At 38.9% G+C, this 122141-nt stretch overlaps 5 protein-coding genes across 8 annotated transcripts in view; 3 read left to right on the top strand and 2 right to left on the bottom strand.

The window, feature by feature from the left end:
* LOC130913849 (unconventional myosin-Ih-like) overlaps positions 1 to 21124 on the top strand; it is a 52194-nt gene extending 31070 nt beyond the window's left edge. The window contains exons 12-32 of the mRNA XM_057832748.1: positions 3895 to 4000; positions 4081 to 4161; positions 4238 to 4329; positions 4476 to 4570; positions 8165 to 8211; positions 8333 to 8413; positions 8528 to 8633; positions 8737 to 8854; positions 11078 to 11191; positions 13647 to 13723; positions 16211 to 16279; positions 16365 to 16449; positions 16525 to 16687; positions 16779 to 16862; positions 16935 to 17028; positions 17387 to 17442; positions 17523 to 17658; positions 17751 to 17821; positions 20511 to 20608; positions 20691 to 20790; positions 20877 to 21124. Coding sequence (XP_057688731.1) covers positions 3895 to 4000; positions 4081 to 4161; positions 4238 to 4329; positions 4476 to 4570; positions 8165 to 8211; positions 8333 to 8413; positions 8528 to 8633; positions 8737 to 8854; positions 11078 to 11191; positions 13647 to 13723; positions 16211 to 16279; positions 16365 to 16449; positions 16525 to 16687; positions 16779 to 16862; positions 16935 to 17028; positions 17387 to 17442; positions 17523 to 17658; positions 17751 to 17821; positions 20511 to 20608; positions 20691 to 20790; positions 20877 to 20903 — 1900 coding nt within the window. The 3' untranslated portion in view covers positions 20904 to 21124. The remainder of the gene's footprint in view (positions 1 to 3894; positions 4001 to 4080; positions 4162 to 4237; positions 4330 to 4475; positions 4571 to 8164; positions 8212 to 8332; positions 8414 to 8527; positions 8634 to 8736; positions 8855 to 11077; positions 11192 to 13646; positions 13724 to 16210; positions 16280 to 16364; positions 16450 to 16524; positions 16688 to 16778; positions 16863 to 16934; positions 17029 to 17386; positions 17443 to 17522; positions 17659 to 17750; positions 17822 to 20510; positions 20609 to 20690; positions 20791 to 20876) is intronic.
* A 4117-nt stretch (positions 21125 to 25241) lies between these two features.
* On the bottom strand, positions 25242 to 46904 carry LOC130913966 (BTB/POZ domain-containing adapter for CUL3-mediated RhoA degradation protein 3). The gene is made up of 7 exons (XM_057832964.1): positions 46784 to 46904; positions 40925 to 41138; positions 40683 to 40852; positions 34478 to 34564; positions 31327 to 31379; positions 31049 to 31244; positions 25242 to 26257 (listed from the first exon to the last, which is right to left on the bottom strand). Exons 1-7 carry the CDS (start codon positions 46784 to 46786, stop codon positions 26039 to 26041), a joined length of 942 nt encoding a protein of 313 aa, XP_057688947.1. The 5' UTR covers positions 46787 to 46904; the 3' UTR covers positions 25242 to 26038.
* A 2804-nt stretch (positions 46905 to 49708) lies between these two features.
* Positions 49709 to 83668, top strand: LOC130913629 (ubiquitin-protein ligase E3B-like). 2 transcript variants are annotated; one of them, XM_057832391.1, is made up of 27 exons: positions 49709 to 50129; positions 50217 to 50385; positions 50480 to 50594; positions 54389 to 54448; positions 54543 to 54647; positions 54726 to 54822; positions 54901 to 54986; positions 61623 to 61705; positions 61784 to 61889; positions 61960 to 62080; positions 62171 to 62348; positions 64329 to 64495; positions 64592 to 64759; positions 64835 to 65006; positions 65083 to 65201; positions 66253 to 66382; positions 66465 to 66564; positions 68306 to 68425; positions 68498 to 68674; positions 68750 to 68860; positions 68945 to 69082; positions 75561 to 75626; positions 75701 to 75759; positions 75834 to 76016; positions 78962 to 79073; positions 79142 to 79234; positions 83351 to 83668. In XM_057832391.1, the coding sequence occupies exons 2-27, from the start codon at positions 50225 to 50227 to the stop codon at positions 83540 to 83542; spliced, it is 3219 nt and encodes a 1072-aa protein (XP_057688374.1). In that variant the 5' UTR covers positions 49709 to 50129; positions 50217 to 50224; the 3' UTR covers positions 83543 to 83668. The 2 variants fall into 2 exon arrangements, with proteins under 2 accessions (XP_057688374.1, XP_057688375.1); XM_057832392.1 differs by having other exon boundaries at positions 66268 to 66382.
* An 8592-nt stretch (positions 83669 to 92260) lies between these two features.
* On the top strand, positions 92261 to 111469 carry LOC130913702 (aldehyde dehydrogenase family 3 member B1-like). Of its 3 annotated transcripts, XM_057832513.1 has the most exons (11): positions 92261 to 92376; positions 92460 to 92572; positions 92895 to 93090; positions 94725 to 94835; positions 95062 to 95182; positions 95247 to 95332; positions 97658 to 97739; positions 102545 to 102934; positions 103014 to 103180; positions 110560 to 110659; positions 110756 to 111461. In XM_057832513.1, the coding sequence occupies exons 2-11, from the start codon at positions 92520 to 92522 to the stop codon at positions 110953 to 110955; spliced, it is 1506 nt and encodes a 501-aa protein (XP_057688496.1). In that variant the 5' UTR covers positions 92261 to 92376; positions 92460 to 92519; the 3' UTR covers positions 110956 to 111461. The 3 variants fall into 3 exon arrangements, with proteins under 3 accessions (XP_057688496.1, XP_057688494.1, XP_057688493.1); XM_057832511.1 differs by lacking the exon at positions 92261 to 92376 and having other exon boundaries at positions 92383 to 92572; positions 110756 to 111460; XM_057832510.1 differs by lacking the exons at positions 92261 to 92376; positions 92460 to 92572 and adding an exon at positions 92688 to 92833 and having other exon boundaries at positions 110756 to 111469.
* LOC130913703 (corrinoid adenosyltransferase MMAB-like) lies at positions 104175 to 121156 on the bottom strand. The gene is made up of 9 exons (XM_057832514.1): positions 121046 to 121156; positions 120807 to 120865; positions 119900 to 119993; positions 117181 to 117238; positions 117022 to 117094; positions 116858 to 116955; positions 111539 to 111603; positions 111402 to 111461; positions 104175 to 111311 (listed from the first exon to the last, which is right to left on the bottom strand). The coding sequence occupies exons 1-9, from the start codon at positions 121135 to 121137 to the stop codon at positions 111227 to 111229; spliced, it is 684 nt and encodes a 227-aa protein (XP_057688497.1). The 5' UTR covers positions 121138 to 121156; the 3' UTR covers positions 104175 to 111226.
* Positions 121157 to 122141: the final 985 nt, after the last annotated feature.

Below are 122141 nucleotides of genomic sequence, written 5' to 3' on the forward strand. Positions count from 1 at the left end.
TACCGTCAACAATTTGTCTCGCAAAAAACTTTGGACAGTCATAACTCAGCAGATATACAACATATCTGCGCCAAACTTCCCGTGCTTGTTGATAATCATACCCTGAAGGGTCTTGTAGGGGTCATTTGCATCAACTCTACAGTGCCAACTAGTGGCGACAGAAAGTTTTAAAAAAGGCCTTTCCTATAGACCCTACTCACCTACGTCACAAAATGGGCGTGTCGCTGTTTCCGGCCGCCATACTGTACCTCTTTTTCAGACCTATTCTCATTGTTTTCAATTAGTCGAGCAAGTTATAGAGCAATTCATGGAAGCCCCGGTGTTATCTGACGCTGTAAACTCATTGGATCCGTTGCATAAAAGGCGTTACGTGGAAAAGCTTCAGTTTATCCATTCGCCAGATCCGTATTTGATGCCTAAATCGATGTTTTTCAACCCGCTGGCTTCGCCTGACATCTGATATCCTGATATTTACAACTATCTTGTCCACACAAAATCAGCCTATTCTCACAAAAGTTTGAAAAACTTTAAGAGCTTGGAGGCTTATAAATGCTACGTTGCTGGTTGGGTGAAACACGTCCTCGTACACGAAAATTCGGCAGGAATCTTGTGCTCGGAAGGTGAGTTACGAAATTTTCAATTCAAAATCTTTTGTTCTTGGTAACATCCACTGTCAAGTCTAATGTATTTCATGTCATTTGTCAATGGAGCTAGGGCTTTTAATGTTTATATGGTTTAGCGATAGCACTCACTACATACATACGTGTATGTTGTCGGCGATTAGCCTAGCAATGATCTTAATTGTGGTTGTCAGCCCAAAACCCTCTAAATATATATTAAATGCATCTTACCAGATATAAAATGACTACTACATCATCTGTGGTAGTCGTTTGGAGCCCAGTTTTCTCGTCGAATTGCAGCAGTCAATCGCGGCCTCCTCTTCGGGTCTCTCGGAATACGGTAAAAATTCAAGTCTCTCCGTCTATCTTCTCTGTTTTTGCAACCGACCGCCACATACGACTTCACCATTTTGAGTATTAATGTTGACGAGCAGTAAAACGTGCAATAATAGGAGGAATTTACGAAGCGCTAATGCATTTCTATGACGAGTATCCGGACATCATGGCGCGGGGGCGTGGCTGTGACGTCACGTGAGTAGGGTCTATTGGGTTTTTTCAACGTAGAGCAATGAAATTTGGGGAGTCCATACCTTATGCAAAACTGCTCCAAATAGTCTCTTGCACCCATTTTCCAAATCCAACAGAAAATCGGGTATTATGGATCGAATGTGAAATTTTTATCCATTTGTAGTAAAGTTTACATTTGGAGGCCTGAACATGCACGAAAACTCACCAAATTATGCACATACATGCGGCTTTGCGTGGATTTCGATAATCTTGCGACGTTACCAAAAAATGTAACAAAAGGGCTCAGTGGCGCCCCCTTGAATTTTTCAAAAAGGCGTTTCCTATTAGGTTTTTTTAACATAGAGAAACGAAATTTGGGGAGTCGATACCTTGTGCAAAACTGCTCCAAAAAGTCTCTTGAACCCATATTCCAAACCCAACAGGAAATTGGGTATTTTTATCGAATGTGAAATTTTTATCTATTAAAAGGGTGCACATTTGAGACCTTGTCACAGAGGGAGTTAGTTGGATCATCTTCAAAATTGGTGAGACTATTCAGGAGACATAGGAGATCTAAAATTTTCAAAATGGTGCGTTTTCATTCACGGGTCTGACCTGGGCGTGGACCTAAGTCGGCCATTTTTTCGGCAAAATGACTGAATTCAGTAAAAGACTAATAGCTCCTTGACACAACGTTCAATCTTTTTCATATCTGGCATGTACGTGCGGGATCCCACCCTTAACACGAGTGCATTGAAACATTACCCATTAGGCCGAGCGCACCCTGTTGGGAACAGGAGATGCCTTTTTTTTATTAAACAGGCTCCTCCTCCAAGGAAAAAAAAAATATTAACCTGAAACCTGCATCAGGGGAGCCATAAGTTCAGGTGCCTGATGAAAAATACTGAGGTTTGGTTGAAGCAGAAGAGTCCAACAGGAGAAGTGAAAATGACTGAAGCCATTTCGTCTCACCACAAGTTTTGAACAGTCTTAACTTCTACAACATATCTGCGCCAAACATCTCGTGCTTGTTGAGTCATACTCTGAAGGGTCCTGTAGGGGTCATTTGCATCAACCCTATAGCGCCAACTAGTGGCAATAGAAAGTCACTCATTTTTCTAATATATGTCCAGTTCTTTTCAGGTTGGTCATTGTAGTTTCAAGACCTTTTGAAATACTTATTTTACGGCCCATGTCCACATGTCTCTGTCTGTTGCCGTGACGACCCTTTATTCGCTCCTTTTTTGTAGTACTCTGTCCAATAGGGGTTTTTATCTCTTAGGTGTGTGAATGTAAAGAAGCGACTTTCGAGCATGTTAGGTTCTAATGAGATGATTAGAGAGGGCGATCTGCCACCACCCTGACCTGCACACTGTCCGAGTTGCGCTAGATTGCGAGGGCCCATTCAGTCCTGCTTGCAGGCCTAGTTATTATCATTATATCATATTATTATTAGGGCTGTCAAAATTAACGCGTTAACGCGCGGTAATTAATTTTTTAAATTAATCACGTTAAAATATTTGATGCAATTAACGCACATGTCCCTCTCAGACAGTGTTCTGCCTTTTGGTAAGTTTTACAGGAAGGCGTTTTGTGCTGTCTAACAGTGAACTCTTGTGGTCGCTTTGCGACATGGTTTATTTTTTTCTTGCCAGTTCAATATGGCTGCATGACGTCTCTGTTGTGCTTATATGATCCTTGGAAAAGATTTGTCCGTAAGTATGGTTGTTGTAAAGAATGTACATATTATGTTAATAAGCGAAATGTTATATTTTTTGTATGAGACGTTTTTTGTTTATGTTTAGTCAACCTGTATAGCGTGCTAAGCTAACGTTGTTGCTAATGCAATGCTTGTTTACTTTTTTTTTTGTAGTTTTACGTAAACGGTCTAAAGAGGACAATGGTTTGAGGCCATTTTATTAATAAATCAGATGAAAAAGGAAGAAGTCTGATTATTAAGGCGTCGTTCACTAGCTGTCTAGCTTTGGAAAAAGTAGATGCTTCGGAGTGAGGACAGCATAGACAGATTTAAATGACAGTATAGTGAAATGCCCACTACAGTCCTTATGTACCGTATGTTGATTGTATATATCCATCCTGTGTCTTATCTTTCCATTCCAACAATTTATTTTACAGAACATATATATAATTCACAGAAAAATATGGCATATTTTATAGATGGTTTGAATTGCGATTAATTACGATTAATTAATTTTTAAGCTGTAATTAACTCGATTAAAAATTTTAATCGTTTGACAGCCCTAATTATTATTTTTGTTTTATTTACTTTTGTTCCGTGAAGAATCCAGAAAGGGTTATTTGATTGTGGCTTTCTGAAAAACAATACATTTTTACATTTAGGCATTGCTGCAATCGTCACACTTTTTCCTGTTACAAACTGACCCCGGCCCCTCATCAGAGAAGGGAAAAGTTATCTGGCCCTCACAGGAAAATGTTTGGGGACTCCTGCTATAAACGTTTGATTGGTTTGAGTTAAAGTAAACACTTTTTTCATCTGTGTGATTTTGACAAAGATTTGACATCATGATTTGATTTCACATTTGATGGTGATTTTATGCAGAAATGTGAGAAATTTATTTCTTTCAATTGAAAGAAAATCCACGACGGACTAAGGGCGCAAAGTCTGAAGCGCAATATAGCCAGGGATCACTGTATTATTGTTGAAACTGGTGAACTCTCTTCACACATGTTGATAATTTCAAGTATGACCATGTAATGTTGGGTTTTGCTTCTTTTTTCTTCTCAGTTTTGAGCAATTCTGCATAAACTACTGCAATGAGAAGCTGCAACAACTTTTCATCCAGCTCACACTCAAGGCAGAGCAGGAAGAATACGAGGCGGAGGATATTGAAGTAATAAGACTGGAAGTGTAACGTGCGTTTACTTTGATTTGCTGTTGAATGGAATTTCATTTTCACATTGTTTTGCTCAGTGGGAACCGGTGCAGTTCTTCAATAACAAGATTATCTGTGACCTCGTGGAGGAGAGACACAGGGGAATTATATCAATCCTGGTACTTTGCTTGAATAAAGATAAAATCCTAAATTTTATAGGGGATAATTACCTGACTAGTGATTCTGACTCGGCAGGATGAGGAGTGCCTCAGGCCAGGAGAAGCTACAGACCTCACCTTCTTGGAGAGACTGGAGGACAAAATGGGGAATCACCCTCATTTTGTCTCGTGAGTTTACACTTATTATCTGATCAGTGTTTCATTAATCTGTCTTGATGGATGTGTAGTTTCATCGTTTCAAATTTACAATTCAAACTTTATCGATTGAGATGACTGAAACTCTTTGTTTTTGTTGACTTTCTCTTTGTGTGCAGTCACAAGCTGGCAGACAAAAAAACACGAAGGACGCTGGAGAGAGGAGATTTTCGTCTACTGCATTATGCTGGAGAGGTCACCTATTGTGTTGTGGGTAAATTAAAGCACAACCTACCTCTCAAACCATTTTAACCCTTTAAAGGGCAAGTAATTTACAAATAACATCACATTAAATATAAATCATGTGAAGTAAATAATGTGTAGATAATTGTCTGTAGATAAAGACCCGGTATCTACATACGTGAATATCACATTTTTCGTCATATATTCTGTTATACTATTCTTATATATAATACTTTATGAAAATTATTATTAAAATGTTAGTTACAAAAAAATATATATATGAAGTAAATAATGTGTAGATAATTGTCTGTAGATAAAGACCCGGTATCTACATACGTGAATATCACATTTTTCGTCATATATTCTGTTATACTATTCTTATATATAATACTTTATGAAAATTATTATTAAAATGTTAGTTACAAAAAATATATATATATATATATAAATACAGAAATAAACCGTAATTTTCGGACTATAAGCCGCTACTTTTTTCCCCTCAATTTGAATCATGCGGCCTATAGTCTACTGCGGATTAATTGTTAATTTATTTGGGTTAATAGGCAACACTTTATTTGACAGTGGCGTCATAACACTGCCAGAAGGCCGCCATAAATATGACATGACACGATCATGGGCATTAATGAATGCTTATGACAGATGTCATTAAGCGTCATCTGGCAAATTATGTCACTAACTCCATTTATGTCCAGCTCAGATGTTTTACATCCATTCAAACGTGAGCTAATTTTCCGCATGATACAAAATGACATCTGTCATTCATTTATGCTCACTGTCAAATAGTGTTACTAAATACCATAACTAGCAATTGATGAAACAACTGGAACAGTAACTGAAGAAATAATTAGCACAGAACATGAATTTTGATTGTTATTTACATCTGTAGCGCTGCAATGCATGCCAGGAGGCATGTTAGACAACATTGTTGACAGCAGGTGGCAGCAGAGGTTGTCTGTCTCTCCAAAGGGAAGGGAGAGATTACATTGAGCAATGATAGCCAAATAAACCTTTGCAGCCAATTAATTCAAAGTTTCATAATGGTCCATTTGGTCTTATGACAGTCTTATGATGCCGCTGTCAAATGAAGTGCTACCGGTTAATATATTTTCTTGTAAATATCCCATAATACAGTATGGACAGCTACGGCTTATAGTCCAGTGCGGCTTACCTAAGAACAAATGATGTGTTTATATCAAATTCGGTGGTTGGCAGCTTATAGTCAGGTGCGCCTAATAGTCCGAAAATTACGGTACTCTGGTTATGACCCCCAATAAATACCGTATTGGCCCGAATATAAGACGGCCCTGATTATAAGACGGCCCCCTCTTTTTCAAGACTCAAGTTTGACAAAAGACTTTTTGAACACCAAATTAATTTTTATACAGAAAATAATTACAGTACATCCGAAACAAATGATTATAACAATATATTTCAGAGGAAAAGCATGTTATTTTGCCCCATTCAAATGTTAATATCTGAACCTTTAAATATGTAAACTAAAGTGCAATCACATTCGTAAATGAATGGCTTGTGGTTTTTGAAATATAAATAAACCAATCTATTGTGATAAAACAACAAAATTGCAATAACTGCATTAACCATCAAAGTGAAGTCTAACTGAAACTGTAGTCTTGAAACAAATCTGAATAAGGAAAAACATTATAATAAAATAATGCAAACTGGTTAAACCTAAGAGTAGCTGAGATCTGTCATGACAGAACATCGCTTCAATGATACAGTGCCTTGCAAAAGTATTCGGCCCCCTTGAATCTTGCAACCTTTCACCACATTTCAGGCTTCAAACATAAAGATATGAAATTTAATTTTTTTGTCAAGAATCAACAACAACTGGGACACAATCGTGAAATGGAACAACATTTATTGGATAATTTAAACTTTTTTAACAAATAAAAAACTGAAAAGTGGGGCGTGCAATATTATTCGGCCCCTTTACTTTCAGTGCAGCAAACTCACTCCAGAAGTTCAGTGAGGATCTCTGAATGATCCAATGTTGTCCTAAATGACCAATGATGATAAATAGAATCCACCTGTGTGTAATCAAGTCTCCGTATAAATGCACCTGCTCTGTGATAGTCTCAGGGTTCTGTTTAAAGTGCAGAAAGCATTATGAAAACCAAGGAACACACCAGGCAGGTCCGAGATACTGTTGTGGAGAAGTTTAAAGCCGGATTTGGATACAAAAAGATTTCCCAAGCTTTAAACATCTCAAGGAGCACTGTGCAAGCCATCATATTGAAATGGAAGGAGCATCAGACCACTGCAAATCTACCAAGACCCGGCCGTCCTTCCAAACTTTCTTCTCAAACAAGGAGAAAACTGATCAGAGATGCAGCCAAGAGGCCCATGATCACTCTGGATGAACTGCAGAGATCTACAGCTGAGGTGGGAGAGTCTGTCCATAGGACAACAATCAGTCGTACACTGCACAAATCTGGCCTTTATGGAAGAGTGGCAAGAAGAAAGCCATTTCTCAAAGATATCCATAAAAAGTCTCGTTTAAAGTTTGCCACAAGCCACCTGGGAGACACACCAAACATGTGGAAGAAGGTGTTCTGGTCAGATGAAACCAAAATTGAACTTTTTGGCCACAATGCAAAACGATATGTTTGGCGTAAAAGCAATACAGCTCATCACCCTGAACACACCATCCCCACTGTCAAACATGGTGGTGGCAGCATCATGGTTTGGGCCTGCTTTTCTTCAGCAGAGACAGGGAAGATGGTTAAAATTGACGGGAAGATGGATGCAGCCAAATACAGGAACACTCTGGAAGAAAACCTGTTGGTATCTGCACAAGACCTGAGACTGGGACGGAGATTTATCTTCCAACAGGACAATGATCCAAAACATAAAGCCAAATCTACAATGGAATGGTTCAAAAATAAACGTATCCAGGTGTTAGAATGGCCAAGTCAAAGTCCAGACCTGAATCCAATCGAGAATCTGTGGAAAGAGCTGAAGACTGCTGTTCACAAACACTCTCCATCCAACCTCACTGAGCTCGAGCTGTTTTGCAAAGAAGAATGGGCAAGAATGTCAGTCTCTCGATGTGCAAAACTGATAGAAACATACCCCAAGCGACTTGCAGCTGTAATTGGAGCAAAAGGTGGCGCTACAAAGTATTAACGCAAGGGGGCCGAATAATATTGCACGCCCCACTTTTCAGTTTTTTATTTGTTAAAAAAGTTTAAATTATCCAATAAATTTTGTTCCACTTCACGATTGTGTCCCACTTTTTGTTGACTCTTGACAAAAAATTAAAATTTTATATCTTTATGTTTGAAGCCTGAAATGTGGCGAAAGGTTGCAAGGTTCAAGGGGGCCGAATACTTTTGCAAGGCACTGTATCTGGCGCCATCTAGCGTCGTGAATAGGTATAATGTCTAGACCGCGAATATAAGACGACCCCCTCTTTTTCAGTCTAATTTCAATGGAAAAAACCACCGTCTTATATTCAGGCCAATACGGTAACAAAGGTTGTTGATTTTTTTTGTTTCCTAGTATTTAACTGAATGCTCTATAAAGGGTTAATTGCATTTTCCACAAACTGCCTAACATGTATAACCTGTCATTAATTTTAAAGGATTTTTGGACAAAAATAACGACCTCCTATATAAAAATATTAAAGATGTAAGTATAAGAAACTTCATTTCTCAAATAATTAAAAACTCATGAAGCTAAACTATCGTTTAGAATTTGAACAAGCATTTTTTGATAACGCAACAAATTGTGTTCTCCTACCATCTCCCAGCTGATAAGTCAATCAAAAAACACCATTGTCAGACAGTGCTTCTCGTGCACAGACCCAGACAGCAGGCGGAGACCAGAAACAGTGAGTTCCTCCATATTCCCCAACAGTAACTACTGGCATTGGCAGTGTGTCATCTTCAAGCCACGTGCACCTGACAGATGAACCGTTGAATTTTGAGCCACTTTCTGTGTGTAGGTGGCCACCCAATTTAAGAGCAGCCTGCTGAAGCTGACAGAGATCCTCGTAGCCAAAGAAGCATGGTACATTCGTTGCCTTAAATCCAATGAGTCCAGGAAACCAGGTACTTTTAGTAAAAAACTTTGTTTATTTTGTTATGTTTAAAAGCTATTCAACAGAAAATGTTGTTTTTTATTGTTTATGCTTAACCTCCTGCTCTGAACCAGGACAGTTTGATGAAGCTCTGATCAAACACCAGATTAAATATTTGGGCCTGATGCAGCATTTGCGAGTCAGACGTGCTGGTTTTGCTTATAGACGGAAGTACGATGTCTTTTTACAGCGGTATGAAGACTTGGACAAGCATGAATACAGTCCCTGACAAAAGTTTTGTCGCTTATCCATTTTGTGGAAACAATTGCGAATAACCTGACTTTTAATTATTCAATTGGTATCAGAAATGGCTCATATGAAAGCTAAGACCCTCCCAAATGATGAATGTACAAAAATTAGGGCTGTCAAAATTATTGCGTTAACGGGCGTTAATTTTTTTTTTTTTATTAATCACGTTAAAATATTTGACGCAATTAACGCATGCACTGAATGACCTGCTCACATATTGCCTCAAACAGATTACAATGAGGCCGTTTATGGACATTAAGAGTGAAGAGAATGCCACCGGCCGCTTGGGGGCAGCGCCGTTCCATACTCATGTTGTTTCTTCTAAACGTTGGAGAATTAGTAGTTGTGAGACGTTTATGCTGTATTCACAATGCAATGCAAATTGCTATTTGTGCTCCACACATATTTCGGTAAGTTTTCTTTCTTTTAGTGGCAATTATGTGTCTTTTGTTGTATTTTGGGTAAGATATGTAGAGATATATGTTATACAGTAAAGGCGAGTGGACACTGGCATAAACTTTGGCAACTCCTTCACAACAAACCTAAGTATGGTTTAGTGAAAGCACAACAAAAATAATATTCCTATCTCTCCCAAAAAAAATAATGTTGTAAATAGTGTAAAGCACTTCAGTCTATAGTAAATGAGGCCCTATTCTGACACACAGTTAAACAACAATGCAAAATGAACTGGCATTCCATATCAAAATAGCTATGCAAAATACACGTAAAACTTAGACTTTGGTCACTCTATTTTTATTATTGTTATTTTTATTCTTCTTATTATTATATTAACTCTACTTTTGATTGAAAATTTTACAAATTTTATAAAACGAAAACATGAAGAGGGGTTTTAATATAAAATTACTATAACTTGTAATTATAACATTTATCGGTTAAGAACTACAAGTCTTTCTATCCGTGGATCACTTTAACAGAAAGAATGTTAATAATGCCATTTGTGGATTTATTGTTACAATAAACAAATACAGTACTTATGTACAGTATGTTGTATGTATATATCCGTCGTGTGTCTTATCTTTCCATTCCAACAATAATTTACAGAAAAATATGGCATATTTTAGAGATGGTTTGAATTGCGATTAATTGCGATTAATTACGATTAATTAATTTCTAAGCTGTAATTAACTCGATTAAAAATTTTAATCGTTTGACAGCCCTAACAAAAATATATTTGTTTCACTGAAAAAAGATTTATCATTTCATGAAGACATAAAGGCCAAATTTTGGCAAGAAAAAAGTTTTGTCGCCTACAAAAAGTAGTGTGAAAATTGAACAAAAAATGTACTTCAAATACAAAAATATGTTACATAACATAAGCGAATTAAGTAGTGGTTATGTGAGATCCAAATTTAATATTTTGTACGACTTCCATGGGCTTGAAGAACTGCATCCATGCGGTTCGGCAAGGATTCACACAATTTATTGATGAAGTCATCAGGAGCACCAAAGAGTTCATCAACATTCTTGGGTTTCTTCTTCCATGCTTCCGCTTTCATCCTAGCCCAGACATGCTCAATGATGTTCATGTCTGGTGACGGAGCTGGCCAGTCCTGGAGGATCTTGATCTTCTTTGCCTTGAGGAACTTTGAGGTAGAGATTGAAGTATGCGATGGAGCACCATCCTGCTGCAGAATTTGTCCCTTTTTATGGTTAGGAATGTAAGAGGCAGCTAACATTTGTTGATTTTTCAGACTATTTATGTTGCCTTCCACCCTGCAGATCTCTCGCACACCCCCATACTGGATATAACCCCAGACCATGATCTTGCCAACACCAAACTTCACTGTTTTCTGAGTGATTTCAGATGAATCTTCCATTGAATTACACCACAGTCGCCGCAAAAATTGCAGGAGACCTACTGGAGCTCGCATGGATCCGCACGTCTTGCTAAAATTTGACCTTTATGCCTTCATTAAATGATAAATCTTTTTTCAGTGTAACATATATTTTTGTACATTCAACATCATTTGGGAGGGTCTTAGCTTTCATGAGCCATTTCTGAAACCAATTGAATAACTAAAAGTCAGGTTAGCAATTGTTTCTACAAAATGGATAAGCGACAAGACTTTTGTCAGGGACTGTATAACAAATCTATAGTTCCTTGTATAGCATGCAGTATGCTGACAAACATTATTTGTTACTCAGATATAAAGCTCTGTGCCCAGCCACTTGGCCGCATTGGAGAGGAGAACCTGCTGACGGAGTGTTGGTGCTGGTTCAACATCTGGGCTATTTTCCAAATGAGTACAAAATGGGAAGGTGAGAAAAATGGCAAATTATCTTGACAAATGCCAAAGACTTTTATGACCAAAACCTTTTCTGTAAGTCTTCACAAGTTTTTCACACACTGTTGCTGGTATTTTGGTCCATTCCTCCATGCGTATCTCCTCGAGAGCAGTGATGTTTTAGGACTGTTGTTGGGCAGCACGGACTTTCAACTCACTCCAAAGATTTTCTATGGGGTTGAGATCTGGAGATGACGAGGCCACTCCAGGACCTTGATATGCTTCTTACGAAGCCACGTATTTGTTTCCTAGGCTGTGTGTTTGGGATCATTGTCATGCTGAAAGACCCAGCCACATTTCATCTTCAATGCCCTTGCTCTTGGTCTCTTGGTCTCTATGGCCAAGACCAAAAAGCTGTCCTTTGTTGAGTTTCGAGTGTGACTGCTTGAGATTGTGGACTGATGTCTTTTATACAGAGAATAACACATGCCATTAATACAGGTAACGAGTGGAGAGGGCAGAGGAGCCTCTTAAAAATCTACAGCTCCGTGAAAGCCAGAAATCTTGCTTGTTTGTAGCTGACCAAATACCTATTTTCCACTATAATCTGCAAATATATTCTTTTAAAAATGGAACAAAGTGCTCTTTTGGATTTTTTTTTCTCATTCTGTCTCCGATAGTTGAGGTATACTTATGATGACAATTACAGGCCTCTCTCATCTTTTTAAGTGGGAGAACTTGCACAATTGGTGGCTGACTATATACAGTGGGGCAAATAAGTATTTCGTCAACCACCAATTCTGCAAGTTCTCCTACTTGAAAAGATTAGAGAGGCCTGTAATTGTCAACATGGGTAAACCTCAACCATGAGAGACAGAATGTGGAGAAAAAAAAACAGTTTTGATTTGTTTGATTTTTAAATTTATTTCCAATTTAGAGTGGAAAACAAGTATTTGGTCACCTAAAAACAAGCAAGATTTCTGGCTGTCAAAGAGGTCTAACGAGGCTCCACTCATTACCTGTGTTAATGGCACCTGTTTTAACTCATTATCGGTACAAAAGACACCTGTCCACAACTTCAGTCAGTCACACTCCAAACTCCACTATGGCCAAGACCAAAGAAATGTCGAAGGACACCAGAGACAAAATTGTAGACCTGCACCAGGCTGGGAAGACTGACTCTGCAATAGGTAAAACGCTTGGTGTAAAGAAATCAACTGTGGGAGCAATTATTAGAAAATGGAAGACATACAAGACCACTGATAATCTCCCTCGATCTGGGGCTCCATGCAAGATCTTACCCCGTGGCGTCAAAATGATAACAAGAAAGATGAGCAAAAATCCCAGAACCACACAGGGGGACCTAGTGAATGACCTACAGAGAGCTGGGACCACAGTAACAAAGGTTACTATCAGTAACACAATGCGCGGCCAGGGACTCAAATCCTGCACTGCCAGACGTGTCCCCCTGCTGAAGCCAGTACACGTCCAGGCCCGCCTGCGGTTTGCTAGAGAGCATTTGGATGATCCAGAAGAGGGCTGGGAGAATGTGTTACGGTCAGATGAAACCAAAATAAAACTTTTTGGTAGAAACACAGGTTCTCTTATTTCGAGGAAAAAGAATACTGAATTGCATCCGAAGAACACCATACCCACTGTGAAGCATGGGGGTGGAAACATCATGCTTTGGGGCTTTTTTTCTGCAAAGGGACCAGGACGACTGATCTGTGTAAAGGAAAGAATGAATAGGGCCATGTATCGAGAGATTTTGAGTGAAAATCTCCTTCCATCAGCAAGGGCATTGAAGATGAGACGTGGCTGGGTCTTTCAGTCTGACAATGATCCCAAACACACAGCCAGGGCAACAAAGGAGTTGCTTTGTAAGAAACATTTCAAGGTCCTGGAGTGGCCTAGCCAGTCTCCAGATCTCAACCCTATAGAAAATCTGCGGAGGAAGTTGAAAGTCCGTGTTGCCCAAAGAGCAGCCCCAAAACATCACTGCTCTAGAGGAGATCTGCATGGAGGAATGGGCCAAAATACCAACAACAGTGTGTGAAAAGCTTGTCAAGAGTTACAGAAAACGTTTGGCCTCCGTTTTTGCCAATAAAGGGTACATAACAAAGTATTGAGATGAACTTTTGTTATTGACCAAATACTTATTTTTTCCACCATGATTTGCAAATAAATTATTTAAAAATCAAACAATGTGAGTTTCTGTTTTTTTTTCTCACATTCTGTCTCTCATGGTTGAGGTTTACCCATGTTGACAATTACAGGCCTCTCTAATATTTTCAAGTGGGAGAAATTGCACAATTAGAGGTTGACTAAATACTTATTTGCCCCACTGTATTATTTTGCCCCACTGCACTGTATCATTTTTATGTTATAATGTGTAATGAACCACCTTAAGAGTTTAAACTAAACTGGGGAATATGTTTAACACTCTGTCTCTCTGTCTGTTTCTCTGTATCTCTCTTTTTTTTTTAAAGGACCAAAATATTCATCCGCCATCCGAGAACCCTATATGCTACTGAGGATGCTTTTGAAAAGTGTAAACATCAACTAGGTGAGTGCAAAGCCACAATTATTGACACTTAGACCCAGTGGCGTTCCTTCCCTACATACCTGTAGTGCCCTGGGCGACCCCCTTACCATAAAAAAAACAAAAAAAACAACAACAGTTGACCCACAAAATATAGCGCATGAAGCATACTTAGCACAACCCAATAACCAAAACATTTATTTACATTTACTTATATTATTTGTGTTAACATTTATTAACACTATCAAACCAGTTGAAGGTGCACAACAATAAATATGTCCAAGGGAATATTAATTTAGCATCACAAACATTAATAAAATATTGCAGAAATAATAAAGAAAGTGTGGAAAACTCTACTTGTGACTACTTGTTTCAGATGTGTTGACTACTACAAGGTCTCCTGTTAGAAGATCAAATCAAATACTTTTTTGGGCAGCATAGTTTGTTTCTGTTTCTTCCCCCGGTGGCCTAAAAATGTGATTGCATTTAATTGACTTTCCTATAAATTAACTTAAAGGGGAAGTTAAGAATTTTTGACATAAAGCTTCATCTTCGAGTTAGAGGTGGAGTTGATTTCAACAAATTCCGTGGAGTTTGTTAGTTCTTTGTTAGTTTCAGGACTCTGAAGTGGCTAAGCTAGCGCAAGGCAATTGTACCTGTTTAGGATACCAATAAAAAAATAAAAAAAAACATGCACGCATGAGAATCACTTATTACCCATGCAAACAATAGTGTTGGCTATGTTTTCAGGATAAAGTTATTCAAAGTTACCATTGTATGTCAATAATTGTAGTATGAACAGCAACATTTGTAATCCAGCAGCTCTGCAGGGAACAGGCTTTCTAGGCAAGCTGGATTGCGTGATATCACATCGTTTTTTTTCCACCGCTGATTTTTTTTTGGGGGGGGGGACAAAAGAGAATCCCCAGTAGAATGAGCGTGGCTGAATAACATACAGATATATAGTCAACATTTACAAATCTCTGAAGGAATCTGACCTTTTAGCCAGATTGCCGGAATTACGCCAGCCAAACCGCTGGAGCTGCGGTAGTGCAATTCCAACGACCCGGCCAAAAGCAAAAACTCTGCACTTTCTCCTTTGTCTTACCCCTTGTACTGACTACGATCAAACGGCAAGGCAAAACGGCAAAGAGACCCAGGCGAGGAGGCAAACTGGATCCAGGGTCACCATATCACAAGTCAACCAAAGGTTCCCGAGAAAAATGACGATTAGTTACACATTCAGTCTTTTGAAGGCTCTGGTGGTGCTGGCTGTGATCCGGAAGAAGTGTGTGTTTGGGTGTTGTTTAGGATTATTCTCTGTTTGTCAGGGAGTGCGCGGGCAGGCAGGTTGTGTGGACCCAAATGCAGAGAAACAATAATGCAAGGCAGGTGGCAGAGAACTCAAAAAAAGGTTTTAATTATAACTAACAAAAGCACAAAGTACAAACAAAAGGACTGGGGATCAAAAAAGCAAAGTTCAAACAAAACGTACTTTACCGGAGGGACTAATACACGAGGGCTTGGACAGGACTTCGACATCTACATTGACAAGACACTGACATTGACAATGACGCAACAAGGACTGAAAAGAAACTGGGAGCTTATATACACATGCAGACAAAGACAAAGACGAGACAATGAGGAACAGATGGGTGACACAGGTGGACGCAGATTGGAGGATACACAAGGAGCGGTACACCAGGTGAAATCAATGGCAATTACAAGGACACACTAGGAGGGAATCAACACAAAACCTAACACTGTTGTGGGTTGGGCGGGAAAGTTTCGGGTGTTACTGTTGTCGGGGCAACGACAGTTGAGGATTTTGCCATCCTTAGCGTCACGTGAGTGCTGAGTGTTCACTTCTCGGTCGCGGGTTCCTCTGTATCAGATGTTCCTTGTGGCAAGACAAGATGTCCCGCCATTTGTTCTGGACTGTCCGGAAGAGCTGATCGCGGGATTTGGTGGTGCAGATGCAGGCCTGTAGATGTCTTGCCTATCACCTGGTTGTCAGCATCAGTCTTGCTTAGTCAGCTTCATGACGCGAGCGCTGGGCTTCGTGGTCAAAAGGCGTCCTGTATCTTTCTGTCCTTATCTGCCCGTTGTCTTGGCACTGCCAGTTCTAATCATTCCAAGCCCAACTGTTCAGAATATCAAATATATTCTGCTTATTTTTCTTAAAATATGATATAAATGTTTTTTGGTGGGTTGGAGTAATACAAACAGTCAAACAGTAAATATAACAAAAGATACTATTCCATGATTGATTTTATTAAGTGTGTTTGAGTAATACAAACAGTCCAACAGTAAATACGCGAAAACATACTATTCCCTTCACCTCTTAATGTGTTTTTGTAGTTTATTAAACCGCATTGTTTTAACTATAAACCATCTATAAGAAAAAATCGCACACTATCTCCCTTCAAACCACTACATTCACTGTTCACATTCATTATTTTGATATGATGCTAACACCAGACCTCTTTAAATTGTTTCTTGACATTTCAGCATCAAGACTCCAGGCCAAATACAAAGGCTACCGGGCAAAGGGCGAGTTCAGAAAACAGAAGGAGGCTGGTATATAAAAAGCTCATCGAAGTAATGAGTTATTCACATTTAGAGCTAAGGTAATTGTTTCCAATTTTATGTTTGATGCCGGCAGCAACAAAGATTGAGACCTGCTGGAGAGGAGTGCAGGCAAGAAAGGAGCGAGACAAGAGAGCATGGGCAGTCAAAGTCATTAAGCAGTAAGAAAAATCACTGAGAACCACCTCACTTCAAACAAATGTTAAACTTGTATCTGTAAACCATTTTATTTTCAGATTTATCAAAGGTTACATGACCAGGGGGCAAGCAAAAGTCACGGATAACTCGGAATATTTGGCCTTCGTGAGACAGAATTACCTCAACAGGCTCAAAGAAAACTTGCCAAAGACCGTTTTGGATAAAACCACGTGGCTATCTCCACCACACGTGTTAGCTGAGGTAGGCAAAAGCATTGTTGAACTAATTGAATGCACGCTTTCTGAATATGCACATTTATTTAACATCTTTGCATGTTGGTCCCGTTACACAGACATCAGAAATACTTCGTAAACTGCACTACCGTCTCATGGTGCGGAAATACGTAAGAGGAATCACACCCCAGAGAAAAACACAGGTAACAACGCCAGTCAAACAATTTGCCTGATTAAAAAAAATCTCTACATTTTGCATTTCCCTCTTCTTTTAGCTTCAAATGAAGTATATTGCCAGCTCGATTTTCAAAGGGAAAAAGGAAAGTTATCCTCAAAGTGTCGCCCAACCTTTTGCGGACACAAGAATCAGTGAGTGAAATACTTGTAGATATGTCCTGCTAACATAATGTACCTTGAAGAAAATTCTTGCACCACCCTATCAATCACAGTGCACTTATTAATCAACATTCACTTTTGCACAATTCACTCTCATTCAAGAACTGCTCAGAATTATAGCCAGCAGCCATCTTGCTGTCCGCGACAATGTGGGCCCCTGCAAATAAGTCTACTGTACATCATTCGTTTAGACAAAACAATACAAAAACATCCTTTCGATTTTATCCATATCCACAAGTGGTACTTGCTGTAAAATGTTCTAGAACAAGTGATTTAGAAAATGAAAACACAATTCCAGACTCTTTTGAACAAGACCTTTTTATCCTTTTAGGCGATGAAGACATTAATGTGAGGGTCCTGCAAATGATTCGTAATGAGCAAATCAAGGTAAACAAAGGTGTTTTTTTTCTTTAAATCCCCAAATGAATCATTCAATCCCACTTTTGCCGTGACTTGCCTTTTTGCAGTACAGCGTTCCGATGATTAAATACGACAGGAATGGTTTCAAAACCAGGCCCAGACAGCTCATTCTCACGCGGACGGCAGCCTATATGGTTGAGGACACAAGGATCAAACAAAGGATTGCTTACATCGCCCTCAAAGGTCAACATGTAGCGCTATTTAAATTCTTGAAACCAACACGAATTAAGATCCTCTGTTTAATTCTTAGGTTTATGCACTATTTCCCAATGCAGGGATTTCTGTCAGTAATTTGACAGACAGCATCATTGTGTTACACGTCACTTGTGAAGACCCCAAAGAGAAGGTACACACAACTACATTGTTAATTTCACAAAAGCTTCATATTTACAATAAAAAACAATCCAAGATCATAAGCGGATTTTAAGGTGGGGCAGGGGGGCCAGGCACCCTGGTGGCCGAAAAGTGTCATTACATGTAATTGACAATTAAAAACTGCTACCACAATGAATGAAATGAACAAAAAATATATTTTTATAATGGGTCAAAATTATTTTTCGAGTAGATCATGTGACTAGCACCTTAGACGGCCATTTGCTTTGCATATAACTTTCCAAAAAAAAAAAAAAAGTAGGGGAGGGCAATTTTATTTTTCAAATGATTTTTTGTTTCTTGGATTGAAAATATTTTTTTGGATTGAAGCAACTTTTTTGGGGATTGAATGATTTAGACACAAATGTCTTTCCCATAATACTGCCCAAACACAATAAACTTTTTCGGTTAAAAATTAAGTGTTCAAATGCAAATTTTTCATCTCAAATATTTTTTCGCATTGAAAAACTTTTTCCATGATTGAAATTTTTCTTTTTTGTATTGAAGTGATTTTTCTTTTTGATTATATATATTTTTGAAGCAACTGATTTTTTGATTGAATAATAAAGACAAAAATGTCCTAGCCGAAATGTGGCCCAAACAAAAATCAACATTAGTTCAATCAAAATAAATAAATAAATAAAAAACTTAAAAAATCAAAGAAAAATAGCTTTCACGTGCATTTTTTTGGACTTTTTTGAGTTTCAAATTTATTTTTGCATCCAAACACTTTTTTTTTTTTTTTTTTTTTTGATTGAAGTGATTTTTTTGATTGAAAATATATATTTTGATTAAAGCAACTTTTTTTTTTATTTATTGAAGCAGCTTTTTTTTAATTGAATACTAAAGACACACATCTACCTCCATATGGCTCTGTCCAGGGGGTACAATTTTTGACTGGGGTAACTACATTGGCATGACACCGGCGGGCATACCATATTCAATGGATGACGATCTTGGCAAAAAGTATTGCCTAAGCAGCCTGATTTAGAATTCCCCTCAAGAATGATGGGAAACAAAAAACACTTAACTTATTATTTTAAATACAGTGGGGCAAATAAGTATTTTGTCAACCACTAATTGTGCAAGTTCTCCCACTTGAAAATATTAGAGAGGCCTGTAATTGTCAACATGGGTTAACCTCAACCATGAGCTACAGAATGTGGGGAAAAAACCCAGAAAATCACATTGTTTGATTTTTAAAGAATATATTTGCAAATCATGGTGGAAAATAAGTATTTGGTCACCTAAAAACAAGCAAGATTTCTGGCTGTCAAAGAGGTCTAACGAGGCTCCACTCGTTACCTGTGTTAATGGCACCTGTTTTAACTCATTATCGGTACAAAAGACACCTGTCCACAACTTCAGTCAGTCACACTCCAAACTCCACTATGGCCAAGACCAAAGAAATGTCGAAGGACACCAGAGACAAAATTGTAGACCTGCACCAGGCTGGGAAGACTGACTCTGCAATAGGTAAAACGCTTGGTGTAAAGAAATCAACTGTGGGAGCAATTATTAGAAAATGGAAGACATACAAGACCACTGATAATCTCCCTCGATCTGGGGCTCCATGCAAGATCTTACCCCGTGGCGTCAAAATGATAACAAGAAAGATGAGCAAAAATCCCAGAACCACACAGGGGGACCTAATGAATGACCTACAGAGAGCTGGGACCACAGTAACAAAGGTTACTATCAGTAACACAATGCGCGGCCAGGGACTCAAATCCTGCACTGCCAGACGTGTCCCCCTGCTGAAGCCAGTACACGTCCAGGCCCGCCTGCGGTTTGCTAGAGAGCATTTGGATGATCCAGAAGAGGGCTGGGAGAATGTGTTACGGTCAGATGAAACCAAAATAAAACTTTTTGGTAGAAACACAGGTTCTCTTATTTGGAGGGAAAAGAATACTGAATTGCATCCGAAGAACACCATACCCACTGTGAAGCACCGTTTTTGTTATCATTTTGACGCCACGGAGTGAGATCTTGCATGGAGCCCCAGATCGAGGGAGATTATCAGTGGTCTTGTATGTCTTCCATTTTCTAATAACTGCTCCATCAGTTGATTTCTTTACACCAAGCGTTTTACCTATTGCAGATTCAGTCTTCCCAGCCTGGTGCAGGTCTACAATTTTGTCTCTGGTGTCCTTCGACATTTCTTTGGTCTTGGCCATAGTGGAGTTTGGAGTGTGACTGACTGAGGTTGTGGACAGGTGTCTTTTATACCGATAAGGAGTTAAAACAGGTGCCATTAATACAGGTAACGAGTGGAGCCTCGTTAGACCTCGTTAGAAGAAGTTAGACCTCTTTGACAGCCAGAAATCTTGCTTGTTTGTAGGTGACCAAATACTTATTTTCCACTCTAATTTGGAAATAAATTCTTTAAAAATCAAACAATGTGATTTTCTGTTTTTTTCCCCACATTCTGCCTCTTATGGTTGAGGTTTACCCATGTTGACAATTACAGGCCTCTCTAATCTTTTCAAGTAGGAGAACTTGCACAATTGGTGGTTGACGAAATACTTATTTGCCCCACTGTATCCTTGTAAGTTAATTTTATTGCTGACACTATGTTTCGGGGTCATCAACATGTTGTGGCCCCCCTGCCCCAAAAGTCAAACTCCACCTATGTCCATGATGAATGATTGTCATTGTTTCAGGGAGATCTTGTACTGCAGTGCAGCCACTTGTATGAGCTGGTGACCAAACTTGGTATCATTGCTGACAAACAGAATGTGGTCAGGATGGTTCAGGGGAGGTAAATCAGAAGATAGCGTGGATTCAGATTGATACTATAAGTGTGCATTAAACAAAACATTTATGTTTGTAATGATGTGCAGCATCAAGATAGAATTTCAACCTGGGAAAGAGAGCGTCGTCGAATTCAGCATAGGGCCGGAGCCGATGGTGTACAAGGCCAAGAATGGACACCTCATGGTGGTACGTTCACTGTGATATAGCAATTTAATTGACGCATAATGTGACCATGCTTAATAGATTAAGCCAAGCGAAATACTTGATTTCAGGTTGCCACTCGGGCTAGGCCGAGGTAACACAAGAGACCTCTCCATTTTTCATCAGAATGACCCCAAGCTGGATCAACATAGCCTCAGGATACACCAACACTGACATATGCACTTTAAGATGGGCCTGTCTGATGCACTTAATAAATTTATATTCACACGAGAGATCAGTGTTGTTAATTACGGCGTAAGAGTATAACTGCATTTCTAACGATGTTAATTTTTTCCAGTAGTGAGTAATCTAATTTATTACTTTTCCCATCTTTGCAATGCTGTTACCGTTACTGAGGATGTGAAGGGGCGCATTACTACAATTTGGCTGACTGAAGCGAGAGTTGTCTGGTTTTTAATCACAGCTGCCTGTGAGATGTCATAGCGGGAGGAAGGAATGGGGTGGTGACGCCGTTGCAAACGTGATGATGATTAGCTAGGTGGCTCGGAGCGTTAGCATAGTATTCGCGTTTTCATTAGCATTAGACTTATTGTTTTTTTTTTAGGGCTGCAGCTATTGACTATTTTAGTAGTCGAATAATCTATGAACTACTGTAATTTTCACACTATAGGGCACACCTAACTATAAGCCACCACACACCAAATTTGACACAAAAACGACACTTGTTAATGTATAAGCCGCACTGGAGTATAAGCCTGTCCTTACTGTATTATTGGATATTTACAAAAAAAGATATTAACCGGTAACACTTTATTTGACAGCGGCATCATCCAGCTGTCATAAGACCAAATGAACAACCATGAAGCTTTCAATCAATTGGCTGCAAAATTTCATTGCTTCAAAAAGCTTCATTTGGCCATCACTGCTCCCTTTGGGGAGACAGTCAACCTCACCGGCTAACATTGTTGTTGTCCAACATGCCTCCTAGCATGAATTGCAGCGCTACAAATGTAAATAACAATAAAAATTCATGTTCTGTGCTAATTATTCAGTTACTGTTCCAGTTGTTTCATTAATTGCTAGTTATGGTATTTGGTAACACTTTGGCTCCATAAGACTATCATTAGACAATCATAATTATGATATGACACTGTCATGAGCATCAATGAATGCTTATAACATATATCATTTAGTGTTATTCGGTAAATGATCACACTTTTGAATGGATGTCCGAGCTGGACATAAATAGGGTGAGTGACATAATTTGCCGGATGAAACTTAATGACATCTGTCATAAGCATTCAGTAATGCCCATGATAGTGTCATGTCATAATTATGACGGTCTTATGATGCCGCCGTCAAATAAAGTGTTACATATTAACCAAAATAAATCAACAAATAATCCGCACTGGACTATAAACTGCAGAATTCAAAATGAAGGAAAAAAGTAGCGGCTTATAGAGGGGAAATTATGGTAGTTATTTTGAATAATCGAGTTGCAGAATAAATTTTAAGAGATGTTAAAAAAAAAAGGCTTGCTAAGATTGCACTTTCAAAAGGACATTAAATGCAAATACAAAATAAAATTCCCCAGGTATTTCGTCAAACTATCCAGAACTGCACCTTAATTTAAAAATAAATCGAAATACTTGAGCTTACCTTCAAACGGCGTAAAAAAATAAATGAGGATCTAAGTACAACAAAAGAACAAGTGGCTAACTTGTACAGCAAAAGTCCGCTAGCTTAAATGCTATAAAATGCTAATGTTTTACAATGCTCTTAACAAATCGCTCAAACACGTTCCCACAAAAATAAGGCTAAATATTCCTACAAACTAAATTACAAATGAATTAAAAAAACATATTAGCTCAAACAACAACTCCTCTCTGGCAAAAATAAACTCAATATGTAGAATAAAGATGAAAAATATAATGACTGTAGTGCAGCCCTAAGTAGCGGAGTCAGAGTAGTTTCATTTTCACAAATCTAATCATGTAAAGGTAAAAAGTATTGCATGGTAAAACTACTCTAAGAAGTATTTTTTTCAAAAAGTTACTCAAGTAAATGTAACGTGTAACAACTACGGCTGCAGCTATCGATTATTTTAGTAGTCGATTAATCAATGAGTTAGTTCGAATAATCGAGTAATCGGAATCAGAACATTTAATGCGTTGCAGAATAAATTTTAGGAGATGTAAAACAAAGGCTTGCTAAGATTGCACTTTCAAAAGAGCATTAGATGTGAATAAAAAAATACAATTCCAGAGTGCTTCTTCAAACTATGAAGAATTGCACTTTCATTTAGAAATTAAAATACCTGAGCTTAGCCTCAAATGGTATAAAAAAAAAAGATCTACGTACAACAGAACAATTAGCTAACTTGCGTAGCAGAAGTTCGCTAGCTTAAATGCTTTTTTTTTTTCCCAATGCTCTTAACAAATCAAATGGACAAAGACATATTCCCATAAAAAACGGCTACATATACCTATTGACCCTACTCACATGACGTCACAACCACGCCTCCGCGCCATATTGTCCGTCAGGTCGTCGTGTTTACGCATTACCGCTTTGTCATGCTCGCGCCTTTTCTCCATACAAAGTGTGCACAATCCACGGGTGCTGGATAGTTTACGTCTTACTGCTAGGCTACTACAAGACAGCGTTCTATTTCACCTACTGTGTAGTTTCTGTATTGGAAATACAAGTGCCCGTATATCATAATGCAAATCACCGCAGCTAGACAGCACAATGATACACAAACACATTTGAAAACTAAAAGTTCCTACAGACCCCACTCACATGACGTCACAACCACGCCTCCGCGCCATATTGTCTGTCAGCTCGTCGTGTTTACGCATTACCGCTACGTAAATTCCTCCTATTATGGCGTGTTTTTCTGCTCGATAAAATTAATAATCAAAATGGTGAAGGCGTGAGTGGCGGATGGTTGCAGTAACAGAGAAGATAGACGGAGAGACTTGAAGTTCTACCGTATTCCGAGAGACCCGGAGAGGAGAGCGAGATGGACTGCTGCAATTCGACGAGAAAACTGGGCTCGGAACGACTACCACAGATTATGTAGTAGTCATTTTATATCTGGTAAGATGCATTTAATATATAGAGGGTTTTGGCCTGACAACCACAATTAAGATCATTGCGAGGCTATTCGCCGACAACATAGTTTGAAATTCAAGATGCTTATTTCTTCCACCATCATTATATTTTGAATAATATTTAGCTGGTAACAAGTGAAAGAAGCTGGCCTCGTCTACGGATCATCAGTTAAACAGGTGTGTCCAAACCTTTTGCAAAGGGGGCCAGATTTGGTGTGGTAAAAATGCGGGGGGCTACCTTGGCTGATTTACGTAGAACAATATATTTAAACAAATTTTAGCAAGCCCTTCTGTGTGTCCCATTTGCTTCATTTTTTTTTTTTTTAATTCATAATTTCAACAATCTCGTCTTTGTGGCGTTGTCTTTCGACACTCGGGCTCTTGCGAAATACTGCTTCTGTGAAATTAAACTAGCTTCAAGTTGCTATAATTTCTCGCTGCGTATCTTCCCTGTAATGTTGTCGTACATGTCAGCGTGTCTTGTTCGGTAATATCATTATCGCGTCACATCGAACTCTTTGAAAACAGCGACTGTCTCTTTGCAAATGAGGCAGACACAGTTGTTGCGTGTTTTATTGAAGAAATAGTCCAATATCCACCTATCCTTGAAGCGTCGGCCATTGCAGTCAACTTTTTTTTTATTGTCGCCATTTTAGAAAATTGGAAGGGTCACACGGGGTAATGTTGCTTAGAGTGCTGCTCTTAAAGTTTTTCAAATTTTCGCGAGAATAGGCTGAGTTTCTGTGGACAAGATAGTTGTAGATATCAGGGTAGCAGATGTCAGGCAGAGAAGACGAAGACAGCGGGTCGAAAAATATCGATTTAGGCATCAAATATGGATCTGGCGAATGGATAGACTGAAGCTTTTCCACATAACGCCTTTTATGCAACGCATCCAATGAGTTTACAGCGTCTGAAAGCACCGGGGCTTCCATGAATTGCACTATAAATTGAAACCATTGAGAATACGGATAAACAATGACGGCCGGATACAGCAACACGTCATTCTGTGACGTTGTTGAGTAGGGTCTATAAACTATGAATGCATCAATAAAACATTTTAGCTCAAACAAAAACTTCACTTATGTTGGTCTTAACATGGAGCTGCTGGATTAAGCCATGTTAAATGAGTTATGTCATATTGACTGTTGCTACTAGAGTGTATCCACCCAAATCAATACAAATGCAAATTTTCAAAACAAACCATTACAACGGTACTTTAATTAAACACCTTTCTAATCAAATTACTCGACTTAATCAATTAAAGAAAAAAAGTAGTGCTGCAACGATTAAATTTCAATTGGAGTACACTTACAGTAGATTTGCAGATTTCTTGCAATCACAGACAAAACAACCAATAAATACATTTATAGAAATTTATTTGGTGTATAAATATAAAACATACATATTTGTTCACTTTTGTACAATAGAGCTACGAGTGATTATCAATTTGTAATTGTGTGCAAAACTGAACATTCCACAATAAATGCACTGCTGAAGGCCAGCTGTAATTTCTCTTCTTGTTAAAATGCATGTTGACAGGACTGTGTTCCTGCCAGGGAGTTCTCTGGTTACTCATTCACTCCAACCTCAGCATATAGCCATCATGAAGTACATGTAACACCTCAGCTTCCTGTCCCCACCAAAAAAACAAAAAAAGTGTCGCAAGTATAAACCGAAAAGGTGTGAACCAAAGTATAGGGTTTTACTTTGAAATATGATATCCAACTGTGTATTACAATTACAGTACATAAAAACAAACAAACAGTGCCATCTCGCAGGCTGTTCACACTTGAGTCATTCACTGAATGCTTAACTCAAAGTTCTCGAGCATACATTGTCTATTTCTTCATCTCCTGGATGTAATGTTAGGACCACTTGTGACAATAACATAATAAAATGATAATAAATTTAACTGAAACTATAGTGAACAACAATCTATGATTATTAGCTTCTGCACTCCAGTGGAGAAGATTGATACAAGTGAACAAACATCGCAGTCAGTCAGAACACGACAAAAAAAAAAGACACGGTGGACACTATAACTGCACAGCTAACCACTAATACAGTCTTCTGGTAATTGATGTAAGAGAGGCGCTGTTGAGGAAAGGCATAAGGCACGGGTGCGGTGCAAGGCCTCGGCTAAGACAAGTGTGAGGTTACTGGTGGTGGTGCGTGCGATCATCGGGTCGTTTAATGTGGATCCGACGAACTCTCTCTATTCGTTCTCGCTCGTCGTCTTCGTCCAGATGATGGGATCGCCCGGCAGCGCCCCCTGTTGCCTCCAGCAGAGCGTTATCCGGTCCCCTCCCATCGTGGGATTCGTACAGGAGGATATTGAGAGTTTCTTCATAGATGCGAGCTTCGGGGAACTCCACCTAGTTTACACAAGAAGAGGTACGAAATAGAGCTGATTACTCGAATAATTTGAGTAACTCGATTTTAAAAATTGATCGAGGAATTGTCTAATTTTGCCAGTTCTAAGCATTACATTTTGCCCGGACTACTTTTAATGCGGCAGAACGCGCTGACGTCACGTGCGTACAGGAAGAAGAGAGAGGTGGCAAATACATTTGATTTCAACCATGCATGAATATTGAGGTAAAAACAAAGAAGCTTAGGAGAGCGAAAAGAAAGATACCAAGAAAAAGCAGAAAATGTCAAAAGTGTGGGAGCATTTCAAGCTGGAGACCAAGGCAAATACTGTTTCATGTATTCACTGTAAGACAGTGCTTGCATAACACTACTCCCACCAGGCCCTGGCTACCCGCAGCCCCGCGACGCTTCCGCACCCACGGCTGGACCCCGTGACCGATGACTGCCCCGAAACCTGGAACGGGAGCCACCGCCCACCTAGCCCCCGGTCCACCAAAGGCACCCTGTTCACTCCGAGAGCAGAGGAGCAATACTCGGGAGAAGGTAAAATTAAGTTAACGTAGCGTTAATTAATAAGATTACCGTTATTGTACCTCTCTAACGTAACGTGAGTCCCTGCGGAGGGTTAGGTTTTTTATTAAGTATGACTACTGTCGATGCATGGCTAACATGTCTTTCATACAGGCTTTATTTAATCTGTAAAAACACAACTCTTTAGAGTGATGAGGGTGTAAAATAAAAACATGATAAAGCTAACTGTCAATTTTTGCTCGGTAGTCACTGATGGATAACGCACTGGTGCCTAATGTGCACCAATACAGCAGGTATCATACATTTATTTTAAACACTGCAAAAACTCAAAATGCTATCAGGACTTACAATTTAGAGTTAAAACTTACAGTGCCTTGCAAAAGTATTCGGCCCCCTTGAATCTTGCAACCTTTCGCCACATTTCAGGCTTCAAACATAAAGATATGAAATTTAATTTTTTTGTCAAGAATCAACAACAAGTGGGACACAATCGTGAAGTGGAACAACATTTATTGGATAATTTCAACTTTTTTAACAAATAAAAAACTGAAAAGTGGGGCGTGCAGTATTATTCGGCCCCTTTACTTTCAGCGCAGCAAACTCACTCCAGAAGTTCAGTGAGGATCTCTGAATGATCCAATGTTGTCCTAAATGACCGATGATGATAAACAGAATCCACCTGTGTGTAATCAAGTCTCCGTATAAATGCACCTGCTCTGTGATAGTCTCAGGGTTCTGTTTAAAGTGCAGAGAGCATTATGAAAACCAAGGAACACACCAGGCAGGTCCGAGATACTATTGTGGAGAAGTTTAAAGCCGGATTTGGATACAAAAAGATTTCCCAAGCTTTAAAAATCTCAAGGAGCACTGTGCAAGCCATCATATTGAAATGGAAGGAGCATCAGACCACTGCAAATCTACCAAGACCCGGCCGTCCTTCCAAGCTTTCTTCTCAAACAAGGCGAAAACTGATCAGAGATGCAGCCAAGAGGCCCATGATCACTCTGGATGAACTGCAGAGATCTACCGCTGAGTTGGGAGAGTCTGTCCATAGGACAACAATCAGTCGTACACTGCACAAATCTGGCCTTTATTGAAGAGTGGCAAGAAGAAAGCCATTTCTCAAAGATATCCATAAAAAGTCTCGTTTAAAGTTTGCCACAAGCCACCTGGGAGACACACCAAACATGTGGAAGAAGGTGCTCTGGTCAGATGAAACCAAAATTGAACTTTTTGGCCACAATGCAAAACGATATGTTTGGCGTAAAAGCAACACAGCTCATCACCCTGAACACACCATCCCCACTGTCAAACATGGTGGTGGCAGCATCATGGTTTGGGCCTGCTTTTCTTCAGCAGGGACAAGGAAGATGGTTAAAATTGACGGGAAGATGGATGCAGCCAAATACAGAAACATTCTGGAAGAAAACCTGTTGGTATCTGCACAAGACCTGAGACTGGGTGGGAGATTTATCTTCCAACAGGACAATGATCCAAAACATAAAGCCAAATCTACAATGGAATGGTTCAAAAATAAACGTATCCAGGTGTTAGAATGGCCAAGTTAAAGTCCAGACCTGAATCCAATAGAGAATCTGTGGAAAGAGCTGAAGACTGCTGTTCACAAACACTCTCCATCCAACCTCACTGAGCTCGAGCTGTTTTGCAAGGAAGAATGGGCAAGAATGTCAGTCTCTCAATGTGCAAAACTGATAGAAACATACCCCAAGCGACTTGCAGCTGTAATTGGAGAAAAAGGTGGCGCTACAAAGTATTAACGCAAGGGGGCCGAATAATATTGCACGCTCCACTTTTCAGTTTTTTATTTGTTAAAAAAGTTTAAATTATCCAATAAATTTTGTTCCACTTCACGATTGTGTCCCGCTTGTTGTTGATTCTTGACAAAAAATTAAAATTTAATATCTTTATGTTTGAAGCCTGAAATGTGGTGAAAGGTTGCAAGGTTCAAGGAGGCCGAATACTTTTGCAACTTTGTAACTAGAACTTAAAAATACCTTGACACAAATGGAAATTCAATTGAAACACGTGGGGAAAAACACCTTTCAAGTGATGTGTGCTATCAAGCGTAATAGATTTTTAGGTGAGAAATAAGAATTTTTTTCAAAAGATCAAGTTTTTTTTGAGTGAAAGCAGTGAATTTGCTTGATTTTTCTTTCCTAGTCACATCTGAGATGCAATTGTTGGCGGTTTTCAACAATGTACATTGAAAATTGTACTTGTTTTGTCTGATTCATGCTGATGATTATGTAGCGGACAAAGGGGTAGGATTCATATAGGTTTTTTACTTCTTCCTACTCCTTTTCGAGTCTTATGTTTTGTTTGTATTCTTGTATACCCACAATGTGATGCATGTTTTCAAAATAAATTCAATCAGTCAATCAAAAAAAATAAAGACATTGTCTAAAAATGGTTCAATATTAGGTGAAATGTCTTGTTTTTTCATGTATATTTATAATTGCGCTTAATTATAATGATATAATATTAAATGAAATTAAGAGCGCTGTGCTTCAAACTCGTCCTGTTTATGAAAGTCGATTGTCATATGCTGGTGTTGTGTAGTAATGAGCAGACGTGACTTCAGCGGCTAACTTTGCTAACTTTTTTAATGCGCGTACACACTAGATATCATGAAATGGCAAACTAGATGTGCTACGTTCCATGCCATTGGCTACGTGAGCCCAAGGTGATTATGGGACACGTAGTCCATATACTACATCGATGAATTCTAAACTGTCATGACCAGTGTTGTTAATCTTACTGAAAAAAAGTAATTAATTATAGTTACAAATTACTTCTCCCAAAAAGTAATTGCGTTAGTAACTCAATTACCTGAATGTAAGAGTAATTAGTTACTTGGCAAAGTAATTGGTGATAATTACTTTTTTTTTTTCCTCCAAAAAAAAAAAAAAAAACATTGGCCACACTATGTGAAGTTTTTTGTGAAGGTTTTTGGTACAATTGGCCCGAGCCCAATTCTTTACCCTAATTTACCCTTTACCCTGAATCAGCTGTTAAAAGTTGTTAAAATTGCTCCCATTATTGCATTAGTTCCCTTCTCTCTACTTTCGACATATGAAAGTTTTAAAACTGTTTCATCATTTAAAGATAGATTCAAGTCAAGATTTTGCCGATTTAGAAGTATTTTAGATAAAAAGTTACTTAGGTTCGCTAGGAAGGTTCTCTACAACAGAGCCGTCCTAAAAAGTACTGCTTTAAGATGGCGGCTGTCTACTATCTCATTTAGCCCCATGTCTGTCATTTTGCATCTAGTTATATCTATGTACAGTACATGTGATATCTATCATGTCTACCATATCTACCATAACATGCGCGCGTAGTTTGTACTAGCTATCGGCTACAACATGTATTATTGGAGCTACCTAGCATCGCGTTTGCTCGGCGTCACAACTTTCTTGCCTCCTCCATACTCCTGCTCTGTCGTCTTGGTGAGTCCGTCTCCCTCAGACTTTTCGACCAATATAGTAACGCATAGTAACGCATGCCTTTCCGTCCTCAGTAACGGTAACGGCGTTGCCAAGATGAGAAAAGTAATTAATTAGATTACCCACTACTGAAAAAAATAACGCCGTTAGTAACGCCGTTATATTGTAACGCCGTTATTAACAACACTGGTCATGACTGAATGGAAGGCCAATCAATCCATACCAGTGACTATAATGTTGCGAATATTGTAAATTCAGTACGTGACACAGATGGATTCGGACCACAAATAGGATGTCTTGCTCATGTAGTAAACCTAGCTGCTTAGAGAGTAATAGCAATCAACAGTGTGCCCCGCCTCACTTTACAAACAGTAAAGATTGTTCTCAGCACTTTTATCCAATTTTTTTTTTTAGATCAGTAAGAAGTAAGCACATAAATATTATGCACTAAAATGCATTTTTATATGATGGCATTTTTTTTTTTTTTACTTAAGAGGCATGGTCAATGGTTTTTTAGTTGTGCTTTCTTAAAAACTATTTTAAATTTTAAAGAGTAAATATTTATCGCGTTTAAATGGGTGTACTTGATCTATTCTCACTTTGTTATTGTAAATAGGTTTTAAAAAATGGGGGGGGGGGGCAATAATATCGCATATCGCAATAATTTATGGGAATAATTATTGCACACTAAAATTTGTTATCGCGACAGGCCTAGCTGCAGCCCGAGTACGATTATATGTGAGAATATACTTTTCGTAAGAAAGAATGTGGGACATCGTGGAAAAAAGATCTACCCACCTTTGTCTGCTTCTTTTCGGTGGCATAGACAATGGAGGTGCAGCATACTTCAGCTATCTTGCGACCCTGCCCGTAGAAGGACCAGCAGCAGATCTCATCCCCGATCACGTCTTTAATGAAGAGTACGCGGCCGTTGAACCGCAACGACAGCTTGTCGAAAAGCTCGATATTTTTCAGCATGTTGTCATCGGAATTGCTTATTGAGAAATAAAACGGCATAGCAAACTTGAACATGCGCCTTTGTCCGCATCAGAACTTTACATCGTAGGAGGACATACCTGGTGTAGGAATATTTGTTATTGCTTCTATTGTAGAGCAGTTTGACTGTAGGCTGCGAAGACAAAAACATGTCTTTAGAACAGTGTTGCTTTTGGCAGCCCTTTTTATTTTTGTCTTAGTCTTTTGGATGAAAATGCTTACAGTCATGTGAAAAAATTAGGACACCCTATGGGAGCCTGTGTGTTTTCTAACATATTTGGTCATATGGATATTTAATATCAAATTTAACAATCTTGAGAGATTCATCTAATAGAACTAAACAATAAAAACATTTTTTTTAATAACTCAGTAAAATGTCATTTTAAATAATTGGAATTTCAATCCCACTTAAAATAGCTAAAATCACACACAGGGGTATCACATCAGGTGCACATGATTAGAACATCATTACCCAGTATTTAGAAAGAGGCTTGCTTTATTTAAACCTCACATTTAGTTTGGTGTGCCCCTGGCTGTTGAAATGAGAGAAAACACCGTGGTGAGATCAAAGGAGCTGTCTAAGGCCTTCAGAAAGAAGATTGTAGATGCTTACGAGTCTGGTAAGGGATTTCAAAAGAATATAATCAGCCATCCCACTATCGGCAAAATAGTTTACAAGTGGAGGGCAGGGGAGGGCAATAATTGCTGACATGCCCACGTTGGGCCGTCCAAGCACCCAGAGAGCAGACCGCAAGATGCTAAAAGAAGTCTCCAAAAACCCTAAAATGTCACGATGCGACCTACAGCAGGCTGTTGCTACTGTTGATGTGTAACTGCATGCCTCTACAATCAGAAAGAGACTTCACAAGTTTACCCTTCATGGGAGATGGGCAAGGAGGAAAACTTTCATCTCCAAGAGGAACATGAAGGCCGGACTGAAGTTTGCCAGAGTGAATGTAGACAAAGACCAGGACTTCTGGAACAATGTTCTTTAGACAGACTAATCTAAAATTGAATTATTTGGACACCAGAACAGAGCGCATGTTTGGTGTAAACTAGGGGTGCACGATATCCATTTTTTCAAACCGATATTGATAACTTCCTGCTCCTCAAGGCCGATACCGATACCATAATCGATAATATATATATAATTTTTCAATGTATATTCACCTGAGTTTTTGAACAACTGTAGGACAAAAATACTAGTGGTTGATTCAGCATACCAGAATTTTCATGATGACATGAACATTATTATAATGAACAAAACAAAGAAGTAACAAAGCTTTGCATACTGGAAAAACAGGAGTGGAAACAAACGCACACATCCCAATCCGACACCATGCCAAAAATATTATTAATAGTGCCGATAATATATTATGTTATCGGATTTATTCATAATCCCTATTATCTGACCGGGAATTATCGTGCACCTCTAGTGTAAACACAATACAGCATTACAGGAAAAGAACCTCATACCAACTGTGAAGTATGGAGGTGGAAGTGTCATGGTTTGGTGATGCTTTGCTACAGCAAGACCTGGCCAGCTCACCATCATAGAATCCACCCTATTGTGTATCAGAGGGTGCTTGAGGAACATGTGAGATCATCTGTGAAAAAATTAAAGCTGAAGCGAAAATGGACCCTGGAACATGACAATGACCCAAAACAAACCAGTAAATCCACAAAGGACTGGCTGAAAAGGAAAAAATGGCGAGTCCTGGAATGGCCAAGTCAAAGTGGAGTGACTTGAAACGGGCTGTACATGCAAGAAACCACTCAAACATCTCACAGCTGAGAGTATTCTGCGTTGAGGAGTGGGGCAAACCTTCTTCAGACGATGTCAAAGACTGGTAGTTGACTACAAAATGTGTCTCTCTGAAGTTATTTCAGCCAAAGGGGTTAACACTAGCTTTTAGGTGGTAGGGTGTCCAAACTTTTTCCTCACTTAGAATATGCATTTTTGTTGACATATTTGGTTTCATGAGTAAAACCATGTTAATTTATGTTGTTTACCTGCATTTAAATCACTTTCTTTTCCAGAGATAAAGAAAAACAAGATCAGACATTAATGAAGCTTCATGTATTTAGCCTATTTTCAAAGCAATTTACCCAAGTGGTTTGAAGCTTCCCAAAAGCTTCATTGGCCATCACTATCTGAAGGTCTGAAGTGTGCTCAAACTGTGAGCTCCTATAAAACAGGGCTAAAAAAACGCTATTGTTTACCACAGCATATTCATAACTGTCTATATATTTAAAATTTCATGCTAAATTCATTTTTTGGTTTTATTTCTATTTCCGATTTCCAATTATTTTCTAATTCTCTTGGTGATTTCTATGTACTACAATTTCCTGTTTCAATTGTCTTTGTTTTTAACTTTCTATTTGATGTAACATTTTATCTCTGTGGATCTTCATGTGATGTAAAGCACTTTGAATTAAACGTCGACCTATGTATCGGCCGGACGACATATTGGGCCGATACATGGACTTTTTTCCAACATCTGCCGTTGACAGATAACAAAGAAAATAATATTTTGATCAGGCATCTGTGTGGGCAACTGTGGCCGCCGCTGACTAACGGTAGGAACCCGGTAGGACCCTGCAGCAGCTTGAAGGCAGGCTGCTACGGGAAGCATCAGGCTTGCCTGTTTTGCACAATTTTTCTTTATCTTGTGTGATGATGATGATGATATGCAATGTTGCTTTAGCCTTTTAAGGTGTTCACCAAGTAATCTTTACACTCTAAATGTAAATCGTAGCATTCGCGTTAGCTTTAGAATGGCAATCATCCTCAAACTCTCACTTGTTTCCATCTTCTTGTGACATCCTGGTGGGTTTAATTATTTGAAACTAATGTACTGTTCTTGCTGAGTGTGTATAATCATAAAAAGAAGTGCTGAGTTTGTTGGTTTGGTCTCACGAGACCGAATTAATCCTTTAAATCTCAGGTCATCAGGTAAAGCTGAAGCTGTTGAAGCAATTTTTTTACAAATTGCCTTTCATAATGTACATGCTTTACAAAAAAAAAAAGTATATCGTAAAAAATTGGCTTTGGATATCGGCAATTGTCTGAAAAAAAATTTCGATACCAGTATCAGCATTTATAAGTCCCATATCGGTCGACCTCTTCTTTGAAATGCCTTGTGTTCAATTGTGCTATAAATTTGCCTTGCCTTTCCTTGCAAATGGCAAAATGCTCTTTCTTTGAAACACAAAATTAGACTTAAATACCTTATTTGAAGTTGCAATAAGCTTCTGCTCCTCCTTGGATGAGGTCATCAGAGGCACTTTACACAGAGGTTCATATGTTTCTTTGTTCTGTAGGAAAAGAAATTGTAAAAAGTTTTCATTATAAACAAAGACATCGAGCAGCACAAGGTAAGAGTGCCACCTGGTGGACCTGAAGAGCCAATATGCAAAGCAGGGCAATCAATGTAAGCCCACCCCTAAAAGTCAGTTTTTTAAATTTCAGTTTCCATATCAACTGATCTTGATTATTTTCATGATTTTTTAAAAACAGGTTTTCTCTAGTATGATTTTTCCTGATCTACGATCGACACCATAAAATTACCCAGGCCCATGTTGGTGTCACTTTATAGAAGGGGTGCAACGGTTCAGTTAGCCCACGGTTCGGTTTGAACCTCGGTTTTGGGATCACGGTTTCGGTTTTTTTTTGTTTTTTTGTTTTTTTTTAAATAAAAAACTGCCTTTATTTTGCTTTTAAGAAAGTGAAATAAACACTTAAAATGTAAACATTTTCGACTGTTAAAATGCCTCTTAGCTCTTTGGCTAGTGTAGTGACTAACTACTGAAATACACACACAGTAGTAAAAACGTTACTTGGCAAAGTAACTGGTGTTACCTTTCATGTTTTTTTCACACACACAAAAAAAAAAACTAAACAAAAGTAAACTTTGCTATGTTTGGAGGTCACTTAATGTTGTGAATCAACTAGGGCTGCAGCTATCGAATATTTTAGTAATCGAGTAATCGACTGAAAATTCTATCGATTAATCGAGTAATCGGATAAAACAAATATATTTTTAGGTGAAGAGCAATTATAGATATACATGAGAAAACAAGACATTTTATCATTTTCAGTCAATCAATGTCTTTATTTTTGATGTATATTGTTGAAAACAGCCAACAATTGCATCTCAGATGTAACTAGAATTTAAAAAAAAAAAAGACTAATTCACTGCTTTCACTCAAAAAACCTTTAGATCTTATTTTAAAAAAGTATAATATATATATATATATATATATATATATATATTAGGGCTGCGGCTATCGAATATTTTAGTAATCGAGTAATCGACTGAAAATTCTATCGATTAATCGAGTAATCGGATAAAACAAATATATTTTTAGGGTGAAGAGCAATTATAAATATACATGAGAAAACAAGACATTTCATCTAATCTTGAACCATTTTAAGTCAATCAATGTCTTTATTTTCGATGTATATTGTTGAAAACAGCCAACAATTGCATCTCAGATGTAACTAGAATTTTAAAAAAAGACAAATTCACTGCTTTCACTCAAAAAACCTTTAGATCTTATTAAAAAAAAATATATATATACATATATATATATATATATACAGTGGGGAGAACAAGTATTTGATACACTGCCAATGGGAAAACCCATAGGCAGTGTATCAAATACTTGTTCTCCCCACTGTATATATATACCTAAAAATGCCATTACGCTTGATAACACACATTACTTAAAAGTTACCGGTAGGTGTTTTTCCCACGTGTTTCAATTGAATTTCTATTTGTGTCAAGCCATTTTTAAGTTCTAGTTAAGTTTTATGCTACTCTAAACTGTAAGTCCTGATAGGATTTTGAGTTTTTGCAGTGTTCAAAATAAATGTATGATACAGGCTGTATTGGAGCACATTAGTGACCAGTGCTACTTGGTGTTTTATCCAGCAATGACTACTAAGCTAAAATTGATAGTTAGCATTATTGAGTTTTTATTTTACACCCTCATCACTCCACAAAGCTATGTTATGTTAAAGCATGTATGTAAGACACGTTAGCCACGCATTGAAAGTGGTCATAAATAATAGAAACCTAGCCCTCCGCAGGGCTAACGTTACATGACCTCGTGACTCAGACAGTAACTTTAATCTTATTTATTAGCACTTAGCGCTCTTTATTAGCGCTTAGCGCTCTACTGCTTTAAGATGGCGGCTGTTTATTAACGCTACCCAGACGCGGCCGAGTCTGTCATTTCGCATCTAGTTCAACATACTCATCAGATGCTACCTGCTAGCTACCAACTTAACATCATGCGGGCTAGTTTTTAGCAACGTCAGCGTAGTTTGGAGCGGCTGTCGGCTGCGGAAATGTTTTTTATATTTTTTTATTGCTTCTTCCTCTACGCACGTGACGTCAGCGCGTTGTCCCGCATTAAAAGTAGTCCGAGCGAAACGTGATGCGTAGAGCTGTCAAAATAAACGATTACTCAAGGTGAATAAAATTACTCGGATCAGTTTTTAAACTCGAGTTACTCGAGTTGCTCGAGTATTCGTTTCAGCTCTAATATATATATATATATATATATATATATATATATATATATTAAAAGTTAGGATTTTTTCCCACGTGTTTCAATTGAATTTCTATTTGTGTCAAGCCATTTTTAAGTTCTAGTTAAGTTTTAAGTTAGTCTAAACTGTAAGTCCTGATAGGATTTTGAGTTTTTGCACTGTTCAAAATAAATGTATGATACAGGCTGTATTGGAGCACATTAGGGACTAGTGCTACTTGGTGTTTTATCCAGCAATGACTACTAAGCTAAAATTGATAGCATTATTGAGTTTTTATTTGACACCTTCATCACTCCACAACGCTATTAAAGCCTGTATGTAAGACACGTTAGCCACGCATCGAAAGTGGTCTTAATTAATTGAAACCTAGCCCTCCGCAGGGCTAACGTAAGGTGAGCAAGTAGTGACAGTAACGTTAATCTTAGAGATTAGCGTTTAGCGCTCTTTATTAGCGCTTAGCGCTCTACTGCTTTAAGATGGCGGCTGTTTGCTAACGCTGCCCAGACGCAGCCTAGTCTGTCGTGTGCATCTAGTTCAACATACATGTGATCTCTATAAGACTCTTCAGATGCTACCTGCAACTAACGTAGCATGTACGGGCTAGTATTTAGCAACGTCCGCGTCGTTTGTAGCGGTTGTCGGCTGCAGTAAGTTTTTTTTTTTTTTTCCTTCTTCCTCTACGCACGTGACATCAGCGCGTTGTCCCGCATTAAAAGTAGTCCGAGCAAAACGTGATGCTTAGAGCTGTCACAATAAACGATTACTCGAGGTGAATAAAATTACTCGGATCCGTTTTTAAACTCGAGTTACTCGAGTTGCTCGAGTATTCGTTTCAGCTCTAGAATCAACCGTTAAAGTAGATAAAATTGCTCCCGTTTTTGCATTAGTTCCCTTCTGTCTACTTTCGACATGTGTAAGTTTAAAAACTTTTTCATCACTTAGAGATAGATTTAGGTAAAGTTTTGGCAATTTAGAGGTTTTAGATAAAAAGTTACTTAGGTTTGCTAGGAATGTTCACTACAACAGAGCCTTTCTGAGAAGTTTACTGCTCTAAAATGGTGGCTGTTTACTAACGCTACCGAGTCTGTCATTTCGTATGTAGTTCTATATGCATGAGATATCTAGGCGTAGATTGTAGGCTGTCGGCTACAGTCAGGAATTATTGGAGCCACCGAGCCTAGCATCGCGTTTGGTACAGCGTCACAACAAACACTCTTCCCTCTCCGTGTCTCTGACTTTTCTGGCGTCATTCAACCAACCTATTAACGCACATTGTCTCGTTGCCGAAAAGGGTGACAAAATCCGAACGGAGGGGAAAAAAAAACGTAATGCACGAACAAAGTACACATTTAAAAATCAGTGTTCACTTGTACAAATTACGCCAAGACCGTACAACTTGACAGGTATGAATTATAGTGGACCGTCACAGTTAGGTAGTAGCACTCTGTAGCACAGGACGTCCAACTATCAGTGGTCAGGGCGAAACTATGTGCTTTAGCGAAATCATCTTCGATGTCTCTGCGTGCCATTTCATAAATGTCGGGGATTACGTTGTTGGAGAAATATGTCCGCAAGGGAACAATGTAACGCGGGTCAAGCGTTGCAAATAAATTAACGAAGCCCGCCGTGTGTTTTCACTGGTGTCCTCTTCAGGAGTAGTCCTGCTCTGAGAAAGTGATACAGTGGGGAGAACAAGTATTTGATACACTGCCGATTTTGCTGGTTTTCCCACTTGCAAAGCATGTAGAAGTCTGTAATTTGTATCATAAGTTCTCTTCAACTGTGAGGGACAGAATCTAATACGAAAATCCAGATAATCACGTTGTACGATTTTTAAATAATAGATTTGCATTTAATTGCATGAAATAGTATTTGATACATCACAAAAATCGAACTTAATATTTGGTACAGAAACCTTTGTCTGCTATTACAGATACCAAACGTTTCCTGTAGTCCTTGACAAGGTTTGCACACACTGCAGCAGGGATTTTGGCCCAATCCTCCATGCAGATCTTCTCCAGAGCCTTCAGGTTTCGGGGCTGCTGCCGGGCAACACGGACTTTCAGCTCCCTCCATAGATTTTCTATCGGGTTCAGATCTGGTGATTGGCTAGGCCACTCCAGGACCTTAAGATGCTTCTTACGGAGTCACTCTTTGGTTGCCTTGGCTGTGTGCTTTGGGTCGTTGTCATGCTGGAAGACCCAGCCACGACCCATCTTCAGGGCTCTCACTGAAGGAAGGAGGTTGTTAGCCAAGATCTGGTGATAAATAGCCCCATCCAACCTCCCCTCAATACGGTGCAGTCGTCCTATACCCTTGGCAGAGAAGCAGCCCCCAAAAAATGAGGTTTCCTCCTCCATGTTTCACGGTTGGGATGGTGTTCTTGGGGTTGTAGTCATCCTTCTTTTTCCTCCAAACACGACGAGGCGAGTTTAGACCAAAAAGTTCAAGTTCGGTCTCATCCGACCACATGACCTTCTCCCATTGCTCCTCTGGATCATCCAGATGGTCAGTGGCAAACTTCAGACATGTCTGGACATGCACTGGCTTCAGCAGCGGGACCTTGCGTGCGCTGTAGGACTTTAATCCATGACGGCGTAATGGGTTTCCGATGGTTTTCTTCGAGACTGTGGTTCCAGCTCCCTTCAGGTCATTGACCCGGTCCTGCTGTGTAGTTCTGGGCTGATCCCTCACCTTCCTCATGATCAGTGATGCCCCACGAAGTGAGATCTTGCATGGAGCCCCAGAACGAGGCAGATTGACCGTCAACTTGAACTTCTTCCATTTTCTAATAATCGCTCCAACAATTGTTGTCTTCTCACCAAGCTGCCTGCTTATTTTCCTGTAGCCCATCCCAGCCTTTTGCAGGTCTATTATTTTATCCCTGATGTCCTTACACAGCTCTTTGGTCTTGGCCATTGTGGAGAGGTTGGAGTTCGTTTGTTTGAGCATGTGAACAGGTGTCTTTTATACAGGTAACAAGTTCAAACAGGTGCAGTTACTTCCAGTAATGAGTGGAGAACAGGAGGGGTTCTTAAAAAAGAACTAAGAGCCCAAATATTTACTAGTTGGTAATGTATCAAATACTTATTTCATGCAGTTAAATACAAATTTATTATGTAAAAATTATACAATTTGATTTTCTGGATTTTTGTATTAGATTCCGTCCCTCACAGTTGAAGAGAACTTATGATACAAATTACAGACCTCTACATGCTTTGCAAGTGGGAAAACCACCAAAATCGGCAGTGTATCAAATACTTGTTCTCCCCACTGTATCTGTTGTGATGCTGGCCGGCTGTAATAAGTGTTGCCATTAGCATAGAGAACAAGCGCTGAGCAATGCTTGAAAATGGTTTAATTTTTTTTTCTTCAATATTTTCTCTCCCTCCGCATTGTAGTTCACGGGGAACCCGAAATGTTGCCACACCGCAGATTTGAAAGAGGCCGGTGCTTCCTCAAAATTCGGTCTCTCCACTCCTCTGCTCGCCATAGCATTTTGTTTTCGTTCTTGTTTCACTTTCACTTCGCTCGTAAGCGAGAGAGGGCGTTTCTCTGCTTCTATTACACAGGTGCTTGACAGCGATCGGACATTTACTTGCGGTGCGGCGGGAATTTCTCCACAGCTGTGCTTCACGTTACACACAGGCACGCAGAGCTCGACCAATTCATTCCACAAGCGTTCGGAATAAATTAATTGCAAAACCGAAAAGGCGCGGTGAATTAAGGCGTATTGAACCATACAGGGCGAACCGTACGGTTCGGCTTTGAACCGCAAACCGTTGCACTGCTACTTTATAGGCACCAACAAAAAATAATCTGACTAAGTAAACAACATGTACCGTCTACTGTCAAATTCACCATAAAAGAAAGTACCTGGAGAGCAGCTGTGCATTCATCAGCAAGGCCTTGGACAAGATAATACTTGGCTTCTGCAAGCAGCTCTTCTGTTTCCCGCCGGCTGTCCGGCAACGGCACCGCTCCGTCTCTCAGGTAGTTCAGGATGGTTCCAAAATGTTTGCCACAGCGATCAATCAAAATCCAACCTTTAAAGAGCAATAAAACCCACATGAAAAGTTGGCATTCAAATTTACTGCGATGCACCTGTAGGAACCTACCTTCACTGTCAGTGAGGACCTCCATCCTGCCACTGAACATAGCTTTGAGCATGGTGTCCTGCTTTGTCAGAGTCTGCATTGTTGTGTAGTACAGGGCCCCACCCACATTTAACTTGACATATTTTGAGCTGGGGCTGGATCCTTTAAAGGATGTGGTCCGAGTCGTAGCTGCCGGCACCGCCGAACTCACGGCACTCTCTCCTGACATCTCTTCCTGGAAAGCAACCGGACAGAAAAATCATGACACGGCAACTTGTGTGGGTGGTTGTCTTTTTTATCCTCAATGATGACAAAATACCGTATTGGCCTGAATATAAGACGGCCCTGATTATAAGATGACCCCCTCTTTTTCAAGACTCAAGTTTGAAAAAAGACTTTTTGAACACCAAATTATTTTTTATACAGAAAATAATCACAGTACATCTGAAACAAATTATTTTAACAATATATTTGAGGGAAAAAGCATGTTATTTTGCCTCATTCAAATCTTAATGTCTGAACATTTAAATATGTAAACTAAAGTGCAATCACATTCGTAAATGAATGGCTTCTGGTTTTTGAAATGTAAATAATCCAATCTATTGTGATAAAACAACAAAATTGCAATTACTGCATTAACCATCAAAGTGAAGTCTAACTGTAACTGTAGTCTTGAAACAAATCTGAATAAGGAAAAACATTGCAATAAAATAATGCAAACTGGTTAAACTTGAGAGTAGCTGAGATCTGTCAAGACAGAACATCGTTTCAATGATATATGGCGCCATCTAGCGTCGTGAATGGGTATACTGTCTAGACCGCAAAAATACAGTGGGGCAAATAAATATTCAGTCAACCACTAATTGTGCAAGTTCTCCCACTTGAAAATATTAGAGAGGCCTGTAATTGTCAACATGGTTAAACCTCAACCATGAGAGACAGAATGTGGAAAAAAAAACAGAAAATCACATTGTTTGATTTTTAAATAATTCATTTGCAAATTTGCATGCAGAAAGACTGTGTTGCCCAACGACAGCCCCAAAACATCACTGCGCTAGAGGAGATCTGCATGGAGGAATGGGCCAAAATACCAGCAACAGTGTGTGAAAAGCTTGTGAAGAGTTACAGAAAACGTTTGGCCTCCGTTATTGCCAACAAAGGGTACATTACAAAGTATTGAGATGAACTTTTGTATTGACCAAATACTTATTTTCCACCATGATTTGCAAATAAATTCTTTAAAAATCAAACAATGCGATTTTCTGTTGGTTTTTTTTTTCCCACATTCTGTCGCTCATGGTTGAGGTTTACCCATGTTGACAATTACAGGCCTCTCTAATATTTTAAAGTGGGAGAACTTGCACAATTAGTGGTTGACTAAATACTTATTTGCCCCACTGTAAGACGAGCCCCACTTTTTCAGTCTTATTTCAATGCAAAAAGCACTGTCATATATTCGGGCAAATACGGTATGTTACTTTAAAAGTAATTTATCAGTTACGTTTTACCAATTTTTCTCCCTTAGCTGCCTCAACATAAGAATGACATAAGAAAAATGTCGTCGTAAGTAATTGAATTTTTCACATTAGTCTTCGAGTTAGTTGGGATTTAATTAGTCGATGGAGTTTATTTTAACCACCATTGTCTCACGCTAGCTTAGCCACTCCAAATCCCTAAAACTAACAAATAACTCACAAACTACGCGAAATTTGTTCAAATCAACTCCGACGAATTAAACCCCTGCTAACTCAAAGATTAAACCTAATGTCAAAAAGTCTGAACTTCCCCTTTAAAATAAAGACTCCGCCGTTAAAATGCTGTCTATAAAAGCAATAAAACGGGGTTTCAAGTATTTCAAAATGGGTTCAAATTACTTTTCGAACAGATGATGTGACTAGCACCTTAGAAACCTTTGCTTTGCTTAGCTAAAAATACACTTGAGGAGGCAATATGGATATTTAGAATTTCTTTAAACCTAAGCCTTCAAAAGCTACCAACAACAACTGAGGTTGAACTGAGGATTGAATACGAACAGTGTCAACATGCGTATATACAACCCCTAGCAATAAGTTTGGAATCACCTGTTGCACCGAGCACTCGCGCAGACATTTCAATATGTAGAAAAAACTCAGATAAAAACCTTGAAAAAATAATGAATTAGTTCAAAAGTGCAACTCCTTGGAATTCAGAAACACTAAAAGAAATGAATCAAAAACTTTGTGGTGGTAAGTAAATATTACTTTTATAAAGCAAGTACAGGGAAATATAGAATCACTCCATTCTGAAGAAAAATATATGGAATCATGAGAAACAAACAAAGAAATACCAATCAAAACACATCTCTAGTATTTTGTTGCACCTCTGGCTTTTATGACAGCTTGCAGTCTCTGAGACATTGACTTGATGAGTGACAAACAGTATTCTTCATCAATTTGATGCCAACTTTCTTTGATTGCAGCTGTCAGATCATCCTTGCAGGTCGGAGCGTTGCTGTGGACCATTTTATTCAATTTCCACCACAGGTTTTCAATAGGGTTGAGATCAGAGCTATTTGCAGGCCATGACATTGACTGGATGAGTCTTTCTCCAAAGAATGCTTTAACAGTTTAAGCTCTGTGGCATGATTCATTGTCATCTTGGAAAATGATTTCATTATCTCCAAAAATATTTTCAATTGAAGGGATAAGAAAGCAGTCAAATTTCAATGTAAACTTGTGCATTTATTGAGGGTTTAACCACAGCCATCTCCCCAGTGACTTTGCCTGACATGCAGCCCCATATCATCAAGGACTGAGGAAATCTTGGATGTTTTCTTCAAGCAGTCATCTTTGTAAATCTCGCTGGAACGGCACCAAACAAAAGTTCCAGCATCATCACCTTGTCAAATGCAGATTCTTGACTCATCAGTGAAAATAACCTTCATCCAGTCATTCACAGTCCATGACTGCCTCACCCTAGCCCATTGCAGTCTTGTTCTTTTCTGTTTAAGTGTCAATGATGGTTTCCTTTTAGCTTTCCTGTATGAAAATCCCATTTCCTTTAGGCCAGACATGCCCAAAGTCCGGCCCGGGGGCCAGATGCGGCCCATGGTCAAATTTCATCCGGCCCCCAGCCTCTGTCATAAAATAAATAAGACTTACACACACAGACTTAATAAATTGGTCAGCAGTTTCTGCTACCAGCATATGAAGTAGCGTACACACTAAATGCTGCTCCTCACAAAAACAAGCTGGACAGGGGCCCTCAAGGACCGACATTGGCAGACATTGGCTATGATTCTTGTGAATCCACTTGGTCCATCAGCCATCGAAGGTGTGATAACTGCACTGTTTTTAACTGCTGACTAACGAGCAGATCTAATCTGAGGCAGGGGCCCAATTAGGGAAAGGAAATTGACTGGGTGTGTCTGTATTTTCTCCTCAAAATGGAGTGATTCCATATTTTTTCCTTCAGAATGGAGTGATTCTATATTTATTTCCCTGCTCTATAAAAGCAACATATACTGACTACCACAATGTTTTTCATTCATTTCTTTTAGTGTTTTCTGAATGCCAAGGGGTTGAACTTTTGAACTAATTCATAATTTTTTTAGGGCTGTCCCAAACGACTAATTTTCTCCCGATTAGTCAGCCGACTATTTTTACGATTAGTCGACTAATCTAATAATTTAAAAAATTTATTTTTTTTTTTTTTTACTAATTTAGCAATGAAATGTTTGTTGACGCTTATCAATTCACAAAAAACATATTGGAACAGTCAAATTATTTATTAAAGTACAAATAAATACGTAAATAACAATAATAAATCACAAATAAACAATGAGTTCAAATGCTGATAGAATTAACTAGTGTAGCATCCCGATTGAAAAGATGGTCTCTTAAACTGATGGTTTACAACTTTTATTCCATCCTTGATGTAAACACACTGTAAGAGCTACGGTGCACACAAATAAAGCAACACAACTAGAAATTAACAAAAACTTTTCACCTTTTTCCTTTTAAACCTTATTTATATATCAATGAATTGCCTTTACCTTAATTTATTATCTTATCATTGACAATCTCTCCCTTGAGTGCAATCACTGTATATACTGAGTATATTTATGACCTTTTAACCTTATATAATTTTTTATACCATAAAATAAACCATAACATGAAATAAACCTTTCAATTAGCATTAAGAACAATACTAATAGCACTTATAGGCCCATTGTTAATTAAACATTATCATTTAGTAAGGCGACAGCACCCTCTGGTGTACAAAAAATGAAAAGAAAAAAAAATTACAAACTGCGTGAAGTGCGCTTGAGGTGTTTATTCACAGCCGACGTGCAGCCAAGCTTGGCATTGAAGAGACAGGACAGAAGAGTGTACTCTCCTTTGTTTCTTTGAAATAAGACAATGTTTTGGACACTCTGGTGCGCTTTTTTTTGGCTTTGTGCCGCTTTCCCCGCTTGCAAACAGAGCATCCGACATTCTAACTTTCCACGCATATATTTTTTTAACCCTTCATTAACCGTCGACGGGATGTTGTGCTCGTCGACGGATTTACGTCATCGATGACGTCGAAGATGTCGACTAGTCGGGACAGCTCTAAATTTTTTCAAGCTTTTTATCGGAGTTTGTTCTACATAATAAAATGTCTAAGTGAGTGTTTGTCCGAGACTGGTGATATCATACTTTTTGCTAGGGGTTGTAGTAACGTCTCATCAACGAAGAACACAAACAATACAATTGGCTTCATTTACTCACCTCTGACAGAGGCACACTGGATCGAACATCACACAAGACAATCTAATTTTCGATACTTCGTTATACTATTGATTCGGCAGTCCAACCCAAGTGTAGCAGGGAACTCTCTCTCTTGCTCTAATCACTGGTGCGCGCGCACCCTTTCCCACAAACAAGGACCCAAATGGGACTGCTCATAGCTGCCGGCAAAAATCGATTATTAAATTTGTTGGCAAACAATTTACTAATCGATTTAGTTGTTGCAGCCTTATTAAGAAGCTAGTTTAAATTGTTAAGAGTCCAAAAATTGATAAACATGTGAATTGTTGTTTTCCAAAGTAAAAGCGGATTTTTGTTCATGTCCTACTTGGACATCACAAAAATATAATGAAGAAATCTGATATTTAAATCTGAGAAGTTGTATATATGTTATAATTTCAATAATTTAGACAAGTTTAAGGTGAAGAAGGTCCTAAACAATTAAATAGTGATCAAAATAGTTTTGATTAATTTGCGAATAGATTCGTTGTCAATTAATTGATTAATTGTTGCACATTTACTGGTTGAATAATTGCTTTGAGGGATTTTTAATCTTTACTCGTTTGGGTGATTCTATATTTATTTCCCTGCACTTACTCTATAAATGTAACATTTACTGACCACCACAATGTTTTTTATTATTTCTTTTAGTGTTTCTGAATGCCAAGGAGTTGCACTTTTGAACTAATTCATTATTTTTACAAGCTTTTTATCTGAGTTTATTCTACATAATAAAATGTCTGAGTGAGTGCTCCTCCCTTTATACATTTCCGAGGTATTAAGATCAGTATTCATTATCGGCAGATCCGCAAAATCAGGGGACTCACATGCAAAAATATGTGATAGGGACATCATCCCATATTGTTTTTAGAGAACCGAAACGTTCACTGGGATGGTCATCTTTCTTTGACCAGCAATTGAATAATGAACAAATTAATTTGATTCCAGAAGGGAAGACGAAGGCGCAACCTACGAGCTATTTAAATGCTATTTGTTAGCTAAAACAAGCACCAAAAATCCTTCACAACAAAAGAATAGATACAACGTCCCCTAAATTAACGTATTGTTGGCGCTTTTAGAAGCTTGTGAATGAAATTCGAGTTATATTTACCATAGAAGCCACAACAGACTCGGAAATGGTAGCTTGCTAACGTACGTCAGCGATTAGCCACTTCCTTCCGGTTCATGGCTACGCAGTTGGGAATGACGTCACACATTCCTTTTTACTCCTTAAAGGCACAGCTGCATTATTTTCGGTCGGAATGTCGGTAAGATTTTAATTTTGTAAAAAAATTGAATACCGTAATTACGACATATTTTACCAGTTGCATTGAATTCTTACTATTTATGTATGGAGGTAGATTTGTGTCTTTATTATTAAATCAAAAATTTTTTTGTTTCAATCAAAAAAAGTTGCTTCAATAAAAATATACATTTTCAATCGAAAAAAAAGTCACTTCAATCAAAAAAATGTGTTTGAATGTATAAATAAAATTGAAACTAAAAAAAAAAAGAAATTGAAAACAATTTTTTAAAAAATTTATTTATTTATTTTATTTTTTTATTCAAGTCAAGTTTTTTTTTGATTGAAACAACTTTTTTTGAAGTAATGTAGTTTTGCGTTTGGACCACATTTTGGCTAGGACATTTGTGTCTTTATTATTCAATCAAATTTGTTTGAAATATATATATATATATATATATATATATATATATATATATATATATATATATATATATATTCTTTCATTTTCCATGCCGCTTTTCCTCACGAGGGTCGCGGAGGTGCTGGAGCCTATCCCAGCCAACTACGGGCACTAGGCAGGGGACACCCTGAACTGGTTGCCAGCCAGTCACAGGGCACAAGTAGACAAACAACCATTCACGCACACACTCATACCTACGGACAATTTAGAGTGTTCAATCAGCCTACCATGCATGTTTTTGGGATGTGGGAGGAAACCGGAGTTCCCGGAGGAAACCCACGCAGGCACGGGGAGAACATGCAAAATCCACACAGGAAGGCCGAAGCCCGGGATTGAACTCTTGACCTCAGAACTGTGAGGCAGATGTGCTAACCACTAAGCCACCAAAAACTTTTTTTCTACAATTGAATTTTTATTTTTATTTTTGATTGAAGTGATTTTTCTTTCGAAAATATATGTTTTTTTTTTGTTTGAAGCTTAAAGCTCAATCTTGGTCTCATCTGACCAAAGCTCACGGTCCCAGTTGAAGCCTGGGACTGTGTGTATTTTTGTGTGAGACCAAGATTGAGCTTTTTGGCAAAAAACACTCTAAGTGGGACTGGCGTGCCACGAAAGATGAGCATGCTGAAAAGCACCTCATACCCACTGTGAAGTATGGGGGTGGGTCAGTGATGGTGTGGGGCTGTTTCGCTTCCAAAGGCCCTGGGAACCTTGTTAGGGTGTATGGCATCATGAATGCTTTGAAATACCAGGACATTTTAAATCAAAATCTGTTGCCCTCTGCCCGAAAGCTGAAGATAGGTCGTCACTGGGTCTTTCAGCAAGACAATGACCCTAAACATATGGCCAAATCTACACAGAAATGGTTCACCAGACACAAAATCAAGCTCCTCCCATGGCCATCTCAGTCCCCAGATCTTGTTTTGTTGGCAAAAGGGGGTTGTACAAAGTATTAACACCAGGGGTGCTAATAATTGTGACACACATTATTTGATGTCAAATATTTTTTTCTTTATGTGGGATTTTTTTCCCCACTGAATGAATGCACTTGTATTGAAGGTTGGATTTGTCTCTTTTTTTCCATTAAGGTCCCATATTATTTGAATTAAAAAATATATATATTATAAGCTAAAAAACACATCTTTTTCAGGGGTGCCAATAATTATGGAGGGCACTGTATGTTGTATATCTGCCAAGTTATGAATGGTTAAAACTTTTGGTGAGACAAATGGCTAGTGTCCTGTTTGAAACCCTCCGCTTCAACGAAACCTCAATTTTTTTCATCAGGCACCTGAACACATGTCTTATGACTCCCCTGATGTAGGTTTAAGGTCAATTGATTTTTTTACCCTTGGAGGATGAGCCTGTCTAGTAAAAAAGGGCATTTCCTGTCCCCAGCGTGGGGCGCCAGACCTAATGGGGAATATTTCAATGCAGTCGTGTTCAGGCTGAGATACTTCACATACATGCCAGATATGAAAATGATTGAACCTTGTATCATGGAGTTATTAGTCATTTACTGAATTTGTCGTTTTGCCCTAAAAAATGGCGACTTTGGCGCACTGCGCCCAGGTCAGACACATGAATTAAAACGCACCATTTTGAAAACTTGAGATCTCATATGTCTTCTGAACAGTCTCACCAATTTTGAAGATGATCCAGCTAACTCCCTCAACGAAACGGTCTAAAATGTGCACCCTGTAAATCGATAAAAAATTCACATTCGATCCAAAATTACCGATTTCCTGTTGGGTTTGGAATATGGGTGCCAATGCTTTTTTGGAGCAGTTTTGGACAAGGTATAGACTCCCCAAATTTCATCACTCTATGCTGAAAAACCCTAATGTTGTAGGCCAATTTTAAAATTTCAAGGGGGCGCCACTGAGCCATTTTGTTGCATTTTTTTTTTTTTGCAACGTTGCAAAATTATCGAAATTTAAATTTTGCCGCACGTATGTGAAAATTTTGGTGAGTTTTTAAGCATGTTCAGGCCTCCAAATTGGCCAGTTTCATTTGACGAGAAAAATAAATGAAAAATAAATAATAATAATAATAATCCTTTGCATTACAATAGTGCCTTCGAACGCCTAGTGCTCGGGCCCTAAAAATAAATTATTTAGAAAAACGATGTTAGGGGAAAAAAAATAATTAAAAAACGACCTCCAAAATAAATCACTCAGAAAAACGGACGTTTGAAAAAAATTTTATACAAAAACCTGCCCCCCATTTTTTTTTTCCAAGTGAATGCAATACGCTTCCGTACAAATATACCTCCATATTTATGATGCAAGTAAAATTATATAGTCAGTGTCGTTTACACTGTGGAGAAGTAATGCTACCCGGAAGCATTTCAATGCGACACCTTCAGATTAATGTTTCAGGTCGGCTTCAATTTGCCTCTCATTGTTTACATCTTAAAATGATATTCACTTCTTGTTTCTGACACTGTCAACCGAAAAGGATTATCCTTAATCTTGAATTGATGGAAAATATGAACAAAACCATGTGAGAGACTCGACTGCGAGACGATATTCATGCAGATTTGCCTCGAAGTAGCCGTGGATGCTAACTGTATCAGCTCGGTTATCAATGTGTCGCTCGTTTATCCAGAGATGACGAGTTAGTCAACATTGTTAACAGCTTTTACTGCTGCTCTGAGACCCCAAAACGGCGACATGACTGTGGTGTTATAGCACCAGATGAGCCTTCAGGCCCAGATAACATCTTAACAAGAGAACTTGAGCAGCGCAGGTAAGTACTGTGAGAAGATAACATAGACAACGTTTCATTGTGATGTGATAAACAATTTTGTCAAGAGATGAACGTCCTATTTCTCAGGGTGCACGATGTTTAGTGCTCCTCAAAGCTCCAAGTCTGAATTCCTGGATAAAGCCAGGCAGGCTAGAGAGGAGAGGAAAGGTCAGAAGGAGAAGGAGAGAGCAGCAATCCTCATCCAAGCCCTGGTCAGACGATTTCTATGTCGCTGCAGACTCCAGAAGCAAATAAGGTTATACTTATTTTGTCTTAATTGTAAAACAAACACTTCTCCAGGATATATCTTACAATAAAATCATATTTGTATTTTTTGTTTGTTTCTACAGGAAAGATGTTGATGACTATTTTCAGTCTTCTGCTGCAACATCAAAAAGAAATGCACTTTCAATTTTTAAAATTGCTCGTAAATTACTATTCATTTTCCATTCAGAGGATAAAGTGGTGAGTTAAACCAACAAACATTGACCAGTCAGGTTTGGAACAGTTGGGTTAGGGGTGTGGCAAAATAACGAAATGGTGTTATATCGTGTTACTTTGCATTCTAGAATAGGGATGCCCCGATCGAGGTTTTTGCACTTCCGATCCGTTACCGATACTGGCCGATAGCGACCTATCTGAGCATGTGTTAAAGTTTAAAGTTATTTAGCCTCCTTACTTAGTTGTCAGACTCATGTTGAAAAAGGTTTTAGTACTCTTGATAACAACTAGCCAGCTGAATTAGGTGAGTTTGAATAACAGACAACGGTTGGTAACAAGAAATTGACCTGTTTATTCAGTGACAAACACAAAACATTATAAATAACAAACAGAAATGGCATAGTCAGTCAGTAAAACGTGCAAATAATATTGTAAACTGTCTTAAAAAAGCAAAACACACCAACAACCTCAGTGGAAAATCCCACAAATCCCCCAAGCTATTAGATACTTTTTATGTTTCGTGCATTAGTTACAAAAATTGTGTAAAAAGCCTCTCAGGTTAAAATAAAGGACTATTTCAGTATCAAGTTAACATTTTAAAACGGTAAATAAAATTCTCAAGTCCCCATTCTGTATCAGCAGCTTTAAACTACATTCAATTCATTTAATTTTGCGAATCAACTGTTAAAGTTGTTAAAATTGCTCCCGTTATTCCATAATTTCCCTTCTGTCTACTTTCGACATGTGAAAGTTTTAAAACTGTTTTGAATATAGATTCAAGTCAAGATTTTGCCGATTTAGGAGTATTTTCGATAAAAAGTTAATTAGGTTCGCTTGGAAGGTTCACAACAGCCTACTAGGGAAGTTTTCTGCTTTAAGATGGCGGCTGTTTACTAACGCATCTGGTTTTCAATACTTCAATGTTGCTAACGCAGTCGAGTCTGTCGTGTAGCATCAAGTTCTATATGCATATGATATCTATTAGCTTCAGCAAAACGATGTTGACGTAGTTTGTAGCGGCTGTCAGCAGCAGTCAGGTATTCTTGTGTTTTTTATCCAGCGGCATCAGTTGAGCTAAAGCTGTGAGTTGAGCATTGGCATTACCCAGGTCTATGACAAGCATTATGTTTACTTTCGGGACGCAATGCGGTCAATTTCTCATTGCGTCCCGAAGACCGCGCTGTGTATTAGTCCCGCTTTACTTGACATATTTCAATAATCGGAATTTGGATGTTTGTGTTTCTCGAATCTTCCACGACCGAATCGCTCAAGTATGTAATGACGGCTGGGCATGTTGGGCGTGGTTCTAAGTGTTGGATGGTGCGTCTTTACTCACGAGAGATAATGGCTCGTCATCCAGAATGAATTCTTCGGCAATGACTCTTGTTTTTCCCTGGGCTTTGGGACTGTCGAGTGCCAGTTTGTCAAGCATAGCAAAAGTTTCTGGCAGTGTTAGTTGTGTAGGACCTTTCTTTTTGTCTTCGGTTTTCTTAACATACTCCTCATATTGTTTGTGGTGGTATTTCGCTAAGTGCTTGATTAGGTTGGTTGTATTAAAACGTCTTAGTTTTACCACTACGCTTGACTATATTGTGGCATATGTTGCACTCTCCCTCTTCGTCTTTGTCGTCCTTTAAGGTGAAATGATCCCACACAGCTGACATTTTTACCGATAAAGTCTCGGTAAATTGGGAGACGGTAATGTAAATGTAGTGTGTTGAAGGTGTGCCGTAAAATGCGGACCGGTTTTTAGGGAAACCGAAGCAAACACTGGAATGGATTATGGAAATCTGTGTGCTGGAAAACCCGGACCGGACTTGAAAAACTGGATCGGAAGTCTAGATCGGAATTTTTCCGTATTCCGATCCGATATCGATGCGAATTTTTTTTGCCCATATCGCCGTCCGATCAGATCCAAATATCGGCATTGTAAACAATGGCGGTGGGAAGATCAAGACTCCTTGTCAAAGCAAGGTTATTCATAGCAGCCAAGTCGGCAACAATATATTGGCGGACTTTGTTGTACTTATCCGTAAAGACAGTCTTTGTTTGATATATAAGAGTGGGAAATGCATATCAGCTCACCCAAAATGCTGCCAAACAACGGATCTGTATAATTTTGAAGCCGGCAAGCCGCCTCCTTAAGTTTCTGTCTTTCCTCACAAGAAATGATCCTCATGCGCCACACCTTCCATGCAGTGAGGGGAAGGGGGGCGGCTAGCGACAGAGTTTGTTTTTTCAATGCAAAGGTGCGCTGGACATTTTCGCGAGCAAGACGACAAAAATAAATTCGGAAAATACATTTTGGGAGCTTATAATTATTTTGGATCAAATGTTTTTGCGTATTGAATCAAAGAGGGCGCATCGAACGGTTCAATATAAAACCGAGTATTGTTGCATCCTTAGCGCGCACCTTTCACACAAACAAGGACCCAAATGGGACTGCTCATAGCTGCCGGTTTCGATTATTAAATTTGTTGGCAAATAATGTACTAATCGATTTACTTGTTGCAGCCTTATTAAGAAGCTAGTTTAGATTGTTAAGAGTCCGAAAATTGATAAAAATAGGAATTGTTGTTTTCCAAAGTAAAAGCAGATTTTTGTTCATGTCTTACTTTGACATAACAAAAATATAATGAAGAAATCTGATATATACATCTGAGAAGTTGTATATGGCGGAAAACGCTTAGGTGACTTGAAGTTCCGCTCAGAGACCCCCAATTTGTCCAAATTTTAAAATTGTCTGATTTGCACTTGTGATACATCATTGGAAAGCTTAAAATCTCAATTTTTTGGGGGGGAAGAAAATTTTTGAACAGGAGGATATTTAAAAATAAATAAATAAATAAATTTAAACACCAAAACTCTAACTGGAGGCGAGAGCACGCGAGAGCAGAATTAAAGACGCCACGATTTTAACGAGATATTATCGCCTACTTACCTTTTACCGAGTGTCAAGACACAGGTGTGAATGGCCACAACCGGATTTTTGGGTGATTTTATGGGTGAAACATGGTGATATAACAAGCGTCGCGATGCCGAAATCGCAGACAACAAGCAGTGGTTGAGATTTTCTTTTTCATATAGTTACCCTTTTAAACGTTAATTTTCAAATTTTCTTTGTTTGGATCGATTATTTATCTAAAATATTAGGGAAAATGCGACAGTAACAAAAGAAATACAATTTAGCGATAGTAATGAGGTAGATATCCGTGACTTTTTTACAGACGCCAAATTTTTCATTGTGACGTAATTTGTTCAAAAGTTTAAAATATGCGAGTGAATAATTTTAAAAAGTCGTTTTCTTTTTTTAAACTAAATATTACACATCAATGAATGATTCTAAGCTAAAAATGACATTTTGAATAATAAATACAAATACTTACCTTCTTTTTATGGCTAGGTTGAAACAAAAGCGGTTGTGCAACGTCTGTAAACGGGGGTTTTCAGGGTAAAACGGACAAATTAAAAATAGTTTGGGGGCTTAATGCGCCATGAATCTGCTATGGCAGCATATAGACATATTGTTCTATCAAACACAACAGTTGTTTTGGCTTAAAATACTGCAGTTTCTTTTAAAGAGGAGTGCAAGAGCAGAAACTGCTTTTTCAGTCTTGTCTGTGTTTTCCGCCATATATAATTTCAATAATTTAGACAAGTTTAAGGTGAAGAATGTTCCAAACAATTAAATGTTTATCAAAACAGTTGATTCTTAATTTGCGAATAGATTAGTTGTCGATTAAATGATTAATTGTTGCACCTTTACTGGTTGCATAATTGTTTTGGGAGATTTTTTAATCTTTACTATTTTTTGGCAGAGGTTTGAACAGCTGTGTAGGGCTATTCTTGCCAGCATGGAAGTTGAAAATGAGCCTAAAGTGAGTGTTTCTATGTTCATTTCTTTAAAACTACTTCATGTGTGAGTTATGTCATATTGATTTTTTTTTTTTTACCTTCACACTTGGCTCTCAGGTCTGGTATGTATCTTTGGCACTGTCCAAAGATCTCACAATCCCTTGGTTGAAACAGATTAAAGATGTGCTATGGACCTGCTGTCAACTATTGAAAAACCTCAAGGTTAGTTAAGGCTCGAAGATCAGTAAGCACAATATTCAAGGTGTTTGGTCACATGATGAATTTGTTTTTGATTTCCAGCCTGATATACTGCAGGATAATAAATTGGTCACGTTGTACCTTACCATGCTGGTCACATTTACAGACACATCAACATGGCGGATTGTCAGGGGGAAGGGTAGGTTTAAAACCACAAGTGTGTTAATTCATTTGATATTGTTGCGCATAACATATATTGTTCCCCTTCTTTTTTTAGGAGAAGCGCTCCGACCTGCTTTGACAAGAATCTGTGAGAATATCATGGGTTATCTCAATCAAAAGGGATTCTATTCAACACTACAGGTTGGCAAGATCATTTTGGACAGCTGCACAAAACTTGAAATAATTTTTTTGTATCCTAAAAGTTGCAAAATTACCAAAATACTAAAAGTCGTATCTAAGCCTGTCGCAATATGCAATAATTCCATTTATCGCACGATAAATAAAAAAGAAGGTGGTAATTTTTCCGCTGCGATTTATCGCCTCACGTGCGCGTGCGGCAGACGTGCCATTAAAAGTTAGGATTCCTCGTTACCAACTGCGCAAAATGCATCTTCGTTCCAGGTCCGGCAAAAACTAGCGCCGGAGGCAATCGATCCCATTATAGACCCTACCCACCGACGTCACAAAACCACGTGCTCGCTGTATGGTTCCGCCCACTTGTCCGTCATTTTGTCTCTGTATTAGCATTGGTTTCAATTGATCGAGGAATTTAAAATGCATTTCATGGAAGACCCGGTGCTTTCTGATGCCGTAAACTCACTGGATGTGTTGCATAAAAGGCGTGATGTGGAAAAGCTTCGTTCTATACAGTCGCCTGATCCATATTTGATGCCCAAATTGATGTTTTCCGACCCACTATCTTCGCCCTGTCTGCCTGACATCTGCTACGCTGATATTTACAATTATCTTGTCCACACAAAATCAGCCTATTCTCACGAAAATTTGAAAAACTTCAAGAGCTTGGAGGCTTATAAATACTTCGTTGCTGGTTGGGTGAAACAGGTCCTCGTCCACGAAAATTCGGCAGGAATCTATCTTGTGCTTGGAAAGGTGAGTTACGAAATTTTCAATTCAAAATCTTTTGTTATTGCTAACATCCACTGTCAAGTCTAATGTATTTCATGTCGTTTGTCAATGGAGTTAAGGCTTTCAATGTTTATATGGTTTAGCGATAGCACTCTCACTACATACATACGTGTATGTTGTCGGCGATTAGCCTAGCAATGATCTTAATTGTGGTTATTTGTCAGCCCAAAACCCTCTAAGTATATCTTAAATGCATCTTACCGGATATAAAATGACTACTACATAGTCTGTGGTGATTTTTTGGCGCCCAGTTTTCACGTCGAATTGCAGCCGTCCATTTCGCTCTCCTCTTTGGATCCCTCGGAATACGGTAAAACTTCAAGTCTCTCCTTCCATCTTCTCTGTTAGTGCAACCAACAGCCACACACGCCTTCACCATTTTGATTATTAATGTTAAGGAGCAGAAAAACACGCCGTAAATAGGAGGAATGTACGTAGCCGTAACAGGTTAACACCATGTTTTGACGGACAATTTGGCAGTACCATTCAGGAGAGCGGAGTTGTGACGTCACGTGGGTAGGGTCTATATCCTATTGTTCAACGTATACCAGCCGCGTCAGTGCTCCGGCGTAAATATCGCGTTTAAATGGGTGTACTTGATGTACTGTATTCTCACTGTGTTATTGTAAATTGCTTTTTAAAAATTGGGGGGGGGGCACAATAGTATCGTATATCGCAATAACTTATGAGAATAATTATCGCACACCAAAATTTGTTATCGCCACAGGCCTAGTCGCATCACTATTTCGTCTGCTGTTCTTATATAAAAACTGTCGACTGCGTCTTTTGTCCAGTGGCGCGGGAAGTGGGGTGTTGCAGCACCCCCTGGTGTTGGAAAGAAAAAAAGTGTTTTGGATACTTTCCTTTTTCGGGGTTAAAAATAATTCTGTATATAAAAAAAAAATTGAAACAATAGCGTATTTATCTTTGAGGATTACATATATATGGTGAAAAACGTTTTTCTGTTAATAACCTTTTCACCACTTCACACTTTGCTTGCCACCAGGTCACGTTGGATAAGGCACTTTTGGAACAGAAAAGTCAACTGTCGACAGAGGAGGCATTTAACATAGTGCAAAAACCAATGATTATTTTCTTTACAAAAATGATGAGTGCCAAGCGAGGAAAATTTAGCTACAGATTAGGGCTGGGCGATATGGCCTTAAGCACGCATTACGGTAAATTGAGCAGCTTTACCTGGATAACGATAAATGATGATAAATTCGCCCAAGCGGACTGTTATATAATTAGAAAATCTGAGTCAATGCATGAAATACACATTAACCGTTTCTTGTCGATTTATTTACCAGCTTTCTATTTAATATATTTAACAATTGTACACACAGTCTGAACATTAAGTATATATATATATTTTTTGTAAACAATAAGAATTCAAGTATGAACATTTATAACAGCTTGTATGGCTTCAAAATCAATATGCCTGTGCAAACATGTCATTGTAACACAAATGACTTAGAGCTTGAACAGTACATTTCAAAAAGACAACTTATTGTTAATGGCTGCTGTGACATAATTACTCAACACAACTGTTTACTTCAAGGTTTTATGTTTTTTTTTTTTCCCCCCAGTGCATTTTTTTAATACATGCAAGCACACGCGACCCCCCCCACACACACACACACACACTATAGCTATATTGATCTTCTGCAAATGAAACATTTAAGATTTTACGATGGCAGTAATGACACAGAATTAAGCACATACAGAAAAATAGCTGGGGCCATTAAACGGTCATATCACAATGTTCACTGTTGGTTTGTACTTTATGCTGAATGCTTTACCATCACAAAAGCTATCAGAGAAATCAGACACAGACAGAGATACAAAATAACGCGACATACTAATTGCTAGATGCAGTTTGTGCCCAATCCACTCATTAAGTTCAGCCGTTTCGACAAGGTTAGAGCCGTTATCCGACTCCCATCACGTTCATTTGTAGCGTTAACCGCTAGTGTTAGCCTGTGGCCTGGCTACCAGTAGAAAGCACTGAAAGCACCCTCTCTGGAAATTTTGAAAATAAAGGAGGAAGGCGGGTGAAAGCCCGTCTGGATGCCGCCAAGAGTCTACTTAATGTCGGGTGGAAGTTTGGCGAACTTCCCTTAAGCCACACTCCATCACGTTTGCTTGTAGCGTTAGCCGCTAGCTTTAGCTTACCAGGCTTCTGTTTGGTTGGCTTCCTGATAACCAGGTGACTCCATACGTAAGCACACTGACTGCTTTCTTAAAGGGGAATGAACATAGCCGAACAACACAGAGTCAAAGCGGGATGAAAAGACTATATTTTCTTGTTTTATTAAATTACCGAATTTAACGACATGGTCAAAATTACGTCGGTCATCATGAAGAATTTCAGAAACAGTAAATTTTCGGTTTACCGCCATGCTCTACTACAGATTTAGGCCGTAGAGAAATTAGAGAATAGGCATATGCCGATATGAGATTTTGACGGCATGATAACCTTAAGCAGAAATACCGTGGTTTCGCGGTATTGCAGTTATAGCTCTACAATGTGTTATTTTGGCATGTATGGGTTAAAAAAAAACAGGATTTTTTTTTGTTTATTTAAATTGGAACATCAACATGAACACGTTAAAATAACACCAAAAAAAAAACTGAAATATTTTGAATAAAATTGAAATAAATAGAAAGTATTGACTAAACCCACAGCCACAGCTCAAGTTGCTCAACATTAGAACAAGAACCATTAGTAATATAGAATTAGACATAACACATATGATCAAAAGTTTATGTGGAACACATACCACTACAACTATTAATTATTTGAATATTAATGGAGAGCGAGAGCAAGAGATAGCGCGTGTGTATGACTCGTATCATTATTTACACATACGCACACACCCAGTGTTGTTAATAACGGCGTTAGAGAATAACGGTGTTACTGACGTTATTTTTTTTCAGTAGTGAGTAATCTAATTAATTACTTTTCTCATGTTGGCAACACCGTTACCGTTACTGACGTTGTGCGTTACTACGTTGGTTGAATGACGCGAGAAAAGTCAGAGACACGGACTCACGGAGATGAGAGAGCAGAGCAGGAGTGGGGAGGAGGGAAGGAAGTTGTGTCGCGGTTGCAAACGCGATTCTAGGTGGCTCCAATAATACCTGACTGTAGCCGATAGCCTACAAACTACCCCCACATGATGCTATGGTATAATGCTTGATATCACATGTATATAGAACTAGATGCGAAATGACAGACACAGCAGTATTAGCTCATGTATAAACACCTATATGCTAAATGATAGACTCGCCGGCGTTAGTAAACAGCCCCATCTTAAAGCACAAATTTGACAAATTTGGACCGAAACGGCTGTTTTTGGATGGGAAAAACACCCCTCAGCACCCCGTGCTGTGTGTGACTTCCAGCACCCCTGCTTTTGTCTATGGCAGAAAACACAGACAAGGCTGAAAACAGTTTCTGCACCCCTTTAAAATAAACTGCTGTATTTTAAGCCAAACGAACTATTGTGTTTGATAGAACAATATGGACAGTGGGGCAAATAAGTCTTTAGTCAGCCACTAATTGTGCAAGTTCTCCCACTTGAAAATATTAGAGAGGCCTGTAATTGTCAACATGGGTAAACCTCAACCATGAGAGACAGAATGTGGGGGGAAAAAAACAGAAAATCACATTGTTTGATTTTTAAAGAATTTATTTGCAAATCATGGTGGAAAATAAGTATTTGGTCTATACCAAAAGTTCATCTCAATACTTTGTTATGTACCCTTTGTTGGCAATAACGGAGGCCAAACGTTTTCTGTAACCCTTCACAAACTTTTCACACACTGTTGCTGGTATTTTGGCCCATTCCTCCATGCAGATGTCCTCCAGAGCAGTTATGTTTTGGGGCTGTCGTTGGGCAACACAGACTTTCAACTCCCTCCACAGATTTTCTATGGGGTTGAGATCTGGAGACTGGCTAGGCCACTCCAGGACCTTGAAATGCTTCGTACGAAGCCACTTCTTTGTTGCCCTCGCTGTGTGTTTGGGATCATTGTCATGCTGAAATACCCAGCCACGTCTCATCTTCAATGCCCTTGCTGATGGAAGGAGATTTTCACTTAAAATCTCTCGATACATGGCCCAATTCATTCTTTCCTTTGCAGAAAAACAGCCCCAAAGCATGATGTTTCCACCCCCATGCTTCCCAGTGGGCATGGTGCAATTCAGTATTCTTTCTCCTCCAAACACGAGAACCTGTGTTTCTACCAAAAAGTTGTATTTTGTTTTCATCTGACCATAACATATTCTCCCAGTCCTCTTTTGGGTCATCCAAATGCTCTCTATCGAACCGCAGACGGGCCTGGACGTGTACTTTCTTCAGCAGGGGGACATGTCTGGCAGTGCAGGATTTGAGTCCCTGGTGGCGCATTGTGTTACTGATAGTAGCCTTTGTTACTGTGGTCCCAGCTCTCTGTAGGTCATTCACTCGTTCCCCCCGTGTGGTTCTGGGATTTTTGCTCACTGTTCTTGTTATCATATTGATGCCACCGGGTGAGGAGGGAGTTGAAAGTCCGTGTTGCCCAACGACAGCCCCAAAACTGCTCTAGAGGAGATCTGCATGGAGGAATGGGCCAAAATACCAGTAACAGTGTGTGAAAAGCTTGTGAAGAGTTACAAAAAAACGTTTGGCCTCCGTTATTGCCAACAAAGGGTACATAACAAAGTATTGAGATCAATTTTTGGTATTGACCAAATACTTATTTCCCACCATGATTTGTAAATAAATTCTTTAAAAATCAAACAATGTGATTTTCTGTTTTTCTTTTACATATTCTGTCTCACATGGTTGAGGTTTACCCATGATGACAATTACAGGCCTCTGTAATATTTTCAAGTGGGAGAACTTGCACAATTAGTGGTTGACTAAATACTTATTTGCCCCACTGTACATATGCTGCCATAGCAGATTCATGGCGCAATAAGCCCCCAAACTATTTTTAATTTGTCCGTTTTACCCTGGAAACCCCCATTTACAGACGTCGCGCAACCGCTTTTGTTTCAACCTAGCCATAAAAAGAAGGCAAGTAATCATATTTATTATTCGAAATGTCTGTCATTTTTAGCTTAGCATCATTAATTGATGTGTAATATTCAGTTAAAAAACGACTTTAAAAAATTATTCGCGCGCATATTTTAAACTTAAACAAATTATATCACAATGAAAAAATTGGCGTCTGGAAAAAAGTCAGATATCTACCTCATAACTATCGCTTAATTGTATTTTTTTCATTACCGTCGCATTTTCCCCAATATTTTAGATGATAAATAATCGATCCAAACAAAGAAAAATTGAAAAAAAAAAACGTTTAAAAGGGTAAATACATGAAAATGAAATCTCAATTACTCCTTTATGTCTGCGATTTCTGCATCGCGACCCTTACTATATTACCATGTTTCACCCATAAAATTCACCAAAAATCCAGCTGTGGCCATTCACAGCTGTGTCTTGACACTCGGTGATACATTTTTGGATCGAAAAGAGGTAAGTACGCGATATCTCATTAAAATCATGGCGTCTTTAATTACGCTCTCGCGTGCTCTCAACTCCAGATAGGGTTTTGCTGTTTACATTTTTTTAAATGCCCTGTATCACACATGCATATAGGACAATTTAGAAATTTAGCCAAATTGGGGGTCTCAGATCGGAACTTCAAGTCACCTGAGTGTTTTCCGCCCTATACAAAATGTAGACAAATACTGCAAATCAACCAATGTAGTTTTATAATTATTAAGTGTCAGCAAATCAACATATGTCACACATAGGTTTTCACTTTAGCATGTGCTGGTTTTCCTCTCGTTCTCAGATCTTGCTGACCAGTGGCCTGGCTCGTTCGAAACCAGCTCTCTCTAAAGGCACTTTAACAGCTATCTTTACATTGTCACTAAGGTGGGGAGGTTCAAATTACTGTTTGAAGGAGTGACAGATTGATAGATTATTCCATTCTACTTTTGTTAAATGCATCAGACCAGTCGTCGCTGCTCACTACTCAGAAAACCTGCTCAGATCATTCCTCATTCACATCATGTCAGTTCCAGCTGTTACGTCCCACCTATGTACGCTCACTCCAGAGGTACGAAGCTAGCAATGAATAATTAACATGCTTAAAGTTGCTGCTTCTAATGTTGCCTCTCTTGCTGCAGTGTGTTACTTCAATTCAGACACATGGCCTTTTAAAGAAGTTTATCGTGTTTCTCAGTCGTGAGGAGCAGTGTTCCGATATCTGTGTGTGTCTTGAGGGAAGCCACACACTCTGCTTGCTTGGTACAGTATTTGAAACATTGTGCTTCGATATATACCTCATGCTTTACTGGGAAGAAAATGATTATATTCATTTACCCTGTGTTAATTCAGGCAACCTGATTCACCTGGGTTTCCTCAATGAGCGGATCATAGAAGAGGAGACCAATCGCTTTGTGAAGGACCTGACTGACATGTTAGCCTATTGTCAGAGATATGTGTCTCAAAAGAAGTCTAACCTTACTCACTGGCATCCAGTTTTGGGCTGGTTCTCCCAAACTGTAGATTATGGGTGAGTAATAGAGACGTTCTAGGTAGGTCATTTGTCTTTTTTTCCCCTTTATTTGGATTTTATTTATTTATTTATTTTTACACATTTTTAAAAATCAAAAGGAAACAGAATAAACTGCAACACTTTTCATTTTAGTGTTCCAAACTTTACACATTGACTATGAATTTTGAGCCAAGTTAGAAAAAAAAAAATTCATTCATTTAGATTTACAGATAGTCCCCGTGTTACGACTCGATTTACGCGGAGTTAAGCCTTTAAAATTTCGAAATAACTATCCTAAAAGTCCGAAAGGATGGCATGTTGTTTAATGGTGGAGGATACACTGCCCTCTAGTGACAGCGTTGGTTCTGACTGGACTGTCGTTCAATAATGCTTCCACAGAGGAGCACTCAGACGTCTCATATGGATAAAGGATAGCTGCGCTCTGATTTGGCAAATGTAAGCCTGCAAGTTGTTTCAGCTAATACTGTATATTTGTGTATGATTTTGTAATTAAGTTTAGAGCTACAGTCTGTGGAGTTACGTGTGAGGGATTTGCTATTAGAATTGTAAATACGTTAGCATTTGTAGCATTTATGAATATAGCGAGGTTTTGTAATTATTGCCCCATACTTCGGCAATACAGTGCCGAAGTATGGGGCAACAATTACAAAACCTCGCTATATTCAGTAAATGTACTGCAGAAAAGGGCATTACGGATCATACAAAAAGCTGGATATCAAAATCATACAAACACACTCTTTCATAAGTCAAAATTGCTCAAGCTTTCGGATATCGTACAATACCAAATAGCACAAATAATGTTCAAAGTTATAAGAAATTTATTACCTCAGAATATTCAGCAGTTGTTTACAAACTACGAAAAAAGTTACAATTTACGGGGATATTGGGACTTCAAAAAACCCAGATTTCGGACGACAAGGAAAAGTTTTTGCATATCAGTATGTGGGGTGAGACAACTGAAGAAATTTCGTGTGGATTTAAAAACAATGTATAAATATTGGACAATTTAAGAAACTGTATAAAGATATGATTTTCAAAAAATATAAGGATGAGGGAGATATGGATAACAACTAGGGTGTTGTGGTTATGGGGATATGGGACATTGCGGTCATTTATTCATTTATTTATGTTTTCTGGGCTGATTAATGGACTAGGCTTTTGCAACATTTGTGTATGGATAATATGCAGGGTTATATGGTGAGATTGTATATGTGTTAAACAAGAATGTATATATTTAAATGTAAGGAATGGAACTGATATGTCAGGACTTAAGGACAAGGGGTGGGAGTAAATAGGTTTTTACTTCTTCTCACTCCTTTTCGAATACTCAAATTTTGTTTTTCTTTTTTTTCATTATTGTCACCGATTGGTACCTATGTATTAAGTATTCAAAATAAACGTGTTCAATCAATCAAAGATAGCGGACTTTTGTTAGGCAAATTAGGCTAATTTAATCTTCTAAATTTGCATATTGATCAGACGAGATGGACCTTTGAACACCAATTGTTATGTGTCAAGCGTTTTATTGTTAAAATGTGTGTCGTCTTGAACATAAGTGTACATATGTGTGGTACAGCTTTACAAATTTTTAAAAGTGAGGGAAGTAAAAGCTTCAAAAAGTACAACTGTCTTGTTTGCTGTCTGTAAAGCTGATCAACTTCACGTTTAGTGAGGACAGAACACGCCATTTTCATAAAGTAAAGTAAAAAAAATAATAAACAATGAAGTACAATGAGGTACTGCTTACGCAAAAAAGAAAAAAAAAAAAAAAAAAAAAAAAAGGCCGACGAGACTCCAGCGTCGTAAAGTCGAAATCACGTAAGTCTTGATATGTCGTAATCCGGGAACTACCAGTAATGGCATTTTCTCTACATGTAAAGTATTCTATTCGATTAGCAGTTATACCAATCGTTGTACCCATTGAGTGTATGTGTCTGACTTTCCTCTAAATGTCATAAATTATATTTAATTTTTTAGTCTTAACGAATCAATGCCGCTGGTCATCAAGCAGCTGCAGTATCTGTGGGGTGTGCCTGTCATCCGGACTCTCTTCAATGACGTCCTCTCGAAGAAGCTAGAAAGTCAAGAGCCCACTCCTTTACCTGCACAACCTAGCACGTCGCAAAATAACCTGCCAGTTAAAAGTGGGTTGTGAATCCAAATCTGTGTGTGTTGTTTAATGGCTGTTTTGCCAGTAAAGATAATGCACGCAAGAATCAATTGCTGTCGTCTTCTGATAGGCCTCTTTAAGCGAGCGTTTCAAAAGTCTGCCTCGGTACGAAACATTTTGAAGCCGGTTGGAGGGAAGAGAGTGGACTCTGCTGAAGTTCAGAAGGTGTGCAGCATTTGCGTGCTTTACCAGACTGCTCTATCCACATTGACGCAAATACGCCTTCAGATTCTCACTGGTTAGTACACAGCCAGGAACTATTAGTTTAAAATGTTTTGAGGCACAGTTATCGTATTGTGTAACCTGTTTGCAGGACTGACGCACCTCGATGACCTTTTGCCCAAATTGTGGGCTTTTATTTGCGAGCTTGGTCCACAGGGAGGCCTCAAACTTTTCATGGAGTGTCTCAACAATGATACAGAGGAGTCCAAACAGCTTCTCGCCATGCTCATGCTCTTCTGCGATTGTTCGCGTCACCTCATCACGTAATTTTGGTTGCTTTCTTGAATATGGGTGGCTTTGAATTGGAGATGTTCATAAATTGTTTTTGATGTGTTTTAGAATCCTGGATGACATTGAAGTCTATGAAGAACAAACCTCCTTCAAGATAGAGGAGCTCATCACTATCTCTTCATTTCTTAACACATTTGTGTACAAAATGATATGGGATGGTATTCTAGGTCAGTTTTTGGGCTTAGCAGTGATATAAGAATGTTGTCGTTAGGCATGTGCTGGAGATTTTGATGGTATGATAACTTTAAGCAAAAATACCTCTGTTTCACAGTATCACAATTACAGCTCTAAAATGCTTATTTTTGGGTTCAAATTTTGTTCCCCCCATTGAACAGATTTAAAAAAAATTTTCACAACATATTTGCAAATGTGATCAAATTGATTTCATGTAAAACATGTACTACTACTAATAGTAATTAGTTTAATATTAATGGAGAGCGACAGCAAGAGACAGAGCGCGTGTGTATGATTCGTATCATTATTTACACACACACACACACACACACACACACACACACACACACACACACACACACACACACACACACACACACCCTCACCACAGAAAATTGCCAGCGAGAAAAAACACCAAAGGCTGTATAATGAAAATTTTATCATGAACAGATGTCTTGGCGTGCTAACTAGCCACGTTATCTGCCTTGTTAACAAGCTTACGTTATAGTATTAGTTTTACCATCGGTAGACACACTAAACCAGCTGGAGTGAATTCTCGTAGCTGGTGGGAAACGATCATGACGGTGTTTACTTACCTTAAATTTTGTGTAAAGTGACGGATGATGGTCACGTAAATGTGAAATCATGTTGGAGGTCCTGCTGTCCTTCCTCTTCTAAGCCGCGGCCATCTGTTTCTTTTCAGTAGCCGAAGTACTCCCATACTAGCGACTTTGTCTATTTTTGAGGGGGGAAAATCTCAGGTGTAGTTTCAACACCTTCAGCCATTGTGTCTATTCTACAGCGTAGTGACGCAAGACAAAGCAACAACTGGAGGGGTGAGCATGGCCGTTCTAAGCCACGGATTTCTCGCTTCATTTTTTGGGACATCAAAAATAGCTGCGTACTACGGTACGACGAAAATTTTTGTGGGTTTGAAACCGTGACGTTTTCATACCACGGTAAACCTTGAAGCCGGGAACCAGCACATGCCTAGTTGTCGTTCAGTGTTATATTAAACCGCTGTTGCGATAATGTATCAAAAAGTTGTGTGCCTAACAGAGAATGCCAAGGGGGAGAAACTGGAGTTGTTCCACAGTGTTCATGGCTGGTTGATGGTGCTTTATGAACGAGACTGCAGGAGAAGATTTACCCTTGATGACCACTGGTTACGCAAGTGAATACAAACTCTAAATGTGTCTCAATGTCAAAAACCTCTAAGGAAATACTGTAACTAATCTTTCACCTGTTGCATTCAGGGACTTAAAACCAAGCTTGTTGTTCCAAGAGCTTGAGAAAGGCAAGAAAAGGGCCCAGCTGTTACTGCAATACATCCCGCATGTTATTCCTCATAAAAATGTGAGTTACTATGTCATTTTTATGGCTATTGTATACATTTACAGTGGGGCAAATAAGTATTTAGTCAACCACTATTTGTGCAAGTTCTCCCACTTGAAAATATTACAGAGGCCTGTAATTGTCAACATGGGTAAACCTCAACCATGAGAGACAGAATGTGGAAAAAAAACAGAAAATCACATTGTTTGATTTTTAAAGAATTTATTTGCAAATCATGGTGGAAAATAAGTATTTGGTCAATACCAAATGTTCATCTCATTACTTTTTTATGTACCCTTTGTTGGCAATAACGGAGGCCAAACGTTTTCTGTAACTCTTCACAAGCTTTTCACACACTGTTGCTGGTATTTTGGCCCATTCGTCCATGCAGATCTGCTCTAAAGCAGTGATGTTTTGGGGCTGTCGTTGGGCAACACGGACTTTCAACTCCCTACACAGATTTTCTATGGGGTTGAGATCTGGAGACTGGCTAGGCCACTACAGGACCTTGAAATGCTTCTTACGAAGCCAGTCCTTTGTTGCCCTGGCTGTGTGTTTGGGATCATTGTCATGCTGAAAGACCCAGCCACGTCTCATCTTCAATGCCCTTGCTGATGGAAGGAGATTTTCGCTCAAAATATCTTGATACATGGCCCCATTCATTCTTTCCTTTACACAGATCAGTCATCCTGGTCCCTTTGCAGAAAAACAGCCCCAAAGCATGATGTTTCCACCCACATGCTTCATAGTGGGTATGGTGTTCTTTGGATGCAATTCAGCAGTCTTTCTCCTCCATACACGAGAACCTGTGTTTCTACCAAAAACTTCTATTTTGGTTTAATCTGACCATCTCCCAGTCCTCTTCTGGATCATCCAAATGCTGTCTAGCGAACCGCAGGCGGGCCTGGACACGTCTGGCAGTGCAGGATTTGAGTCCCTGGCGGCGCATTGTGTTACTGATAGTAGCCTGTGTTACTGTGGTCCCAGCTCCCTGTAGGTCATTCACTCGTTCCCCCCGTTGTGGTTCTGGAATTTTTGCTCACCGTTCTTATTATCATTTTGACGCCACTGGATGAGATCTTGCATGGAGCCCCAGATGGAGGAAGATTATCAGTGGTTTTGTATGTCTTCCATTTTCTAATAATTGCTCCCACAGTTGATTTCTTTACACCAAGCTTTTTACCTATTGCAGATTCAGTCTTCCCAGCCTGGTGCAGGTCTAAAATTTTGTCTCTGGTGTCCTTGGACAGCTCTTTGGTCTTGGCCATAGTGGAGTTTGGAGTGTGACTGACTGAGGTTGTGGACAGGTGTCTTTTATACCGATAATGAGTTAAAACAGGTGCCCTTAATACAGGTAACGAGTGGAACCTCGTTAGACCTCGTTAGAAGAAGTTAACCTCTTTGACGGCCAGAAATCTTGCTTGTTTGTAGGTGACCAAATACTTATTTTCCACTCTAATTTCGAAATAAATTCTTTAAAAATCAAGCAATGTGATTTTACAATTTTTTTCCACATTCTGTCTCTCATGGTTGAGGTTTACCCATGTTGACAATTACAGGCCTGTCTAATCTTTTCAAGTAGGAGAACTTGCACAATTGGTGGTCGACTAAATATTTATTTGCCCCACTGCATGTGCTCGATCGGAATGAACAAAAATCAGGACCCACAGCGGCCCTTGAAGACCGGTTTCGGCACCCCTTCATATGCAGGAGCCTTGTTTCTATGAAGTTGTACAATGTTTTTTCTGACTTGTCATTTCAGCGAGTGCTGCTGTTTCGGAACATTGTCACCAAGGAAAAAGAGAGTCTCGGCTTGATAGAAACCAGCTCTGCCTCGCCACACGTCACCCATATAACCATTCGCCGTTCACGCATGTTAGAAGTACGAACACAAATCAGATGGATGATGGGAAATGACATTGCTTTTCGTAATAATGACCGTCTCCACTGTCAGGATGGTTATGATCAGCTCCGCCGGCTACCTGTCAATTCCATAAAAGGTGTCATTCGTGTGAAGTTTGTGAACGACCTGGGAGTGGATGAAGCCGGTATCGACCAAGACGGTGTTTTTAAAGAGTTTCTAGAAGAGATCATTAAAAAAGTGTTCAACCCTGCTCTCAACCTATTCAAGGTAACATATTCGTGAGTGAAGAAAATAATCCATTCTTGTTGTCAAGCTGATTCTGTGTTTGTTTTGTATTCTTAGACCACAAGTGGAGATGAGAGGCTTTATCCTTCACCTACTTCCTACATCCATGAGAACCATTTGCAGCTTTTTGAGTTTGTGGGGAAGATGTTGGGGAAAGCCATATATGAGGTATTTGAAGCCTTTGGAGAAATTATCCCAAGAATTTGTGCTCATGCTGGAACATCAGGAATATTTTTGTGCTTGTTTTCATAGGGCATTGTGGTGGATGTCCCTTTTGCCTCCTTTTTCCTAAGTCAAGTTTTGGGTCATCATCACAGCACTTTCTACAGCTCCATTGATGAGCTGCCATCGCTGGATTCTGAGTTTTACAAGAACCTCACATCCATCAAGGTTTACTAAAGCTCTTTCAGATTTATATTCCGGTGAATTACCGTGTAAGGTGACGCGGAGATAACGTCATTTTTAGTCGACAACGACGACAAAACCCCCCACACATATTTAAAGGGTATTACAACACCTGGGGAATGCTAATATTCCATCATTAATCCATAAACGCATGCCTTTCGGATTCATATCATGCCACTTCGTGTAATTACATCGCAACACCAAGAAAATGATAGAAATTTGGATTGATTGTCAAGCTAAAACGACCGGCGCCCGAAATCCCGGAAATCTAGCATAGGCTACGTTCAAACTACAGGTCTTACTGCACGAATCCGATTTTTTCGTGTTTTTCCGACTTGAGTGAGGCATTAACTTGACGGTCTGAACGTGACAAGTCGCATAGAACTGGACCATTTCAAATCCGATCTGCGTCTCTTTCGTATGTGGTTCAAAACCGATCTGGGCCACATCTTTCCAGACTTTCGCGGCGCTCTGAACTGTCCAGTCTCTCAAATCAGAATTCAAGCAGCAATTACGTCATCAAAAAGCGAGAGATACGCCACGGTAGCGTCGCAGCTGTGCGTTATTAGCGCCAAGCTTGCCTTGAACACGGCTTTTTAGGAAGAGTCGGACTTGACAACAGTCATTAAAAAAAAAAAAAAATGGGTTGAGGATAAGCCTGAGAATGATCGGTTTTCTGTCAGCTCCATATAAGCAGTATTTCAACATTACACGGCCGAGAGTCGGGGCAAACTGCGCATATGTGTGTGTGACATGCACGGACGGTGCGTGCATGTTATTGATCCATATACTTTGAATATAAGCCTAAACTCGGATTATTTATGTCTGTTATTTGTGTCCTCTTTTTAAAAAGGAAAATATGATATCCCTGGAATGACGGATGACAGCCAGCATGTGCGGTCATTTGTTTTGATGCTTTTGCGCATGCGGGTCGTCTTGCTCAGCGCTTGTCGGACTGCGAATTATTGCGCATGCTTAATACTTGAATGGTCTCAATGGACAAAGGCAGTCTGAACGGGCACGCCAAAAAAACAGATATGACAAAAAATCGGATTCGTGCATTAAGACCTGTAGTATGAACGTAGCCATATTGTGTGCGTGACGACACAACAAGGAAACAACCGGCTCAGTGCTTAGTACTGAATGGCGGTGATGATGGCGGACAATTTTGTTTCTAGTTGCAGCGACGAATCCGACATAACGAAAGTTCTTCTAATGGTGACGAGGAGAGTTATGAACCTTTCTTTGGTGTTTTGGCTTATCAATTTGAGACCAAACGAAAGCCAATGCAGCCTAATGAAAGAATCATTGAGGGGAGCAATCACACTGATGAAACTCCGGCAACAGATCGTGTGGGAAACACCGAATGGTTTGTTTTGCATTTCTTTTTGTGAAGCTGATACACCGTGACCGCAAAATAAAGTAATGTATAGAATAATTATCATTTATTGTGCTATCATAGGTTTTCGCTCTGCCAACAGACACAAATATGAATGGGATTAGAGGATTTGTTCTATATCTTTTACGAACGATAATTTATACATGTGTCCAGTCCTATAGCCAATGCGTTATATATTTTTTAATTATAAAAGAGAACTCACTCTGGCCATTTCCCTCCTTTGCTTTGCCTGGGGTGGTGGGGTGGTCTCATCAGAGCCAGTCATCGTCCTTTTTCTTGATATATCGGGACATTTAGGTAGCTACACATGTATGGTGGGCACCGCATCTACTTTCAGCAGCAATTTCTTAGCAAAACCTGATTTCATTTAGTTCGAATAGCTTTCAGGTGTAAAATGCGCACCATACAAGACCGTGCCGGAGGCTGGGTCTGCAAAATTCGCCCTCTTAGCACGGACAAACTTTACTCATTGTGTGCGTAGTCTAGCTCTTTTTCTCGCGTTCGGGAACTCGTGAGTACTACAGTGTGACAAAATTGCTATTTGTACACCACATAGCATGTCACGTCCCAAGTACGGCTCGCGAAGGGCGTAACATAAAACGAGCCACACAAATTCACAAGTGGACACAAATTTATTTACACAACAATCAAACACGCAATGAATATGTACAAAATGTGGATGAAGCGCGGCTTCAGGGTAAGCCCAGGCCAAAACAACAAACAAAAGGAATCTACACTTAGACCCCACCCGCTAACTAAACCCTGATCATGAAAAAGAACAAAGAAAAGACAGCCACTAACCTAGCTTCCTACGCTATACAAAACAGGAGAAAACGGGTTGAACAGAAATGGCGACTTACCCCTATTTGCTTCAGTGCTCTTATATACAGTGGTGAAAGAAAAAGGATCCAATAACGAATAAACACAAACGACCTCACCGAAAAAGCGGGAGTGTATCAAAGTAGCGATCAAATGCAAACGAGAGTGAATGGCGAGCAAACAGCTGGCGAGGAGGACCGCGGCAGAATGCTGTCAAATGCGACCTCATAGAGCGTTGACAGCGGCAGGTTTATGAAGCTTGGCGCCTTTTTCTTGGCCAATCAGCGGCGGCGAAGTCGTCAGTCCGTGCTACGTCGATCAGCTTTCGTCATAGTGGGAAGGGAGGCAGCCAGCTGGTGGAGGCGACGATCAGCTGACTGGAAGAGTCTCAGAAAATTAACTATTAAACGGCCAGGGGCCGTCACATAGCATGACGGGTTTGAACCATTTTAGCGATTTTTTTTGATAAAACACGAACGCAACTCTCTATTGTCGATAAACAACGATGGCACTTGCCTCGATCTTTTGTTTCCTTGTTGTGACGTCTCCGCCCCATTCGGCTGTTTCCGGAATACTTTCGGAAATGTTGGTAATTTTGTATCTATTTTCAATAATTGCTCATGAATGTGATGTATTTTTTTGTTAACTTTATTAATATTTGTTATCTTGCCACATAACGGTTCTATTGATATCTCACAGCCCCTTAGTATTATAATACCCTTTAAAGATGGACGATGGACTGTCTCTTCCTCGGCTCTACGCTCCAGTAGCAGTTTAATTTCGTTATGTTTCCTGTTTAATTTTGTTATTTCCAGTTTGCCATGTTGATAATTGCGATGTTTGTTTACCGCTTTTCGTCTTGCCGCGAAGAAAGAGGAAATTTCGATCGGCCCGCCATGATATTTACGTCATCAGCCTTCGTGCTGTGACCCTGAAAATAAACGCCTGCTTTAAAACTTGCAGCGTCCCGGACTTGGTAAAAAAAACGTGTCATCTGCGTGTCTGTCGACCTAGGAAATTGCTTTCAGACATAAGGGCTAGCCATTTAAAAGATTTAAAGCAACACTAGCTAACTTTTCAACCTTTCATAAGTTTTGTGATGATATGTCGACTGACAACTAGTTGAATGACAACTCTTTTACAGTGGTATGAAAAGGTGTGTGAAGCTTTTGGAATTTCTCACATTTCAGCATAAAATCACCATCAAATGTGATCTGATCTTTGTCAAAATCACACAGATGAAAATACAGTGTCTGCTTTAACTAAAACCACCTAAACATGAATATGTTTTCATATTTTTATGAGGATAGCATGCAGACAATGACAGAAGGGGGGAAAATAAGTAAGTGAACCCTCTGCCTAAAGAGCAATTGAAACCAATTTTTACCTAAAAAGTTAAGTCAGGTGTATGTCCAATCACTGATGAGTGGTTTAAAGCTCCCCTGCCCACTATAAAACACACACCTGGTAAGAAATGTCTTGATGAGAAGCATTGTCTGATGTGCATCATGGCTCAGTCAAAAGAGCTGTCTGAAGATATGCGATCAAGGATTGTTGATCTGTATAAAGCTGGGAATGGATACAAAACCATCTATAAAGTCTGGATGTTCATCAGTCGACAGTCAGAGAAGTTGTATACAAATGGAGAGAGTTTGGCACTGTTTCTTCTTTCTAAAGGAGTGGCCGTCCACCAAAGATGCCAAGAGTTCAGCGCAGAATACTTAGAGAGTTAAAAAAGAAGCCTAGAATGTCTGCCAAAGACTTACAGAAATCACTGGCACAGTCCAATATCTCCGTGCACACATCAACTATATGTAAAACTATGGCCAAGGATGGTGTTCATGGGAGGACTCCATGGAAAAAGCCACGGCTGTCTAAGAAAAAACATTCTTGCTCGTTTAATGTTCGCAAAAAGGCACATGGACACTCCACAGAAGTTTTGGCAAAATATTTTGTCGACTGATGAAACCAAAGTTGAATTGTTTGGGAGTAACACACAACGTCATGTGTGGAGGAACAATGGAACAGCTCACCAACATCAACACCTCATCCCCACCTTGAAGCATGGTGGAGGGAGCAACATGATTTGGCGCTGTTTTGCTGCCTCAGGGCCTGGACAACTTGCAATCATTAATGGAAGAATTAATTCAAAGGTTTATCAGGATGTTTTGCAGGAAAACCTGAAGCCATCTGTCGGACAGTTGAAGCTAAAAAGAGGATGGATGCTGCAACAAGACAATAATCCAAAATACAGAAGTAAATCAACTTCAGAATGGTTTCAGAAGAACAAAATACACGTTGTGGAATGGCTAAGTCAAAGTCCAGACTTGAACCCCATTGAGTGCTGTGGCATGACCTGAAGACAGCGATTCATGCCAGTCAACCTAGGAATCTGACTGAACTACAGCAGTTTTGTAGAAAAGAATGGGCCAAGATTAGTCCAGATCGATTTGCCAGAACGATCTGCAGCTACAGTAAACGTCTGGTTGAAGTTATTGCTGCCAAACGGGGGGGCACAAAATATTCAATGTGATGGTTCACTTACTTATTTCCCCCCCTTCTATCATTGTTTGCATACGATCCTCATTAAAATATGAAAACCTATAAATGTTTGGGTGGTTTTAGTTAAAGCAGACACTGTTTTTTCGTCTGTGTGCTTTTGACAAAGATCAGATCACATTTGATGTTGATTTTATACAGAAATGTGAGAAATTCCCAAAGTTTCACCTACTTTTTTATACTTCTGTATGCTATTGTTTAGCCACGGCTGGGTTCATTACCTTATTACTTTTCATCCCTCACACAGCCGCTGGAAACACAAATATTTTTTAATCCATCTGCAGGCGACAGTCATGATTTTACAACACTAAGCGGGTTCGTGCTGGTCCTCATGGGAAACGCAGTCTTCCTTAAGGCAAAACACTACCGCTTTTGTCCACCGGCGTCGCTAAAATCGATTAAAACTGAAAAGTTACCAAGTGTTGCTTTAAGTCTATAGTCTAAAGAAAAAATGTGAAATACAGAAAATTACATTTGAAAATACAGCTGAAAATAAGAACATCCTAAAATAAAATTTAAAAAAAATCTTTAAAAAATATAAATACATAATAATAAATAAAAATATAGAAAATGTATTAAAGATATACAATTAATATTTTTAAAATGATAATCGGAAAAATAAATTCCGTCATTTTTATTTCATATTTTTAAAAAAATATATTTTTTAAATTTGTTGTTTTAAATTTGATTTTTAAATTTTTTTTTTTATTTCATTTAATTTAATTTTTTTGTTTTGTTTTTGATTTTCCAATATTTTGTTGCACATATATTTCAAAGTAGTTAATCCAACCCCACACCCCTAGTCAAATTGGAATGGACGTCTGTCGCCGTCAAGTGAATTAGTTAAATGTAAATTCAGCATCTAGGGGTTGATTGCAGTTCGCCACATTATTATCCCCTCACATGCTGTAGATTAGTTTGAGCAGGATATCTTCTGTGTAGGAGTGGGAACCTCTTGGTACCTCACGATACGATACGATTTGCAATACAAAACTCACGATAACGATAATCTGACGATATGGCGATACAACGATTATCAATACATTGGTCAGGAAATCATTCTTGGATATTTTACAAACAACTAATAAACAGAAAAACAAGCTTCTGCTGTGAATTGGAATGAGTTCATCACTAGTAGACGTCAAATCCACACTTTACCAGGCAATGAGGTAATTTTGGGCCATTTAAGGTCATTTACCTGTTGATTTTCAGTTACTTCCTGTTGATTTTGGGGTATTTTATGGGTCACTTCCTGTTTATTTTGAGTTACAGAACAGGAAGTGACCTGGGAATCACCCAAATAAATAGGAAGTGACTCAAACTCAACAGGAAATGACATGAAAATGCCCTTAAATGAACATCAAGTGACCTGTAAATGCCCCGAAAATCGGACAGAATGACTGTGAATGCTCTGGTTTCAAATGAACGAATGTTCCCAGTCTAAATGGATTGGGCGTTGAGCACCGGCAATGCATCCTTAGAGTTAACTGAGACACTATTACGGTGGAAAATTTTGGTAGCAACTTGTTGGTTTCTTTTTATTTTTTTAGACATTGACACCTTTTTAAAACGATATCTCGATTCTTGGCAGGCGCATATCGATAACCTTTTGGGATACAAAGTATCACAATATTTCACCATTTCGATATTTTGTCACACCCCTACTTCTGTGTGCATGTTTTACAGCGTTATGATGGAGATGTAGGGGACCTTGGACTTTCATTATCCTATGATGAAGATGTAATGGGACAGGTAAGAATTGGGGGACAGAAAGAAATATAAATACATATAATTCTGATGTTGATTGACTGCATATTTTCATACAGCTAGTTTGTCATGAATTGATACCTGGAGGGAAGACAATGCCAGTCACCAATGAAAATAAGTATGTCAGTCATTATTCAGGTTTTCAAATGTAATGTCTTGATGTGATTCTCATTTGACTGCTTAACTGCGCAGGTTCAGCTACATCCACCTCATGGCTCACTTCCGGATGCACACTCAGATCAAGGAGCAAACCGCAGCTTTCATCCGAGGCTTTCGCAGCATTATCCACCCGGAATGGTTGCACATGTTTTCGACACCCGAGGTTCAGCGTCTAGTCTCGGGAGACAATGCCGAGATTGACTTGGATGACCTCAAGTATGTGCTTACCATCTTTTACCCTCTTTCATTCTGGAGTGTTTCAACAGGGGTGTTCTAACTCTTTTCTCTGAGGGCTGCTTTCAGAAAAATCTAATGCAACAACTGCAAGTTAATTACAGAGCTTATGCGATTAATCACAATTAAGAAATTTAATTGCTTGGCAGCACGAGGCGTGCGAAATTTCCGATTCTTAGATTATTCGCAATTCGGCCGTGGAAGATTCTAGAATGATTCACTGACATCCAAATTCCGATTATTGAATTATACCAGGTAAAGCAGAACTAAAACACAGCGCGGTCTTCAGGATGCAATGAGGAACGGACCGAGAGTGATTATGATGTTAAACTCATGCCACGAGAAAAAACAGTAATACCTGACTGCGGCCGACAGCTGCTTCAAACAACGCCCATTTCCAAGTTGCTACAAACATACGGCCACATATGGCTATGGTAGATAGATATCACATATATGTAGAACTACATGCGAAATGACAGACGACGGAGGAGTTATAACATGTAAAGAAAACTAGATGCGAAATGACAGACTTGCTGTTTAGTAGTTGCCGCGTTGTAAACTGCCGCCATCTTGAAGCAGTAGACTTCTTTAGAAGGGTCTGTTATAGAGAAACCTAATTAACTTTTCATCTAAAATACTCCTAAATCGGCAAAATCTTGACTTGAATCGATCTTTAAATGATTGAACAATTTTAAAACTTTGACATGTCAAAAGTAGACAGAAGGCAAATTCTGGAATAATGGGAGCAATTTTAACAACTTAAACGGTTGATTCACATCATTAAACTGATTGAATGTAATTTAAAGCTGCTGATACAGAACGGGGACTTGAGTATTTTATTGACAGTTTTCAACTGTTACCTTAATACTGAAATATTAGTTGGGTTTAGCCTGAGAGGATTTTTGAACAATTGTGGAATTTCTGGTAACATCAATAATCGATTTATAATCTAATCGGCGCCTCTGAATCGTAATCGAATCATTAGGCGCCCGCAGCGTAGACAGTACCTTATTGTACCACACATTATGTTTAACTTTATTAACTTGACGTGTTCTGTCCTCACTAAATGTTAAATTGTTCATCTTAACAGACAGCAAACAAGGCAATTACGGTTTCTGAAGCTTTTTCCTTCCTTCACTTTTGACAATTTTTAAAGCTGTAGCACACATGTACACTTATGTTCAAAACGACACACATTTTAACAATAAAACACCTGACACAAAACAACTGGTGTTCAAACATCCATCTCGTCTGATCAAAATGTGAATTTGGTAGATTAAACTAGCCTAGTTTGCCTAGCAAAACTCTGTTAGCTTAAATGCTACGAATGCTAAAATCTTTACAATTTTCAGAGCAAATTCCTCACACATTACTCAACAAACTGTAGCTCTAAACTTAATTACAAATGCATACACAAACATATATTAGCTGCAAAAACGTACAGCCTTATGTGGGCTAAACAAGAGGGCAGCTGTTCTAGATCCATGTCAGATAAGTCTGCTACTCAGTCATAGAAGCCAAGGCGACAGTCCAGCCACACCCAATACTGCCACCACAGGGCATTGTATCCTCCGTCATTAAACAAAATTGAATACTTTTGGACTTTTTGAATAGTTATTTTGGGGAATTTAAGGGTTGATTACGACTTTCACGGAAATTCAGGTTACGTTGCCAGCGTAGCAACGGAACTCGTTTGTAACCCGGGGACTACCTGTATATAAATTTATATCGGATTATATAGTATTGGCCCAAATATCAGACAGCGTTTTTTGCATTGAAATAAGACTGAAAAAGTGGGGGTCGTCTTATAATCGCAGTCTAGACATTATACCTATTCACGACGCTAGATGGCGCCAGATTATCATTGAAGTGATGTTCTGTCACAATAGAGCTCAGCTACTCTCAAGTTTAACCAGTTTGCATTATTTTATTGCAATGTTTTCCTTATTCAGATTTGTTTCAATACTACAGTTACAGTTAGACTTCACTTTGACGGTTAATGCAGTTATTTAAATTTTTTTGTTTTATCACAATAGATTGGAAAGGTCAAGAAAATCACAGTGGATTGTTTTTAAATATATATGAATTTATTTATGTCAAACACTGAATTTTTACAGCCTAAAACCTAACCCTACATTAATTTCCTGATCTTGTCAAGTTTGACCACTGAGCTTACGGGGAAGCACTGTTTAAGTGATTCTCTCCAGTAGGGTGAATATTTGAATAATGAGTGAATGAATAATTGAGTAATCAGATTAGGAATATTTAATGTGTTGCAGAATACATTTTAGGAGATGTAAAACAATGGCTTGCAAAGATTGCAGTTTCAAAAGAGCATTAAATGCGAAAACAAAATAAAACTCGAGTGTTTCATTTAAAAATAAATTAAAATAGCTGTGCTTAGCCTCAAACAGTATAAAAAATGATCTAAGTACAACAAAAGAACAATTGGCTAACTTGCGTAGCAAAGGTCCGCTAGCCAAAATGCTAACATTTTTTTTTTTTTTTATAATGCTCTGAACAAATTGTTCAAACACATATTCCCACAAAAAACGGTTAAATGGACCCATAAACAAAATTACAAATGCATAAAAAACGTATTTGCTCAAACAAAAACTTATGTTGGTCTTAACAGGGAGCAGCTGGATTCAGCCAAGTGAAATGTCATGTTATGTCATATTCACTGTTGCTACTAGAGGGCAGTGTATCCGGCTAAATCAATAAAACTAAATGCAAACAGTTTCAAAACAAACCATTACTCGAGTTAATCAATTAATCGTTGCAGCACTACTCTCTAGCTAGTCCTGGTGTGGAGCGGGGAATTGGGGAGCGGGCTACACTTTGGACACCCCTGTTCTCAAATGTTCGGTCATCATTGTAAAAAAAAACCTTATCAAAATTGATGCTACACTCTTTATATGATATAGGAAGCACACAGTCTATTATGGAGGTTTTCATAGCAGCCATCGTGTCATCATATGGCTGTGGGACATCTTGTCCAGCGACTTCACAGCGGAGGAAAGGGCAATGTTCCTCAAAGTATGCTCATTTCTCGTCTTTTTTATTTGTATCACCCTGTTTTCTTAAACTCATTTGTTCTTATTTAGTTTGTTACCAGCTGCTCAAGACCACCTCTCCTAGGTTTTGCCTACCTCAAGCCACCCTTTTCAATCCGTTGTGTGGAGGTGTCAGATGATCAGGTGAACTGCAAAATGTTTAAGTCTTTCGGGGGGGCGGGGGGGGGGGGGGGCACTGATCTAATGGATGTATAACGCAAACCCCACTACTACTACTACTACTATACAACTACTGCTGCTGCACCTTATAATGCGGATTGCCCTAGAGTTTTAAAGTAGGCCATTCATTGAAGGTGTGCCTTATCGTGCGAAAAATACAGTAATTTTGGCATATTAGTATTTTTCAATGGCAGCCTTTGAGTTAAATGAGTGCCATGTAAGGTTTAAAAATAAATATACAGTTGTGGTCAAAAGTTTACATACACTTGTGAAGAACATAATGTCATGGCTCTCTTGAGTTTCCAGTTATTTCCACAACTCAGATTTTTCTCCGATAGAGTGATTGGAACAGATACTTCTTTGTCACAAAAAACATTCTTTATTATGGGTTAACAGAAAAAGTGATCAAATCTGCTGGGTCAAAAATATACATACAGCAACATGAATTAGCAATTTCTTGTGAGCTATTATTGACTTGAACAATCATTGACTTGAACAAGTCAGGAAAGTCACTTGGAGCAATTTCAAAGCAGCTGCAGGGCCCAAGAGCAACAGTGCAAACAATTGTTTGTAAGTATAAAGTGCATGGCACTGTTTTGTCACTGCCACGATCAGGAAGAAAACGCAAGCCATCACCTGCTGCTGAGAGAAAATTGGTCAGGAGGGTGAAGATTCAACCGAGAATCACCAAAAAGCAGATCTGCCAAGAATTAGAAGCTGCTGGAACACAGGTGTCAGTGTCCACAGTCAAGCGTGTTTTGCATCTCCATGGACTGAGAGGCTGCCGTGCAAGAAGGAAACCCTTGCTCCAAAAGCGGCACCTTAAGGCTCGACTGAAGTTTGCTGCTGATTACATGGACAAAGATAAGACCCTTAGGAGGAAAGTTCTGTGGTCAGACGAAACAAAAATCGAGCTGTTTGGCCACGATGCCCAGCAATATGTTTGGAGGAGAAAAGGTGAGGCCTTTAACCCCAAGTACACTATGCCTACCGTCAAGCACGGTGGTGGTAGTATTATGCTGTGGGGCTGTTTTGCTGCCAATGGAACTGGTGCTTTACTGAGAGTAAATGGGATAATGAAGAAGGAGGATTACCTTCAAATTCTTCAAGATAACCGAAAGTCATCAGCCCGAAGATTGGGTCTTGGGCGCAGTTGGGTGTTCCAACAGGACAATGACCCCAAACACACATCAAAAGTGGTAATGGAATGGCTAAATCAGGCTAGAATTAAGATTTTTGAATGGCCTTCCCAAAGTCCTGACTTAAACTTGTGGACAATGTTGAAGAAACAAGTCCATGTCAGAAAGCCATCAAATTTAACTAAACTGCACCAATTCTGTCAAGAGGAGTGGTCAAACATTCAACCAGAAGCTTGTGGATGGCTACCAAAAGCGCCTAATTGAAGTGAAAATGGCCAAGAGACATGTTACCAAATATTAGCGCTGCTGTATATATATTTTTGACCCAGCAGATTTGATCACTTTTTTCTGTTCACCCATAATAAAGTCATAAAAGAACCAAACTTCATGAATGTTTTTTGCGACAAAGAAGTATCTGTTCCGATCACTCTATCAGAGAAAAATCAGAGTTGTAGAAATAACTGGTAACTCAAGAGAGCCATGACATTATGTTCTTCACAAGTGTATGTAAACGTTTGACCACAACTGTATAGTGGTACCTCTGCTTATGAAATTAATTGGTTAGGGTTAGGGTTAGTTTCTTAACTTGAAAACTCATGCATTTTCCATGTTAATGCCCTGATCTGTTCCACGCCCCCCAAAATTCAGACTTAAATCTTTTATAATGCATAAAAATGCATAAAAAATGTAACAATTTTTAGTTACAATTAGATTGTTGCACAATAAACATAAAATCAGAGTTGTGTTAGCGGTCCCTCTTAGCCAATTGGATGCTAGGAATGCTAGGTAATAGCATCTTGGCAGAATAGCTACAAGTTTACTACAAGTATTCTGACATTTTTTGCTTAGCAAGAGGCAATAGTTTCCCATTGAGGCGTGTCTTAAATTGCCTGTGACAGCATAAAAAAATCTTAAACAGCATTATTATGTGAATTACAATCATATTTTGAGACGATTCGACTATATACAACAATTTGGCAAAGCGTAGATGACAAGAAATTTGTCTTTTAATCTGCCGTTTAGATCCGCCTGTCATTATGGCGCTCTAGCACAACAGCAGTCTTGTCAAAGTGTTATTTTGTCAGTGTTATCCCATTAAGAGATATACTTAACTCATTTGCGCCCAAAAACGTGTGAATACGTTCTATTTTTAATTGTTTCAGTGTCCAGAAAAACGTATTTATACATCTTTTACGTTTTTTTTTTTTTTTTTTTTTTTTTTTTTACAAGAGGCATCTCTAGGTTCTGATGCAACTTCGCTACAATGCACAATCCTCAAAACCCATTTTAAAGCAATAAAACCGGCCACTGGAGGGCAGTTGCGCATTTGGTAAGAACTCATATAGGACCATGAAAGGAAGTGAAATGAAGAAAAATAGTCAGGAAACGGAAGTTAGAAGAAGTAAGAAGCGTGAGAAAAATGTGGAGGACGATGGAAAACAAAAGGCAAACAACACTTGAGGATTGTTTTGGAAAGAAAATGATGCAATCATCAAAGAAAGATAAAAAAATATATATATCTTGATGAGACAGACGGTGATGAGGGAAAAATTTACCCCGTCTGCCGAGACAGCCGCGGGCACAACAGCGTCATCTCTCGGTTCACTAGTTTAGTTATGTGTAAATAAATTGTTACTTTGCTGTCAAAAGCTCTACTTGTCTTGTTGTTTGTTATTTTGTTGAAGGAAAAAATTATTCAGATGTTTGGGATGTCACAAAAGCAAAAAAACAGCTGTGTTAAAGTCAGTTATTTTTTAAATGTATGCTTTTACAAAAAGCTCCATTTCTCTGTTTTTTTAATCAGAAATTGGAAAATTGTTCAAACTAAGCTATTTTCTAATGCTGATTTCTAAAGAATGGAAAAAGATATGAGCTAACTTGTTTTTCCTGCTGAAAGAAGAGAGTCTGCTCCTTGTTTGGGTTCTGTTGGGTCTAAAACTTGTTGAGAATGAGAATAAATGAGAATGAGAATGCTTTATTTTGGACATGAGAAAATAATAAACAAACAAAACAAAAAAAAACAAAAAATAGACAAACCAATTATAATGCTTGAGATAACAGCAATAATATTTAAGACAATAATAATAATAAATATTAGAATTTATTCATTGTGTCCAAAAAGGAGTAGGATGAAGCATTTGCTTGTTCTTTAACTTAGTTATTTACCCAAGGCAAGCTGACAAAAGGCAGGGCACGAAGTCAGGCAGAGTCAGAGAGTTGACGTTTCTCAATCTGCAGGTTGGGAGAGCCAGGAGACAGAGTTCCGCGATCAATGCTGTCTCATTGAAGTCTCTCTTCGAGCTCCCCCGCGCTGCTAACTTTTATTGGGGGCTTGTTGGTGGGCAGAATATAGTTACAACACTGTTGTCCAACGTGGTAGTTTCGATCGGGCAAGTTCCTTGTTCTAGTCATTGTTTTAACAGTCACACTCTTGATTGAATTAACAGTCACACTGTTGAGCGGGCAAAATATCTTTGTTTTGAACACACATTTGCACTCAAAGTACTGTAGCTTGGTGGAAAAGTACTGAGACGTTGTGTGATGAATCAACATATGTGTGTGTATCAATCAGCAGAATATGAGCAATTGCCCGAAATAAAAATGTAAGCACATGATTATGGGCTAAAACTGTATTCTTCATAATAGCTTGGGAGTGCGCGTATAATAGCTGTGGGAGAGCAAACTGGCATAATATATTTGGCATACAAAAACAAGCTTATCTTATAGGTTCCATGTTTATATAGCAATAGAACAGAATTTTCTGTGGGCCTTGCAGAATCAGTCAAAATCCAGTAAAACGGGGGTTGCTCCGGTGAAAATGGCTGTGAGTGAATGAGTTAAATATCTGCAGAAATGCGAGGGGTGTACTCACTTTTTGTGATACACTGTATTTCTTTCTGTCTTTGGAGAGTAAATCCTATGTTTCTTTCCTGTAACTTAGGACACTGGCGACACCCTTGGCAGCGTCCTCAGAGGTTTTTTCACCATCCGTAAAAAGGAGCCTGGTGGTAGACTGCCTACTTCATCCACATGCTTCAACCTGCTTAAGCTGCCCAATTACAGCAAGAAGAGCATTTTGCGTGACAAGCTACGCTACGCCATCAGTATGAACACCGGCTTTGAGCTTTCATAATGTCGCAGAAGGACCGTCAACACAGGACGAAGCAGCCTGATCAAGGCTAAAAGGTTTTAAGTGGATGGGAAGCAGTCAGGTCTGAGGACATTTTTTTTTTTTTTTACAAAATAGAGGAGTTATGAAGGACAAGAAACACCTGCAGGATTACTTTAAAACTCCCTTCAGCGACAGAGGGTGGCTGTTTTTGCAGCACAATCCAATAGGCATCTTCCCTTGCCACACATGAAATCCAAGCTCATGATATAGTATTTAACTCTATTAAACCCACATTTATAGTTGCTCAATCTCAGTTTCTCAGGCTTAACATTATTTTTCTTGGATTGAACACTCCCACCATGCGAGAACTGGAAAGCAATACAGATGCAATGCAAGCCATTGGAGGCGTGGGAATGACGATGCATTGGCGATAGACTTACAATTTTGAACGTTAGTATTCAAGCATCGTGAAGGGAGCGTCAGAAGATTGCTTCTGATGCGTAGATGTACATTTGTCCAACCAGAAGACAAATCTGTGTCTTCAGGCTCCAGTGGAGAGGACTTCTCCCCATCTTATGATCTCATTCAATTTCTCCCCATCAAAGACATAGACTCTTGAGTTTTTAATTGTTTAACCAAAATGTTATGTATTAAAAGATCTAAAGTATGCTTCAATTGTGGTGGGGCACCAACATTTCTCCAGGTGAAAGGTGATTGATTTTTTTTGTTTTTTATATTCAAAACTGATGTCTGCTTTTGCATCTTTTGACAAATATGCTTGGAAATGTCGCATCTCAAATGGATTTTTTTGTATTTCATGCTAGAAAACCAGAAATCTGCTCACTACTCCTTTTAAACAATGCTGAGTGCCTCATGTACAGTGATCCCTCGCTACTTTGCGTTTCAAACATTCAGTCAATCGCAGATTTTTTTCTGTGAAAAAAAAAAAATAATAATAATAATACAGATGAGGTCTCCCTCGAGCCAATTGCTTTGTCTCACTCTCGCTCCCCAGAAGTTTGTGTTTGACCTTGCCAGAGTCACAGGCTTCAAAAGTCCCGCATGTGTCAATCATCGTTTTTAACTTGTTAAACACTTGCTGTGGCAGCTCATTGTCTCTAAGTGAGACGATTTGAGTAGACTCACTCAATGAAGTGCTCTGTGCGCAGTGGTAAATGGTCGGTAAATGTTAATTTTATAGAGCAAGTGCATATAGAATCACTCCATTCTGAGGAAAAAAGTATGGAATCATTAGAAACAAAGAAATAACAAAACATCTCTAGTATTTAGTAGCACCACCTCTGGCTTTTATGACAGCTTGCAGTCTCTGAGGCATGGACTTGATGAGTATTCTTCATCAATTTGGTGCCAACTCTCTTTGATTGCAGTTGCCAGATCATTCTTGCAAGTCGGAGCCTTACTGTGGACCATTTTTTTCCATTTCCACCACAGGTTTTCAATAGGGTTGAGATCTGGGCTATTTGCAGGCCATGACATTGACTGGATGAGTCTTTCTCCAAGGAATGCTTTAACAGTTTTAGCTCTGTGGCATGATGCATTGTCATCTTGGAAAATAACAAACATATTTTCAATTGAAGGAATAAGAAAGCGGTCTAAAATTTCAACGTAAACTTGTGCATTTATTGAAGATTTAACCACAGCCATCTCCCCGGTGCCTTTGCCTGACATGCAGCCCCATATCATCAAGGACTGAGGGAATTTTGATGTCTTCTTCAGGAAGTCATCTTTGTAAATCTCACTGGAACAGCACCAAACAAAAGTTCCACCATCATCACCTTGTTTTGAACTGTTCAAAAACAACAGTTCTTATGGCTTCAAATAAAGCAGTTTATTTTAAAGAGGAGTGCACTGGCAGAAACTGCTTTTTCAGTCTTGTCTGTGTTTTCCTCCATATAAGTATGTACAGTGCCCTCCATAATTATTGGCACCCCTGAAAAAGATGTGTTTTTAGCTTCTAATATATATATATATATATATATATATATATTTTTTTTTTTTTAATTCAAATAATATGGGACCTTAATGGGAAAAAAAGAGGAAAAATCCAACCTTCAATACAAGTGCATTAATTCAGTGGGGAAAAAATCCCACATAAAGAAAAAAATATTTGACATTAAATAATGTGTGTCACAATTATTAGCACCCCTGGTGTTAATACTTTGTACAACCCCTTTTGCCAACAAAACAAGGTCTGGGGACTGAGATGGCCATGGGAGGAGCTTGATTTTGTGTCTGGTGAACCATTTCTGTGTAGATTTGGCCATATGTTTAGGGTCATTGTCTTGATGAAAGACCCAGTGACGACTAGAGGTGGGAATCTTTGGGCACCTAACGATTTGATTACGATTACGATTCAGAGACTCCAATTCGATTATAAATCGATTATTGATGCCCCCCCCCCCCTTTTTTTTTTTTTTTTTAATGTTTTGTATATTTGTTCCAAAATTGTTCAAATATCCTCTCAGCCTAAATAAACCAAACTACTATTTTAGTATCAAATTACCGGTTAAAAACTGTAAATAAAATACTCAAGTCCCATTCTGTATCAGCAGCTTTAAACTACATTTAATTAATTTAATGTTGTGAATCAACCGTTAAAGTTGTTAAAATTGCGCCCGTTATTCCATAATTTCCCTCATGTCTACTTTCGACATGTGAAAGTTTTAAAACTGTTTTATCATTTAAAGATAGATTCAAGTCAAGATTTTGTCGATTTAGGGGTATTTTAGATAAAAAGTAATTAGGTTCTTTACAACAGAGACTTCTAGAGAAGTCTACTGCTTTAAGATGGCGCCTGTTTACTAGTGCGGGAAAGTCTCTCATTTCATATCTAGTCTAGACATATGTGATATCTACCATAGCCGTATGTTGCCGTATGTTTGTAGCAACTAGCAACTGGGCGCTGTTTGTAGCGGCTGACAGGTATTATTGTGTTTTTTTTACCTAGCGGCATTAGCTGCACATATTTACTCTCGGTCCGTTCCTCATTGCGTCCCGAAGACTGTTTTATTTCCGCTTTACCTGGTATAATTCAATAATCGGAATTTGGATGTTTGTGAATCGTTCTCGAATCTCCCACGGCCGAATCGCGAATAATCTAAGAATTGGAAATTTTGCACACCTCTAGTGACGACCCTCATACCCACTGTGAAGTATGGGGGTGGGTCAGTGATGCTGTGGGGCTGTTTCGCTTCCAAAGGCCCTGGGAACCTTGTTAGGGTGCATGGCATCATGAATGCTTTGAAATACCAGGACATTTTAAATCAAAATCTGTTGCCCTCTGCCCGAAAGCTGAAGATGGGTCGTCACTGGGTCTTTCAGCAAGACAATGACCCTAAACATATGGCCAAATCTACACAGAAAATGGTTCACCAGACACAAAATCAAGCTCCTCCCATGTACATCTCAGTCCCCAGACCTTGTTTTGTTGGCAAAAGGGGGTTGTACAAAGTATTAACACCAGGGGTGCTAATAATTGTGACGCACATTATTTGCTGTCAAATAATTTTTTCTTTAAGATTTTTTTCCCCACTGAATGAATGCACTTGTATTGAAGGTTGGATTTTTCTCCTTTTTTCCATTAAGGTCCCGTATTATTTTAATTTTAAAAAATTATTAGAAGCTAAAAAACACAAAATTATTATAAATCCAATAATTATGGAGGGCACTGTATATATTTTTAATTATACTTTGTGAAAAAGTGAAAAAATGTCTTGTATGTATTTTTTTCCAATGCTAAATCTGAATAGATACATGAAGCACACACACACACAAAAACAATCTTTTTTGGGGGGGGGCTACTTTGTGGTTTTGCACTTATCGCGGCGTGTATTGGTCTTTAATAACCGCGAAAAACGAGGGATCACTGTATTGCTATCCTCCCCTTACTATCCTATTACATGTAAAATCAATAATGTCTGTTGGGGGAAAAAAAGCCATACAACCGGCGGCTGGGCTTATTCTTTGAAACCTAACCACCGTAATACTACTACAGGTAGTCCCCGAGTGACGACGTGCTCGACTCATGCAATTTTGACTTTACGACGCCAGAGTCTCGTCCACCGTTTTGCCTCCAGTCGTTTTTTGTTGTTGTTTTTTTTAAGTCGCATAAACAGTACCTTATTTTACCTCACATCATCTTATTTTTTACTTTAAGTTGTTCAGCTTTACAGGCAGCAAACAAAGCAACTGTGCTATTCAAAGCTTTTTACTTCATTTTTGACAATTTGTAAAGCTGTAACACAAATATGCACACATATGTTCAAAACGACACGCATTTTAACAAACACTTGACACAAAACAATTGTTCAAAAGTCCATCTAGTCTGATCAATATGTAAATTTAGTCGATCAAATTACCGTAATTTTTGGACTATAAGCAGTTACTTTTTTCCTTCATTTTGAATCCTGCGGCTTATAGTCAAGTGCGGCTTATTTGTTGATTTTTTTGGGGGGGGGGGTTAATAGGTAACACTTTATTGGACAGCGGCGTCATAAGACTGTCATAATTATGACATGACACTATCATGGGCGTTACTGAATGCTTATGTCATTAAGTGTCATCCGGCAAATCATGTCACTAATTCCATTTATGTCAAGCTAGGATCTTTTACATCCATTCAAAAGTGAGATCATTTGCCACATAACACTAAATGACATTTGTTATAATCATTCATAAATGCTCATGCCAATGTTATGTCATAATTATGATTGTATAATGACAGTCATAAGGTGCCACTGTCAAACAAGTGTGACCAAATACCATAACTAGCAATTAATGAAACAACTGGAACAGTAACTGAAGAAATAATTAGCACAGAGCATGAATTTTGATTGCTATTTACATCTGTAGTGCTGCAATGCATGCTAGGAGGCATGTTGGACGACAACAGTGTTGACAGCAGGTAGCAGCAGAGGTTGACTGTCTCCCCCAAGGGAGCAGTGATGGCCAAATGAACCTTCTTGAAGAAATGAAGCTTTGAACCAATTAGCTGCAAAGCTTCATGCTGGTTCATTTGGTCTTATGACAGTCGTATGATGCTGCTGTCAAATAAAGTGTTACCGGTTATTATCTTTTGGTGTAAATATCCCATTACACAGCGAGGACAGCTGCGGCTAATAGTCCAGTGCGGCTTATCTATGAGCAAATGCTGTTTTCGTGCCAAATTTGGTTGGTAGCGTCTTATAGTGCGAAAATTACGGTAGCCTAACTTGCCAAACAAAAGTCAGCTAGCATAAATGCTACAAATGCTAACGAATTTACAATTCTCATAGCAAATTGCTCACACATAACTCTAAAATTGTAACTGTAAACTTAATTACAAATCCATACATATTACACAAACACATATTAGCTGAAACAACTTCCAGCCTTATGTGGGCCAAACCAGAGTGCAGCTATCCTTTATCCATGTCAGATATCTGAGTCTGCTCCTGAGTCATTCAAATTCCAGCCAGACCCAACGCTGCCACCAGAGGGCAGAGTATCCTCCATTATTAAACAAAATACAATACTTTTGGACTTTTTGGGTAGTTTGATTTTTAAAGGGTTAATTCCAACTTGCGCTGAAATTCGAGTTACGTCGCCAGCGTTGGAACGGAACTCGTTCGTAACCCGGGGCTACCTGTATAAAACTATAACGGAGTCTAGAGGCTGTGACAGTGCTCTCTAAGGACTTTCGAAGCCATGTTGTGTAGAATTATACGTTTTATCAAGCCTCCATACATGATGTCACAGACTGGTTCACCAGCCTAATTGAACTTCTGCTTCACGTTCCTTCGTAAAGTCATGGAAGCGTTTCTGCTGATGGGTAACATTTTGGGCTAAAAGTGTCATTAGTCCAGGATTGACCAGAAATAGAATGACAGCTTTCAGAGAAATGCAAGCATAAAATTTCAGCCAAATCTGTCAATATTCCCTTCTAAAATAAATTGTCATGACCTACCACAAAACACATGAACAGTACAATCTTGTGTGTGAAAACAACACAGGATTAAAAGGCTACAATTCTCTAAAGAAAAAGTTGGTTCACAGAACTCGTTTATGCTCCTTAACATTTTCATGATAATTTGCAGTTGGTATGAATGTCTACACACCCCTGTAAAAACATTTTTGGACATGATATAAAGTAGTCAAAGACAAGTCATTATAATCCATCCATCATCTTCCGCTTGGTCGGGTCGCGGGGCCAGCAGCTTTAACAGGGAAGCCCAGACTTTCCTCTCCCCAGCCACTTCAACCAGCTCCTCCGGCGGGATCCCAAGGCGTTCCCAGGCCAGCCAAGAGACATAGTCTCTCCAGCGTGTCCTGGGTCGTCCCTGGGGCCTCCCGTCGGTGGGACATGCCCGAAACACCTCTCCGGGGAGGTGTCCAGGAGGCATCTGAACCGGATGCGCGAGCCACCTCAGTTGGCTCTGTCAGAGAAGCTCAAATTTGAACTCCGAGACAAGTATCAACAGATAACAAAATGAGAATAATGAATCAGACAGCCAAGGATTGCCTACTTCGAAGACTTTTATATAACATGATATATCACTGGTACAAAATGATGACACAGCTAGGAGATGAGATCAGCCAGAAAGTACGAAGCCGTACAATAGAAGATGGACACTTATACTGCTAAAAAGGGCGGTACATTGCATTGATGCCATTGACTGCCATGTAGAGTGGGGAGAGAACAAGTATTTGATACACTGCCAATGGGAAAACCCATTGGCAGTGTATCAAATACTTGTTCTCCCAACTGTATGTCGATTCTATTGATGCCAATATACTCGGACTCCATTGACGCACATGTAAGTCGATGCCATTGACGGCCACGGATGTCCAAATTTCCCATTCATTTCCAATGGCATTTAAATTGCATTAATGCCATGTATGTCGATTCTATTGATGCCAATGTACTTGGATTCCATTGACGCATATGTAAGTCGATGCCATTGACGGCCATAGACGTCCAAATTTCCCATTCATTTCCAATGTCATTCACATTGCATTGACGCACAATCACACAAGTGCCAATGAGGGCCATGTACGTCAATGCCATTGACGGCCATGTATGTCGATTCTATTGACGCCAATATACTTCGACTTCATTGACGCATATGTAAGTCGATACCATTGAGGGCCAAGGACGTCAAAATTTCCCATTAATTTCCAATGGCATATACATTGCATTGATGCCATTGACGGCCATGTATGTCAATTCTATTGATGCCAATGTACTTGGATTCCATTGGCGCATATGTAAGGCAATGCTATTGACGGCCATGGATGTCCAAATTTCCCATTCATTTCCAATGGCATTTAAATTGCATTAATGCCGTGTATGTCGATTCTATTGATGCCAATGTACTTGGATTCCATTGACGCATATGTAAGTCGATGCCATTGACGGCCATGGACGTCCAAATTTCCCATTCATTTCCAATGTCATTCACATTGCATTTACGCACAATCACACAAGTGCCAATGAGGGCCATGTACGTCAATGCCATTGACGGCCATGTATGTCGATTCTATTGACGCCAATATACTTCGACTTCATTGACGCATATGTAAGTCGATACCATTGACGGCCAAGGACATCCAAATTTCCCATTCATTTCCAATGGCATATACATTGCATTGATGCCAGTGACGGCCATGTATGTCAATTCTATTGATGCCAATGTACTTGGATTCCATTGACGCATATGTAAGGCAATGCTATTGACGGCCACGTATGTCCAAATTTCCCATTCATTTCCAATGGCATTTAAATTGCATTAATGCCATGTATGTCGATTCTATTGATGCCAATGTACTTGGATTCCATTGACGCATATGTAAGTCGATGCCATTGACGGCCATGGACGTCCAAATTTCCTATTCATTTCCAATGTCATTCACATTGCATTGACGCACAATCACACAAGTGCCAATGAGCGCCATGTACGTCAATGCCATTGACGGCCATGTATGTCGATTCTATTGACGCCAATATACTTAGACTTCATTGACGCATATGTAAGTTGATACCATTGACGGCCATGGACGTTCAAGTTTCCCATTCATTTCCAATGGCATATACATTGCATTGATGCCATTGACGGCCATGTATGTTTATTGTATTGATGCAATGTTCTTGGATTTCATTGACCCATATGTAAGTCGATGCTATTGACGGCCATAGATGTCCAAAATTTCCCATTCATTTCCAATGGCATTTAAAATTTCATTAATGCCATGTATGTCGATTCTATTGATGCCAATGTACTTGGATTCCATTGACGCATATGTAAGTCGATGCCATTGACTGCCATGGATGTCCAAATTTTCCATTCATTTCTAATGGCAAAAAAAACCCGTGTCCCCAAATATTGCCCCCCGAAATGTCCCCGTATCAACCTGGGCGGGGCTAAAAAGCCCCAATAGTAATTTCTCCAGAAATTGCAATTTCTAGTTTGAGTATTCTTTTCACCAAATACTTTTTTATTTGAAAAAAAATATTTTGATGTAACGCTACTCTTGAGTAAAAAATTTGCTACTCTACCCACATCTGGTCATTGATTTAAAATGTCAACAGAAGAATATAAACAATGCAAGTACATCTAAACTCATTGTCCCCTGTTCTTCTAATTGTCAGTCTTTTCAGCTGACTGGACTAAGTGTACAAAGAGATTCTTGTGTAAATACATTTCGTGTCATGTAAACTCTTACACATTGGTGTTACATACACATTTTGCGCCAATGTCAGTGTTTTTTTCCCTCACTTTCTAAAGTCAATTGTGTCTGATTACAAGCACCTGCTGTGTGAGAAGGCAACACAGCATCTAATACAGGAAGCTGTTTAGGTGAGAATGACTCCTGAGCGACCACATTGGGTGCTTTTCCTGTATAATGTGGATTATGCCGCAAAAGCACACATCCTCCTCAGTCCCTTACAGTGTGGCACCTTTCACAAGAGGCCCAAAGAGCTCTGAACTGCAGTAAAGCCATGAACAGCCCGCCAAGCCCTTCTCCTGGCAGATGGTTCAAATCACTACGTAGGTGAGTTTCATTGAATTCCTCTGCGGATTTGGTGGTTGGTGAGTAAGATGACTGTGGCTGATGCAGACCATCACCTGACTAGTTAGTGGGGGAGCTTTCTTGGGATTTTCACTATGCCTAATGCTAGCGGGGCTTTTACTTCACAAGCTTAACGGTTACAATGAGGAAATCCAGCGCTGGAGAGCTTGCTAGAACAGAAATGACTACAAAGGGAAAGGCTTGCTCTGTATGTCAAAGGAATGGCCGTTTAACATGCAGAAGGTAGTGAAGGTAGTGTCTTTTAAGGTAGTGTTAGATGTTAACTGAATTTTGGATGTTGTAGGACCAGGCTAGGTGAGCCGTGCTTGAAGACGTACCCTCTACAGTACGAGGATCTGCTCAAGAGAGCTCGGGTGTCATTCCAAGCAAAGCGGAGCATCAAGGAGAACTTCAGGCTAGCCCAGCTAGAGGCCGTGGTGCGAATGTTGGAGGAACATGAGTGTGACTTTGTAGACGCTCTCGGGAGGGATCTTCACAAGGTGAGATATTCTGATTAGGGCTGCAGCTATCAATTATTCTAGTAGTCGATTAATCGATGAACTAGTTCGAATAATCGAGTAATCGGATAAGGAACATAAAAATTTTAAATACCTGAGCTGAGCCTCAAACGGTAAAAAAAAAATTAATAAATAAGGATCTTCGTACAACAAAAGAACAATTGGCTAACTTGCATTACACAAGTCTGCTAGATTAAATGCTATAAAATGCTAATACTTTTTTTTTTTATTTTTTAAACAATGCTCTTAACAAATGGTTCAGGCAATATACCTTCAGTGCCCTCCATAATTATTGGCACCCCTGAAAAAGATGTGTTTTTAGCTTTTGATTTTTTTTTTTTTTAAATTCAAATACAATGGGACCTTAATGGGAAATAAAGAGAAAAATCCAACCTTCAATACAAGTGCATTTATTCAGTGGGGCAAAAATCCCACATAAAGAAATAATTATTTGACATCAAATAATGTGTGTCACAATTATTAGCACCCCTGGTGTTAATACTTTGTACAACCCCCTTTTGCCAACAAAACAAGGTCTGGGGACTGAGATGGCCATGGGAGGAGCTTGATTTTGTGTCTGGTGAACCATTTCTGTGTAGTTTTGGCCATATGTTTAGGGTCATTGTCTTGCTGAAAGTCCCAGTGACGACCCATCTTCAGCTTTCGGGCGGAGGGCAACAGATTTTGATTTAAAATGTCCTGGTATTTCAAAGCATTCATGATGCCATGCACCCTAACAAGGTTCCCAGGGCCTTTGGAAGCGAAACAGCCCCACAGCATCACTGACCCACCCCCATACTTCACAGTGGGTATGAGGTGCTTTTCAGCATGCGCATCTTTCGTGGCACGCCAGACCCACTTAGAGTGTTTATGTCCAAAAAGCTCAATCTTGGTCTCATCTGACCAAAGCACACGGTCCCAGTTGAAGCCTGGGACCGAGGCTTCAACTGGGACTGTGGCCAAATGGCCAAATCTACACAGAAATGGTTCACCAGACACAAAATCAAGCTCCTCCTATGGCCATCTCAGTGCCCAGACCTTGTTTTGTTGGCAAAAGGGGGTTGTACAAAGTATTAACACAGGGGTGCTAATAATTGTGACACACATGATTTTGATGTTAAATATTTATTTCTTTGTGGGATTTTTTTCCCCCACTGAATAAATGCACTTGTATTGAAGGTTGGATTTTTCTTTTTTTCCATTAAGGTCCCATATTATTTGAAAAGAATATATACATATATATTAGAAGCTAAAAAACATATCTTAACTAGGGGTGCCAATAATTATGGAGGGCACTGTATAAACTAAATTACGAATGCATTAAAAAACATTCAAACACTCAAACAAAAACTTAGCTTATGTTGGTCTTAACAGGGAGCAGCTGGATTCAAGAAATGAGGCAGACCTTTGGGCAGTGTATCCACCCTAACCAATAAAACAAAATGTAAACACTTTCATAATAAACCATTAAAATGCCACTTTGAACGAATACTCGAAGCAACAAAATTCGAATGTTTTATTTCTAATCGAATACTCGAGTTAATCGATTAATCGTTGCAGTACAAATTCTGATTTTTTGAAAATGATAATTTCAAATATTTCCTGTCTTGAAACAGCCACGATTTGAGACTATCGTGTCAGAGTTGATTCCGGTTAAAAACGAGGCTCTGCATGCGATAGGCAACTTCAAGAAGTGGATGCAGCCGCAGCATGTGGAAAGAAACCTGGTGAGACTGTTTTGTAAAAGAAAAAACATGATTGAGATTACTCATGATTTACACGCACAGTCTTACAGTAGGGAACATTCCTTTGCTACAAAGAAGTGCATTCTTTTGTTAAAGAAGATTAGCAGAGTTGAAATCGTAAACAGTGTTTTCGCCCTTGTGTCAAGTGATCAACTCGTTGCCTCATGAGTTTCAGTGAGTTGACTTTAAGCGTGTCTACTTTGCTCAGTCCGCCACTTTGGATGAGTGTCTGGTAGTAAACGAGCCCCTGGGTGTTGTGTTGATTGTGGGGACCTGGTGCAGTCCTGTCCAAATGTGCCTGGTGGCACTGGTAGGGGCCATTGCAGCAGGTACAGCCATCCTACACATATTCAAGTGTATTTTACAGACACTCATGATTTATTTGTTTGATAGGAAACTGTGCCATCATCAGTCCTTCTGTGAGCACTGCTTACACGGCAGCACTTCTTCATCGACTCATCCCCTCCTATTTGGACAATGTGTGTACTAGTATTTATTTTAATAGCCAGCAATTTCAAGAAAATTACAGTGGGGAGAACAAGTATTTGATACACTGCCGATTTTACTGGTTTTCCCACTTGCAAAGTATGTAGAGGTCTGTAATTCGTATCATAAGTTCTCTTCAACTGTGAGGGACGGAATCTAATACAAAAATCCAGAAAATCACGTTGTATGAGTTTAAAATAATAAATTTGCATTTAATTGCATGAAATAAGTATTTGATACATCACAAAAATCGAACTTAATATTTGGTACAGAAACCTTTGTTTGCTGTTGAGGTAATTATCGAGGGTTGATTGATTAAATATTTGCTTGATTGATTGAATATTTGCTTCTGCTCATAGATACCATAAATAATACATATTGCCATATTTTTCTCTTATTGATATAACCAGTAAATGATTTCTGCTTGCTATACTAGGTTGTAGTATAATGTTTAAGTGTTACAAAGAGTAAAGAGGGTCGGGATGACAACTGCCTTGCTTCATGGCCGCATTATTGCGTAACTAGACCTTCCGAGACATCTTCAGCACCTGGCGTCTGGACTTTCGTCTAGACCTTCGAGGACAATTTTCCATTCGATGACATCTTCCATGGCCGCAGCGTTGCATAACTGAAGTGTCTGGGTCATTTTGACCGTTGTTTTCATGTGCCTTTGCTTACACACGTGTACTTAGTTAGTTCCACCTACATGCTCACACATAGCCAACCAAAATCACATGGGTGTCTCCAGCTTGCTCCCCCCTCCCTCAGGGCGGCACCCTTCTGTGTTAGGACAAACCCCTAAATAAAAATACCAAGGAGGGTTTTTCCTTAGATCAATTTTGGTGACTATACAGCGTAATCTAGCATTCCTCTGTCTAGTCACTCTTTTGCTCTCCTTGGCCAAGATAACTGAGTGTCTTCTCTCCTTATTTTTGGGTAATTTTACAAATGTCTACCTAAGGGTCTATTTTTGAACTTGACATTTGCTATTACAGATACCAAATGTTTCCTGTAGTCCTTGACAAGGTTTGCACACACTGCAGCAGGGATTTTGACCCACTCCTCTATGCAGATCTTCTCCAGAGCCTTCAGGTTTCGGGGCTGCTGCCGGGCAACACGGACTCTCAGCTCCCTCCATAGATTTTCTATCGGGTTCAGATCTGGTGACTGGCTAGGCCACTCCAGGACCTTAAGATGCTTCTTACGGAGCCACTCTTTAGTTGCCTTGGCTGTGTGCTTTGGGTCGTTGTCATGCTGGAAGACCCAGCCATGGCCCCTCTTCAGGGCTCTCATTGAAGGAAGGAGGTTGTCAGCCAAGATCTGGCGACACATAGCCCCATCCATCCTCCCCTCAATACGGTGCAGTCGTCCTGTACCATTAGCAGAGAAGCAGCCCCAAAAAATGTTTCCTCATCCATGTTTCACGTTTGGGATGGTGTTCTTGGGGTTGTACTAATCCTTCATTTTCCTCCAAACACGACGAGCTGAGTTTAGACCAAAAAGTTCAATTTCGGGCTTATCCGACCACATGACCTTCTCCCATTGCTCCTCTGAATGATCCAGATGGTCAGTGGCAAACTTCAGACGTGTCTGGACATGCACTGGCTTCAGCAGCGGGACCTTGCGTGCGCTGTAGGATTTTAATCCATGACGGCATAATGTGTTTCCGATGGTTTTCTTAGAGACTGTGGTTCCAGCTCTCTTCAGGTCATTGACCAGGTCCTGCCGTGTAGTTCTGGGCTGATCACTCACCTTCCTCATGATCAGTGATGCTCCACGAGGTGAGATCTTGCATGGAACCCCAGAACGAGGCAGATTGACCGTCAACTTGAACTTCTTCCATTTTCTAATAATCGCTCCAACAGTTGTTACCTTCTCACCAAGCTACTTGCTTATTTTCCTGTAGCCCATCCCAGCCTTGTGTAGGTCTATTATTTTATCCCTGATGTCCTTACACAGCTCTTTGGTCTTGCCCATTGTGGAGAGGTTGGAGTTTGTTTGTTTGAGCATGTGAACAGGTGTCTTTTATACAGGTAACAAGTTCAAACAGGTGCAGTTACTTCCGGTAATGAGTGGAGAACAGGAGGGGTTCTTAAAAAAGAACTAAGAGCCGAAATATTTACTAGTTGAAGAGAACTTATGATACAAATTACAGACCTCTACATGGCTTGTAAGTGGGAAAACCAGCAAAATTGGCAGTGTATCAAACACTTGTTCTCCCCACTGTAGATGATTCAATTTTTTTTTTTTTTCAGGATTGAAATGATTCCGAGATCATGATGAAAATGTAATGATCTGCAATTCTTGGTTTCCTCTAGGAATGCTTCCATGTAATTCTTGCAGGCATCAATGACCTAGCAGATATTGTGGAACTTAAATTTGATCATGTATTCTTTTCTGGTAATACCAAGTACAGCCGTACAACACATTCACAGACTCCACTATCAGTTGATGGGGTACAGGGCTCGAGGCCGATCCATAGGGGGCCTATTTTCAAAAACTTAAAATTCAAATATTTTCAAAACCAAAGCCACTAGCGACCTAAAACAAAAACGGGCACCTCCTTTAGGCATATATGAGTCTCCATGAGAAGCAACATAAAAAAAACAAAACAATCAAAGTCGTTCCCTAATAAAATCCCGATTAATTATGATATACAGTGCCCTCCATAATTATTGGCACCCCTGGTTAAGATGTTTTTTAGCTTCTAATAATTTTTTTTTAATTCAAATAATATGGGACCTTAATGGAAAAAAGAGAAAAATCCATTAATTATTAGCACCCCTGGTGTTAATACTTTGTACAACCCCCTTTTGCCAACAAAACAAGGTCTGGGGACTGAGATGGCCATGGGAGAAGCTTGATTTTGTGTCTGGTGAACCATTTCTGTGTAGATTTGGCCATATGTTTAGGGTCATTGTCTTGCTGAAAGACCCAGTGACGACCCATCTTCAGCTTTCAGGCAAAGGGCAACAGATTTTGATTTAAAATGTCCTGCTCTTTAAGTCTCCTTATGCAGAGGGTTCACTTATTTCCCCCCTTTCTGTCATTGCTTGCATGCTATCCTCATTGAAATATGGAAACCTATAAATGTTTGGGTGGTTTTAGTTAAAGCAGTTTTTTTCATCAGTGTGATTTTGACAAAGATCAGATCACATTTGATGGTGATTTTATGCAGAAATGTGAGGAATTTCAAAAGGTTCAGATACTTTTTTATACCACTGTATATATTATTATATTTAACATGTCATAGAATTTTTTTGCCCGACTTAGTTTTTTTTGTTTTGTTCTAATTTTGTAAGTTTTCAACAGTTAATAAATCACTCAATTTTCACATCAGAAACTTGAGGAAAGCATGCAGAATCATCTTAATTTTACTCAACAGTAGCAAACTTTGCATTTTTCTATATGCGATCACAAATTATTTAGGTTTAATTCTAGGGCTGTCAAACGATTAAAATTTTTAATCGAGTTAATTACAGCTTAAAAATTAATTAATCGCAATTCAAACCATCTATAAAATATGCCATATTTTTCTGTAAATTATTGTTGGAATGGAAAGATAAGACACAAGATGGATATATACATTCAACATACGGTACATAAGTACTGTATTTGTTTATAATAACAATAAATCAACAAGATGGCATTAACATTATTAACATTCTGTTAAAGGGATCCATGGATAGAAAGACTTGTAGTTCTGAAAAGAAAAATGTTTGTACAAGTTATAGAAAATTTTTATTAAAACCCCTCTTAATGTTTTCGTTTTACTAAAATTTGTAAAATTTTCAATCAAAAAATAAACTAGTAGCCCGCCATGATTGATGTCAATAATTACTTACACAATGCTCATGGGTGCTGAAGCCTATAAAATCAGTCGCATCCAAGCGCCAGCAGAGGGCAGCAAAACTCCATAAAACACAACAAGTGAGCGTTTCACTATACTGTCATTTAAATCTGTCTGAGCGGGGCATCTGCGTTAATTGCGTCAAATATTTTAACGTGATTAATTTAAAAAATGAATTAACGCCCGTTAACGCGATAATTTTGACAGCCCTATTTAATTCTGATGTTACTATTGCCTCAGCATGTCTCGCAGGTTATCTGGCCGTCGTTTTTCGATTAAAATGTTAGATAAAATAAAATGCGTAAAATGCGTTTTTTTCTTTGTATGGACACAGAAATGTGTAAATAATTTTTGGGCAAAAAACGGGCAGTGGGCCAAAAATTACCTGATCATTTGAATGTAAAGTTAGATATGAACTAGAGCTGTCCCGACTAGTCGACGTCATCGATGACGTAAATGCGTCGACGGGCAAAACATACCGTCGACGGGTAATGACGGGTTAAAAAAAATAGAGGATAAAGTTTAGAATGGCTGGTGCTCGCGATACAAGCGGTTGTTACTGGCACCCCCAAGGGGGCCGCTGTTATTTCAATGTGACCGGCGTTGTGAGATTGAGCAAAGAGGAAGAAAGTGAGCGAGCGAGAGAGAGGGAGCGAGATCTGCGAGTTGGAAAAGTGCGCAGGTAGCGCCGAGTTGAGTGGCTTCATCCCCCACGTTTTTGTTTTGGTCAATAAAAGTATCCTTAAAGAGCCATCCGACGCCTCTCGGTGTTTTTATGCACGCCGCCGCCTTCCCGAGGAAGAAATCGGACGAACCCAGACGAACCGACGACAACGAGCCAAGTGAATCACCGGCGAGGGGTTGAAAACACCGCCAATTTCCAAAAAAGGGCAGAGATTGTAACACGTGAAAGCGGCATAAAGCCAAAAAAGCGGACCAGAATAGCCAGAGCCTGGAATTATATCAAGGAAAATATGGAGGGTGCCACTGTGTGTACTCTTTGCTAAACTGAGCTCGCATACCACAGTAGCACGTCGGCTATAAACGAACACTTGAAGCGTCGTCACCCAAGTATACAGTAATTTTCGAAGACAACAAGAAACAACAAGCTCGCGGATTGTAAGTCCATACAACTCTCTAACGATTTTTTAAATGGAAGTTGCCTTTATGTGCGTCGTATCAAAGCGCATTTTTATTGAATTATATAGCAGTGTTGGGAGTAACGCCGTTACGTAACGGCATTATTTTTCAGTAACGGGGTAATCTAATTACTTTTTCCGCCGTTACAACGCCGTTACCGTTACTGACGGTCAAAAGCGGTGCGTTACTTACTCTGAATAAATTGAAGAAACTACAAGCCGTGTCGAGTCGGCTCTCTACTCTGTTGATTTATAATCCAAGACTTTGGGTGCGTTCAGGTTCGAGAATAGCGCACGTACTTCTGACTCCAAGCTGTTTGTCCCTGCTCATTCAATTAGACAATGCTTTCCAAAGTTTGGTAACGTTTCTCTATTTGTTACACCTAATGCTAGCCTCGTTCCCATCTCCCACTGTCAGCCAGCAATAATTCTGCTTCCATCTTGAGTACGGCAGACGCTTTGAAGGTGACGTGAATTGTCGGGAAACGAGCCTACCTAAATGCAGCCCCTCGAGAGATGCGATGGAAGTGATTGTGATTGGCTGAGGGTTAGAGTCATGTGTCGTTGTAAGCCAATCAGAGCCGGTGATTTCACAAGCAAACCGGAACAACGCGTGCGGCAAACACACACGCAAAACAGATGCACAGGGTCGGGATAACAGAGCATTCAAAAGAAAAAATGTCCTTTAAGTTTGTCAAAATTAAAGGAAAGAACCTGCATGTAATGTGTAATTTATGTCCCGGGGCAAAGCTTTTGTCGACATCTATGGTAAGCAATTCAAATCTGCTGAAGCACCTAACAAGTTAACTACCTGTCTGTTCTTCTCTATTCCACTGGCTCGAATACTGCTCAGAAAATTTCAAATTCTTTGACATACAACAAGTTCTTTTTAAAGTAACGGAAATAGTTACTTTTACCTTTACTATAGAGTAATTCAGTTACTCAGTTACTTTTTTGAAGAAGTAGTGAGTAATGTAACTAATTACTTTTTTAAAGTAACGTGCCCAACACTGTATATATTTTTTAAAATTATTATTAAATTTATTAGGATCATGGAAGCGCCCACTTAGGGAAAATATATACATATATCCTGTACATACATAATAAAAAATATATATGGAAACACCACTGGCCTGCTTACTGTAATCCATGACTGCACTAATGTTAGTTATTTAATATTATAAAGTTTTACATATAGTAGTATACTATAAAACTAATACTATATACTTGATTTTTGTTACTGTGAGTATGTGTGCCTTTCATTCAAAATAATTGTGGTAATATTTCAGTGTGCCCTCTGCATTATCTTTAGGTTAAAACAAACAAAAGTTTTTCCCCTCCCCAAAAAATGTGGGCTGCACACAGGAAAGAGCATCTGAACTCACACAAAGTGTTCTGGAAATTATTGTCCGGGACATTGCAATTCATTTGAACCTTTAGAACAATATAGACAATGACATACCGCAAAAAGAGTAAGAATTGTTTTAACTCCTGTTAAAAAGGTGAAGTCACAGTGTTTCCGCTTACATTTTTTTGCACCAGTTAATGCCAGCAGCATTTGACATCATTGCTTGTGATTTATTATTGATATTTATGTTATTTATTTATACGTTAATAAAGAATTTAGGTGCTCCAAAATGTTTTTTGTGAATTAATAAGCTTTAACAAAAATTTCATTATTAAATTAGTAAAAAAAAAAAAAAAAAAAAAATTATTAGATTAGTCGACTAATCGTAAAAATAGTCGGCTGACTAATCGGGAGGAAATTAGTCGTTTGGGACAGCCCTAATATGAACGTAAAACAGTCCAAATTATTGGTTAAAAGCAAAAAAAAAAAAGAAAAACGCGCAGTTATCATTCATTTTGCGTAAATATTTCAAGCTAAAGTAACACAAATGTTTTCCCTATTCATCAACATTTCAAAGTGAATGCATGGTGCTATTTTATAATTACCTTTGAATCCTCGAACAAATGACTCTTGAGACACTTGCCGCTTGAATGTAGTAAAACTTTCATCCTTTTCCACCTAAATCCGGCATTTGAACGCAGCGTGTTTGAGTTTATAGCAGTGAAAGCTGCACAACACGCTGCCCCTTAATTGAAGGCGTGGCGCAATGTCTGTAGGAGCTGTCTAGTCAACTGATGGTGAAGTCTGACACATCCTAACATAAACTTATCAATGGCATATTTACTTGATGGCTTATGTTATTATCCAGGAATCCGAGAGGAAGGAATTCGAATTTCACAAGCCGCAGCTCAGTGTCTGACACCCATCACCCTTATTCTGAGTGGGAAGAACCCGTGCTACGTAGATCAATATTGTGATGTTACCATCACTGCACAGCGAATTGCCTGGGCCCGCTTCCATAATTCCGGGCAGAGCATGGTAGCCCCTGATTACATCCTGTGCCATTCGGAAGTAAAAACCCGTCTGGTCCAGGCGCTGAAATGCTGCTTGATGCGCTTCTACGGTTCTGATCCCAGAGAATCCACCAGTTTCGGCCGCATGGTTAATGTGGATATCTTTAACCGTGCAAAAGACTTGTTGTGGAGATCTGGCAAAGTGGCCTTGGGTGGACAGGTGACAGAGGCAGAGAGGTATATTGGTAAGAGACAACGCAAAAATAAAATTGAATTATATTCAAAAAAATATTTGAGAAAACTGTCTTTTTTTTCTGTCCAAAGCTCCAACCATACTGACAGAGGTGGACGCATCGGACCCAATCATGCAACAAGATATTTTTGGCCCGGTTCTTCCGGTTCTCTCTGTAAACGACGTGGACGAGACGATTGCCTTCATCAACAAACAAGAGAAACCCCTGTGTGTGTACGTTTATTCCAACAACAGCAAGGTATGAGACAGAAGTAGAGTATAATAACACTGTGCATTTTAGGGTTGTTCCGATCATGTTTTTTTGCTCCCTATCTGATCCTGATCGTTTTAGTTTGAGTATCTGCCGATACTGATATTTCCCGATCCGATTGCTTTTTTTTTTTTTTTGTGTGCGCTCCCGATTCAATTCCTATCATTCCCGATAATTTTTCCCGATCATATACATTTTGGCAATGCATTCAGAAAAAAATGAATAAAACTCGGACGAATATTCAACATACAGTACTGTATTTGTTTATTATGACAATAAATCCTCAAGATGGCATTTACATTATTCTTTCTGTGAAAGGGCTCCACGGATAGAAAGACTTGTAATTCTTAAAGGATAAATATGACTTTGTATATTGTGACTAAATATTGCCATCTAGTGTATTTGTTGAGCTTTCAGTAAATGATACTGTAGCCATTTAACTGTTCTGCCCAAATGCATGATGGGAAGTGCAACCATGACTGTGCGTAGGGGCACCAATTGAGCTATCTTCTCTGCGTTGGGAAAGAACATAGTGTTAAGAAAATGATCCACTACTACCTTCTTCCCCACATTGCCTCCCACGTTAATTTAAATTGCTGAGAGAGGAAATGTAAGGCTTTAGCCTAATAAAAAAAGGCTCCAAAGGCTGTCAAAATTCTCTCTACTAATTATATGCTGCGTTTAGCTCTACATATTGGTAAAACGGCGCCTTTAAAGATTGAACGCGACAATGCGTGAGTGGGTCGTGCAGCGCATGAGTTAATTATTTAACGTGATTAATTAAGAAAAAATAATTACCGCCGTTAACGCAATAAATTTGATAGCCGTACTTTAAGCCAAAACTACTCTGGATGAGTGTAAGACATTTTGTCTGTAATGTTGTATACAATTAGAAAACGATAAAAAAAATAAAAAAATATATATATATATATATATATAATATATATATATATATATATATATATAAAAAAGGCATGTGCGATATTTTTTTGGCGATTCCGATACTTTGAAAATGACGAGATCGGCAATCGGCACCCCGATCGATCGGGACATCTTTAGTGCATTTGAAAACTGTTTTAATGCTCTATGCTGGCAGTACAGACTTTTTTGTGACTTTTGACATTGCCATAAGTGAGGAGCAGAATTATCTGCACCCCTGATTTTGCAAGGTCACCCACTTAGAAAATAGATAGAATTCTGAAATTACAATCATAGGCAAGGCAAATTTATTTATATATCCCAATTCAACACAAGGCAATTCAAAGTGCTTTACATTACATGAAGACCATAAAAATCATATTTAAATCAATAGAACATAAAAACAAAGACGATCAAAATAGGAAATAAAATTATACATAAAAATCGCATTTAATCACGAATAGAATAAAAATAAATAAAAGAAAAACTACAACTACTAATAATAATTAAAATCAGCAATGGAGGGAGGCACAAGAGGAATAGAAAGCAAGAAGATTGAAATATATAGACAGTTATGGATATGCAGTGCTAAACAAAAGCGTTTTAGCCCTGATTTAAAGGAGCTAACGGTTTGAGCATACTTCAGACCTTCAGGTAACTTCTTCCAGAGGTGAGGAGCATAATAACTAAATGCTGCCTCACCCTGCTTGGTTCTTGTTCTTGGAACATGCAGGAGCCCGGTTTCAGACAACCTTTTCATACCACATTTAACAGGAGAAAATTCTGGCACATCCATTCACTGATTTGATGAATGCGTTTACTGAGGGAGACAAAGGGACTATAATCATGTGGGGACACAGAAATGTACAGTTGTGTGTCATCTGCATAGGCGTGATAGGAGATGTCATACTGTTCCATTATCTGAGCTAACGGAAGCATATAGATGTTAAATAAGAGTGGTCCAAGAATTGACCCTTGAGGGACTCCACACATGAATTTGTTTTGTTCTGATGGTTTCCTATTGACACAAAGAAATCCCAATCATGTAAATAGGATGTGAACCACTGAAGAACAGTGTCAGTAAGCCCTACCCACTGTTCCAATCTGCTGAGTAGTATATTGTGATCAACCGTGTCGAATGGGGCGCTGAGATCCAATAGTAGCAAAACAGATGATTTGCCTGCATCGGTATTCCGACGAATATCATTTAGGACTTTGATAAGCACGGTCTTGGTGCTGTGTTGTGGCCGAAATCCAGACTGAAATGAGTTAAAAAGATTGTTTTGCATCATAAAAACCTGGATCTGTTCGAACACAACAGTTTCGATAATTTTAATCATAGATGAATTTCCACTTATACAGACATATCTGACTAAAATATCCGGAATTCGCATTGTGTGTTTTTTTTTTTTTTTTTTTTTTTCAATAATTTATTTTTAATTTGGTGGGGTTCATAACTATTTGTACCCCTGAGAAAATCAGCGCTAATTATTAGTGCAGAAGCCTTTGTTTGCAATTACAGAGGTCAAATGCTTTCTGTAGTTCTTCACTAGGTTTTCACATAGGTAAACGGGAATTTTGGCCCATTCCTCCACACAAATCTTCTCTACATCTGTCAGGTTTTGGGGCCGTCCTTGAGAAAGTTTCAGCTCCATCCCAAAAAAATTCTATTGGATTGAGGCCTAGAGAATGGCTAGGCCACTCCAGATCCTTGATATGCTTTTTACACAGCCACTTCTTGGTCAGCTTGGCTGTCTGCTTCGGATCATTGTCATGTTGGAAGCTCCAGCCACAACTCATCTTCAAGTCTTTGACTGAGGGAAGGAGGTTGTGGCTCAAAATCTGACGATACATTCCACCAGTTATCCTGTCCCCTTTGCTGAAAATCAGCCCCATAGAATGAGGTTTCCACCTCCATACTTCACAGTGGGGATGGTGTTCTTGGCATTGGTAGTCATCCTTCTTTTTCCTCCGCACACGGCAAGTAAAGTTTGCACCAAAAAGTTCTATTTTGGGCTCATCTGACCACATGACCCCTCTGAATCATTGAGATGGTCCCTGGCAAACTTCAGACGGGCCTTCACGTGTACTAGCTTTAACAGGGGAACCTTTTGAGCAATGCATGATTTTAAACCATTGCACCGTAGTGTTACTGACAGCAGCCTCAATAAAGTGTTACCAAATATCATAAGTAGTAATTAATGAATCAACCGGAAGAGAAACTGAAGAAATAATTACCGTACTGGCCCGAATATAAGACGGCCCTAATTATAAGACGACCCCCTCTTTTTCAAGACTCAAGTTTGGGGAAAAAATACTTTTTGAACACCAAATTAATTTTTATACAGAAAATAATTACAGTACATTTGAAACAAATGTAGGGCTGCAGCTATCGAATATTTTAGTAATCGAGTAATCGGATAAAACATATTTTTTAGGTAAAAAGCAATTATAAATATACATGAGGAAAAAAAGACATTTCATCTAATATTGAACCATTTTCAGTCAATCAATGTCTTTGTTTTCGATGTACATTGTTGAAAACAGCCAACAATTGCCACTCAGATGTGACTAGAATAAAAAAACAGCAATTAACTGCTTTCACTTCAAAATTTTTTAGATCTTATAAAAAAAAAATATATATATATATATTTCTTACCTAAAAATGCCATTACGCTTGATAACACACATCACTTAAAAGTTAGGTGTTTTTCCCCACGTGTTTGAATTGAATTTCCATTTGTGTCAAACCGTTTTTAAGTTCTATTTAAGTTAGTCTAAACTGTAAGTCCTGATAGGATTTTGAGTTTTTGCAGTGTTCAAAATAAATGTATTGTAACATATCAGGTTATAATATGGCGGGGATATTTGCATGCGTTCCTGAATGCACCGCGTGACGTGCAGGGGTGAGGGAGGTGGGGAGAGCGAGAGACGTGCCTTCTTGTCGTTGCTGTCGTTCCACAAGTTCCCAAAAAAGAACTAATTGCAACGTAACGAAGCAGGTGACTCTCTTTCAATGTTACAGTATGATACCTGCTGTATTGGAGCAGATTGGGGGCCAGTGCTACCTGTTTTATCCAGCAATGACTACTGAGCTAAAATTGACAGTTAGCATGAATAAGTTTTTATTTTACACCCTCATCACTCTACAGCGCTATGTTTTCACAGATTAAATAAAGCCTTATGTAAGACACGTTAGCCACGCATCAACAGTGGTCTTAATAGAAACCTCCGCAGGGCTAACGTTGCGTATGTGAGTGAGTGACAGTAACGTTAATCTTATTTATTAGCGCTGACAAGTGTACTGCTTTAAGATGGCGGCTGTTTACTAACACTGCTGACTCTGTCATTTCGCATCTAGTTCAACATACATGTGATATCTATGAGACTCATCAGATGCTACCTGCTACCGCTGCATCATGCGGGCTAGTTTTTAGCAACGACAACGTAGTTTGTAGCGGCTGTCGGGTGCAGAAAGGTTTTCTATATTTTTTTATTGCTTCTTCCTCTACGCACGTGACATCAGCGCGTTGTCCCGCATTAAAAGTAGTCCGGGCAAATTGTGATGCTTAGAGCTGGCAAAATTAAACGATTCCTCGAGGTGAATAAAATTACTCGGATTAGTTTTTAAACTCGAGTTGCTCGAGTATTCGTTTCAGCTCTAAACAAATGATTGTAACAATATATTTGAGAGAAAAAGCATGTTATTTTGCCCCATTCAAATCTTAATATCTGAACATTTAAATATGTAAACTAAAGTGCAATCACATTCGTAAATGAATGGCTTCTGGTTTTGAAATGTAAGTAAACCAATCTATTGTGATAAAACAACAAAATTGCAATAACTGCATTAACCATCAAAGTGAAGTCTAACTGTAGTCTTGAAACAAATCTGAATAAGGAAAAACATTGCAATAAAATAATGCAAACTGGTTAAACTTGAGTAGCTGAGATCGGTCATGACAGAACATCGCTTCAATGATAATCTGGCGCCATCTAGCGTTGTGAATGGGTATAATGTCTAGACCGCGAATATAAGTCGACCCCCACTTTTTCAGTCTTATTCAATGCAAAAAACACAGTCTTATATTTGGGCCAATGCGGTACCACAGATCATGAATTTTGATTGTTATTTACATCCGTAGCGCTGCAATGAATGCCAGGAGGCATGTTGGACAACAACAGTGTTGACAGCAGGTGGCAGCAGAAGTTGACTGTCTCCACCATGGGAGCAGTGATGGCCAAATGAAGCTTCTTGAAGCAATAAAGCTTTGCAGCCAATTGTATTAAAGCTTCATGGTGGTTCATTTGGTCTTATGACAGTCTTATGATGCCACTGTCGAATAAAGTGTTATCGGTTAATATCTTTTGGTGTAAATATCCCATAATACAGTGAAGACAGCTGCGGTTTATAGTCCGGTGCGGCTATCTATGAAAAAAATGCAGTTTTCATGCCAAATTTGGTGGGTGGCGGCTAGAGATGTCCTGATCGATTTGGTCCGATCACGTAATTTTCAAAGTATCGGAATCGGCAAAAAAATATCGGCCATGCCTTTTTTATATATATATTATATTTTAATTAAATCGTTTTCTAATTGTATTTAACATTACAGACGTAATATGTTACACTCATCCAGAGTCTTTAGATTGGGCTTAAGGTAGGGTTATCAAAAATATCCCGATAACAGCGGCAATTAATTTATTTAAAAATGTGTCACATTAAAATATTTAACACTATTAATTTATGCGCTACGTGACCCTCTCACTCATTGTCACGCTCAATCTGTAATGACGCTGTTTTACCTATGTAGAGAGATAAAAGGCAGCTCAAACTGAGTGAATTTTGGCAGCCTTTGGAGCATTTCTTCAATTAGCTAAAATCTTGCAATCCCTCGTCCTATGATTAGAAATATAATGGGAAGTAATGTAGGGAAGCAAGGTGGCAATTGATCTTTGTCTTAACACCTTAAGTTATTTCCCAAAGCAGAGAATATATATCCATTGGTAGCACAACGCACAGTCATGGTTTTACTTCCCATCATGGTTCCACTTCCCATCATGCATTGGGGCATGGCTGCAGTATCATTTACTGAAAGCTCAACAAATACACTAGATGGCAATATTTTGTCAATATACAAAGTCACAAGTCTTTCTATCCGTGGATCCCTCTCACAGAAAGAATGTTAATAATGCCATCTTGAGGATTTATTGTCATAATAAACAAATACAGTACTGTATGTTGAATGTATATCAGTGTTGTTAATAACGGCGTTACAATATAACGGCGTTACTAACGGCGTTATTTTTTTCAGTAGTGGGTAATCTAATTAATTACTTTTCTCATCTTGGCAACGCCGTTACCGTTACTGAAGACGGAAAGGCATGCGTTACTATGCGTTACTATATTGGTCGAAAAGTCTGAGGGAGACGGACTCACCGAGACGACAGAGCAGGAGTATGGAGGAGGCAAGAAAGTTGTGACGCCGAGCAAACGCGATACTAGGTAGCTCCAATAATACATGTTGTAGCCGATAGCTAGTACAAACTACGCGCGCATGTTATGGTAGATATGGTAGACATGATAGATATCACATGTACTGTACATAGATATAACTAGATGCAAAATGACAGACATGGCACTAAATGAGTTAGTAGACAGCCGCCATCTTAAAGCAGTACTTTTTAGGACGGCTCTGTTGTAGAGAACCTTCCTAGCGAACCTAAGTAACTTTTTATCTAAAATACTTCTAAATCGGCAAAATCTTGACTTGAATCTATTTTTAAATGATGAAACAGTTTTAAAACTTTCATATGTCGAAAGTAGAGAGAAGGGAAGTAATGCAATAATGGGAGCAATTTTAACAACTTTTAACAGCTGATTCAGGGTAAAGGGTAAATTAGGGTAAAGAATTGGGCTCTGGCCAATTGTACCAAAAACCTTCACAAAAAACTTCACATAGTGTGGCCAATGTTTTTTTTTTTTTTTTGAGGAAAAAAAAAAAAAGAAGTAATTATCACCAATTACTTTGCCAAGTAACTAATTACTCTTACATTCAGGTAATTGAGTTACTAACGCAATTACTTTTTGGGAGAAGTAATTTGTAACTATAATTAATTACTTTTTTTCAGTAAGATTAACAACACTGATGTATATATTCGTCAGAGTTTTATTCATTTTTTTCTTAATGCATTGCCAAAATGTATATGATCGGGAAAAATTATCGGGAATGATTGGAATTGAATCGGGAGCAAAAAAAAAAAAAAAAAAAAAATCGTATCGGGAAATATCGGGATTGGTACTCAAACTGAAACGATCGGGATCGGATCGGGAGCAAAAAAACATGGTCGGAACAACCCTAGTGGCGACTTATAGTCAGGTACGCCTTATAGTGCGAAAATTACGGGATATTTTTTTAAAAGTAAGATTAACAACACTGCTGATAACCCAGGTGATTTCAAGAATCATGACTGAAACATCAAGTGGAAGCTTCTGTTCCAACGACAGCGTCCTGCAGAGTCTGATAGTGACTCTGCCTTTTGGAGGAGTTGGTAAGTTACTACACAGAGTATACTTTAAACATGTTTATCATGATGATGTAACAATATATCAGAACTAATTTGTTTGCTTGTTTTTGGTCGGCACAGGTGCTAGTGGATTTGGTTCCTATCATGGGCGATACAGCTTTGATACGTTCTCTCATAGAAAGTCATGCCTGCTAAGAACCACACACTTGGAGTGTATCACCTCCCTGCGCTATCCCCCCTACGATGACCGCAATCTGTCTCTCATGACGTGGGCCAGCAGTCTTTCCTGGAAGAGCCAAGGCTGGTGTCAAATCCTATGACTTGAGCTGAATTTCTATTCAGTTTAATGTAACAATGCCCCAAAATTAAGCACACATCCTTTGAAATGTGGAGGAACATTGATTATCTGACCTTGAATGCCAAGAAGACAGCTCAAATGTGATGTATTTCATTACATAATTGTCTTATAACAATGTAAGTGGATGTTGATTTTGAGAAATCGTATATTTTCACTGAAAGGTTCATATAAAGAGTCGCCCACATAAATGTTTTGAGCATGTTTAATTACAAAATATATGGATGAATCAGGTATTACTCAGGTCTTTTGTAGATGATTTCCTTGTTGTTTTCTTTGAGGGCAGCGTATCTGGCCACTGTGAAAAGGTAGTCGCTTAGTCTGTGTGGAATACATTGACGCGATAATCAGGTTTATGCTCGAATAATGCATGCTGTATTGTTTTCGAGAATAGATAACTATGATAATTACCTATTCAAAAACCTGCCAATCTCTGGATCAGCCTCTCCGGAGCGCACTATTGGAGCAACACTGTAATAAGAACACATAACAATGACAGACAGAATTTTTTTGGTTTATGTCTGTGACAAAGTCATGCTTTAACTGACCTGCGTTCGGCTCTGCGACAGATAGTTCGAGCTACGTGTAAGGCCGCGCTGCTCTTTCCCCCAGACTGTTGTAATGCACAAGTCAAAAGAGTGTTAAAGGGCAGGTGAACACTTCAATTCATGAGCTTTTTACTCTTTTAAATTGTATTGAATGCATCATTCGCTGTCTCAAAACTCACATTACCAAAAATGTTTTTCAAGTGACCATGTAGTTTTTGAGTTACTGCCATGGCAACACCTTAGCAACAAGGGATGCGCCTTGCTGCAGGCCGCTACCTGATGACGTAATTACCCGAAGACTTCGCCAGCACTCCAATACAAAGGTGTAACACCACGCTATCCTCGCCATATATATAGTGCCTTGCAAAAGTATTCGGCCCCCTTGAATCTTGCAACCTTTCGCCACATTTCAGGCTTCAAACATAAAGATATGAAATTGATTTTTTTTGTCAAGAATCAACAACAAGTGGGACACAATCGAGAAGTGGAACAACATTTATTGGATAATTTAAACTTTTTTTAACAAATAAAAAACTGAAAAGTGGGGCATGCAATATTATTCGGCCCCTTTACTTTCAGTGCAGCAAACTCACTCCAGAAGTTCAGTGAGGATCTCTGAATGATCCAATGTTGTCCTAAATGACCGATGATGATAAATAGAATCCACCTGTGTGTAATCAAGTCTCCGTATAAATGCACCTGCTCTGTGATAGTCTCAGGGTTCTGTTTAAAGTGCAGAGACCATTATGAAAACCAAGGAACACACCAGGCAGGTCCGAGATACTGTTGTGGAGAGGTTTAAAGCCAGATTTGGATACAAAAAGATTTCCCAAGCTTTAAACATCTCAAGGAGCACTGTGCAAGCCATCATATTGAAATGGAAGGAGCATCAGACCACTGCAAATCTACTAAGACCCGGCCGTCCTTCCAAACTTTCTTCTCAAACAAGGAGAAAACTGATCAGAGATGCAGCCAAGAGGCCCATGATCACTCTGGATGAACTGCAGAGATCTACAGCTGAGGTGGGAGAGTCTGTCCATAGGACAACAATCAGTCGTACACTGCACAAATCTGGCCTTTATGGAAGAGTGGCAAGAAGAAAGCCATTTCTCAAAGATATCCATAAAAGGTCTCGTTTAAAGTTTGCCACAAGCCACCTGGGAGACACACCAAACATGTGGAAGAAGGTGCTCTGGTCAGATGAAACCAAAATTGAACTTTTTGGCCACAATGCAAAACGATATGTTTGGCGTAAAAGCAACACAGCTCATCACCCTGAACACACCATCCCGACTGTCAAACATGGTGGTGGCAGCATCATGGTTTGGGCCTGCTTTTCTTCAGCAGGGACAGGGAAGATGGTTAAAATTGACGGGAAGATGGATGCAGCCAAATACAGGAACATTCTGGAAGAAACCCTGTTGGTATCTGCACAAGACCTGAGACTGGGACGGAGATTTGTCTTCCAACAAGACAATGATCCAAAACATAAAGCCAAATCTACAATGGAATGGTTCAAAAATAAACGTATCCAGGTGTTAGAATGGCCAAGTCAAAGTCCAGACCTGAATCCAATCGAGAATCTGTGGAAAGAGCTGAAGACTGCTGTTCACAAACACTCTCCATCCAACCTCACTGAGCTCGAGCTGTTTTGCAAGGAAAAATGGGCAAGAATGTCAGTCTCTCGATGTGCAAAACTGATAGAAACATACCCCAAGCGACTTGCAGCTGTAATTGGAGCAAAAGGTGGCGCTACAAAGTATTAACGCAAGGGGGCCGAATAATATTGCACGCTCCACTTTTGTTTTTTATTTGTTAAAAGTTTAAATTATCCAATAAATTTTGTTCCACTTCACGATTGTGTCCCACTTGTTGTTGATTCCTGACAAAAAATTAAAATTTTATATCTTTGTTTGAAGCCTGAAATGTGGCGAAAGGTTGCAAGGTTCAAGGGGGCCGAATACTTTTGCAAGGCACTGTAGCAAGCATTTTCTGGGTTTTATGCATAAGATTCATCATGCCATCTTGATGTGTAGCCACAGACTTCGTTACCTATTGACATGACACTTCGTCGTTCTTTACGTCACGCCTTACCATTGGGGGGGCCGAGCTTGAAGCTTCATTTAGTAATAGTCAACCGAAGACTGCACACGCTCTTTCCAAGCCAAATTTAAGCTTGGATTTTTGGAAGAACTACGAAAGCTGTACCGGATACAAACAGGAACGATTGTCTCAGGAGTGATTTGTTCGAGGATTCAAGGTAAATATTTTATTTTTCGTACCATGCATACATTTTGAAACTTGAAAAAAAATCAATGGGAGAATGGGAACCGCTACGGCATTGGCATTATTCTTCGGCATATATACATAAAATAGATGCCTAAAGGCCTGGTTTTGTGCTCTTTTAACAAAGAATCGAGACGGTTTTATGTGCATGTCTATAAAGAATTCAGTGATTTAAGCATTCACAAGAATTTTGAATGGAATAAAACCATTGTGGTAGCCCCCTTATCATAACGAAGAGCTAACAGACTAGCATAATTCTTCCACACATTTAAGTCAATTCAAACTGCCCTTTTTTTTTTTTTTTTTTTTTTGCTTTTAACCAAAAATCGAGACCGTTTAAGTCCATATCTATAAAGAGTTCAGGGATTTAAGCATTTATTCACAAGAATTTCAACGTAAAACGCTCTTTGCTGTGAAGATGTAAGGCGGCGCCACAGTGAACTTAAAGACGAGCCGCAAATTCGCCATATTTATGTAACATAAATACATCCATATCTTCATTTAAATGCAATATTCTATGTGCAATACTTACTCACCTGCAAAATTCAAAACCTTAACTTTCAAAATGCTGCTACTTCACTCCGATTATTTGCACTGCCTGAACATGGGGCTATCTCATATACGCATTTTATATTTATTTAGATTTTATACTTGCAAGTCACTTTTGAGATTTTAACTTATCATGCAATGCAAAGGGAAATGCTCCACAATTTCATTGCAACTGTATAATGACAAAGCGCTATTCTATTCTGTAAAAGTTGTGATTGTATATAGAATTTATTAGTAATCTATATAATTGATTCTGCATGATTTTCTCAAGTAAAAGCTTCCGCAGCCAACCGCATTTATTCATTTTAGTAGTCATTCACAATGCGCGAAAAATAATTTTGTCATAAGTCATTGTCGCAGTCAGAGATGTTTCCACAGTTAAATCTTTGGTCATCTGTGTCCACACGATCGCGCCACAAACGCAGAATTCGCACATCTTCACTCTGGACGGAGGTTTTAATAACCCCCGTTTAACTGAGCATGTGGATGATAGGCCAAACTGTAGAAAAAGTTCTTGTTGCCAAATACCCTACTACGTGTAGAAAATAGACGTGGCCTGAGTGGCCCAAAAAAAAAACCTTCTGCAAGGATTTGGACATATTTTGTGAGAGTCAAGCTAAAGAACTTCTCCCCTGGCTCCTCGATCGCATCTTTGTTTTCAACATTTCAGCGACGACAGCTTTGAAAGTCTAGGAGGATACAACCTTGGTTTTTCAAAAAACGTAAGTAGACCCTTACTGGCTTTTCTAATTCTAAAATTTGATGCAATTTTGTTGATATGGGAGGGCAAAACAAACTACCTGTTCGTTGAAGTGTGACCAGTTTTTTTGTTTTGTTGCTTGCCTGTCATAAGACAGGTGACAGGTTGTCTATTCATGTCAATTTGATACGTTTATTACTTGATCGAAACCTGTTTTTATGTCATTATTGCTTGCCTGTCATAAGACTTTGTCTACTAATGTCAATTTAATATATTTAATACTAGATCTATATAACTACTCGTCTGTTTTTGCAATTACTGATAATTATTAAAGATGTGCCGATCAATCAGGATGCCGATCGATCGGGTCCGATCAAGTCATTTTCAAAGTATCGGAATTGGCAAAAGAATATCGGACATGCCTTTTTTAAATATATATATATTTTTTAATTAAATCGTTTTCTAATTGTATTTAACGTTACAGACAAAATGTCTTACACTCATCCAGAGTCTTTAGTTTTGGCTTAAGGAAGGGCTATCAAATTTATCGCATTAACGGCGGTAATTAATTTTTTAAAAAATTAATCACATTAAAATATTTAACGCAATTCACGCATGCGCTGCACGACCCACTCACGTATTGTCGCGTTCAATCTATAATGGAGCCGTTTTACCTATATATCGAGCTAAAAGGCAGCGTAAAATGAGTAGAGTGAATTTTGGCAGTCTTTGGAGCCTTCTTTTAATTGGCTAAAGCCTTACAATCCCTCTCTCAACAATTAGAATACCGTGGGAAGCAACGTGGGGAAGAAAGGTAGTCGTTGATCTTTTTCTTAACACCCTATGTTACTTCCCAACGCAGAGAAGATATATCAATTGGTGTCACTACGCACAGTCATGGTTGCACTTCCCATCATGCATTTGGCAGAACAGTTAAATGGCTACAGTATCATTTACTGAAAGCTCAACAAATACACTAAATGGGAATATTTAGTCACAATATACAAAGTCATTTATCCTTTAAGAACTACAAGTCTTTCTATCCGTGGATCCCTCTCACAGAAAGAATGTTAATAATGTAAATGTCATCTTGAGGATTTATTGTCATAATAAACAAATACAGTACTTATGTACTGTATGTTGAATGTATATATTCGTCCGAGTTTTATTCATTTTTTTCTTAATGCGTCGCCAAAATGTATATGATCGGGAAAAATTATCGGGAATGATTGGAATTGAATCGGGAGCAAAAAAAAAAGCAATCGGATCGGGAAATATCGGGATCGGCCGATACTCAAACTAAAACGATTGGGATCGGATCGAGAGCAAAAAAACATGATCGGAACAACCCGAATAATTATATCACAGAATGACTGGTGAAAGAAAGGTTCAGAGAGAAATCACGATGCTAAGCATAGGCCTACAACTCTTCCTTTCATGAATTGTTTAGCTGCCAACCGGGATCATCACCAACGTCTGCTGTGCCGAGTAAATCATCTGATGCCTCTGGTTCAAACGTGTCGGGATTTATTGTTGATAATCTTTTTGGGAGCCTTTGCCATCGTTAGCGTCACAAAAGAGCGATCCTGAATGGTTACTTTCGGTGGAAATGACACTGATATCGTTGCTGCTGCTATGCAAAACGTATTAAATTATCCTCGCAGTTACGCGTTAGAAATGACATGGTGGTTTCGCCGAAATCGTACAAACTTTATATTCGTAAAATTACACGTAAATCCGAAAAGCTCTTCACCTGCCCTTTAAAAGTCCATAATTGGTCTTACAGGTAAAATGAAGTTGGTTAGAGGTGGGAGTTCATCTGTGAACGTATCGATCCAACTTTCCAAGTCTGTTATTGGTGCTCCAGTAAATTGAGTCCGATCTAAAAACAGAAAATATTTTTAGAATGGAATGCAGCTTTAAATGAACGGCAAACACTTACACTTACTTATATGACTTTCTCTTGCAGATGATTGAGGCGTGGCGATATTGGAGCCAACATCTTGCAAAATACATTGTATCTGGTGGGTTGAAGCAGGGGGAGAGAATTATTGGTCTCATCTGAATTTAAAAAAAAAAAAAAAAAAAGAAAAGAAAAAAGACATACCTTTTCTAGCTGGTATGTGAATGTGTGTCCTTTTTCAAGGCAATATTCTCTAGCCAAGCTGAAAAGTTAGTATCACTAGTTTAGTAGGCAAATTTGCACAGTAACGTTTGAATAGAATACAGGTAGTCCATGGGTTACGAACGAGTTCCGTTCCTACACTGGCAACGTAACCCGAATTTCCGCGTAAATCCGAATTAAGCCTTTAAAAACATAAAATAACTATTCAAAAAGTCCAAATGTATTGTTTAATCTTGGAGGATACACTGCCCTCTGGTGGCAGCATTGGGTCTGGTTGGACTGGCGTTCAATAATGCTTCCATACAGGAGCACTCAGACGTCTCACATGAATAAAGGATAGCTCCGCTCTGCTTTGGCCCTCATAAGGCTGTAAGTAGTTTCAGCTAATATGTTTGTGTATGCATTTGAAATTAAGTTTGGAGCTACAGTTTGTGGAGTTACGTGAGAGCGATTTGCTATGAGAATTGTAAACACATTAGCATTCGTCGCATTTAAGATAGTGGACTATTGTGACACAAAGTAGGCTAATTTAATCTACTACAAGCCCTAGCAAAAAGTATGGAATCACCAGTCTCGGACGAGCACTCACGCAAAAAGCTTGAAAAACATAACTAATTAGTTCAAAAGTGCAAATCTTAAGCATTCAGAAACACTAAGAAATGAATAAAAAACATTGTGGTGGTCACTGGTCATTAGTGCTGCAACGATTAATCGATTAACTCGAGTATTCGATTAGGAAAAAAAATATTCGAATTAAATTTTGTTGCTTCGAGTAGGCATTTCATTAACGTGGCGTTTTAATGGTTTATTTTGAAAGTGTTTACATTTAGTTTGATTGAGTAGGGTGGATACACCGCCCTATGGTCTGCCTCATTTCACATGGCTGAATCCAACTGCTCCCTGTTAAGACCAACATAAGCTAAGTTTTTGTTTGGGCTAATGTTTTTTAATGCATCCGTAATTTAGTTTATCGGTACTGTATATTTAGCCGTTTTTTTTTTTTTTTTTTTTGTGGGAATATGAGTCTGAACCATTTGTTAAGAGCATTGTTAAAAAAGGGCTAATGTTTTTTAATGCATCCGTAATTTAGTTTATAGGTACTGTATATTTAGCCGTTTTTTTTTTTTTTTTTTTTGCGGGAATTTGAGTCTACTCCGAACCATTTAAGAGAATTGTTAAAAAAAAAAAAAAAAACACGTTAGCATTTTGTAGCATTTAAGCTAGCAGACTTTTACTATGTAAGTTAGCCAATTGTTCTTTTGTTGTACTTAGTTCCTTATTTATTTGTTTTATACCGTTTGAGGCTCATCCCAGGTATTTTAACTTTTCATGTTCCTTATTCGATTACTCAATTAATCGAACTAACTAGTTCATCGATTAATCGACTACTGAAATAATCAATAGGTGCAGCCCTACTGGTCATTAAATGTTACTTTTATAGAGCCAGTGCAGGGAAATATATATGGAATCACTCCATTCTGAGGAAAAAAATATGGAATCATTAGAAACAAACAAAGAAATAACAAAACACATCTCTAGTATTTAGTAGCACCACCCCTGGCTTTTATGACAGCTTGCAGTCTCTGAGGCATAAACTTGATGAGTATTCTTCATCAATTTGGTGCCAACTCTCTTTGACTGCAGTTGCCGGATCATCCTTGCAGGTCAGAGCCTTGCTGTGGACCATTTTTTTCAATTTCCACCACAGGTATTCAATAGGGTTGAGATCTGGGCTATTTGCAGGGCATGCCATTGACTGGATGAGTCTTGCCAAGGAATGCTTTAACAGTTTTAGCTCTGTGGCGTGATGCTTTGTCATCTTGGAAAACAAGATATTTTCAATTGAAGGGATAAGAAAGCGGTCTAAAATTTCAATGTTAACTTGTGCTTTTATTGAAGATTTAACCACAGCCATCTCCCCAGTGCCTTTGCCTGACATGCAGCCCCATATCATCAAGGACTGACGGAATTTTGATATTTTCTTCAGGCAATCATCTTTGTAAATCTCAATGGAACAGCACCAAACCAAAGTTCCAGCATCATCACCTTGTCAAGAGTCAAGAATCTGCATTGGACAAGGTGTCAAGAGTCAAGAATCGGCATTGGACAAGTTGATGATGCTGGAACTTTTGTTTGGTGCTGTTCCAGTGAGATTTACAAAGATGACTACCCAAAGAATACATCAAAATTCCCCCAGTCCTTGATTATATGGGGCTGCATGAATTGCATTGATCTAATTCATTATTTTTCAAGCTTTTTATCTGAGTTTGTGCTACATGATAAAATGTCTGAGTGAGTGCTCGTCCTATGTAAATTTACATAGTGACCAGACTAGATGGACATTTGAACACAAATCGTTTTGTGACGAGTGTTTTATTAAAACGTGTGTCGTTTTGAACAGACGTGTACATATGTGTGTTACAGCTTTACAAATTGTCAAAAGTGAAGGAAGTAAAAAGCTTCAAAAAGCACAATTGTTTGATGTCTGCAAAGATGAACAACTTCACTTTTAGTGAGGACATAAGACATTATTAATGGAAAGTAAAAGTAAGATACTATGAGGTACAATAAGGTACGGTTTGTGCGACAAAAAAAAAAGACTGGAGACAAAATGGTGGACAAAACGCCTTCATAAAGTCGGAATCGCTAAAGGCGAGTACTCTGTAACATGGGACTACCTGTACTGTATTCCGATTCTTACCCAATAGATGATGAGAGTTCATCTGTGTTTCCCAGGGCTTCAAATATATGATCTTCCTTCGGTCTTCTTTCTCCAGTAAATGTGCTTGAGAAGCCTAGGTTAAACCATATGGTGTCAGTCTTAAAGGGGAATGTTCAGGTTAGCGAGGGTTTAATTAGCCGGTGGAGTTAATTTCAACAAATTCCATCCAGTTTGTGAGTTATTTGTTAGTTTCAGGGCTCCACAGTGGCTAAGCTAGCACAAGTCAAGGTGCCTGCTTAGCATTACAAATAAAAAACAACATATGCACACATGAGAATCACCGATGACCCATGCAATAAAGTGTTGGCTATATTTTCAGTATAAAGTTTTAAACTTACCATTGCATGTCAATAATTGTAATATGAATCACAACATTTGTAATACAGCAGCTCTGCAGGGAACAGGCCGAGCAGGTCGGAATGATATCACGTTTTTTTTCACCGCTGATTTTTATTTTGTGTGAACGAAAGACACTCCCCGGCAGACTTTTTTTTTTTTTTTTTACCAATCTAAAAAAATAGTCCCGCAGAATAAATCTGAATTACGGCAGTTTGGTGTGACGTTATCTTGGCCGCATGGGTGTTTCAAACAATGATTTTCATTTTGAATTTATTTAGATCTGTTATTATCGTTTTTTTTTTAAATTATTATTATTAGCATGCGCCATTGACTCGTGCTAGCTTAGCCACTTGGAGCTATGAAAATAACAAATGACAAACTGTACGGAATTTGTTGAAATCAACTCCGACTAATTAAACCCCCGCTAACTCGAAGATTGAGCCTACTGTCAAAAATTCTGAACTTCCCCTTTAAAATCAGTCGAGCATCATTTTTGTCAAGTAGAAATAAAATTAAAAAAACAAACAAACAAACAAAAAACAATAACCTTTGTCGCCTGTTTTGGTGTAGATTTTGGGCACTCTGTCGTCTCTATCAGTGGCGTAACTGTAATGAAAACCAGAGTTTTAAGGCACCGTGTTCTTCAAATAGCTTTCAGTAAATAATAATGCATCTTAATGAAGGTAGCTTATACATCTACTACATTTATACCTGATTATGAAAATGAAGGTTATGTGAATGGCATTCAAAAGTACACGATTAAGTCACAAGTGTAAGCTCTACAACCTTCGCCAAAAGAACGCCTGCCGCTCGCTCGACTTTCTGGCAGTCTTTAAAATACAGCACAGAATTGAAGGTTTGACAACAAAGGCAGCCATATTTGTTGAGAGAACAACGTTGGAATAAGATGCATAGATATCACATATGTAGGTCGGCGGAGGTAGTAACGGGTGGCCATTTTAGAACAGTAAGGCGCTCTACAGTGGACCCAAATTGTGTTATTTTCTCCCCTAAAATACTCTTGTCAGATTTTCCAACAGTTAGGTTAATAACAAACCGTACTAACGCCGCTATGATTTAAATGATTTATATTTTCATGTATGCAGTTAATTTACTGTACCTCTGGTGTTGAGGAATACTCCAAGCAGTTTGAAAATCGAGCAATTTATAGCTATTTCAAAGTACACGCACCGTTGACTGTAACGTGCTTCCCTCTGAATGGTACTGAGACAAAATGGCCGACAATTGATAATGGCTCACAGCACGAGCTACGCATCTAGCAATAGATATATTGATGCGTATGGTAATATGTCTTTTCACACTTTCCGTAGCTGTACGTGGGCGTTTCATTCGATCGTACGATTGGACAACTCACCAGAAAAGCGGAGGAAACACGAATGGTGATTGGTTAAAAATATAAGAAACCAAGAACTGGTGTATTATGATTGGTTAAAATTTGCCGAGCATGTCTTGGGCTGCCCTCCGTCATGTCAGCTGACTAAACAAGATGTAAGCGGGCTGCGTCATTTCGGACCACTGAAGTCCAATTTGGCTAATCTTTGCCTTTTAATTCACATGGGTGGATTAACCATACTTCTATGAGTCTTTGTTTGGACTCAGATTGCTAGCCCCTTCGATTCCAAGGGGGTTGGAATTAGCTGTAAATGGCTATGATAGCTAGTGCTTAGTTTTACTGTTTTTCCTCTGTGTTTTTAGACAGTATTAGTGGAAATATGTATGTGAAGGAATGTATCGTGTCTGCTCCTGGAAAGGCTATTCTTCACGGAGAGCACGCAGTTGTACACGGAAAGGTAAGTTTTCAACGAATCGGGCCATTCAAGGCAAAATTAAACTATTTGGTGGTTTTCTTCAAATTAGATTG

The sequence above is a fragment of the Corythoichthys intestinalis genome, chromosome 3, assembly GCF_030265065.1.
Source record: "Corythoichthys intestinalis isolate RoL2023-P3 chromosome 3, ASM3026506v1, whole genome shotgun sequence".
Taxonomy (NCBI): Eukaryota; Metazoa; Chordata; class Actinopteri; order Syngnathiformes; family Syngnathidae; genus Corythoichthys; species Corythoichthys intestinalis.

Coding starts and splice junctions, on each gene's coding strand:
- LOC130913702 (XM_057832510.1), top strand. CDS start 92,733: ATGAGGAAATCCAGCGCTGGAGAGCTTGCTAGAACAGAAATGACTACA. Junction 102,935..103,013: donor AGAGGCAGAGAGGTATATTG/GTAAGAGACAAC, acceptor TTCTGTCCAAAG/CTCCAACCATACTGACAGAG. Junction 110,660..110,755: donor TCTGCCTTTTGGAGGAGTTG/GTAAGTTACTAC, acceptor TGGTCGGCACAG/GTGCTAGTGGATTTGGTTCC.
- LOC130913966 (XM_057832964.1), bottom strand. Junction 34,565..40,682: donor AATGCACAGCTGCTCTCCAG/GTACTTTCTTTT, acceptor CTTTTCCTACAG/AACAAAGAAACATATGAACC. Junction 26,258..31,048: donor CCGAAAAGAAGCAGACAAAG/GTGGGTAGATCT, acceptor TGTGTAAACTAG/GTGGAGTTCCCCGAAGCTCG.
- LOC130913629 (XM_057832391.1), top strand. CDS start 50,225: ATGTTTAGTGCTCCTCAAAGCTCCAAGTCTGAATTCCTGGATAAAGCC. Junction 50,386..50,479: donor AGACTCCAGAAGCAAATAAG/GTTATACTTATT, acceptor TTGTTTCTACAG/GAAAGATGTTGATGACTATT. Junction 66,383..66,464: donor GATGACCACTGGTTACGCAA/GTGAATACAAAC, acceptor TGTTGCATTCAG/GGACTTAAAACCAAGCTTGT.
- LOC130913703 (XM_057832514.1), bottom strand. CDS start 121,137: ATGGCTGCCTTTGTTGTCAAACCTTCAATTCTGTGCTGTATTTTAAAG. Junction 117,095..117,180: donor TCACATACCAGCTAGAAAAG/GTATGTCTTTTT, acceptor TCAACCCACCAG/ATACAATGTATTTTGCAAGA. Junction 111,312..111,401: donor ATTGGCAGGTTTTTGAATAG/GTAATTATCATA, acceptor TATTCCACACAG/ACTAAGCGACTACCTTTTCA.